Source organism: Ranitomeya imitator, chromosome 3, assembly GCF_032444005.1.
Source record: "Ranitomeya imitator isolate aRanImi1 chromosome 3, aRanImi1.pri, whole genome shotgun sequence".
Classification (NCBI taxonomy): domain Eukaryota; kingdom Metazoa; phylum Chordata; class Amphibia; order Anura; family Dendrobatidae; genus Ranitomeya; species Ranitomeya imitator.
In genome coordinates, this window is record NC_091284.1 from 246,843,003 (window position 1) to 246,987,181 (window position 144,179).

Below are 144,179 nucleotides of genomic sequence, written 5' to 3' on the forward strand. Positions count from 1 at the left end.
ATACTCTTCCCTGTTAGGCCATTTTTGTGCAGTGCAATGATGGCTGCACGTGTTTCTTTAGAGATAACCATGGTTAACTGACGAGAAACAATGATACCAAGCACCAGCCTCCTTTTAAAGTGTCCAGTGATGTCATTCTTACTTAATCATGACTGATTGATCGCCAGCCCTGTCCTCATCAACACCCACACCTGTGTTAATGGATCAATCACTAAAACGATGTTACCTTTTAAGGCAGGACTGCAATGATGTTGAAATGTGTTTTGGGGGTTAAAGTTCATTTTCTGGGCAAATATTGACTTTGCAAGTACAGTAATTGCTGTTAAGCTGATCACTCTGACATTCAGGAGTATATGCAAATTGCCATTAGAAAAAATGAAGCAGTAGACTTTGGAAAAATTAATATTTGTCTAATTCTCAAAATTTTTGTCCACGACTGTACTCTATCCTCCTCCTCCTGGACCTGTCCTCTGCCTTTGACACAGTGGACCATTCCCTATTACTACAGACCCTCTCATCCCTTGGCATCACAGACTTGGCCCTATCCTGGATCTCCTCATACCTAACTGACCGAACATTCAGCATCTCCCATTCACACACCACCTCGTCACATCGCCCCCTATCTGTCGGAGTCCCGCAAGGTTAAGTTCTAGGGCCCCTGCTCTTCTCCATTTACACTTTTGGCCTGGGACAGATCATAGAATCTCACAGTTTTCAGTATCCTCTCTATGCTGATGACACACAGATCTACATCTCTGGACCAGATATCACCACCCTACTAACCAGAATCCCTCAATGTCTATCCACTATTTCATCTTTCTTCTTCGCTAGATTTCTAAAACTTAACATGGACAAAACAGAATTCATTGTCTTTCCCCATCTCATGCGACCCCCCCAACGAACCTATCCATTACAGTAAACGACTGCCCACTCTCCCCAGTCCCACATGCTCGCTGTCTCATGGTGATCCTTGACAATGATCTCTCCTTAAAACCGCATATCCAAGCCCTTTCCACTTCCTGCCGCCTTCAACTCAAAAATATTTCACGGATCCGTACATTCCTAAAGCAAGAATCTGCAAAAACCCTAGTCCATGCCCTCATCATCTCCCGCCTTGACTACTGTAACCTCCTGCTCTGTGGCCTCCACTCGAACACTCTCGCACCCCTCCAATCTATTCTAAACTCAGCTGCCCGACTAATCCACCTGTCCCCCCGTTATTCCCCGGCCTCTCCCCTCTGTCAATCCCTTCATTGGCCCCCATTACCCAGAGACTCCAGTACAAAAGCCTAACCATGACATACAAAGCCATCCACAACCTGTCTCCTCCATACATCTGTGACCTCGTCTCCCGGTACTTACCTACACACAACCTCCGATCCTCACAAGATCTCCTTCTCTACTCCCCTCTTATCTCCTCTTCCCACAATCGTATACAAGATTTCTCTCGCGCATCACCCCTACTCTGGAACTCTCTACCACAACATATCAGACTCTCACCTACCATCGAAACCTTCAAAAAGAACCTGAAGACCTACCTCTTCTGGCAAGCCTACAACCTGCAGTAATCACCGATCGACCAAACCACTGCACGACCAGCTCTATCCTAACCTACAGTATCCTCACCCATCCCTTGTAGATTGTGAGCCCTCGCGGGCAGGGTCCTCTCTCCTCCTGTACCAGTTGTGACTTGTATTGTTCAAGATTATTGTACCTGTTTTTATTATTAGCAGACTGAAAACGCACCAAGCCGGAGGAACACCTCATAATGATGGAAGGTAATTAATAACACATAATTAATGTGAGGCCCCCACAACCAGGTAATGGGACAATCAGGACCCACCAAACTACACTGTAAGCAACCACAAAGAAAAAATGGTGGAAACGTCCACAGGGTACACAAAGTAGAAAAACCTTTATTTATTAAAATCTACATATACAAGGAAAAGATAGGGGCAAAGCCAGACACAGCGGCACAGCACACTTTGCAACAGTAAAGGTGGGAGAACACACATAATGATAAATGGTCACCAGCGCAAGTGCGTAGCCCAATCAACGTAAACAATATAATACCATAACAGCATGTTAGGGTGACCTTACCTAATATCGTATAGACAGGCACGTGTGGGCTCCCACCCTCCCCGACGCGCGTTTCGGAAGTAATACACTTCCTTCCTCAGGGGGCGTGCCAAAAAGAACGCCAGAGCGATATAAATACAAATGAAACCGGATGCAATCACCCTTGCTGCACGCTGAAGGCACACCTCCCCCGGCGCCGACGTCACCGCTGATGCTGGTACACATGGGGCCCCATGTGACCATAACAACAAGCGGTGAGTAACGTCGAGCAGGAGGAGGGCCAAAAACAACGCTGCAGCACCCAGCGGCCATCTTAAGTATGGTAAGCTTGCCATTACTACGCTGCAAAGCGCAGCTTAGCATAATGCAAGCCAACTATAATTCAAGATATAAAAGACATACAAACAAGGAAAAAGCCATTACATAACAGGGACTACATCATAAAAGAAAACTTGTATATGTATATACAAACTTGTATATGTACAGTGGGGCAAAAAAGTATTTAGTCAGTCAGCAATAGTGCAAGTTCCACCACTTAAAAAGATGAGAGGCGTCTGTAATTTACATCATAGGTAGACCTCAACTATGGGAGACAAACTGAGGAAAAAAAAATCCAGAAAATCACATTGTCTGTTTTTTTTAACATTTTATTTGCATATTATGGTGGAAAATAAGTATTTGGTCAGAAACAAAATTTCATCTCAATACTTTGTAATATATCCTTTGTTGGCAATGACAAAGGTCAAACGTTTTCTGTAAGTCTTCACAAGGTTGCCACACACTGTTGTTGGTACGTTGGCCCATTCCTCCATGCAGATATTCTCTAGAGCAGTGATGTTTTTGGCTTTTTGCTTGGCAACACGGACTTTCAACTCCCTCCAAAGGTTTTCTATAGGGTTGAGATCTGGAGACTGGCTAGGCCACTCCAGGACCTTGAAATGCTTCTTACAAAGCCACTCCTTCGTTGCCCTGGCGGTGTGCTTTGGATCATTGTCATGTTGAAAGACCCAGCCACGTTTCATCTTCAATGCCCTTGCTGATGGAAGGAGGTTTGCACTCAAAATCTCATGATACATGGCCCCATTCATTCTTTCATGTACCCGGATCAGTCGTCCTGGCCCCTTTGCAGAGAAACAGCCCCAAAGCATGATGTTTCCACCACCATGCTTTACATTAGGTATGGTGTTTGATGGATGCAACTCAGTATTCTTTTTCCTCCAAACACGACAAGTTGTGTTTCTACCAAACAGTTCCAGTTTGGTTTCATCAGACCATAGGACATTCTCCCAAAACTCCTCTGGATCATCCAAATGCTCTCTAGCAAACTTCAGACGGGCCCGGACATGTACTGGCTTAAGCAGTGGGACATGTCTGGCACTGCAGGATCTGAGTCCATGGTGGCGTAGTGTTTTACTTATGGTAGGCCTTGTTACATTGGTCCCAGCTCTCTGCAGTTCATTCACTAGGTCCCCCCGCGTGGTTCTGGGATTTTTGCTCACCGTTCTTGTGATCATTCTGACCCCACGGGGTGGGATTTTGCGCGGAGTCCCAGATCGAGGGAGATTATCAGTGGTCTTGTATGTCTTCCATTTTCTAATTATTGCTCCCACTGTTGATTTCTTCACTCCAAGCTGGTTGGCTATTGCAGATTCAGTCTTCCCAGCCTGGTGCAGGGCTACAATTTTGTTTCTGGTGTCCTTTGACAGCTCTTTGGTCTTCACCATAGTGGAGTTTGGAGTCAGACTGTTTGAGGGTGTGCACAGGTGTCTTTTTATACTGATAACAAGTTTAAACAGGTGCCATTACTACAGGTAATGAGTGGAGGAAAGAGGAGACTCTTAAAGAAGAAGTTACAGGTCTGTGAGAGCCAGAAATTCTGACCAAATACTTATTTTCCACCATAAAATGCAAAAAAAATGATAAAAAAACAGACAATGTGATTTTCTGGATTTTTTTTTCTCAGTTTGTCTCCCATAGTTGAGGTCTACCTATGATGTAAATTACAGACGCCTCTCATCTTTTTAAGTGGTGGAACTTGCACTATTGCTGACTGACTAAATACTTTTTTGCCCCACTGTATATACAAATGGGTCATATGTGTTTGTATCTTTATATGGCAGAGATATCTGTTTTAGTATGTCATTTGTACATTCGTGTATGTATTTGTGTATTCCTGTGCGCAGTTTTCTTTTATGATGTAGTCCCTGTTATGTAATGGCTTTTTCCTTGTTTGTATGTCTTTTATATCTTGAATTATAGTTGGCTTGCATTATGCTAAGCTGCGCTTTGCAGCGTAGTATTGGCAAGCTTACCACACTTAAGATGGCCGCTGGGTGCTGCAGCGTTGTTTTTGGCCCTCCTCCTGCTCAACGTTACTCACCGCTTGTTGTTATGGTCACATGGGGCCCCATATGTACCAGCATCAGCGGTGACGTCGGCGCCGGGGGAGGTGTGCCTTCAGCGTGCAGCAAGGGTGATTGCATCCGGTTTCATTTGTATTTATATCGCTCTGGCATTCTTTTTGGCACACCCCCTGAGGAAGGAAGTGTATTACTTCCGAAACGCACGTCGGGGAGGGTGGGAGCCCACACGTGCCTGTCTATACGATATTAGGTAAGGTCACCCTAACACATGCTGTTATGGTATTATATTGTTTACGTTGATTGGGCTGCACACTTGCGCTGGTGACCATTTATCATTATGTGTGTTCTCCCACCTTTACTGTTGCAAAGTGTGCTGTGCCGCTGTGTCCGGCTTTGCCCCTATCTTTTCCTTGTATATGTAGATTTTAATAAACAAAGGTTTTTCTACTTTGTGTACCCTGTGGACGTTTCCACCATTTTTTCTTTGTGGTTGCTTATACTGTTTTTATTATGTATACCCCTCCTCACATGTAAAGCGCCATGGAATAAATGGCGCTATAATAATAAATAATAATAATAATAATGGATTCTAAAATGGAGGGATGGTGGACTGTCAAAGAATGTTGCAAATGTTGGCATATGCAACAGATTGGGACTTATTATAAGTGAAAGGAGGACTTTATACTAATCAGACAGCAGATGGCGATAGTGTGTAAAGTTATATACTTGCTGTAATGTGGGGAGGGAAGCTCTCAGTGGTTGGTTGTTTTCTTACTTTCGGTTTTGCTTTTCTTCATGAATGTATTGTCTTCAGTGCACGGACTGTGTGACACTGAATTGTATCTCATGTTTATCCAGTATGAAGTAAATACTGTTTACTCAAGATATCTTGCTGATTGAAGCTCTCCTAAGTACAGCGGTGACTGCAAGAAGACGCACTCTGCAACAGGTTAAGGTACCGTCACACTTAGCGACGCTGCAGCGATACCGACAACGATCCGGATCGCTGCAGCGTCGCTGTTTGGTCGCTGGAGAGCTGTCACACAGACAGCTCTCCAGCGACCAACGATCCCGAGGTCCCCGGTAACCAGGGTAAACATCGGGTAACTAAGCGCAGGGCCGCGCTTAGTAACCCGATGTTTACCCTGGTTACCAGCGTAAAAAAACAAACAGTACATACTTACATTCAGCTGTCTGTCCCTTGCCGTCTGGTTCCTGCACTGACTGCTGGCCGTAAAGTGAAAGTGAAAGCACAGCACAGCGGTGAGTCACACAGCGGTGACTCACCGCTGTGGCTGTGCTCTGCTTTCACTTTACGGCCAGCAGTCAGGGCAGGAACCAGACGGCAAGGGACAGACAGCTGAATGTAAGTATGTACTGTTTGTTTTTTTACGCTGGTAACCAGGGTAAACAGCGGGTTACTAAGCGCGGCCCTGCGCTTAGTTACCCGATGTTTACCCTGGTTACCAGTGAAGACATCGCTGAATCGGTGTCACACACGCCGATTCAGCGATGTCTACGGGGAGTCCAGCGACGAAATAAAGTTCTGGACTTTCTTCCCCGACCAGCGATCTCCCAGCAGGGGCCTGATCGCTGCTGCCTGTCACACTGGACGATATCGCTAGCGAGGACGCTGCAACGTCACGGATCGCTAGCGATATCGTCTAGTGTGACAGTACCTTTATGGGCCCAGGCACCCCAGATAACCCCAGACATCCCAGGCACCCCAGATAACTCCAGGCAACTCCAGGCACTCCAGACACTACAGGTCTGCACTACAAGCTGAGGCAGAAGGATCCTGGTTTATAGCCCAGATAACGGAGCACACAGATAAGCTCTGTAAACAGAAGGAACTAAATCCAGATACAGAGTGACAGAGGAATTCAGCATCCCAGGAGCTGGATATAATTGCAGAGAATTCACAGGACATACAGGAGAATATCTTCAGTACAACTCTCTAAACAAGTAAGACTATATAAAGATGATGAGTAACACAGAACTGAAATTTACAGTAGCTAAACTGAATAGTGAAAATTATCAGTTATGGAAATTCAAAGTAGAGATGTTGTTATCTAAGGATGATCTATGGGAAGTAATTGTTGCAGCAAGACCAGATCAAGATAATCAGACATGGGATAAGAAGGATATACAAGCGAGAGCCACCATTAGCTTATTAGTGGATGATGCTCAATTAATACATATAAGAAATGAAGAAACAGCTAAGGGAATGTGGGAAGAATTAAGAAAACTGTATGAAAGACCTAGCTTGAATCACAAGTTGTTTTTATTAAGAAAGCTGTACAGTATGACATTGAGTGCAAATGACGATATGCAGAAGCACATATTCTCAATGATGGAAGTGATATCACAGCTAAGATCTATTGGTGAAGATGTTAAAGAAAGTCATGTAACAGCTATATTGTTGTGTAGTTTACCAGATTCATATACAGCCTTGATAAATGCCCTTGAGACGAGACCAGAAACTGACATTACATTAGATTTTGTGAAAACAAGACTAATAGATGAATATCAGAGAAGAAAAGAACAAAGAAATGATTCTTCTACTGAAAAGGACAGTGAAAACGCTCTTAAAGCTACAGAATTCAAAAAACTCTTTAATAAAGAGACAAGAGAATGCTTCAGATGTAAGAAAAAAGGTCATTTAAAGAAAGACTGTACCATATGGAAAGCAGAACAACAAAAATTACAACATAAAAAGCATACAGAGAAAGTAAAAAACACAATTTCCGATTCATGTGAGAATAATTGGAATGGCAGATTTAAAGTAACAGACAAGAAATCATCACTTGGTTGGTTTATTGATTCAGGAGCAACAAGTCATATGACAAGTGACAAGAATTTCTTTACTGATCTTGATTTAGATAAGAAAGAAGCCATTTATCTCGCAGATGGAAGCAAAATAACCGCAGAAGGTATCGGACAAGGTATGCTAAATTGTTCAAACAAGTTCGGGCAAGATTCAAAGATAATTGTACAAGATGTGTTGTATGTTCCAAAATTGGAAGGCGGATTATTATCTGTGAAACGTTTAACAGCAAAAGGACTTACAGTGAAATTCAAAGACAATGAGTGTGCAATTATTGCAGGAAACAAGGTGATAACCAAAGTCAAGGCAGATGAACAATTATATCATTTTGACACACCAAAGGAACAGATGAAGGTATGTACACATGATCACAAAAACTGTATTCACATGTGGCATAGACGTCTAGGACATAGACACCCTGACAGTATAAAGGAACTACAGAGAAAAGAATTGACAAAAGATTTAAAGATATCAGATTGCTCAATTACCATAAGATGTGATTGCTGTATAAAATCCAAAGCCACAAGGATATCTATTCCAAAAGAAAGTGAGATGAAAAGCGAAAGACCACTTGATTTGGTGCATACTGACGTATGTGGACCCATGAAAGTGACTACATCAGGAGGCAATAGATACATGTTGAGTTTTATAGATGATTACTCAAGATACACAGTCACATACTTAATTAAAAACAAAAGTGAAGTTTTTGATAAACTTGTAGACTATGTAACAAGATCAAGTAACAAATTTCAAAGGAAGCCAATTGTCATCAGAAGTGATAATGGAGGTGAATTTACAAGTCACAGAATAGAAGTCTACTTAAGACAAAATGGGATAGAACACCAGAAAACGGTTCCATACACACCTGAACAAAATGGAGTAGCAGAAAGGAAAAACAGAACTCTAACAGAGATGATAAGATGTATGCTGACGGATTCCAAACTACCAGAGAAATATTGGGGTGAGGCAGCAATGACAGCTACTTATCTACAGAACAGACTTTTTTCCAGAAAACTGACGAAAACTCCATATGAACTGTGGCAAGGTATGAAACCAAGTGTCAATCATTTAAAAGTTTTTGGATGTAAAGTTTTCATATTCATTCCAACAGAAAAACGTTCCAAACTTCAAAACAGATCCATGGAAGGAATATTTGTTGGATATAGTGAAAATTGCAAAGGATACAGAATCCTAGATCCCAAAACAGACAGAGTTACGGTGAGTAACAGTGTGACATTCATTGAAGATTTGAATGAAGATATTATGATTTCAGTTGAAACAAAAAATGAGAAAACCAATAATGACACAACTGAAGAAATATCTGATGAGAAAGAAGTAGAAGTTAATGAAGAAGAAAATACTGAAAGTGAAGAATCACAACTACAAACAGACACAGAACCAAGACGTTCAATGAGAGAGAACAAAGGAAAACCACCAAAACGTCTCTCATACAAGACAAGCACAAGAAAAATCTATGAGCCTACTTCTTGGGAGGAAATATCTAAACTGCCTGTAGGAGAAGACTATGATGAAACATTCGCTCCAGTTGTCAAACACACTACAATAAGAACTTTACTTACAGTTGCAGCAATGAAACAGATGCAACTGAGACATCTGGATGTAAAGACAGCTTTTCTGAATGGAGATTTAACAGAACACATTTGTATGGAACAACCTCCAGGATTCAAAGATAAAAGAAATCCAAACAAAGTTTGTAAACTACAGAAAAGCATATATGGTTTAAAGCAAGCAGCTAAAGCGTGGAATGACAAAATCACGGAAGTACTTACAAATGAAAAATTTCAAAGAAGCAAAGCTGATCCATGCTTATACACAAAAAGGCTGATTAATAGATGGATTTACATACTCATATATGTAGACGATATTTTGATTTGTTTTGAACAAGAAAGGGATAATGAAAACATTCTAAAAATCCTGAAGCAACATTTCGAAATCAAAGACTTGGGAAATGTAAAACAATATCTAGGAATACAAGTAGAAAGAGAAGAAGATGGAAGTTTCCTACTGAATCAAAATCACATGATTCAAGACATAACAGAAAAATTTGGATTAAAAGATGCAAAAACAGTAAAGTCTCCAATGGAAACTAATTATCTCAAAGAGATGAACAGTGAACAAAATATGCTACCAAATAATGAAGAATACAGAACAGCAATAGGAAAACTACTGTATCTAGCGACCGTTACAAGACCAGACATCGCAGCAGCAGTAGGAATCCTGAGTAGAAAGGTATCAAAACCAATTAAAGCTGATTGGAATGCCGTGAAGAGAGTAATACATTATTTGAAAGGAACTAGCAATGTTAAGCTGAAATTACCCACAAGCGATGATTGCATTTTAACAGGATATGTTGATGCAGATTGGGCTGGAGATCCAACTGACAGAAGATCTACCAGTGGACATATTTTTTTTCTCTCAGGTGGACCAATAAGTTGGACAAGTAAGAAACAGTCAATTGTGACACTATCTTCAACAGAAGCAGAATATGTTGCCGCAGCACATGCGAGTCAAGAAGTACTGTGGTTAAGACAATTGTTGACAGAATTAGGACAACCACAGTTGGCACCAACAAAACTAAAAGAGGACAATCAAGGATGTCTTGTTCTTGCTCAGATGGAAAGAGTCAATCCAAGAACCAAGCATATTGATGTGAAATATCATTTCTTGAGAGATCATCAGGAACAAGGAGTCTTGAAGTTAGAGTACTGTCCTACTGAAGAAATGACAGCAGACATTTTCACGAAGGCGTTGAATGCTGATAAACATCAGAGACTAATAAAAAAGTTGGGTTTGATTGAATAAGTCCTTACTGTTGAGAAAGGGTGTTGGCATATGCAACAGATTGGGACTTATTATAAGTGAAAGGAGGACTTTATACTAATCAGACAGCAGATGGCGATAGTGTGTAAAGTTATATACTTGCTGTAATGTGGGGAGGGAAGCTCTCAGTGGTTGGTTGTTTTCTTACTTTCGGTTTTGCTTTTCTTCATGAATGTGTTGTCTTCAGTGCACGGACTGTGTGACACTGAATTGTATCTCATGTTTATCCAGTATGAAGTAAATACTGTTTACTCAAGATATCTTGCTGATTGAAGCTCTCCTAAGTACAGCGGTGACTGCAAGAAGACGCACTCTGCAACAGCAAAGACAAGCAGGTACAGTCCAAATAATTCAAGACTTTAATCCACAATCTATTTGTTGGAAATTAGGCTGTGTTTTAGAGTTTAAAAGAACCCTTGTTCTTCCCTTTCTTATGAAAGGAGATGTGGATTTTGTTACAAGACGATTCACAGGTCGCTGTCCCTAGAATAGTCACGGAGTAGCTGAGGTAGCCCTGAGTGTTGCATGATCAGGAACAAGCCAAGGTTACAGGATACAACAAGCCCAGGTAACACAAGAGTGAAAAGCACCTTACAAGTAATCAGGAAGAATGTCATATACCAGGCAACGTATGACAGATATCAGACATGCATTGTTTACCTTTGGAACTAGATGCTGCAATAAAAGCAGATCAAAAGGGCCATAGCAAAAGTAAAAATCTGAGCAGAAGCTGTGGCTGGTTACTCCATGATATGGTACTGGAACCAGGCAAGGTCAGTAACAGCCATCTTTCCCTAATGATCTCCATTGAGTAATCAAGTCACAGCACTTTTAATTAATTTTTGGATGCTGAATCCAGAAATGATCTCAGTTTTTCTCTATCACGTCAAGTTTTTGAACTAAAGGATTTTTGTCTTCTCAAAACTATGTGAACTACTGTACCTAAAAAGTGTTGTTGTTTTTTTTAAATAGTACAAATATGAACAAAAAATGAAATATATAAGAAATAGGCATGACAAAGTTGTGACTACTCTTACAACTTACTCTTACTACCCCTCTCCGCACACGGCTGCAGGTTGGTACTCTGTATGTGTACCCTCTTATTTACATTATGCAGGCAGACTCTAGGCTCTATCTACGTTACTGTATGGGACTTTCCCTTTATGATTGACTCATGCCTTTGGTCCTGGCAAGCGTATGCCACATAGTATACTTGGATATATCTAGCTTACATTATGCACCTTATTGATAATACTTAGTATACAATCTTTTGCACTAGGCACTTTACTTTATATTTTTCTGCATACAGTGTATCTCCCTGCATTCTGCACCTTGTTTGAGAGCATCCATTATATATTTACTCCCTCTGGTTATCATATGCTCAGTTACTTCTATAAAACACCTATATGATCTTACTATTTGCACTATGCAACATATACTAACCTTAGTGATCTATATATGGTATTTTGTATATTTTGGTATCAGTGTAACCGACCGATTTCTTTGATATTTTTTTGCTCTATATATGTATTACTTGTCCCGTGTGTGGCACTAGTGTTGCCTCTTTTATCTTTTTTTCATTGCATTCCATTATTTGGTTTCTATTCATATTTTTGTATTTTATTTATATGGTTCTTCAATAAAACTGTTATATTTTAGCTCTTAGTGTCCATTTTTCTTTTGGGTTTCTACTCTTACAAGTTGCCACGTAGCTCTATATGAGTCGAATTGTAATCAGATAACAAGTCTTATTACAGATATCAGTGCAATTGTGCTTCTCTGGCAGGTAAGTTGGGGAGGAAACACTTGACGTGCTAGAAAAAAACTGACTACATTTTTGGAATCAGCATGCCAATTTTAGTATAAATCAGCTCAAAAACCTAACTCAACAGAAATTTTTTTTCAAATTGTTCCCCTGTGTTATGGGTGGCTGCTGCATTACATTCTATGGGGGCTGGGCTGCATTACATTCTATGGGGGCTGTGCTGCATTACATTCTATGGGGGCTGTGCTGTATTACATTCTATGGGGCTGTGCTGTATTACATTCTATGGGGGCTGTGCTGCATTGCATTCTATGGGGGCTGTGCTACATTACATTCTATGGGGGCTGGCTGCATTACATTCTATGGGGCTGTGCTGCATTACATTATGGGTGGCTGCTGCATTACATTCTATGGGGGCTGGGCTGCATTACATTCTATGGGGGCTGTGCTGCATTACATTCTATGGGGGCTGGGCTGCATTACATTCTATGGGGGCTGTGCTGTATTACATTCTATGGGGGCTGTGCTGTATTACATTCTATGGGGCTGTGCTGTAATACATTCTATGGGGACTGAGCTGTAATGCTGGATACAGCTGTAATTATGTTATATAGTCATGTTACACTCCCCTTACTTCTTGTAACCTACAGGCAATCCCCGCATACCAAACATGCGGAACAGGGACTCAAGCACTGTGCTCTAACACTCCCAATACTTGGCAGAGCAACAAGTGTTTGCGAGCATCCTAATCCTCTATCGAGTAATGAGAAATTCTGCGCACGCTGACTCATTACTAAAAGTAGTATGTCATGTTAGGAAGGGGTTAATAAAAGTACACAGGGGGAGGGGGGATGCATGTGAGCTCCAGCAAGTATCATGTCCCCATCACACAGAATTTTTTTTATATATTGTTCCATAAGTAAATGTAACTTCTCTTTACATTTATAGCTCCATCAATTCTCACCGTATATGAGGGAAATATTGTAGCTCTTTGCAAGTGCAGACCTCAATGACATACTTGTGGTTTTCTCACACAACTGCAGACGTGTTCTTACAAATTAGGTGGAATATTTTATTGGCACTTTCTGTTTCATTTCTCATTAACTCGGTGTTATTAAATCTTACAAGATGTAAGATTCATACACAATACACTTATATATAGACATTATGAAAGATAATTACTGCAAAAACTGGTCACATGCTCTATGGATAGTTGCTAAACACTTCATGAGTGAATTGATAAATTGCTACATGCACATATCACTGACTTTGAGGATCCTTTAACAAAAAAAAATTGACATCAACTATATATGTATCCATAGGAAAATAACATCATATTGGACAAGATTTAAAGTATTGGAAAGTGTGGTAGAGCGCCTCACTCAGCTTGACACAGAGGTATCTCTGGAACACCATCTCTTTAAGAAAGTGCTTGGTTTATTGTAGCAGCATAAACCAAGCTTAAAAGTAAATACAGCCCTCCAGGCAAAACAGCAAGACAAAGAAACAAAAGAAAGAAGACAGTCCTTTTTCCTAGCGGGATCAGACCGCTAACACACAGCAGTGTGCACGGTTCAGTTAGCGCACACAACTCCCTGGAGTCCTATCTCTCCAGGAACCACTGAACACTGGAAGCTCTGCCAGTCAGTCATTTAAGCCCTGACCTTGTGACTCCTTCATCATGTGATTGATCACATGATCTTGACATCACACAGGTCCTGTTTTTTCAGGAGATACGTGGACTTTCTCCCTTACGCTCTATGAATGTCCACTAAAACCAGCCCATTATATAATTTTATATATACCGTCCCAACATGCAGTGCTGGAGGAAACTTATCTGGTTTCACATCACTGACGCGATTATGCGCAGTGACACGTATCTCCCCTCCATCACTTCACCAGTGACTCTGTCACAAAAGTCTAAAGCACGTAAAAGTTGTAATCTGGCTAGTTGCTATTGTTCACTCTGTCTCTTTTATAAGTAAAACACAGAGACTGATTCATTAAGACTGGCATGTAATAAGAAATTCAGAGCATCTTATTCCAAAATAACTCTTTATTAAAAAGTCCACGCTATTTAAAGACGTGTTCTTAAATTTCTTTAAATAGTTATCATGAAAAAAGCAAGTTTGCAATTGACTTGCTTATTTTATTTTCCGCCATTCTCCTTTATTAATGAGAGATTTTATAATGGACAGCTATTCTCTATGAAGCCCAGCCTCCAGTGCCTGGCTGAAAGTGCACAGCAGTTACATTCCAGGAAAAAGTTTTACTCTAAGGGTATGTTTCCACGTTCAGGAAACGCTGCATTTTTGACGCTGCGTTGAGCCGCAGCTTCAAAAAAGCAGCGTCCAGATATTACAGCATAGTGGAGGGGATTTCATGAAATCCTGTCTCCACTATGCATTAAAAGACGCATGCAGCAGACCCGCGAAAACGCACATGCGGCGCATCTTTTAAGGACGCAGCATGTCCTTACATTGCAGAAACAACGCAAGGACAGCGCAGGTGACCTGCCAGTGAACTCTGGTGCAGATTTGGTCAGGATTTTACCTGCATAAAATCCTGACCAAATCCTGATGCAATCCTGAATGTGGACACATACCCTTAACATCCCAATCAGCTCTCTCCAGTCCATTGATTTCTATACAGCAGTTATCTGCAGTTACTGTATCTGCTCCCTCACTTCACCCCCAACACCACCCAAGCCTCCTCCTATCCTGCTCTCTTCTCTTTCATCTTCTGAAGAGATACAGTTCTAAATCACCAGCCAGGCAGCTTTTACAGCAGTTGTCTGCTCTTGCTGTCCAGAGATGTGTGCTTGTTGAAATTACGTGTTATTGTAACACCCCAGGAAACCGGTTGTTCCAGTGATGTTGCCTTCCTTTCAGGGAGTGTGGTGTCATGCCTGGAAGCAAGGAAGATCCCTTTAACAGGTGGTACACAAACATGCAACATATTTTGATTCCAAGCCAGAAGGGGGATCTCTGAACCCGGTTTCAGGGGAGCTCCCCCAGAAATATATATTCTGGCTTGGACGAGGAGTTGGTTAGTTCAGTAGAGTGAGGAGAGAGGAGTGAGCAGAGAGCTGGGGCCGTGCAACCACGTGTGGTGCTGCAGCTCCAGGATAGAGAAGCAGACGGGTTGCATTGATAGCAAGTGCCAGAGGGGAGAAGCACAGGAGAACTACGGAGCTGGAGTGGAGCTGTGATTGGGCTCGCTCTAAGCTGAAGTACAGGAACCAGGCACCGACGTCCCACAGCAGAACCGGAGGGCAGAAGACTCTAGCTGTCTATCTGCACCCACACCCAAAGGTGCAGCAATACATAGAGCCCAGAGTCATCATAGAGACCCCAGTAAAAAGGCTTGCATTGCCCACCATGCGAGTACAGTCCTAGGACAAGAACAGAGAGGACCTTGTTAGGAGCCACAGGCAGCAAGGAACTCGCCTCAAAGTGCGAGAAGGAAGGGTTACGAATAATGTTGAGCATTCCGATACTGCAATATTGGGTATCGGCCGATATTCGCGGTATCGGAGTTCCGATACTGAGTTCCGATACTTTTAGAATATCGAATACCGGAATCGGAAGTTCCCATAATGCAATGAGCCAGTTTGATTTTATTCAGCCAAAGAGGAACCCTAAGAAGTGTGGGCACATCCTGTTATGCATATTAGGCATGTTAACTAATGGCATGGCTGTGATAGGCTGCTGAAATGATGTCATGATGCACTACAAAAGCCACCACCGCCATTTTGGGTTCACTCTGCTGTGAATTTACTTAGGGACAGGTTGCTGCTATTCTGACTCTGAGGGACAGTTTGAGCTAGCGATTTGCCTTATTGTGCTTTACCCAGGCTATTTTAGCAACCGCTGTGTGAGAATTGAGAAGCTTTCTTTTGCCTTGCAGTGCTGTTCACGGCTGTCTGTGAGGTCTCTGTGTGTGAGTGCAGCTCACGCTGTAGTGTGTTCTGCAGCCACGTCCGGTTGTAGTCCGCTCAGCGTGCGTCACTGCCTCATACATTGTCCTTTTTTGCATTAGTGCAGCTCATTTTTCCTGATTTCTCCTATTAGTGTGGTTCCATCCGTATCCAGCTAGATTGTTTGAAAACACTATATAGGAGTAGATAGAGGAGATTTTCTGCAGCCTTGCCGCGCTGTTCACGGCTGTCTGTGAGGTCTCTGTGTGTGAGTGCAGCTCACGCTGTAGTGTGTTCTGCAGCCACGTCCGGTTGCAGTCCACTCAGCGTGCATCACTGCCTCATACATTGTCCTTTTTTGCATTAGTGCAGCTCATTTTTCCTGATTTCTCCTATTAGTGCGTATCCAGCTAGATTGCTTGCAAATAAGAGTAGATAGAGGAGCCTTTCTGCTGGCCTGTGTCCTGCAGCCCCAGCCAGATTAGTATTAGCCTATTTTTTGGAGCCTCATCTACTGCATTGTAGGTTACCTTCCTGTATTGCAATAGCTACAACAAGTTTGTGATACTATCGGTTTTACATATTTGGGCACATCCAGTGTCTTTTTGTGAAAAAAACAAAAAGTTAATAAAGTTCAACAAACACTCCACTTTACAGTTGTGTAGGCCACATTAGCTCATGTTAAAGTCTAGTCCACACTTTATAAAATTAGTGATTCTTATACCTGTTAGCAGTTGTTCAGGAATAAGCACACTAAGCCCTTAGTACTGTTCTGCCTATCTTTGTCAGTCTACCAAGATGAAGAAGGCAGGGAGTAAGGCACATGGTCGTGGGCATGGAATTTCTGCAGGGAGAGGACGTGGGGATTCTGTGCCTGCTGCGGGCACCGGTGACTCAGCATCCCCCAGTTTTACCAGGGAACAGTCCTTTATGTGCAGCTTTGAAGGAGCTCGCCGTACCCCACTGCTGCGGGACGAACAAATTGAAGCCGTTGTAGGATGGATGGCAGCTAACGCATTGACTTCAATTAGTTCCAGATCCTCTCAGGTCCAGAGCACTGAAGAGCACCCATTGGTCTCTTCACCACCTGCCAAATTGCCCAGGCAGTCAGAGAGCCCTGGACAGGAGCCATCTCTACTTCTGTTCTCTGAATCTGTTGGCTTGGAAAGAGGGGGCCAGCCAAGCATTCGAGAATTTGAAGAGGTAGTATGCAGTGATGCGCAACAGCTTTGTCTCTCTGAATCTGAAGAGGCGGGTGGGCCAGTGCCTATGGTCAGCACACCTCAGTACGCATCTGATGATGAGACTCAGGTGCCACATTCTGGTGCGTACTGTGCTGTCATTGACTACCCAGGAGAAGCAGTCGTTTGAAGAGGGTAGTGTAGATGATGAGGTCCTTGACCCATCATGGCGTGAGGTACAGGAAGATGGTGGGAGCAGCTCTGAGGAAGAGATTCTCCAAATGGCAAAAAAATGAGGGAGAGGGAGGGGGCAGACTCTGTTGCCTGTAGCCTCCACTTCAGCACCAATTAGGAGCATGCCTCTTCCAAAACCCAAAATGGGCGCTCCCAAGACTTGCAGTGCCTGGTCCTTTTTTGACACAGCTGCAGATGACATTTGCTTTGTCAAATGCAAGCTGTGTAATAAGAAAGTCAAAAGAGGCAAAAGGGGCAGCAACCTCAATACCACAAATATGTGGAAACATGTGCGGACCAAGCACGTGGTGGAGTTACAAAGACACACTGAAGACCTAGGCCAACCTACAGCTCCACCTACCACCTTTTCAGCTCGTGTTGTAGCCTCTTCCTCCAGCTCACACACAGCTGGTTCGGCTTCCTCACAGGATCGTCATGGAAGAACCTCTGGCACTGTTGTACAGACACACAGTGTCATTACACCCACAGCACCACGTTCCCTGTCATCCTCACACTCCCAGGCCAGTCTACAGCCATCGATAGCACAGGCATGGGAGAAAAGGCGCTCATACTTGGCAAACCACCCCTGAGCACAGGCTCTGAATGCTGGCATTACAAAACTACTTTCCCTTGAAATGCTCTCATTCAAGCTGGTGGAGACTGACACCTTCCGTAACTTCATGGCATTGGCAGTCCCACAATACAACGTGCACAGCTGCTTTTATTTCAGCAGGCATGCCGTCCCTGCCCTGCAAAAGCATGTTGAGCGAAAAACTAGACATGCACTACTAAACGCCATCAATAGCAAGGTCCACCTGACTACTGATGCGTGGACCAGTAACCATGGACAGGGACGATATCTTTCACTCACTGCCCATTGGGTAAATGTTGTGGAGCCGGGTACAGATCTTGAGAGTGGCTCTGTATGTGTTCTGCCAACTCCAAGGATTGCAGGAATCCAGTCTGTACACATTGACTCCTCCTCATACTCCAGTTCCTCTGAATCAGCGTTGCAGGAGCCATCACAGTCTACCTCCACATGGACCCGTGAATGCTTACCTGTTACGACCGATAAGAGCACAGCCGTGGCCAAACGTCAACAGGCCGTATTGAAATTAACTTCTTTGGGGAATCGAAGCCACACAGCGCAGGTGCTCTGGAATGCCAGGAGAGCGACGTGTGGTTTGTGCCAGCGAATCTCCAGCCAGGCATGATAGTGTGTGACAATGGCCGAAATCTGGTGGCAGCTCTGGGCCTAGGCAACCTCATTCACATCCCATGTCTGGCACATGTGCTCAACTTGGTCGTGCAGAGTTTTTTGAGGGACTATCTGGATCTTGATGCACTGCTGCATAGAGTGCGCTCACTTGCGGCGTTCCAGCATGGCAAGATTGCGCATTGCAGCTCTGCAGTGACGATTCCGCCTTCCGGGACATCCAATCATATGTGACCTACCCACCAGGTGGAATTCAATGTTACATATGTTGGAGAGGTTGTGTGAGCAGCAGGCAGCAGTAATGGAGTACCAGATGCTTCAGGCGCAAACAAGTCACACTGAGTGCCATTCACACTTCACCACCACTGAGTGGGCCTCTATGAAGGACATCTGCCATGTTTTGCATGCCTTTGATGATTCCACACAGATGGCAAGTGCAGATGATGCACTAGTCAGCATGACTATCCCCCTTATCTGCCTGCTTGAAAAAACACTGCAAGCCTTAAGGGAGGAGGTTGTGGAGGATGAGGAGTCACAAATGCCATCTGCTTCTGGACAGTCTGCGCAACGTGGTTCCTCACAAAGGCCTAGGCAGGGGACACTTTGTGAGGAGGATGAGGAGGAGTCAATGGAGGAGAAAGACATCTGTCCAGAGGAGGGAGGTACACAATGCTCTAATAGTCAGTATGTAGAGGTAAGGTGGGGTGATGCAGAGCAGGCATAGATGACGCCTCAAGCAGGGGACAGCGTTTCTTGGCCAGTTGGCAGTCTGCAGCACATGGTTGATTTCATGCTGCAGTGCCTGAGAAACAACCACCGCATTGCCCACATTCTCAACACGGCTGATTATTGGATGTACACCCTCCTAGATCCTCGCTACCGGGACAACTTACAAATCCTCATAACACCGTTGAACCGGGAGCATAAAATGCAGGAGTACCAAGACACACTGGTGCATTCCATTATGTTCTCCATTCCACCCGAGAGCAGTGCTGCTAGTGCTTTACAAAGCAGCTCAGTGCGTCGAGGCAGTGGAAGAAGATCGGCAGAAAGAGGGCGCAGAAGCAGCGTCTCAGCACAAGGCAAGACCAGCATGGTCCAAATGTGGCAAAGTTTTGTGTCCCCGCCACAAATATCTACACCATCACAGACGGCTCCCGTCAGCAGGAGGCAATGTTTCCGTCAGATGGTGACAGACTACATGTCTTGCCTTCTCAGTGTTCTCCCACACGGCTCTTCCCCCTTCAAATTTTGGGTCTCTAAGCTGGATACATGTCCAGAGCTTAGCCAGTATGCATTGGAGGTGGTAGCTTGCCCTGCTGTTAGTGTATTATCGGAACGAGTCTTTAGTGCCGCAGGTGGTGTACTAACAGACTGTCGCATGCAACTATCCTCCGATAATGTTGACCGGCTTGCTTTTCTGAAAATGAACAAGGCCTGGATCTCGCAGGAATTTGCCAGTCCTCTTCCAGATTAAATAATTGGTTGGCAACAGTATACAGGTCTCCTGTTGTGTTCATGTTTCTACCACCTAAACTGTAATCCCTGGGCTCCAACATCATCAGTTGCTGCTCAGAAGTGCCGTCTGCACAGTCAACACATGCTCCAGTGTTATTGGAATTCAGTAACATCAGCTGATCCCCTGCTGTGTGTCTGGCAATTTCTCCTGCTCCGTCCACACTCACACTACTACAGATATTAAACTTGCTCCAATTAGGCCTCTGGCTCCACTCTGTTTCTCCTGTAATCCCTGGGCTCCAACACCGCCAGTTGCCGCTCAGAAGTGCCGTCTGCACAGTCAACACATGCTCCAGTGTTATTGGGGTTCAGGAATGTCAGCTGATCTCCTGCTGTGTGTCCAGCAATTTCTCCTGCTCTGTCCACATTCACACTACTACAGATTTTAAACTTGCTCCAATTACGCCTCTGCCTCCACTCTGTTTCTAGTATTTACCCTGGGCTCCAACACCGCCAGTTGCTGCTCAGAAGTGCTGTCTGCACAGTCAACACTTGCCCCTGTGCTATTGGGGTTCAGTAACATCAGCTGATCCCCTGCTGTGTGTCCGGCAATTTCTCCTGCTCTGTCCACATTCACACTACTACAGATTTTAAACTTGCTCCAATTATGCCTCTGCCTCCACTCTGTTTCTAGTATTTACCCTGGGCTTCAACACCGCCAATTGCTGCTCAGAAGTGTCTTTGTCATGGGTACTCCCTCCTGCCCAGCCTAGTTCCAGCACGCCAGCTGTTTCCAGGGAGTGTCAACGTCACTTTGCCTCCAATACGTTGTCCTGTTGGGTTGCGGTCGGGTTAGCCAACTCTATGGTGCCTGCAGTTTAGTTGCTTCCTATGTGGGCTGCAGGATCTGGCAATGAAGGCTGGTTTCGTAGTGCCAATAGGACAAGCTCCCCCTGTAGGACTGTGGGTTTCGGTAACTCCGGCCGGCTCACGGCCTTGCAACTTTTTTTTTTCATGTGTACCTTCTGCTGCCTATCTAAATTCCAGTACCATTAGCTGGTTCTTTGGAAGTCAATCTTATTCTTAGTTGTTTTCCTTCATGTAGAATTAACCTACAAGGAAGAAAGGGTTTATTTTCATTCCGATATATGTGTCCCATTGACTTGCATTGGTTTCCGGTATCGGAATCGGCGATATCTGATATTTTTGGGGTATCGGTCCGATCCAATCCGATCCGATATTTCCCAATATCGGAAGGTATCGCTCAACACTACTTACAAACCTCACCTTTGAGAGGGATCCATCACTGCTTCCAGGCCGACCGGACCTCACCAACACCGCTACCCTGGACTGTGGCTGTCTACCATCAGTAAACCAGGTAAAGAGACTGCAACCCTGTGTCCTCTGATTATTCCTGGCACCACACCATCCTTGCCAAATGCACCGGGAGCCCTGGGGACCCAGCTTCACCTGTGGGAAGCCATACCATCTTTGCTGCAGTACCATTACCCCCAGAGGGCCCCTATAAGCAGGTCACCCCTGACCGAGTATCACAGGTGGCGTCACGAACATTTCTTATTTTACAAACTTTATTCAAACCCTTTTAAAGACTGTCCCTTTAACATGGTCACCCAGGGCCACGGTCGCCACCGCCGTGACGCAACCCTTTCAGTACCAGACCCGGTACCGAGTACCCCACGGCCCTGGCGGGCGTTTCATTTTTGCTATGTATAAATACATGGATAATAATGCATACCCCAGATCAAATTACTGAGAGCTTAATGTGTTATAGCACATTATCTGGACTTTATTATTCTACTAATACATAGTAACATAGTAACATAGTTAGTAAGGCCGAAAAAAGACATTTGTCCATCCAGTTCAGCCTATATTCCATCATAATAAATCCCCAGATCTACGTCCTTCTACAGAACCTAATAATTGTATGATACAATATTGTTCTGCTCCAGGAAGACATCCAGGCCTCTCTTGAACCCCTCGACTGAGTTCGCCATCACCACCTCCTCAGGCAAGCAATTCCAGATTCTCACTGCCCTAACAGTAAAGAATCCTCTTCTATGTTGGTGGAAAAACCTTCTCTCCTCCAGACGCAAAGAATGCCCGCTTGTGCCCGTCACCTTCCTTGGTATAAACAGATCCTCAGCGAGATATTTGTATTGTCCCCTTATATACTTATACATGGTTATTACATCGCCCCTCAGTCGTCTTTTTTCTAGACTAAATAATCCTAATTTCGCTAATCTATCTGGGTATTGTAGCTCTCCCATCCCCTTTATTAATTTTGTTGCCCTCCTTTGTACTCTCTCTAGTTCCATTATATCCTTCCTGAGCACCGGTGCCCAAAACTGGACACAGTACTCCATGTGCGGTCTAACTAGGGATTTGTACAGAGGCAGTATAATGCTCTCATCATGTGTATCCAAACCTCTTTTAATGCACCCCATGATCCTGTTTGCCTTGGCAGCTGCTGCCTGGCACTGGCTGCTCCAGGTAAGTTTATCATTAACTAGGATCCCCAAGTCCTTCTCCCTGTCAGATTTACCCAGTGGTTTCCCATTCAGTGTGTAATGGTGATATTGATTCCTTCTTTCCATGTGTATAACCTTACATTTATCATTGTTAAACCTCATCTGCCACCTTTCAGCCCAAGTTTCCAACTTATCCAGATCCATCTGTAGCAGAATACTATCTTCTCTTGTATTAACTGCTTTACATAGTTTTGTATCATCTGCAAATATCGATATTTTACTGTGTAAACCTTCTACCAGATCATTAATGAATATGTTGAAGAGAACAGGTCCCAATACTGACCCCTGCGGTACCCCACTGGTCACAGCGACCCAGTTAGAGACTATACCATTTATAACCACCCTCTGCTTTCTATCACTAAGCCAGTTACTAACCCATTTACACACATTTTCCCCCAGACCAAGCATTCTCATTTTGTGTACTAACCTCTTGTGCGGCACGGTATCAAACGCTTTGGAAAAATCGAGATATACCACGTCCAATGACTCACCGTGGTCCAGCCTATAGCTTACCTCTTCATAAAAACTGATTAGATTGGTTTGACAGGAGCGATTTCTCATAAACCCATGCTGATATGGAGTTAAACAGTTATTCTCATTGAGATAATCCAGAATAACATCCCTCAGAAACCCTTCAAATATTTTACCAACAATAGAGGTTAGACTTACTGGCCTATAATTTCCAGGTTCACTTTTAGAGCCCTTTTTGAATATTGGCACCACATTTGCTATGCGCCAGTCCTGCGGAACAGACCCCGTCACTATAGAGTCCCTAAAAATAAGAAATAATGGTTTATCTATTACATTACTTAGTTCTCTTAGTACTCGTGGGTGTATGCCATCCGGACCCGGAGATTTATCTATTTTGATCTTATTTAGCCGGTTTCGCACCTCTTCTTGGGTTAGATTGGTGACCCTTAATATAGGGTTTTCAGTGTTTCTTGGGATTTCACCTAGCATTTCATTTTCCACCGTGAATACCGTGGAGAAGAAGGTGTTTAATATGTTAGCTTTTTCCTCGTCATCTACAACCATTCTTTCCTCACTATTTTTTAAGGGGCCTACATTTTCAGTTTTTATTCTTTTACTATTGATATAGTTGAAGAACAGTTTGGGATTAGTTTTACTCTCCTTAGCAATGTGCTTCTCTGTTTCCTTTTTGGCAGCTTTAATTAGTTTTTTAGATAAAGTATTTTTCTCCCTATAGTTTTTTAGAGCTTCAATGGTGCCATCCTGCTTTAGTAGTGCAAATGCTTTCTTTTTACTGTTAATTGCCTGTCTTACTTCTTTGTTTAGCCACATTGGGTTTTTCCTATTTCTAGTCCTTTTATTCCCACAAGGTATAAACCGCTTACACTGCCTATTTAGGATGTTCTTAAACATTTCCCATTTATTATCTGTATTCTTATTTCTGAGGATATTGTCCCAGTCTACCAGATTAAGGGCATCTCTAAGCTGGTCAAACTTTGCCTTCCTAAAGTTCAGTGTTTTTATGACTCCCTGACAAGTCCCCCTAGTGAAAGACAGGTGAAACTGCACAATATTGTGGTCGCTATTTCCTAGATGCCCAACAGTTCTATTCACTTGACAAGAAGCCATCCGCTAAAAACCAGGAAGAAAGAAAATTGTAAGGAGACTGCATAGCTCTGAACTGTTTAAGAGGCCATTGGAGAATACCACCTTAATGAAATTGGAGCATACTCTCAGTGGTGAGCTCCTCTATTGCACCTTGACAGAAATGTGAGTCTAGTCAGGGACTTGAATAACATTTCTGGAGTAAGAAATGCTGGCACTTTTGCTTAATTTGATGGACGGGTGTAGTTACAGCCTGTCCTACCCCGACTCCTCACAGCTCTGACCATTTTGGTGGAGCTGCTTCAAACTGGTCTGAAAAAGCCAAAAATCACAACAATTTTGCAGCCAGCCACTGTGTTTTACACATTGTCGTAAGTAATGCTCTAGAAGTATTGTTTCTGAGGACTCAAGCACACAAGCACAAAGTATGTACATACTTAAGAACAGTTGTCTGACCTAACTCTTAAAAAATTGTGTTCCCCAGTGTAATGTAATGCAGCACAGCCCCATAGAATGTAATGCAGCTCAGCCCCGATAGAATGTAATGCAGCCAGCCCCCATAGAATGTAATGCAGCACAGCCCCCATAGAAAGTAATGCAGCACAGCCCCCATAGAATGTAATACAGCCAGCCGCCATAGTATGTAATACAGCACAGCCCCATAGAATGTAATGCAGCAAAGCTCCCATAGAATGTAATGCAGCACAGCCCCCATAGAATGTAATGCAGCACAGCCCCCATAGAATGTAATACAGCCAGCCGCTATAGTATGTAATACAGCACAGCTCCATAGAATGTAATGCAGCACAGCTCCCATAGAATGTAATGCAGCACAGCCCCCATAGAATGTAATACAGCCAGGCCACATAGAATGTAATACAGCCAGCCCCCATAGAATGTAATGCAGCACAGCCCCCATAGAATGTAATGCAGCACAGCCCCCATAGAATGTAATGCAGCACAGCCCCCATAGAATGTAATACAGCCAGCCGCCATAGTATGTAATACAGCACAGCCCCATAGAATGTAATGCAGCACAGCTCCCATAGAATGTAATGCAGCACAGCCCCCATAGAATGTAATACAGCCAGCCCCCATAGAATGTAATATGGCACAGCCCCATAGAATGTAATGCGGCACAGCTCCCATAGAATGTAATGCAGCCCAGATTATACAATCTGTCAGGTCCTGAGAGGCAGGCCATGAAACACTATATCTCTCAGTGTCTTGCCAAGCGACATATTAGACCATCATCTTCATCTGTAGTGGCGGGATTCTTCGTTAAGAAGAAAGATGGGGGCCTGTGTTTCTGTTAGACTTTCATAAGATAAATCGCATTACTATCCGGGACCCATATCCCCTCCCACTCATTCCCGATTGGTTCAATCAGATTATTGGAGCAAAATGGTTTTCCAAGTTGGATCTCAGGGGAGCCTATAATGTCTTTAGGATTAAGGAGAGGTACAGTAAGAGTGGAAGACGGCTTTTAACACCCCAGAAGAGCATTATGAAAATCTTGTCATGCCCTTTGGTTTGACTAATTCTCCCACCATGTTCCAACATTTTGTCAGTGAAATGTTCTGTCCCCTTGTGGGTAGATTTGTAGTGGTGTATCATTATAATATTTTGATCTACTTGCTCAATCTCAAGTCTTACCAGCTACATGTCAGGCAGGTGTGACAGGTTCTACAAGATAATAAACTGCATGTCAAGTTGGAGAAGTGTGCATCCGCCGTACAAGAGGTTAAGTTCTTAGGTTTCTTAGTGTCAGCCGCAGGTTTCCGCAAGAATCCTGATAAGGTCCGAGCAGTTCTGGATTGGGTCCTCCCAGAAAACTGAAAGCATTACATTGCTTTTTGGCATTAACTATTATCGGAAATTTATCTGAAACTTCTTGAATTTGGTCAAACCCCTCACTAAGATGACTAGGAAATATACGGGCCCTTTCAAGTCGTCCAAATGTGCTCAGCAGGCAATTTCTTTTCTTCTTTGAAAAGGTGTTTTTCTCTGAGCTGGTACTCATCCAATCCGATGCTTCCAAATAATTTATTGTTGAGGTTGATGCTTCAGAGGTGGTGTCAGGGCTGTACTGCCTCAATGGTCATCCTCTATTAAGTGGCATCCATGTGCGTTCTTCTCCAAAAAGTAGCTGTAGGATAAAAGAAAATATGATGTAGACAATATGGAACTTTTGGCCATTATGTTGGCATCTAAGGCGTGGCGTCATATTTTTGGAGGGGGTAGTTCACCCAGTCATAGTCATTAGTGATCACAAAAAATTAATGTACCTTGAATCTGCTAAACGTCTTAACCCCAGACAAAGTAGATGGTCTTTGTTTTTCACCAGGTTTAATTTTGTGGTCACTAACCATCCTGGGATTAAGAACGGCAAAGTGGATACTTTGTCTCGGAGTTTCCCTGGGGGTAGGAGTACTGATGATGCTGTCCCTATTTTACAAAAAGGGATGATTGTCTTCACAGTGTGTTGTGAACTTGAGGGTGAGGTATTGAAACCTCAAGGGGACGCCCCTGCTGGTCTTTCAGGGAAATTGTTTGTACCAGTACATCTGCATCTTAAAATTTTCAAGGCACATCATAACTCGGCTCTGGCTGATCACCCAGGTAGTAAGGCAAACTTGAACCTCCTTTCTCATCGTATTTGGTAGCCAAGGTTGAATAAGGATGTAGTTGACTTTGTGTCTTCATGTAGTATCTGTGCATGTTCCAAGACCCTGCATAACCGTCTGTCTGGCACTCCTTTACCATTAACCATTCCTGACTGTCCATGGACTCATTTATCCATGGATTTCATTATGGATCTTCCTTCGTCCTCTGGCAAAATGGTTATCTTAGTTGTGGTGGATAGGTTTAGTAAAATGGTGCACTTTATTGCTTTACCTGCTATTCCAAACACCAAGACATTGGCTAAGGTATTTGTCACTGAGATTGTGAAGCTTCACTGGGTTCCCTCAGATGTGGTGTCAGATCGGGTGACCCAATTTGTATCTAAATTTTGGAGGTCATTTTGCTCCCATTTAAGGATGCATCTGTCCTTTTTCCTTGGCATTTGATCCTCAAACTAATGGTCAGATTGAATGCCGAAACCAAAGTTTGGAGACATACCTCAGATGTTTTGTGTCAGATAACCTGGTGGATTGGTCTTATTTTTGTTTACCACTGACTGAGTTTTCTTTAAACAATCATTGTAGCGAGTTCACTGGTAAGTCGCCATTTTTTGGTGCATATGGCTTCCATCCACAATTCTGTTCTTTCAGTAAAGATGAGTCTTCGGGGGTTCCAGGGGAGGAACAATTTTCTTCTTTGCTTCCATCTGTGTGGGAAGGGGTTTAAAATAATTTTAAGATCATGTGGGACAAATACAAATGTATGGGTGATAATAAACGATTGTCAGGTCCCGACCTGGGGGTGAATGATTTAATATGGCTGTCCACCAAAAATATTAAACTGAGAGTTTATTCTTGGAAATTAGGTCCTATGTTTATTGGTCCTTTTAAGGTGGTTGCCGTAATCAACCCTGTAGCTTTTCTTCTCAAGCTTCCACCAACTCTCAAGATCCATAATGTTTTCCACAGGTCTTTGCTCAAAAACTTTGTAGCGCTTACGGAAGCATCACCTTTACCACTTCCACCACTTGATGGCAATATAGAATTTCAGGTAGCCAAAATCCAGCATAGTTCATGGCTCTGTACAGTACTTAGGACATTGGAAGGGGTATGGTCCGGAGAAGAGGATGTGGGTGCCAGCATCTGTGGTTAATGCCGGTAGGTTGGTACAGTCCTTTCATTTGGTCCATCAGGATGAACTCAGCTCCGAGGGTCCTGTGGCCCCTTGTAGAAGGGAGGTACTGTCATTAGTGGGTCACATCCTCCTAAGACATCTGGGGTTAGGAAATCACTACGTATTGTGAATCGCAGATCTTCCATTTAGCATGTGTGTTTGTGTTTCATAATTTTGTTTCCTTTGGTGCTGAAGAGGTTAACAACCCTTTCTATGCTAGTTAGAAACTTGCAGCTTCATCTCACAGCTTATCACGACCTGGTCATTTCCTCTCTCTATAAAAATCTGTCCAGACCTTCTCTTCCTCGCCAACGAAAGATTTACTTCCTAGCTCCTTGGAGTCACTGTGCTGAGTTTGGAGATTGTTGTTGCTGCTAAAGATTATTGCATGCTGTTTTTGGGTGTATGCTTTCCTCATTGTCCTGTTACCATTTGGTTTGTACATCCCTACCCTTTCCTATATACCTCTCTACCTTTGGTAAGTGTTTTGTATGTTAGTTGCTGTCACGATAATATAAAAGTCGTATTGTGAGTTTAGTTCCAGAAGATTCCATGACAGGCACACGCTGTGGGCCATTCCAACCCCCCTTCTTCTCACTTTGCCTGCTGCCTGCTGCTGTGTGTGTGTGTGAATCCTAAACCCCTCATTTCACCCCTCCCACAAGAATTTATATGGTTCTATGCTGCAGGCAGGCCAGTCTCCCTACTCATTCCCCCTCCCACCTGGTACTGGTTGAAACTGGTGTACAAACCATGAGCTTCTATTGTTCTATTAAAGTGATATATAGGGGCACCGATCCGGGCTAGAGATATAAGAATTATATATTCCAGATGTCCATCGATAGATCTCAAACACCCTGAAACCGCTAGCAGCTAAAAACAAGTGCAAAGCATGGCTTTCCCCATAAGCGGTTCAGGTAATTACTCCGTGCTTACACTTAAAAGAATCCCCATGATGTGGGGCACATTCTGATAATCATGTCTTTTGTATACGAGACTCATACAACGAGCTAGGCATAAAAATAGTTTTCATAATTCTAAGTAAAGGGGAGGTTTCAGCCTCTCAGTGAAGTCACCACAGGGGGAGGGCTTTGGTTTTAGGCTATGAAATAACTGTATGAAGCAGGAGTCTTCAGTGTCTTTTGTCCAGGGTCTAGCTTCTATACAGAGGGGTGCTATGCATCTGGATATATGCTCGCCCTTCCCCCATCTCATGGCCAGCCATGATGATGCAATGACATATTGACCTGTAAGTGTTCTTTTCAATTTTAATCCCTTTTTATTTGTACTTGTATTGTACATATGATTGGTCTCTTTTATAATATCTTTTTATACCAACACAGTAAACACTGCCTTCTAGTGATGAGAGAGTATACTCGTTGCTCGGGTTTTCCGAGCACGCTCAGGTGATCTCCGAGTATTTGTTATTGCTTGGAGATATAGTTTTCATCGCCTCAGTTGCATGATTTACGGCTTCCAGATACGCTGAATACATGTGAGGAATGACTGTTTGTTAGGGAATTCCCACATGTATTCAGCCTGTCCAGCAGTCAAATCATGCTGCTGAGGTGATGAAAACTATATCTCCGAGCAATAACAAACACTTGGAGATCACCCGAGAGTGCTCGGGAAAACCCGAGCAATGAGTATACTCGCTCATCACTACTGCCTATCTTTTTTGGAGTAAAATATAAAAGTAATAGCTTGTCTCTCCTTGTTCTATAATGAACTGTCGCGTCCTCTGAAGTAAATTACGCTACTGATTTGGGTTGGCTCCGGACCCATTAATATTTGGAAAATCAGAGCGGGTGGCAGCAGAATTTCTCCTGTGCGGTTGGGAGGCTTTGTAGTGATGGCGGCATTGATAACTATTGTTCCCACCTGAGTGGGAGTAGTTATATTGCCCTCGCTGCAGTGTGCCCAATAGCCAGTACATAGCAGGCAGCCTTTCTGGCGACTAATTACCCTAAGTGCGATCTATCTTGTATCCCAGGATGTGTCTGACAACCCATTGTATAATCTATATTCTTGCCAATTTATTATGTAACTCTATATTTCTTTTTGATCTTTAGGCTTTAAAAAGGCCAGGCCCTTAAAACAAAGACCAGAGACTATTTGGACAGACAACGAGCAGTGTTTCTCTCTGATTATTGCTTCATTGCTTGGGTACCTAAGACACAGAACACCTGAGTAGGTTAGAAATCCCGTCTCTAACAGTACCCTTACTGACCTGAGGGTAACGGGGACTGACTGACCAGAGAGCTGCAAGTTCCAAACTGGAACTGGGAAGTGGGGTACAGATAAATCCCCTTCAGAAAGATCCAGGGGCAATCAAGCAATCCCAGTTCATGACAAATTGGTGTCAGTGGTGGGGATGATAAAGGTATCTTCCCCGTGAACTGTGGCATATTGGTGGCATCCCTGACATATCCGGTGGGATTCGTGACAGTTGCTTTTCAATTATCCCTGTTTGTCTTAAGTGTTTATGCGCTAGCATTTCCATCCCAGGATTCCTTGGGACGGAGAGGGGCAGCTTAGAATATAACAGAGTAACAGTAATGCTGGTGGCCCAAACCTCCTCACCTTTAGAGGTACATTTGGGAGCAGGGATGGTTAGGGTCCCAGCCCTAGGGACAGAGCAGGGCCCCTTTCCTTATTTGAGTACAGTCACAGCGTGACTAAGATCTTGGTAATAACAGATCTCAATGGAAACCGGGGGGTGGTAGGGGTGCTTTCTATCTGGAATACGGTGAGCTCCTTCAACATAAAATAGGGATGAAAGAGTAATCCTTAACATCCCTCTCCAACAACCAACTTTGAAAACATATATGGTAAAAGGAACGTGGTGGCTGCATGCCCCCCCCCCCCCCCATTTTATGTTGATAGACCCCTCGGAAACTCCAGGGAAAAAGCCACTGCCTTTTATATCACATACAAGCCACATTTATAGACAAAGACAATCTAACTAAATTAATAACACACAGATACTTGTACTTTTTATATCTTTTTATTGAGCAAATTGAGAAAACATACACTACACAGGGAGGAAAAGTAAGAAAATTAAGTTAACTTCTGTATTTGCAGCTTCTCCACAAGTTAATTAACCAAGGTGTTTCAATTAAGGAAATGAGAATGGAATTGTGGGTTTCACATTAAATAACGGCACCTAAAGCCTGGCTACTGAAGAATCTGTTAAGTGTATTACAATAAAGCATTACTTAAAATCTGAGCGTACATCAATGCACAGTTAGACAAATTGTCTGCAAATGGAAAAAACTGAGGACTGTTGAATCTCCTAGCAAGATCAGTAAGAATACAAAAAAAAACAACTTAAAAGTGGCGAGAAATAACCCCAGAATAACAGCAACTGATCTATTCAACACTCTACACAGTGGAAAAGCCTGTTCGAGAGTCCAGTATTAACACCCTCCCCCCCTTCCAACAAAAATAGCGTTCACTGGATGGACACCATAAAGAAAGCAGCTCTGGTCCAAAATAATATTGCGGTCCATCTCAAGTTTGTTGGAGTCCACTAAGATTTTCTAGAATGCTTTTAGGAAATTGTTTTATCGACAGATGAAACAAAAGTGGAATCTTTTTGCAGAAATGCACAAAGTTATGCTTCGAGAAAGAACACTACTAACACCAAAACCACATCTCAACTGTGAAGCACGAGGGAGAGAACATCATGGAGAATGTAAGGGCAGCAGTCTTTGACCTCAAACAAAAGAGACACTTTATAATGCAACAAGACAAAAACCTAAAGCACACAAGTAAATCAATTAAGAATGGTTGATAAAGAAGATGATTTGTATTTTGGAACTGCCAAGTCAGGGTCCTGACCTTAACATTACACTCAACATTACAAATGTTTGCTTTTAGTTTAGTTACCTTGTGTTTGTGTAGATTAGATAACAATCAAACCTGATTTTATCAGTAATCAATGCAGAAACATATCAGTACATACATAACAATAACACAAATATTATCAAAAAAGTCCCATACAGCAACAAGGCTAAGGTTTCAGTACTTGTCTCCAGTCTCCTTCTCACTGTGATTCCCCTGAGCCATCTCCTATTTTGTGAATCTCTCTCTTCACTCTCTAACTTTCACAGTCACTTGGGTAATTGAAGAAGATTTTGCCTTTGCTCCCTATTTTCTCAGCAGCCAGTCTTCCAACCTATTTATTGTTCTTTCCAGTTAAGTCACTTCTCTGTAGACAGGGACCCTTAGGGTACCGTCTCACAGTGCCACTTTTGTCGCTACGACGGTACGATTCGTGACGTTCCAGCGATATCCATACGATATCGCTGTGTCTGACGCGCAGCAGCGATCAGGGACCCTGCTGAGAATCGTACGTCGTAGCACATCGTTTGGAACTTTCTTTCGTCGCTGGATCTCCCGCTGTCATCACTGGATCGGTGTGTGTGACACCGATCCAGCGATGCGTTCGCTTGTAACCAGGGTAAATATCGGGTTACTAAGCGCAGGGCCGCGCTTAGTAACCCGATGTTTACCCTGGTTACCAGCGTAAAAAAAAAAAACAGTACATACTTACATTCCGGTGTCCGTCAGGTCCCTTGCCGTCTGCTTCCCGCACTCACTGACTGCCGGCCGTAAAGTGAAAGCAGAGCACAGCGGTGACTCACAGCGGTGACTCACCGCTGTGCTGATGCTTTCACTTTACGGCCGGCAGTCAGTGAGTGCGGGAAGCAGACGGCAAGGGACCTGACGGACACCGGAATGTAAGTACGTACTGTTTGGTTTTTTTTTACGCTGGTAACCAGGGTAAACATCGGGTTACTAAGCGCGGCCCTGCGCTTAGTAACCCGATGTTTACCCTGGTTACCTGGGGACCTCGGCATCGTTGGTCGCTGGAGAGCTGTCTGTGTGACAGCTCTCCAGCGACCACACAAGGACTTACCAAGGATCACGGCCAGGTCGTATCGCTGGTCGTGATCGTTGGTAAATCGTATAGTGTGACGGTACCCTTAGGCTAGGTTCACATTGCATTAACAGCAGCCTGTTCAACACATGCGTTAAACGGGCTGCGTTAACGCAAGTGCCGACATGCCATCACGCTAGCGCAGATAGACCTAGCAGATGCTCTATCTGTGCTAGCGGTGACGGACCCGGAAACGCTGCAGCCCGCGTCCATCATTCAATGACGGCACATCGCTGGCGCATGCCCATTTTGGGCGTGCGCTAGCGATGCGCCCGAAATAGAGATTAATGGCGGCGTTAACGGACTGTGTTACACCGCGTTATGCTGCGGTGTAACACAGTCCGTCTAATGGATTGCCCTAACGTAATGTAAACTCAGCCATAGACAAACACAACATATGAACAATTTCTAATACTGCCCTACAAGCTGTCAGAAGCAGCAGTGCATATGGAAAAGTGTGATCCTGTTGAGGTTACTTCTTTCCAAGGAAATCTATTGTTAGAAAATATAAAATAAAATTTAAATAAAGTTTTCATGCATTTTTTTTATTTCTAAAATATTGCAGATTTTTACCCTTTATGTAGGGATGAGTGGATCAGTTTGCACAATACCAGACCATGTTACAGGTCAATGCTTCGCAAATAAGAAGAAACTCCGTGTGCACTGCTAAAGACCGGTGCAGAGACTAGGTACCCAAACCATAAAGTGCAATATGAAAAAAGTCTCGCACTCAACTTTAGTATATTTTGTAGATTTATTACTAGAGGTAGCACTGGAAACGTTTCAGCCCCACATTGGGCTTTCATCAGTCACGTGCTTGTGCCAACTAGTTTGTGGCAAAGAGTCCTTATATTTAGGATGCAGACCTGAATGTGGTGCAGGAGATGACCCCTTAAGGAAAAATTATAGTAGTAGATGAGAGGAGGATGCAGTTGCTAGTGGAATGTTACTTAGAATTGCGTGTAGATGGCTAGAGGTTATCACCTAGTACGGCCAAATAAGAGACCCGGGCTGTTGGGAAGCCGCTGGGGTGCTTGGATAGTCCTCTCAGACGCGGAGTCCAGACGAGCGGTGGACTCCGCATCTACTACTATAATTTTCCCTTAAGGGGTTATCTCCTGCACCACATTCAGGTCTGCATCCTAAATATAAGGACTCTTTGCCACAAACTAGTTGGCACAAGCACGTGACTGATGAAAGCCCAATGTGGGGTTGAAACGTTTCCAGTGCTACCTCTAGTAATAAATCTACAAAATATACTAAAGTTGAGTGCGAGACTTTTTTCATAATGCTTCGCAAATGTCCTGAGCTTCCGGTACCCTGGTGCAGTGTTTGATTCACCGGTGTTATGACATCTGTACAGCTTGCGCAGGTGACTTCTCACCAAACCAGCTAATCATAAGCCAAGTCTTAGATCACAGAAAGTAAGAAAATTCACACAGTTCCTGTCTACAGCCAGAGAGTACGGGCCTGGACTATGGACTGGGGCTCAGCAAATTTGCATGAAGCGATCTCCTTAACTCTACTTGTGTGGATTTCTTTTTTTACTTTATTTTTAGATTATTTTTTTTCTCTTCTCCTGGTACAGAAAATCTCCAGAATTCCTGTTACATAAGCTTAGGGGAAGGTTTCCTATAATCATATGAATTATGACAATAAAAGATAACACTTATTTTATAAAGGTGCAGAAGAACATTGAACACTTTAATGGCAACAGGTATTTGTTGAAGCTTAACTCTTGCCCCTTCATCCTATATCCTTTTATCACCCAGTATATTGATGTCTGTAGATGTCAGAGAGCATTCCCACAACACTGTCCTAAAGAAGTCATTTTTTTAGTCATTTTCAGACAGCTTTTTTTTTTTTTACGTCTAAGCGACTACTACTAAACAAATCTCCAGAACTGCAATTCACAGGACCAAGCAACAGCTTAGGCTAGGGTCACATTGCGTTAGGGCACTCCGTTTAGCGCATAGCGCTACGGACTGCGCTAACGCAATGTCCCAAAAGGGATCGCGTTTGCCGATCCCGCTAGCGCAGATCCCCGATCGCGGTCCGTCACTCAAATGATAGCACATCGCTAGTGCACGCCCAATGTGGGTGTGCGCTAGCGATGCGTTCACCATTACAATCAATGGCGGCGTTAACGGACTACATTACACCACGTTATGCCGCGGTGTAACGTAGTCCGTTAAACGCGGTCACAGAACGCAATGTGACCCTAGCCTTAGGCAAAATAGTAGACCTAGAATAATGTTAACAAAAAAGGATATAAACATATACAAATAGGAGATAAAAACATACAAGAAATAACCGACATTCTTTCTGTATGGATTTTTAAAGAGGACCTTTCATCAATTTTTTAATTTTGAAATGGACACACAATATAATAGGCACTGCAGAGCAAGACAAAACTTTTTTTTCGTTTTGCTTCTTTGCTGCAGATATGTCAGTAATCAAAGTATTTGACTAAAAATAAATTAACCCTGTAGGTGTCAAAGTGGGCATTATCACAGAGCTTTCACTGGGGGCTTGTACTTCTTCCTCTTTCTAAGGGCTCATTTCCACTTGTGTGAGAAAAAAACGGTCCGATTTACGGACCGAAAAAACTGATGTAACGTCTGCGAGTGCCATGCGAGTGTCATGCGAGTGTAAGGCGATTTTTTTATCGCAACATCCGTATGACATCCGTATTGCTGTCCGATTTTTACGCACGGGTCTCCTTTGAAAAGCTGGTAATTCAGCGCAGAGTACAGTAAAATCACACTGACAGGTTAGATGAGAGTAGATATACAGTGGGGCAAAAAAGTATTTAGTCAGTCAGCAATAGTGCAAGTTCCACCACTTAAAAAGATGAGAGACGTCTGTAATTTACATCATAGGTAGACCTCAACTATGGGAGACAAACTGAGAAAAAAAAATCCAGAAAATCACATTGTCTGTTTTTTTAACAATTTATTTGCATATTATGGTGAAAAATAAGTATTTGGTCAGAAACAAACTATCAAGATTTCTGGCTCTCACAGACCTGTAACTTCTTCTGTAAGAGTCTCCTCTTTCCTCCACTCATTACCTGTAGTAATGGCACCTGTTTAAACTTGTTATCAGTATAAAAAGACACCTGTGCACACCCTCAAACAGTCTGACTCCAAACTCCACTGTGGTGAAGACCAAAGAGCTGTCAAAGGACACCAGAAACAAAATTGTAGCCCTGCACCAGGCTGGGAAGACTGAATCTGCAATAGCCAACCAGCTTGGAGTGAAGAAATCAACAGTGGGAGCAATAATTAGAAAATGGAAGACATACAAGACCACTGATAATCTCCCTCGATCTGGGGCTCCACGCAAAATCCCACCCCGTGGGGTCAGAATGATCACAAGAACGGTGAGCAAAAATCCCAGAACCACGCGGGGGGACCTAGTGAATGAACTGCAGAGAGCTGGGACCAATGTAACAAGGCCTACCATAAGTAACACACTACGCCACCATGGACTCAGATCCTGCAGTGCCAGACGTGTCCCACTGCTTAAGCCAGTACATGTCCGGGCCCGTCTGAAGTTTGCTAGAGAGCATTTGGATGATCCAGAGGAGTTTTGGGAGAATGTCCTATGGTCTGATGAAACCAAACTGGAACTGTTTGGTAGAAACACAACTTGTCGTGTTTGGAGGAAAAAGAATACTGAGTTGCATCCATCAAACACCATACCTACTGTAAAGCATGGTGGTGGAAACATCATGCTTTGGGGCTGTTTCTCTGCAAAGGGGCCAGGACGACTGATCCGGGTACATGAAAGAATGAATGGGGCCATGTATCGTGAGATTTTGAGTGCAAACCTCCTTCCATCAGCAAGGGCATTGAAGATGAAATGTGGCTGGGTCTTTCAACATGACAATGATCCAAAGCACACCGCCAGGGCAACGAAGGAGTGGCTTCGTAAGAAGCATTTCAATGTCCTGGAGTGGCCTAGCCAGTCTCCAGATCTCAACCCTATAGAAAACCTTTGAAGGGAGTTGAAAGTCCGTGTTACCAAGCGAAAAGCCAAAAACATCACTGCTCTAGAGGAGATCTGCATGGAGGAATGGGCCAACATACCAACAACAGTGTGTGGCAACCTTGTGAAGACTTACAGAAAACGTTTGACCTCTGTCATTGCCAACAAAGGATATATTACAAAGTATTGAGATGAAATTTTGTTTCTGACCAAATACTTATTTTCCACCATAATATGCAAATAAAATGTTCAAAAAACAGACAATGTGATTTTCTGGATTTTTTTTTCTCAGTTTGTCTCCCATAGTTGAGGTCTACCTATGATGTAAATTACAGACGCCTCTCATCTTTTTAAGTGGTGGAACTTGCACTATTGCTGACTGACTAAATACTTTTTTGCCCCACTGTATACACATAGAATAGGTATATATACATATATATATGTCAGGGAGACACCTATATATATATTTATATTTAATGCAGCGTGAGACAGCTTTAAAGCTGGTAATTCAATTACCGGCTTTTGCTTTCTCCTTCCTAAACCCGACATGATATGAGACCTGGTTTACATACAGTAAACCATCTCATATCACCATTTTTTTGCATATTCCACACTACTAATGTCAGTAGTGTGTATATGCAAAATTTGGCCGTTCTAGCTATTATATTTAAGGGTTAAATGGCGGAAAAAGTTGGCGTGGGCTCCCGCGCAATTTTCTCCGCCAGAGTAGTAAAGCCAGTGACTGAGGGCAGATATTAATAGCCTGGAGAGGGTCCATGGTTATTTGCCCCCCCTGGCTAAAAATACCTGCCCCCAGCCACCCCAGAAAAGGCACATCTGGAAGATGCGCCTATTCTGGCACTTGGCCACTCTCTTCCCATTCCCGTGTAGCGGTGGGATATGGGGTAATGAAGGGTTAATGCCACCTTGCTATTGTAAGGTGACATTAAGCCTAATTAATAATGGAGTGGCGTCAATTATGACTCCTATCCATTATTAATCCAATTGAATGAAAGGGTTAAAAAAAAAACACACACACATTATTAAAAATAATTTTAATGAAATAAAAACAAAGGTTGCTGTAATATTTTATTTAACGCCCAATCCAATCACTGAAGACCCTCGTTCTGTAACCAAAAAAAACATAATAAACCAACAATATACATACCTTCCGCAGATCTGTAAAGTCCAATGATGTAAATCCTTCTGAAGGGGTTAAAACATTTTGCAGCCAGGAGTTCTGCTAATGCAACGCTACTCCTCGCTGCAAAACCCCAGGGAATGAAGGTAAAGTAGGTCAATGACCTATATTTACCTGCATTTGCGGTGAGGCGCCCTCTGCTGGCTGTTCATAGATCGTGGGAACTTTCCTTGAAAGCATGGTGCGAGTGCTGTGCGTATGTTTTCTCGCACCCATTGACTTGCATTGGCGAGTCTCGTCCGAGAATCTCAGCAATACGCAGCATGCTGCGATTTTTTTCTCAGCCGACACAGATTTTTCTCAGTCCGATTTCGGCTGGGAAAAAAATCGCTAATGGAATGTCACCTATTGAAAAACATTGGTCCGAGTACAATCCGATTTTTTATCGGATTGCACTCGTCCGTTTTTCTCACAAGTGGAAAGGGGCCCTAATGCTGACCAATTATAAGCAGTCAGTAGCACACTGGAGAAAGAAGAGCATGCCCCCACAATAGCATTGGCAAACAGTCTGCCCTCCTTACTGCAGTGTAATGACATGTGCTGGAGCACAGCAGACCTGAGTGTGATTATATCGAAAAAAGGAAGAATTACTCTTTCCCAGTGAAATCTCTCCAATAATGCCCACTTGGATTTAAAACAAAAACGTACTGTGGCTTGCAAAAGTATTGACCCTCTTGGCATTTTTTGTGTTTTGCTACCTCACAACCTAGAATTTCACTTTTTTTTAGCGTTTACATCAGTTCAGGTAAAGAACAACTGTGAACATTTTTTTTGTCTCCATCTTGCTGGATAAGAAGAAAAAAATTGCTCCTCCAAGATGGCGTCACCTGCGCCTGCGCAGTAGAAGCTATCAGAGATCACTGAGAGCTGCTACTGAGCAGGCGCGAGCGGCTCCATCTTGGAGGAGGAATTTTTTCTTCTCCAGCAAGATGGCACCACTGGCGCATGCACAATAGCAGCTATAGGATCACCTATACACATACCGATAGTTGCTACTGTGCAGGCGCCATTTTTAAATGGATTTTTTTTGCTATGTGAATAACATCAAGCACATTTATTGTTGGGACATTAAACATGCGATTATGCTGCAAAGCAGGTGCTATGGCTGGGACCTGCATGCAGGTTTTTTTCTTCAGTATGTACAGATATTCATTATGTAAACTAGGGGGCAGGTCAGTGAGGGATCAGTGACCTGTCAGCAGTCTGCATTATGAATAGCTAAGCAGAGCACCACATGCAGATCCCACCCAGGCCGCCCCGGTCCACGAGCAAATCATTAACTAAAAATAAAGATTAAAAAACAACCACAGGATGGATTTAATCAACCAAGGTATCATTTTATTCAGTATAACGGTGCCGACCTGACACTGTGTGTAGGTTACTGTGCACAATCCTGCTGACAGGTTCCCTTTAATGGTGTTGCAGCCTCTGTGGCCTTTCAGTAAAGGTGTATATATACTGACAGACCATGTGACACGTAGATTGCACACAGGTGGACTTCCTTTCACTAAGCATATGACTTATGAGGGTAATTGCTTGCATCAGAAATGTTTAGGGACTTTATAGCAAAAGGGGTGAATACATATGCACATGCCAATTTTTATTTATTTTGCCCCATAAATTTAATTTTTGCCTATATTTTTCTTACTTCAATTCACCATCTTAGACTATTTAGTGCTGATGCATCACATATAAATCAGATTACAAAAATATTTAAGCACAGGTTGTAATGTAAACAATTAGGTAAAAAAAACAAAGGGGTGAGGAGGATCATTTACAGTATTTCATCTTACAGATTTGCAATGTATGGCCGGGGTCACACTTGCGAGTGTGATACGAGAAACTCGCATCAATACCCGGCACTGCCGCCAGCACTCGGACCGGAGAGTGCGGCTGTTTAGAAATACATACAGTCACACACTCCGGTCCCAAGTGCCAGCGGCAGTGCCGGGTATTGATGCGTGAGTTTCTCGTATCACACTCACAAGTGTGACCCCTGCCCACCTGTAAAAATTGGACGTCGTATGGATGGTCTGCATTTTATTTGATTTCTGAGTCAAGTCTCAGCACACTGCAATTTTTTACTCACACTGGATACAGCTAAGGAAAGAATATGCAGATCTGCACTGACTCATTGAATAATATTGGTCCATGTGCAATCTCTTTTTTATGGATTGCATTTGTCTGATTTATACACTCCAGTGAGTGAGCCCTAAAGGTGAGTCTCTTTTAACAATCAGATTAGCATGCCAGAAAAATAAAATTGTAGCAAAACCCCTGCACCCTGCAGACAAGTGTGGACCCAGCTCTACATTTACTTAGATAGCGATTTCATCAGATAATAGCTAAATAGGACAAAGGCAGTGAAAGTGAAACTGCAGTAGAAGATAATTGTACAGCCTACCTTGTATTACAAAGTCTAGCAAGTACAGATAACATACCGTAATCATTTATTTTTAAAGATGAATATGATAATATTTGCCACAAACCTCTTAGCTATTATCTAATATATAAAGCTATATAAATATATGACCTGTCTATTATGTGTATGTGTGAGCTAATATATACTGCCAGGGGGGAGGGCTTCCTGTTGGCTGGGGATTTATCAGGCTGCCAATTTAGCTTACAAATACTGAGGTAAAAATACTGATCAAATAACGTGTGAACAAGGTCTAATACAGGAGGAGATGACACACAGATATATACTATATACAGGAGGAGATGACATATAGGTATCTATATATATAATTGTCTAAGGGTTTTTCCGTCTGTCTGTCTGTCCTGGAAATCCCGCGACTCTGATTGGTCGAGGCCGCCAGGCCTCGACCCATCAGCGACGGGCACAGCGACGATGATGTTATAATGGTTGTCATGGCGACGATGATGTCATAAAGGTTGTCTCGACCAATCAGCGACGAGCACAGTCTGCCGTGAATTCTGGAATCATCATTGTCCATATACTACGGGGACATGCATATTCTAGAATACCCGATGCGTTAGAATCGGGCCACAATCTAGTATACTATATACAGGAGCAGATGATACACAGGTATCTATATATATAATTGTCTAAGGGTTTTTCCGTCTGTCTGTCTGTCTTTCTGTCTGTCTGTCTTTCTGTCTGTCTGTCTGTCTGTCTGTCTGTCCTGGAAATCCCGGCTCTCTGATTGGTCGAGGCCGCCAGCGACGATGCTGTCATAAAGGACGTAGACATCCCGCGTCTGATTCAGCGACGGGCACAGTATCGACGTAGATGTCATAATAGTTGCCATGGCGACGATGATGTCATAAAGGTTGCCTCGACCAATCAGCGACAGGCACAGTCTGCCGCGAATTCTGGAATCATCATTGTCCATATACTACGGGGACATGCATATTCTAGAATACCCGATGCGTTAGAATCGGGCCACAATCTAGTATACTATAAACAGGAGGAGCTGACTTACAAGTATATACTATATACAGGAGGAGATGACATACAGGTATATACTATATACAGGAGGAGATGACACAGGTATATACTATATACAGGAGGAGATGACATACAGGTATACACTATATAAAAGAGGAGATGACACATAAGTATATACAGGAGGAGATGACATACAGCAGGTATATACTATATACAGGGGAGATTACATACAAGCATGTACTATATACAGGAGATGACATACAGGTATATACTATACACAGAAGAGATGAGGTACAGGTATATACTATACACAGGAGGAGATGACACATAGGTATATACAATATACAGGAGGAGATGACATACTGCAGGTATATACTATTTTCAGGGGAGATGACAAAAATGTATATACTGAGGGGAAAATGAGAGGTGTGAGGTGAAATTGAAAAGGTGTGAGTGCAAAATGAGAGGAGTGAGGGAAAATAGTGGAGTGATCGGAAAATTACAGATGTGAGGTTAAAATGACAAGTGTTAGGGGGAATGAGAGGAGTGAGGGGGAAAATGAGAGATGTGAGGGGGAAAATGAGAGATGTGAGGGGGAAAATGAAAGATGTGAGGGGGAAAATGAGAGAAGTGAGGTGCTATAACTAACCACAGATATTTACTATGCCCAGGCAACGCCGAGCTCTTCAGCTAGTCTATATATATAATTGTCTAAGGGTTTTTCCGTCTGTCTGTCTTTCTGTCTGTCTGTCTGTCTTTCTGTCTGTCTGTCTGTCCTGGAAATCCCGGCTCTCTGATTGGTCGAGGCTGCCAGCGACGATGATGTCATAAAGGACGTAGACATCCCGCGTCTGATTGGTCGAGGCCGCCAGGCCTCGACCAATCAGCAACGGGCACAGCGACGATGATGTCATAAAGGACGTAGAAATCCCACGTTTCTGATTCAGCGACGGGCACAGTATCGACGTAGATGTCATAATGGTTGCCATGGCGACGATGATGTCATAAAGGTTGCCTCGACCAATCAGCGACGGGCACAGTCTGCCGCGAATTCTGGAATCATTATTGTCCATATACTACGGGGACATGCATATTCTAGAATACCCGATGCGTTAGAATCGGGCCACAATCTAGTATGCAATAAAAGGGAAGTTTGTACCCCTCCTTCATAAAATAGGTGGTTCAAATTGGAATGCCACATCACAAAACTCCCTATATTGTCCCATCCTTAAAGACTATATTTGCCCAGTAATAACTATCAATATTTACTTTCTTCATTCACTTGATCTGGTCGGGTTAATAGTTACCTGTATCTTACAACCTCCTCTGCTGCAGTTAATACTTAAGGAAATTTAAATTAATAATTCTAAAGTGCAAAGTATGAATGGTTTCCTGTATAGTTACCATAAAGTCAAAGCAAAAAAAAAAGGATTGTAGAGAATCTCTATGGTGCACTTACATAAGAGTGAATGCCGTCTGTCTAAGGCTACGTTCACATTGGCGTTCCGCCAATGTGCGTCGCTGTTGCGCCGGCGAAGCAGCGGCGACGCAGCGGCGACGCACCCCTATGTTTAACATAGGGGACGCGTGCGTTTTTAGGGTGGCGTTTTTCGACACTTGCGTCGTTTCCGACGCTAGCGTCGGACGCAAGAAAATGCAACAAGTTGCATTTTCTGTGCGTCCGATTTTGGTCAAAAAACGACGCACGCGTCGCAAAACGTGCGTCGCGCGTTGCGTCGCCGACGCAGGGTGGCGCAACGCTAGTGTGAACGTAGCCTAACATGGTGGAACCTATGCTTAGCTGTAATGCATGTGTTGTGCTTATAGATCAGGTTTTGGGTTTTATATGCCGTTTTATCTTATTGAAGTGTAAGTGGTTGTCTGAGCGTTTGAAAAGAAAAAGCAAATAGAGGTGCTGAATAAGTTTTACAATAATTTAAAACTAAACAGCATTGACCTCTCTCAAGCCCCTGATGATCCAGTGCTAATGCTCCACTGGTCTTCTGCCAATTTTTATTTACAAGACAACAGTGATGTCATGCCTTCCCATGACAGCTGCAGCCAACCATTGATCTAAGGCCTCTTTCACACTTCAGTTGCTTGGCGTCAGTCTAAAACCGTCATTTTCCTCAAATAACGGATCCGTCATTTTTTTTTACGGATCCGTTATTTTCCCATAGACTTGCATTAGCGACGGATTGTGACAGATGGTCGTCCGTTCCATCCGCCATGCGACGGATCCGTCGAAATTTGGCGGATGTTGTCTGGACATAGACGGACATTGAAACGTTTTTTGTCAACGCCGAAATGGCGGATCGCGACGGATCCGTCGCGTCCGCCATTCCATAGAATGGCCGCCTATGGGCGACGGATACGTCGCAACCGTCATTTCGGCGGATCCGTCGCCCCAATCCATTTTTTCATTTGCGCATGCTCCAAAAAGTAGATACTTTTCCCAGACAACCCCCAAATAACGGATCCGTTAAAAAAAAAACGGATCCGTTAGAACCGTTTTCTTAACAATTGTGACGGATCTGTCAATCCGTCACTATGTCGGAAGTGACTGACGCCAAACAACAAGTGTGAAAGAAGCCTTAAGGCTACGTTCACATTAGCGTTGTGCGCCGCTGCGTCGGCGACGCAATGCACAACGCACGCAAAAACGCACCAAAACGCACGCAAAAACGCTGCGTTTTGCGACGCATGCGTCGTTTTTTGCCGAAATTTGGACGCAAGAAAAATGCAACTTGTTGCGTTTTCTTGGTCCGACGCTTGCGGCAAAAAAGACGCATGCGTCACACAACGCAACAAACAAAAACGCATGCGTCCCCCATGTTAAATATAGGGGCGCATGACGCATGCGTCGCCGCTGCGTCGCCCGACGCAAACTAGCATAACGCTAATGTGAACGTTACCTAATTCTTACATTTCCATACATACTGGCCATCGCTGATCTCATCATCTCTCCGAGCCTGTCAGTGGGCAATTGCTGGAGCATATGCACTGGATAATTACAGTGATTCAATAGGAGAGTACTGCTTTGTGATTTCTTAAGATATTTGATACTTTTCCCTGTAATCACTAAATAAAAAAAAGGTTTTTCAACTTTTAAGGTTAAGTTCCTTATCACTCCCCACCATCACTCACCCTTTGGCCCAGATTTCCACCGACACACTACGTACAGCATATGGAGCAGGGACCCAAGTCTAAAGGTACCGTCACACTAAGCGACGCTGCAGCGATACCGACAACGATGTCGATCGCTGCAGCGTCGCTGTTTGGTCGTTGGAGAGCTGTCACACAGACAGCTCTCCAGCGACCAACGATGCCGGTAACTAGGGTAAACATCGGGTTACTAAGCGCAGGGCCGCGCTTAGTAACCCGATGTTTACCCTGGTTACCATCGTAAAAGTAAAAAAAACAAACACTACATACTTACCTACCGCTGTCTGTCCCCGGCGCTCTGCTTTCCGCACTGACTGTGAGCACAGCGGCCGGAAAGCAGAGCGGTGACGTCACCGCTGTGCTTTCCGGCCGCTGTGCTTACACAGGGCAGAGAAGCAGAGCGCCGGGGACAGACAGCAGAAGGTAAGTATGTAGTGTTTTTTTTTTTTTACTTTTACGCTGGTAACCAGGGTAAACATCGGGTTACTAAGCGCGGCCCTGCGCTTAGTAACCCGATGTTTATCTGGTTACCGGCATCGTTGGTCGCTGGAGAGCTGTCTGTGTGACAGCTCTCCAGCGACCAAACAGTGACGCTGCAGCGATCGACATCGTTGTCGGTATCGCTGCAGCATCGCTTAGTGTGACGGTACCTTAACTGCTGCGATCGGCAGGTTGTGTGTCCATCTCAATGCCATAACTTTTTTCCCCCCACAATGTGATCGTGCAGTGATGATGGTGTTGTCTACTGACTGCCATATATGTAGACCTATGAAGCTCAGCCTGTGGCTGCTCACTGAATTTTGCCTCCATTTATAGCCACTTCTTAACTGTTAGCACGACCAGGAAGATATAAAGATCAGGCATTGTTCACATCTGCATTGGATCCTCTGTCACAGATCTGGTCAAAAATATCAGGCAAGAGAGCAAACCATGTTGTTCTATTTCTGCTAGTGAAATACTGGCTGCCCTGATGGAAACCAGATGGATTGTTTTATAGCCTGTAGCCAGTCTGTCATACAGGGTTCTGACACATATTTTCATATTTTTGTTTCTATGATGAGGCCCTCTTTGTCACATCGTCAAGGCCCTCATGATGTGAATAAGGAGCGCTAATGGGTCATCATTGCAGTTGCTGGACCACTGAAATCCTCCATTCTTACCACTTTGTATTCCTTTGAGGACACATGAGAGTCTTGATATGAGATCAATATAATGGCAGTACACTGCACATGAACTGATGCTATCTAAACTAAATAATTGCTAAGCAATTAAAAAAAACCATAATTGTTCCAATTCTTTTCGAATCATTGGCTGAATTGAGGTATACTGCATTTTGTCTGATTCAATTCAAAGCGAAGTTTCAGCTCAAAATGAATTGGCTGAACTTTGCTACTGATAAAGAAAATCTCGCAAAAACTTGGTAACTCTTTAATAATGCATTCTTATTCAATTGAAAAAGAAAAACAATTGTTCTCCAACGATTGAAGGCATAGCCAGTATTTATCAGAGATGCTCAAACCCCAGATGTCATGCTCAGGTAATACAGATTCTTCTGTATTTTCTTTGTCCTATTTAATGCATGTGGGGGGAAGGGAAGAGAATGGGGCTGGTTTATCATGTCAAAAAATGACATAAAATCTTTGAAACGATGCAATTTTTTGGGCAATTGGAATTTTGTGCACAAAATGTTTGCAAGTTTAGACATTTTCATGCCAGTTTAAGTCAGCTCAGCTCCATGAGCTTGGAAGAGCCAAGGCGTGGCCACATCCGCCCATCAAATTAATCAAAAGTGCTGGCATTTTGTATTCCTGAAATGCTACTTCATTACTTGACTGGAGTAGGACCTTTGGTGGTAAGCCATTCAGAAGAGGTGCCAAATTGATTAAGTTGTGTGCCACTCTTAATGAATTTGATGCCTTCCACTTTAGCAAGACTAGCGTAGGTCGAGGGTCTGCTACGCCACTCTTGATAAATCATCCCGAATGTCATTATGGCCTGAAAGGGAATATATCAGCAGGTTTTTGCTATATAATCTGAGGACAGCATAATGTAACAGCTGAGACACAGGTTTCAGTGACATGTCACTTATTAGACTGCTCGAACAACAGTGCACGTGAGCCCTTGTCCGACTCCGCCCCTCCTCTAATAAGCAGCTTGCTGTCAATAGACAATGTTCACAGAAAGCTGGGCGGGGTTTGCTTTCTGAGCTCTGCTGTATGCTACAGTATATCTAAAATCTCTGATTGTTTCATTAGTGCTGCACCCTGTAAACTAAGTGATACATCACTGGTTTCAGGGTCTCTTTTCCTACATTATGCTGCTCTCAGATGAGGTAACAAAAACCTGCTGACAGATTTCCATTTACATGGCAGATGTAAAGCAATGTTTCAATATATTTTTTAAGTACAGAAAAGCTGTTATTCTGCACTTAAAAATGTAACTGCGTTTTATTTTTGCATGCACTTTTTTAGGCTCCTCATAGAAGCCTGTAGTGAAAAAAGGAACAAAACCGCACAGTTCAACAGCACTACGTGTGAATACAGCCTTACTGTCCAACCAAAGTGGATGTGATTTTATGAAAACTTCAGACCATTTTGCATTTAAAAATACTTGTGAAGTATTTGGTGCTTTTTTCACTATAGGTTTCTATGGAAAGCCTGGAAAAAAACAAATGTAAAAAAAATGTAGTTGCATTTTTAAGTGCAAAATCAAAGATTTTTTGTACTTTAAAAAAAAGACATTAAAAACGCTGCCCCAAATGCACCGAAAATTCACCAAAAAAAGGGAAAAAGGCATAAAAAATGCTGCAAAAATGCAATAATTGAAGAAAATTTATATTGTTTAGAAAATGTGCAGATAAAAAGCATCAGAAATATGCAGCTTTAAAGCTACATGTGAGCATGGCATAAGATTATTTTTGTTATGGATTTAATGGAGAAAAACAATCATGTCAATTTTTTGCGCCATTTACCATTTACCAATCACCAAATAATCTGTTCTTGAACAGGTTGTTACCAAGTACATATTATATACTGATTTGTGATGTTTGTTTAAATCAAGTTAATTAAAAATGTCATTATTGTAATTGGTTTTCATTATTTAGTAGTAATTTAATTGCAAGAAAAACAAATATCTGATCTCTTGACTGCAGGTACATAGAAATGCACTGGTAAATAGAGATTTATACAATGCACATGGGATATGCAGGTGAGAGAAGAAGCGGCACTCAAAAAAAGGGATTTTATGCTTCAATTTGCAAGTAAAAAAGATTTTAAGTTTATTGAACATTCACCACAGGAAAATATCACTACATTGAAGTGCCAAGGTAAGGTAACGTAACGTGGAATATACAGTATGAGATATATGACACAATTATCAATAACATCTGTGATATTCAGCCTATATATGGTTTAATCTCTATACATCCTTTGTGACAAAGTCACTGGTAAAGTATTGGAGGGTAGATATGTTTCACTACATCTAATGGAGTCAGTGATATAAAAAGAGTTTTTCCTCCTGTACATTTAGTCTTTTGTGCGGTTAAGCCAAGTTACATAATGGGCTGGCTTTTATGTGCACATCCATAGAGTGGGAGGGAGGATGCCCACCTTATCTCCACCTACAGAGCCTGCACCACCGTGTGCTGACAGGACTTGTGTGATGTCACAGTCATGTGATCAGTCAAATAAATAAGGCAGCACACTGTAGCGCTAAAACATGCAAACATGAAACATGAAAGATAAACTGCATTACTGCACTAGAAATATGAAAAAATGAGAGCGTTTAGCGCATAAAAATGGCCAATTCATGTGTACCTGGTAGCCACCTTAGGGCATCTCTCTTATACCAGGTCCTACACTTTCCTTTCCTCGCTGAGAATAAACGTCTCCATGTGAATGGGTACCTGTGAAACCTCTTCTTAGACTAAATTTCTCTCTCTCTGTGGAGGGGTAATGGACCTGCTGCAATTAAAACACCTGTGGCTAGGAGGTGGAGTGCTCGGTCAGAAGGCTAGTGAATACAAATTTCAAAAAACTGACCGTCACATCCAAACATAGATCAAGTGTGAACAGGTGCTGAACCTAGAGTCACCAACTCGTACACAGTCAAATAAATAAGGCAGCACACTGTGTTTGTGCCCATGTGGTTTGTTGAAGAACCTGAACCTTGGACGTTGCTAACCATGAGTGGGCTGATCCCCTCTAAGAGAAGGACTGTTTTGCTTTGCGGTTTTGCCCAGTGGGATGTGTTTACTTTATTCCAGCTTGGTTTATGCTGCCTTTATTAAACCAAGCATGTATTTAAAGAGACAGTGTTCCATTTCTGCCTCTGTGTCCAGCTGAGTGAGCCAATCTGTAAGCAGGTTGTTGAATGGAGTGACAGACAGAAGGCAGAGCAAGGGATAACAAATTAAACAGTTTAATTTAACAAGGGATTAACTCCTCACAAGGAGACAAAGGATTAAGGGAAAAATATGCAGGACAATAAGTGCAGAATGAGTACAGTCTTTTTAGAGAACTTATCGTGTCCTTGGTATCCCTCCACGGCAGGTGATCCCGCAGGGAATTGCAACGTCAGCCACGACTGAAAGGTTGTCCAGAGGTGAATCCTTCACATGACAGTTCGTCTTTTGGCGGCAGCATTCGATGTCTGTTGCCTTCCGCTGAGCCCCTAGTTCATGAATTGCTGGGGCCGCAGATATTTCTCCGGTATCCGGCCTCCTCTATTCTGTACACCCACTGTGCTCACAGTGCTGGTGCACCCTTCTTCTCAACGATCTCGCAAGTGACAGCAGGAGCTTTTGCACAAGGCCCTACGCAACACCGGTGCTCAGAAGATGAAGCAGTCTCCTTCCCCTGCCGCTTGCTGCATGTTCTCACCAAGACTGACTGCTTCCACGCACGCTGTGGCTTAGCTATGCCCCCTGCTTCCAAATCAAGCAATGTGCCCGGTCTCTTATTCTTTCCCCCGGAAAACAGAGGAGACAGCCCTGACCCGGCACAGGAAAGGTACCTGCAGCCCGGTCCTCCTCCTTACAGTTCTACCACAGGTGGTGTTAGAAATGCAGGCAGCATTTTCAGCACCAAGTGTGAAGGCCACAAGCCAGTATACGACATTAGGCAAGATGGAGGACCTGCATAAACATCAGCTACAAGCACAGCAGCAACAGCACCAGCAGCAATTACAGCAGCAGTAGATGGCGAAACAAGAAACCAGTAAGTTGCTTAGCAGCAAATACAGCAGCAACACAAGCAGCAGATTGACTTTCTTATAGTGGCAGTTCATGGAAGGCTAGCAGCTCCTGCCCCAAGTCCAGGTGATGACACGTACGTCCAGAAGTCGGTAAATTGAGCCATGCAAAAAATGACCCTGGGTGATAATGTGGAGTCATTTTTGACTGTGTTTATGCTACTTCCAGAGCAGGGGCGGTGCATCTCCATACTGGGGTACCCTACGGGAACCTGAGCCCCAAAAGAGAGGTAGTAGAGCCACCCCTGAGGGGAGTCCTAGATCCAAGGGGTCACTGAGGTGTTGTCAAAGGCCAAGGGTAAAGAATTGCTTTTCTGGAGATGTCACCATCCTGGACATATAGCCACCCATTCTCCCTTGTCCTCCGAAGAGCTAGACTGCAGCCTAGGGAGCTGCTCTTACTATGCATATCTTGCCTGCAGTGTAGACTATAAGCCTGGTGAGGGGCCACAGGCACCTCCTGTGTCAATAAATGGGGTGCTGGTGTCAGGAGGACTCTTAGACTCAGGGAGCTTGGTGACCCTGATAAGGGCCACACTCCCCCACCAGTTAATCCCAGGGAAACACATGGGTATCCGCTGTATCCACGGGGACGCCAAAAACTATCAGGTTGCCAGAGTGTTGATCAAAATAAGCCAGGGTACTGAGGCCCATGAAGTCAGGGTAGTTGAAGGTTTGCTGCACCTCGTGATAATCGGGCTGGACATCAGCCTTTTCTGAGACTTGTGGGGGAAGGCTGGGATACCAAGGGACTCAGACAGGAGCCAGCTCAACCCTGATGAAGCCCCATTGCAGTCGGAGATGGAAGAGTTCCTCTTATGTGTCCTGGCTGGTGAAGAGGACAAGATGTGACCAGTGAGGCCAGAATATCTGAACTGGGGGTTTCTGGCAGGAATTTTGGGACTGCTAAAAAGCAGGATTTAACTTTAAAAAGTGCACTTGAAAATGTGACTGTGATAAATGATGTTGCCCAAGAGCAGTGGGCCGACATCAGGTTCCCTTACTTTGCAGTCAATGAGAGATTGCTAAATGGTCACTAAACAGCAAGGGGATGTATTAGAGCAGCTGTTATTTCCAGGACCCTATGGACATAGGGTACTAGATCTGGCGCATGCTCATGTCTTGGGGGAAATCTAGGCGTAGATAAAACCCAAGAGCGAATCCTTCAGAGGTTCTATTGACCTCTGTGTCACAGGGACATTGTTAATTTCTGCCGGTCCTGCCTTACCTGTCAGCTAATTGCCTCCGCATCCCACTTCCACAGTCCTCTTGTTCCGTTACCCATATCAAAGTCCCATTTGACTGTATTGCCATGAACCTGGTTGGGTCATTAGTTAAGTCCGCCAGGGGTCATCAATACATCCTGGTGGTAATAGACTACTCTGAGCTAAAAGGAGGCGGTACCACTGAGAAACTCCTCCACCTGGAGTATAGCATGGGAGCTAGTATATACTTTCTCCTGGATGGGCCTGCAAAAGGAAATCCTGTGATACGCCCACAGGGTGTGGGGAAATATAGTGGACTCACTAGACCACTGATGGAGCAGTGGTAGCTGTATACCCAGTACACAAGAGACAGGAGAATGTGCTTCCAAAAAGCAAAGGTATTTATTTAAATGAAGCTTTAACAAACAGAAAGAGGTGCCCGAGAGAAGAACCCTCTGGACTACAACACTGAACCACGTTGTGGAGCACCGAGCAAGGTGTACCCCTATACAGGGATTCCCCCGTAACAACACCAGATGGCCTAAATGCCGCAGTACCCGCACCAGAGGGACGACCCATACAGACCGTATTAACAAGATGGTGGAATTCAGGCTCTGTCAATGGAGAGAATCCTGGAAGCTCTGTGTAGTCTTGGAAAGGCTGATCCAGCCGACAGCAATATCTGGATGGTTCCGTGAGGAGCAGCTTAGTCAGCCTGGAGTGGAAACCGGAAAGTCCAGAAGGATCCAGAATAGGGAACGGCCAATGGAGGATTCTGAGGAGACAGAGGAATTAGAAAACCAAAAGTAATAAACTACAGTTTGCAGAGCACAGCAGAGTGTGGCCTGAGCAGAAGGCCACAAACAACAGAATGAACACATTGCCCAGGCACCTCCCATAATGGGAGGATGCCTTTTATGCACAGAGCATCATATGTTATGATCCGGTGACCTTGGAGCCGCATGAATAACTTTCACTGGAGTAGGTGGTAACTGTACTGACCGCAAATCCTGATCTAACACCGCAACTAGAAGTAGCCGTGGGGTGTGCCTAACAAACCCTAGACACCTCGTCACAGTCAGAGGACTAAATACCCCTATAGATGGAAATAGGAATACTATCTTGCCTCAGAGCAGAACCCCAAAGGATAGGCAGCTAAGCAGGAGAAACCAGACAGAGGTCCAACACCTCCTAAGAACCATTGACAACTGGCAAGGACTAATGAATCCTGCAAACCTAAATACCCCAGTCAGAATTGCAATCAGCAGATACACCTGACCAGAACTGCAGCCAAGGGACAACTGCATTACCACCTACAACCACCGGAGGGAGCCCAAAAGCAGAATTCACAACAGTACCCCCCCTTGAGAAGGGGTCACCGAACCCTCACCAGAGCCCCCAGGCCGATCAGGATGAGCCAGATGAAAGGCACGAACCAAATCAGCGGCATGGACATCAGAGGCAAAAACCCAAGAATTATCCTCCTGGCCATAACCCTTCCATTTGACAAGGTACTGAAGCCTCCGCCTCGAAAAACGGGAATCCAAAATCTTCTCAACAACATATTCCAACTCCCCATCAACCAACACAGGGACCGGAGGATCAACAGAGTGAACAACGGGCTCACTAATGCTCCATCTGTTTTTCAGTCCTTCATGCATATCTTCCGGACTTATATTGATAAGTTCTTGATTGTATATTTGGACGATATTTTGAATTTTTCCGATGATTGGGAGTCTCATGTGGAACAGGTCAGGATGGTATTTCAGATCCTTCGTAACAATGCCCTATTTGTGAAAGGGTCTAAGTGTCTCTTTGGGGTGCAGAAGGTTTATTTTTTGGGCTTCATTTTTTCTCCCTCGTCTATAGAGATGGATCCGGTTAAGGTTCAGGCCATTCATGATTGGATTCAGCCTACATCCGTGAAGAGCCTTCAGAAATTTTTGGGTTTTGCAAATTTTTATCGCCGTTTCATTGCTAATTTTTCCAGCGTGGTTAAACCCTTGACCGATTTGACAAAGAAAGGCGCTGATGTGGCGAATTGGTCCTCTGCGGCTGTCTGTGCCTTTCAGAAGCTTAAACGTTGATTTACTTCTGCTCCGGTGTTGCACCAACCGGATGTTTCTCTTCCGTTTCAGGTTGAGGTTGACGTTTCTGAGATTGGGGCAGGGGCCGTTTTGTCTCAGAGGGATCCTGTTGGTTTCTTAATGAAACCGTGTGCCTTCTTTTCCCGTAAGTTTTCGCCTGCTGAACGCAATTATGATGTCGGCAATCGGGAGTTGTTGGCTATGAAGTGGGCGTTTGAGGAGTGGCGACATTGGCTTGAGGGAGCTAACTGTTGTGAATTCTGCTTTTGGGCTCCCTCCGGTGGTTGTAGGTGGTAATGCAGTTGTCCTTGGGCTGCAGTTCTGGTCAGGTGTATCTGCTGATTGCAATTCTGACTGGGGTGTTTAGGTTTGCAGGATTCATTAGTCCTTGCCAGTAGTCAATGGTTCTTGGGAGGTGTTGGACCTCTGTCTGGTTTCTCCTGCTTAGCTGCCTATCCTTTGGTGTTTTTTGCTCTGAGACCTCGATCCTCCGGTGATTCCATTCAGCAGGTTAAAATCGTCATCTCCCTGCTGCGTGGCGATCCGCAGGATTGGGCGTTTTCCCTGGAATCTGGGAATCCGGCTTTGCTTAATGTAAGTTTACAGTTGTTTTTAAAACTCAAAAATTTGGACCTGTCACCAAAAAACAAAGCAGGAGTAGGAATCTTCGGTTCTAAAACAGGAGTCTGAACAATATAATCAGAAATACCCTGTACCCTAGCAGCAAGCTGGTCTACATGAGAAGCTAATTCCTGAACATCCATGCTCGCACAAGACTCCTCAGCCTCCCAGAGATAAAGAGGGAAGAGAAGACAAAGCAGACTGCAGAGAAAAAAAAATGGCTCAACACCTTTCTTCCCTTCTTCTGAGATGCATTTAACTCATTATGGGCCAGTTGTACTGTTATGATCCGGTGACCTTGGAGCCGCATGAATAACTTTCACTGGAGTAGGTGGTAACTGTACTGACCGCAAATCCTGATCTAACACCGCAACTAGAAGTAGCCGTGGGGTGTGCATAACAAACCCTAGACACCTCATCACAGCCGGAGGACTAAATACCCCTATAGATGGAAATAGGAATACTATCTTGCCTCAGAGCAGAACCCCAAAGGATAGGCAGCTAAGCAGGAGAAACCAGACAGAGGTCCAACACCTCCCAAGAACCATTGACAACTGGAAAGGACTAATGAATCTTGCAAACCTAAATACCCCAGTCAGAATTGCAATCAGCAGATACACCTGACCAGAACTGCAGCCCAGGGACAACTGCATTACCACCTACAACCACCGGAGGGAGCCCAAAAGCAGAATTCACAACAATCATAGCACAGAGAGCCTTAATAGAGAACAGGTGCTCTGCTGTTTTAAGTATGTGCAGGAAGCGGGGCGCACCTCCTAAGAGCATTTCCAGGACACTTGCCAAGAGCATGCAGGTTCTTAGCAGAGAAAGGAGCCGCTGATCGTCTGGAGCCACGGACAGGGTAAGTAGTACCAGTGGAGCTGCGTGAAAGGTGCCGGTCTCCCTTCGCAGCGGAGACTCGACCTGCAGCTGAGGGATGACATCCTGACACCACACACCATTCATGTCCAAGATAATGAGGGAGTTGTGCAAGGCCCTCCAAATTACCCAACTTAGGACATCGGTGTACCATGCGCAGAAGGCAGCCTGGGGTTAGAGAGATTCAATAAGACCTTGAAATTTATGTTAAAAAAGGTCGTGGAGAAGGATCGCCGAGATTAGGATTGCCTCCTGCCATACCTACTATTCTCTATTAGAGAAGTCCCACAGGTCTCTACAGGGTTTTCACCATTCAAGCTCTGATACGGGCGGCACCTTTGGGGTCTTCTGGCCATTGCAAAGGAGACCTGAGACGAGGAGGTAACACCCCACCAAAGTGTTATTGAACATGTGACCCAGATGCAGGATAGGATCGCGAGTGTGATGCTGATTGTGAGGTAGAGTCTCCTCCAAGCACAAGAGGCCAAGGCAAGGGTCTATAATTGGACAGCAAAACTGAGAAAGTTTTGCCTTGAAAACCAGGTGTTCTTTTTGATCCCCACCATTGAAAGTAAATTCCTGGCCAATACGAGGTTGTCGAAAAGTTGAATGATGTCAACAACAAGGTCCACCAACCAGTGAGAAGAAAACCATACTGTGTGTATCACATTAACCTACTGAAACCGTGGCGAGACAGGGATCTGGTAGAAGCAACGTGCCTAGGGGCCCATCCTGAAGCCAAGGTAGAGGATGTCACAGTGGCAGAGACACTGTCGCTGGCCCAGAAACAACAGTACCATGAGCAGCTTCAGCAGAACAGAGACCTGTTTTTGGAGTTACCAGGATGTACGCAGGTTGTGGAGCATGAAATCCTGACTGAACCGCATGTGAGGGTGAACCAAAGGCAGTATTGGATTTTTGAAGATCGCAGTGAGGTCATCTCCAAGGAGGTGAAGAGAATGTTGAGCCTGGGCAACATTGAGGAGTCAAAAAGCAGCTGGTCCAGCCCTATTGTGCTGGTGTCGAAGCCAGATGGGGAGTGGTGCTTCTGTGACGATTACAGGAAGCTCAATGAGGTGCCCAAGTTCAACGTGTATCCGATGCTCCGGGTCGATGAGCGTATTGACAGGCTAGGGCCAGCCAGATACATCACCACCGTGGACCTTACGAAAGGGTACTGGCAATTTCTCCAAGAATTCGCCAAGGAGAAGACGGCTTTCTCTACACCTGACAGGTGCTTTCAGTATACCCGGATGCCGTTTGGACTACATCAAATTTTGTTTGAATGCAGATTGCACATTTTCTGTTAGTACAATAAACCTCATTTCAAGGCAGAAACATTACTGTGTCCAACAGTTATTAGATATATGAAACTAAAATAGCTGTTGCAAAAAAACAATTTTTATAAAACATTAAGCTTAAGATTAATAGGGGTGCCCAAACTTTTTCATATAACTGTATATATATACTGTATGATAGTCAACATCCACGCAATATGGTGAGATCAATACCTCTAAGTCAATTAATGAGAGTGTGATGAATTGTGAAAGAGGCAGGCGAGGTAGAAGGGGTCATGGATTCTCTAGTAGGAAAGTTTTTGCAGAGAGGATATCCTAAAGAATTACTGAATGTAACTAAGAAAGAAGTTTTAGGATGTGAAAGGATAGAGTTATTAAAAACTAGATCAAAGAAGAAAATATTGACCCTAATCCCCTTAGTAACGACTTACACAAAGAAAAGTAGGGACATAGCAAATATTATTAAAAACATTTGGGGTGTTAATGAGATGTCTACCTGGAGTAGAAGGATTTGGAGAGTCGCCGCTTTTTTCCTACAGGAAGAATAGTAATATTAGAGATAATTTGATTAAATCAGATATTGGCCCTTTGAAAAAAGTTTGCCAAACCTCATTAACGGAGGTAGAGAAAAAAGGTTGTTCTCCATCCTTGTCATGTGTAAATTATGCACTTATGATAAAGGGGTCAACATTTGAAAACCTGATACTCATAAGGTTTACACAATTAAACAATATTCAATATGTAATTCTGATCACGTTGTAAATCTCCTTCAATGTCCCTGTAATTTATGGTATATTGGTGAGAAAACGTGTGATTTCAAAACGAATATATAATCACAGGCATACCATTAGGAAATAGAGGTTAGACCTTCCAGTCTCCAAACATTTTGTTGAACAGAAACACACGGAAAAAGAACTTAGATTTAGAATAATTGATACAATCCCGGTTCAAAGGAGAGGGGGCATTAGAGTGTGCTTCTTGAAAAAACAGGAACTTAAGTGGATATATGAGCTAAACCCTCTTAAACCAAAGGGGTTGAATATGGATTTTAAGATTCATTCTATTGCTTAAATATAGTCTCTTTTTGTATTGGTTTTCTCATAATCCGTATTGTTTGGGCCTCAGATTATTCAGGATATGTTTCTTTTAGAAATATTTGTAAATATATCCTAATTTTAACTTATCTGTTTTTTATTCTTTATAGATACATCACCCATTGTCGCAAGTCACTTGACACCTTATACTCACCTGGGATAAAGTATAACCATATGGATGACGGAAGATATTTGTTTTCTTATGTTTTTTTTTTTTTGCATGTCATTACAATGTGTAGGACTGTCAGCCAATAATATATGACGATAAAGGATGCATGTGCTTTTTATTATTTTTTTGTTACAAAATTTTTTTCTTATTGAATAAAAATGGATGCTAGGGAGTAGATATACTTACCCATATAGATACCGGGGTTGAGACATCATGGTCTGGAAAGATCATGTGTTTCCCTAAGGTGCTATTTGGTGACTGGAGGTAGCCCGGACAGGGTGCCGTCCGGTCCACCAGGGTAGGTTAAAATACCTTTAAAAACCCTCAAAGCACCCACATTCCTATTATGTTCACCTCTGTAAAATAGCAACTTGAAACATAGCTAAAAGTGTAATATAATTGCCTTTTTTTTAAAAAAAACAAAAACAAAACAGTAGTTGCTAATCAGAGAAGTGACAATATCTATATAAGAAATGGGGATTCTAAGTTTTCCATCAGAAATAGGGTTAAGGCAGCTTTACGTGCTCTAGAGATGCGCTGTGAATTGAAAGCGCTGCCCTCTGAGATTCAGATGGATTTCTCTGCAACATAAGCTTGGATTATTTCATTATGCCACATCTAAGATGGCGCCAAGATGTCAGTAGTATGGAAGTGTGCAAGCGCGAGTCGGAGGTGCCACACACTCCATAGGATTGGCCGACAGCCTATGACAAGGTAGTGATGCGCTGAAACAGCGTGAATGGCATTCTCCATGTGGAACAGCATGATCCCATGGGGTAGGACATATATATTTTTGTTACACAGCTGCACTAAATATAATAGTGTGATTAAGCCTCGTTTGATGCATGATGGTAATACATATAAGAAATGGGTATAGAATTAATTTTAATATAAATATAAATGACACTTTAGCACATAAGCACTTTTTTGACACTATATATGAAATGGTGTCACATGAATGACAATGGATTTGTATATATTTCATGATATGTTTTCCTGATTCACTTTACCATATGATAATGAATATTCAATGAATGTTCATTATGTCTATAAAAGCACACTTGTTTGTAACACCCACTGCTTGAGAAAGGCGTAGTGTGAGCCGAAACGTTGCCCAGACATGTGGGTCTGAATAAACTTTACCACTTTTTCACTTTGAATACCATGGAGTGCTGCCTCCATATATATACTAGATTATAGCCCGATTCTAATGCATCGGGTATTCTAGAATATGTATGTAGTTTATTTATGAAGATTTTAGAATAATACATTGAATACACAGGATTCGGCCAATCGCGACCAATTAGCGAAGCGTGGTTCAAATCCCATGCCAATTCGCGTCCGGACTGTGTCTGTCGCTGATTGTTCGCAGCCGGCCACGTAGTATATAGCACAGCCACGTAGTATATCGCTCAGCCACGTAGTATATAGCACAGCCACGTAGTATATTGCACAGCCCACGGAGTATATAGCACAGCCCACGGAGTATATAGCACAGCCATGTAGTATATAACACAGCCCACGGAGTATATAGCACAGCCCATGGAGTGTATAACAGTCCACATAGCATATAACACAGCTCACGTAGTATATAACAGCCCACACACACAGTATATAACACAGCCCACGTAGTATATAACAGCCCACGTAGTGTATAACACAGCCCATGTAGTATATAGCACAGCCCACGTAGTATATAGCACAGCTCACGTAGTGTATAACACAGCCCACATAGTATATAGCACAGCCCACGTAGTATATAGCACAGCCCACGTAGTATATAACAGCCCATGTAGTATATAACACAGCCACGTAGTATATAGCACAGCCCACGTAGTATATAGCACAGCCACGTAGTATATAGCACAGCCACGTAGTATATTGCACAGCCACGCAGTATATTGCACAGCCCACATAGTATATTGCACAGCCTATGTAGTATATAGCACAGCCCACATAGTATATAACAGCCCATGTAGTGTATAACACAGCCACGTAGTATATTGCACAGCCACATAGTATTTAGCACAGCCCGTGTAGTATATTGCACAGCTCCATAGTATATAGCACAGCCCACAGAGTATATAGCACAGCCCCATAGTATATAGCACAGCCACATAGTATATTGCACAGCCACATAGTATATTGCACAGCCCACATAGTATATTGCACAGCCCACATAGTAAATAGCAATGTGGGCATCATATCCCTGTTAAAAAAAAAGAATTAAAATAAAAAATAGTGATATACTCACCTTCCGTTGGCCCCCGGATCAGGGTGAAGTGTTTACCGATGCTCCTCGCGCGCTCCGGTCCCAAGAGTGCATTGCGGTCTCGCGAGATGATGACGTAGCGGTCTCATGAGACCGCTACGTCATCATCTCGCGAGACCGCAATGCATGGAGCGGTCACCGGGGCGTCGCGAGGAGCGGGAAAGGCCTGTTCTGGATCTGAGGGGCCGACGGAGTGTGAGTATATAACTATTTTTTATTTTTTTATTATTTTTAACATTAGATCTTTTTACTATTGATGCTGCATAGGCAGCATCAATAGTAAAAAGTTGGTCACACAGTGTTAATAGCAGCGTTAACCGAGTGCGTTACACCGCGACATAACGCGGTCTGTTAAAGCTGCCATTAACCCTGTGTGAGTGCTGACTGGAGGGGATTATGGAGCGAGCACTGACTGTGGGGAGGAAGGAGCGGCCATTTTGCCGCCGGACTGTGCCCGTCGCTGATTGGTCCTGATTGTTTTGCCGCGACCAATCAGCGACTTGAGATTTCCGTGACAGACAGAAAGACAGACAGACAGAAAGACGGAAGTGACCCTTAGACAATTACATAGTATATATATATATATATATATATATATATATATATTATATTAAGCTGAATGTTTGTGTGTATGTGTGTATGTCCGGGATTGGCATCTGCACTGTCGCAGCTACAGCCACAAAATTTTGCACGGTCACATGTCTGGACCCCGAGAGCATCATAGGCTATGTTGTGAGGCGAAATTTTAACCCCGCGCGTTCCAATTCACCAAACAATTTTACCCCTATCTACATAATAGGGAAAAAGTGAAAGGAAAAGGGTTGGAGGCAAATTGACAGCTGCCAGATTTGAACAAGGGGCACTTAAAGAGTGAGAGCAATGGCGCCAAAGAGTATATACCGTACAGTTGCTAAGGTGGGGCCCCGACATGGGATACTCACCACACACGGGGATATGAACACACACACAAAATGTGCCACACACTACCACGTGCTTGAACAAATATACCACCCTCAGCACACATTTCACCACACATACACCAACCTCGCCACATAAAAGTCGAAACACAAAAGTCGCTGCTCAAAACTCGCCATGCGCAAAACTCGCCACATGCAAAACTAGGCTCACGCAAAACTCGCCACACGTGCAAAACTCACCTCATGGAAAACTCGCCACATGCAAAATTTGCACACGCGGAAAAATTGCCACATGCACAAAAGTTGCAACACATGCAAAAGTTGCCTCACACAAAACTTGCACATACTCAAAACGCACCACACATAAAACTCGCCACGCACAAAACTCGCCATGCGCAAAACTTGCTGCACACAACTTGCTACACTAACCTGTCACATGCAATTCGACACAAAAAGTTGCTACACGCATGTTGCCACACAAAACTCATCTCACAAAAGTCGCTACATGCATGTTGCCACATGCAACTCAACACACACAACTTGACACATGAAACTCGTCTTAAAACACACACAAGTCTGGTATTATCCTTCAAAAATAAAAATCTGATTAATAAGCCGACAAACTACAATAGCAACAAATGTACCATATAGGAAATACGGCAGCTGTCAGTCACATGACCTGTCTATTATGTGTATGTGTGAGCTAATATATATTGCCAGGGGGGAGGGCTTCCTGTTGGCTGGGGATTTATCAGGCTGCCAATTTAGCTTACAAATACTGAGGTAAAAATACTGACCAAATAACGTGTGAACGCAGTCTAATACAGGAGATAACATACAGATATATACTATATATAGGAGGAGATGACACACAGGTATATACTATGTACAGGAGGAGATGACACACACATATACTACAGTTGTGGCCAAAAGTATTGACACCCCTGCAATTCTGTCAGATAATACTCAGTTTCTTCCTGAAAATGATTGCAAACAGAAATTCTTTGTTATTATTATCTTCATTTAATTTGTCTTAAATGAAAAAACACAAAAGAGAATGAAGCAAAAAGCAAAACTTTGATCATTTCACACAAAACTCCAAAAATGGGCTAGACAAAAGTATTGGCAACCTCAGCCTAATACTTGGTTGCACAACCTTTAGCCAAAATAACTGCGACCAACCGCTTCCGGTAACTATCAATGAGTTTCTTACAATGCTCTGCTGGAATTTTAGATCATTCTTCTTTGGCAAACTGCTCCAGGTCCCTGATATTTGAAGGGTGCCTTCTCTAAACTGCCATTTTTAGATCTCTCCACAGGTGTTCTATGGGATTCAGGTCTGGACTCATTGCTGGCCACCTTAGAAGTCTCCAGTGTGACCCATGACCTCTGAGGGAGATCCAGCTTTCTCACACTGGGCCCTACATTATGCTGCAAAATTTGTTGGTAGTCTTCAGACTTCATAATGCCATGCACACGGTCAAGCAGTCCAGTGCCAGAGGCAGCAAAGCAACCCCAAAACATCAGGGAACCTCCGCCATGTTTGACTGTAGGGACCGTGTTCTTTTCTTTAAATGCCTCTTTTTTTCTCCTGTAAACTCTATGTTGATGGCTTTGCCCAAAAAGCTCTACTTTTGTCTCATCTGACCAGAGAACATTCTTCCAAAATGTTTTAGGTTTTTTCAGGTAAGTTTCGGCAAACTCCAGCCTGGCTTTTTTATGTCTCGGGGTAAGAAGTGGGGTCTTCCTGGGTCTCCTACCATACAGTCCCTTTTCATTCAGACGCTGACAGATAGTATGGGTTGACACTGTTGTACCCCTGGACTGTAGGGCAGCTTGAACTTGTTTGGATGTTAGTCGAGGTTCTTTATCCAACATCCGCACAATCTTGCGTTGAAATCTCTTGTCAATTTTTCTTTTCCGTCCACATCTAGGGAGGTTAGACACAGTGCCATGGGCTTAAAACTTCTTGATGACACTGCGCACGGTAGACACAGGAACATTCAGGTCTTTGGAGATGGACTTGTAACCTTGAGATTGCTCATGCTTCCTCACAATTTGGTTTCTCAAGTCCTCAGACAGTTCTTTGGTCTTCTTTCTTTTCTCCATGCTCAATGTGGTACACACAAGGACACAGGACAGAGGTTGGGTCAACTTTAATCCATGTCAACTGGCTGCAAGTGTGATTTAGTTATTGCCAACACCTGTTAGGTGCCACAGGTAAGTTACAGGTGCTGTTAATTACACAAATTAGAGAAGCATCACATGATTTTTTGAACAGTGGCAATACTTTTGTCCACCCCCTTTTTTATGTTTGGTGTGGAATTATATCCAATTTGGCTTTAGGACAATTCTTTTTGTGTTTTTTCATTTAAGACAAAGTAAATGAAGATAATAATACCAAAGAATTTGTGTTTGCAATCATTTTCAGGAAGAAACTGAATATTATCTGACAGAATTGCAGGGGTGTCAATACTTTTGGCCACAACTGTATATAAAGGGGAGATGACACACAGGTATATACTATATACAGGGGAGATGACATACAGGTACATACTATATACAGGGGAGATGACACACAGGTATATACTATATACAGGGGAGATGACACACAGGTATATACTATATACAGGGGAGATGACACACAGGTATATACTATATACAGGGGATATGACACACAGGTATATACTATATACAGGAGGAGATGACACACAGGTATATACTATATACAGGAGGAGATGATACACGTATATACTATATACAGGGGAGATGACACACACATATATACTATATACAGGGGAGATGACACACAGGTATATACTATATACAGGGGAGATGACACACGTATATACTATATACAGGAGGAGATGACACACAGATATATACTATATACAGGAGCAGATGACACACAGGTATATACTATATACAGGAGGAGATGACACACAGGTATATACTATAAACAGGAGGAGATGACATACAGGTACATACTATATACAGGAGGAGATGACACAGGTATATACTATATACAGGAGGAAATTACACATGTATATACTATATACAGGAGGAGATGACATACAGGTATATACTATATAAAAGAGATGACACATAGCTATATAGAGAAGGAGATTACATACAGCAGGTGTATACTATATACAGGGGAGATGACATACAGGTATATATTATATACAGGAGATGACATACAGGTATATACTATATATAGGAGGAGATGACATACAGGTATATAGTATATACAGAAGAGATGACATACAGGTATACAGGGCCGGCGTCAGCACCCGGCACAGCGGGCAAATGTCGGGGCCCTGGGGAGAGGGGGGGGGGCACTCATGCTGTCATAGATACAGCTGGGAGAGCAGAGCAGGAGATAACATGCTCTCTCCCCCCACAAAGTCACGCTGGCTGCGTTCTCTTAACCCCTATGTGCCAGCTCTGACACAAGGATCTTCTCACTCAGTCAGTGCAGCCAGGCAGGCACACATAGGGGTTAACAGAAGGCAGCCAGTGTGACATTGTGGGCGGAGAGAGCACGTTCTCTGCTCTCCCCCCTGGGTGGCTGCAGACAGTGCTGAAGTTTATCAGATTCCGGAGCTCCGTCCTACTAGTGCCTGAGTGAGTGTTATGGTATCCAGCAGTGGTTGCAGTTGTGGCTCAGTCTGCTGCTGTCTTTCTCCACTGCCTAAAAATGTGGGTGATGTCTGGAGGAGCAGCTGGTGGGGTGCAGCCTGTAGCCGCCCAGCTCACCCAGAATACATGCATGCTGCACCAAACCTGCACCAGTGGGGTAGGAAGAAGCTTAACCCCTTCCCATCTGTATGAAGGTTATTGCTGAACCTTAAAGATAACAATCCGACCCGCATAAATGGGGTTAACCAGATGCCAGGAGGAAGGGGAGCTGCTGCCATGGATAAAACTGAGCTGTGGGCTGTACATTGGGGCCCCGTGGCCCCAGGCTGGTGACTGGAGGGACTCTGCCCAGTGCTGGCATGTGGGTGATTTCTGCTCTGGAGTCTCAGCTTCTCTCCTCCAGGTCACACTGTGCAGTCACAGCAACATTGGTTGTCTCTGTCCAGGTCCCAGCAGCTGCCACTGCTCCCACCACGGACATGGCATCACTTAACCCTTCCCCTGCAGCCACCAGCAACAAATCCACATTTTTCCTTGATTAAATCAGGTTCCAACCCAATAGAGGAGCAGACATTTCCTGCTGCCATTAGGGTCCGGGAGGGGGTGACATTGGCTGCCCTGCTACTCTGTAGTGGGGGGTGACAAGTGTAACATGGGGTAACGATGAAGGAGAAATGCACAGGATAATAGTGAGCGCGACAGAGGGCAGTGTATGGTATGGAGCAGTCAGGGGGTGGGCTGCAGGATCCCCCCATACTGTACATGACTGCTCGGGACAGGGAGGCGTTTAATGAGCTTCTAATGACGGGGCACTAATTGGGTCATTAGGGTTTGTGGAAAGGATTCAGCATCAGGTCCCTCATTAATGCCCGAGCCGCCTGTTACTTTGTAGCACAGATCTGTTAGGGCCGCAAAACCAAACAATGTTGTTTATGTAGAAAAGTCTTTGTTTCATAGAAAAACTCAAAACAGAAAAGCACCTCTCCTGTATATATACACTGCACAGCACCTTTCCTCCTGTATATATACACTGCACAGCACCTCTCCTGTATATATACACTGCACAGCACCTTTCCTCCTGTATATATACACTGCAGAATCTACAATAGCTGTCACTCATGTAAGAAGTGAAATCTGGCATTGTACTATACATTTCTCTGCCGTATCTGTGCATCATAAATCGGGGTATGTGTTAAAGGGGGGGGCCCACTGAGACTCTTTCTCCCGGGGCCCTCGAAAACCTGGAGCCGGCCCTGCAGGTATATACTATATACAGGAGGAGATGACACATAGGTATATACAATATACAGGAGGAGATGACATACAGCAGGTTTATACTATTTACAGGGGAGATGACCTACAGGTATATACTATATACAGGAGATGACATACAGGTGTATACTATATATAAGGGAGATGACAAACATGTATATACTGAGGGGAAAATTAGAGGTGTGAGGTGAAAATGAGGGGTGTGAGGTGAAAATGAAAAGGTGTGAGTCCAAAATGAGAGGAGTGAGGGAAAATATTGGAGTGATCGGAAAATGACAGATGTGAGGTCGAAATGACAAGTGTTAGGGGGGAATGAGAGGAGTGAGGGGGGAAAATAAGAGGAGTGAGGGGGAAGATGAGAGGTATAAGGGAGAAAATGAGAGATGTGAGGGGGAAAATGAGAGGTGTGATGGGAAAATAAGAGAAGTGAGGTGCTATAACTAACCACAGATATTTACTATGCCCAGGCAACGCCGGACTCTTCAGCTAGTATATATATATATATTTATATATCTCCTAAAAGCCTAGAAATGTGTCATCTTTAGCTTGCCTAACTCTTCACAATAGCAGTAATTTTGACCAGAGGTGCCACAACATTTACACGCCACTGTCTAGTATGTGCAATCTCTATATACCCTTATTAAGTGTCTGATCTCTATGGTATACACATCTTCTGTTCTGTTTCACCATTTTTTTACTTATTGTTTTTGGTCTTCTGTCAATACATTTTTTTTTAGATTTGTCTTTGTGGTTATTTCCTATTTGGTACAGTAGTACAGTGCAGTAAAGTGCTATTTTATCACAGACACACCCTTGTTTAAATCACATCTTTTAAATGCTTTTAATAATGCTTTATTAGGTGTCCTATGTTTTAACCCCTTACCCCCAGGAGCTGTTTTAGTTTTTTCTTTTATCGCTCCCCTTTTTCCCAGAGCCATAACTTTTTTTATTTTTCCGTCAATATGGCCATGCCTTTCATGCTTATTTTTTGTGGGATGAGTTGTACATTTGAACAATTTCATTGGTTTTACCATGTCATGTAACAGAAAGCGGGAAAATAATTCCAAGTGCGATGAAATTGCAAAAAAAGTGCGATCCCACACTGTTCTTTTGTTTGGCTTTTTTGCTAGGTTCACTCAATTCTAGAACTGACCTGCCATTATGATTCACCAGGTCATTACGAGTTCATAGACACCAAATATGTCTAGGTTTTCTTTTATCAGAAGTGGTAAAAAAAATTCCAAAGTTTGCTAAAAAAAAAAAATTGTGCAATTTTCCAATACCCGTAACGTCTCCATTTTTCGTGACCTCGGGTCCGGGGGGGGGCTTATTTTTTGCATGCCAAGCTGACGTTTGTAATTATACCACATTTGTGCAGATACATTCTTTTGATCGCCCGTTATTGCATTTTAATGCAATGCCGCGGTGACCAAAAAAAGTAATTTTGGAGTTTTTAATTTTTTCCTCGTTACGCCATTTAGTGATCAGGTTAATCCCTTTTTTATTGATATATTGTGCAATTCTGAACTCGGTGATACCAAATATATGTAGGTATGTTTGATTTTTGTTATTGTTTTATTTTGATTGGGGCGAAAAGGGGGTAATTTGAACTTTTATATTTTTAAAATGTTTTTTACATTTTTAAACACTTTTTTTTTTTAATTTTGGCTTGCTTCAATAGCCTCCATAGGAGGCTAGAAGCATGCAGTACGCGATCGCCTCTGCTACATAGAGGTGATGCATATATCACCCCTATGCAGCAGAATTACAGGCTTGATATGAGTGCCGACCACAGGGTGGCGCTCATAGCAATCTGCCATCAAGAACCATAGAGGTCTCGAGGAGACCTCTGTTTGTGATGGCAACGCACCGCTGACCCCCGATCAAGTGATGGGGTCAGCGGTGCGCGTACTTCCGGCTGCGTGGCCGGCAGCACTTGTTAAATGCCGCTGTCAGAGTTTGACGGGTTGCGATTCCGCTCGCGCCCATTGCGCGCACATGTCAGCTGTTGGGAACAGCTGACATGTCGCGGTTTTGAGGTGGGCTCGCCACTGGAGCCCACCTCAAAGCGGGGGATACTGCCAGCTGACGTACTATCCCATCAGCTGGCAGAAAGGGGTTAAAAAAGATTTATAATTTATTGATGATCCTCGACATATGTTGCACTCTTCTTTGTCTTTTTGTATTCATTGGTTTTTGTTGCTGCCTCCAGGGATACAGGTCTGAAGTTCAATTCATTAGAAAACCAGACTTAAAGAAAAGAGGAGATGGAGTTGTTTAAATGACTTTAACCCCTTTACCCCCAAGGGTGGTGTGCACGTTATGGACCGGGCCAATTTTTACAATTCTGACCACTGTCCCTTTATGAGGTTATAACTCTGGAACGCTTCAACGGATCCTGGTGATTCTGACATTGTTTTCTCGAGACATATTGTACTTCATGATAGTGGTAAAATTTCTTTGATATTACCTGCATTTATTTGTGAAAAAAACGGAAATTTGGCAAAAATTTTGAAAATTTTGCAATTTTCCAACTTTGAATTTTTATGCAATTAAATCACAGAGATATGTCACACAAAATACTTAATAAGTAACATTTCCCACATGTCTACTTTACATCAGCACAATTTTGGAACCAAATTTTTTTTTTGTTAGGGAGTTATAAGGGTTACAAGTTGACCAGCAATTTCTCATTTTTACAACACCATTTTATTTTAGGGACCACATCTCATTTGAAGTCATTTTGAGGGGTCTATATGATAGAAAATACCCAAGTATACTCCTCAAGGTTCTCAAAACCACATACAAGAAGTTTATTGGAATTTTTGGAATGTTTAAATAAAAATTAACATTTAACTTCAGCTCCAATTTGTTTTATTTTACCAAGGGTTACAGGAGAAAATGGACCCCAAACGTTGTTGTACAATTTGTCCTGAGTACGCTGATACCCCATATGTGGGGGTTAACCACAGTTTGGGCGCATGGCAGAGCTCGGAAGGGAAGGAGCGCCATTTGACTTTTCAATGCAAAATTGACTGGAATTGAGATGGGACGCCATGTTGCGTTTGGAGAGCCAATGATGTGCCTAAACATTGAAACCCCCCACAAGTGACACCATTTTGGAAAGTAGACCCCCTAAGGAACTTATCTAGATGCGTGGTGAGCTTCACCCAATAAGAGCTTCACAGAAGTTTATAATGCAGAGCCGTAAAAATAAAACAAAATTTTTTTCCCACAAAAATAATTTTTTAGCCCCCAGTTTTGTATTTTCCCGAGGGTAACAGGAGAAATTGGACCCCAAAAGTTGTTGTGCAATTTGTCCTGAGTGCGCTGATACCCTATATGTGGGGGAGAACCAGCGTTTGGGCGCATGGGAGGGCTCGGAAAGGAAGGAGCGCCATTTGGAATGCAGACTTAGATGGAATGGTCTGCAGGCGTCACATTGCATTTGCAGAGCACCTAATATACCTAAACAGTAGAAACCCCCCACAAGTGACCCCATATTGGAAACTAGACCCCCCCACGAACTTATCTAGATGTGTTGTGAGAACTTTGAGTCCCCAAGTGTTTCACTACAGTTTATAACGCAGAGCCGTGAAAATAAAAAATCTCTTTTTTTCCCCCAAAAATTATTTTTTAGCCCCCAGTTTTGTATTTCCCCAAGGGTAACAGGAGAAATTGAACCCCAAAGGTTGTTGTCCAATTTGTCCTGAGTACGCTGATACCCCATATGTTGGGGTAAACTCCTGTTTGGGCACACGGACCTGGATCCGCCGCCATCTTGGATCCGGGACTTGCTGCAGGGAGGAGGTAAGAGACCCCCGGAGCAACGCGATCACATCGTGTTGCTGCGGGGGTCTCAGGGAAGCCCGCAGGGAGCCCCCTCCCTGCGCGATGCTTCCCTGCACCGCCGGCACATCGCGATCATCTTTGATCGCGGTGTGCCGGGGGTTAATGTGCCGGGGGCGGTCCGTGACCGCTCCTGGCACATAGTGCCGGATGTCAGCTGCAATAGGCAGCTGACACCCGGCCGCGATCGGCCGCGCTCCCCCCGTGAGCGCGGCTGATTGCGCTGGACGTAATATTCCGTCCTTGGGAATTAAGGCCCACCCCACATGGACGGAATATTACGTCCAATGGCAGAAAGGGGTTAAGGGAAGCTTTCACTTAAGGATACATCACAGATAGAGTAAGTGAAAGTCAGAATATAACCCTGACCTCCCTGGAAAATGGGTTAACTATGCCAACTGAAACAGTCCTGCTGAATCTGGGATGGTTATTATTATTATTATTTATTTTTAGTGCACCATTGATTCCATGGTTCTGTACATGAGAGCGAGTTACATACTGGATACAAATATAAAACACAGTGAGAAAACTAACAATGACAGACTGCTACAGAGAGGGCCCTGCCCTTGCAAGCTTACAGTCTACAGGATGATAGGGAAGGAAACTGTAGGGTAGGGGGTTGTGGCAGCATCAGTGGTGGTGAGGTAGCAGCAGGGTCATTGTAGCCTCCAAGCCTTCGTGAAGATGTGGGTTTTCAAGTTCTGTCTTAAGGTTCCAATTGTGGCAGATAGTAGGATGTGTTGAGGCACATAATTCCAGAAGATGGAGGACACTCAGGAAAAGTCTTGGAGGTAATTGGGTGTGGAATATATACAGTAAATGTGGAGGAGAGAGGGAGGTCTTGGGAGGACCAGAGGTTGTGTGTTGAAAGATATCAGGAGATTAGTTTGGAGATATACGGAGGAGTATATGGAGGAGACAGATTATGGATGGCTTTATAGGTTAGTTTTAGCAGTTTGAACTCAATACGTTGGGGAATTAACCAATTAAGGGATTTGCTTAGGATTATCGTGGAGAAAGTTGGATTATTCAAGTAGCAGATTAAATGATGGACTGAAGAGCTGCAAGAGTGTTACCAGGGGGACCTCAGAGGAGGATATGAGGGCATGTACTAACATTGTAGTAAATTCAGGGTTGTGAAATGGACAGATTCTGGAAATATTTTGAAGGCAGCAGGAAGTAGCAAGAGTTTATATGTGAGGTTTGAAGGGCCGGTTCAGGATCGAGAATAACTGTGAGGCAGTTGACTTCTGGTTCTACAGAAAGGGTGGTGTTGTTAATTGTGATAGATTGGATAAAAGGGTTAGGCGAGATGGAGGAAAGATGATGAGTTCCGTTTTGTCCACATTGAGTTTTAGGAAGCGAGAGGAGAAGAAGGAGGATATGGCTGATAGACACTCTGGGATTCTGGACGGCAGAGCGGTGACATCTGTGCCAGAGAGCTAGATCTGAGTGTCATCAGCATATAAGTAGAAATGGAAGCCATGGAACTTTATGAGCTTTCCTAGGTGGTTGGGCGCTATGTGTATTTGGAAACCAAAACCAACATAAAGGTGAAAATATAACAGAAATTTGTACTTCTAGCATGTTTTGTGTGGATTAGGTTTGCAGTGGAAAAAAATCGGTGATAAATTCAGTGCATTTTTGCAGCAAAATTTACAGTGGTTAGTATTATTGCCTTGTATTCAAATCTTAGCCCATTCCTTATGAGCAATAGCCTCTAGCTGCTCACTAATATTCTTGGCAACCACCTTCAATTCCCATGACAGACTTTATATGGTGTTCAAGTCAGGCGATTTTAAGGCTGTGTGCACCCGTTGCGTTTTTCGCATTTTTTCTCATTAAAATGCATAAAAAATGCATACATATGCATCCCATCAATTGTAATGCATTCTGCAATTTTTGTGCACATGATGCGTTTTTTTCTGTGAAAAAAACGCATTGCGGTAAAAAAATGCAGCACGTTCATTAATTTTTCACGTTTTTCCTGATATTTAATGCACTTGGAAGGTCCGGAAAAAATGCAAAAAAAAAGGGGTAAAAAAAGCACAGAAAACGCATTCGGATTTCTTGCAGAAAATGTCCTGTTTTCTTCAGGAATTTTCTGCAAGAAATCCTGATGTGTGCACATACCCTAACAGCTTCTTTAGAATTGTAAGGCTCACCTAGTGAGGTGGATCCACTGAGCATCTGGTCTGGGTGGGCACACAGACCCCTGGTTTTGGTACAGCTTCATTGGGAACATATGGAACCATGATGAACTTGGGCAGACAGCAATCCGAGAAGTAGTAGGACAGATGAAGTGGATCAGTCAGAAAAACTGCTGAGGACACAGCTTAAGGGCAGTCCCACACGTCCAGATAATTCCGGTACCGGAAAAATCGGTACCGGAATTATCCGTATCCGTGTGCCCGTGCATTTCTGTGGCACACGTGTGCCGCCCGTGTGCCCACTGGGTACCACACGCACTGTGCAGGAGACAGCGCTAAGGTTTAGAGCTGTCCCCCCCACTGGTGCTGAAGCCGCGATTCATATCTGTATGAGCGGTCACGTGGGGCCGCAGATTACAGTCATGAATATGCGGCTCCACCTCCCATAGGGGTGGAGCTGCATATTCATCACTGTAAATGAGCGGCTCCACGTGACCACTCATACAGTAGAAGGTGCGGCCAGGACAGGAAGCAGCGCCAGCCAGCGAGGGAGCCGGGTGAGTATTTTAAGAACAGCGGGCGGGCGCACAGGGGGTGGGTTGTGGGTGTTGACATGGACCTTTATTTTAAACACGAGAAACAAAAAAAAAAAGGATTATTCATATCTTCTTTACAGCAAATGCTGCTGCAGAGAAGATATGAATCGCGGCTTCAGCACCAGTGGGGGGGACAGCGCTTAATGTAGCGCTGTCTCCTGCATGGCACACGGACTGCACACGGACAACGTGTGACTTTAATGGGTCCGTGTAATCTGTGCGCTCCCACGAACACTGACATGTCTCCGTGTTTGGCACACGGAGACACGGTCCGCAAAAAATCAATGACATCTGCACAGATGCATTGATTTGAATGTGTCTACATGTGTCAGTGGCTCCGGTACGTGAGGAAACTGTCACCTCACGTACCGGAGCCACTGATGTGTGAAACCGGCCTAAAGTGTATGGTGCATTGGTTCACTGAATCTTGGCAAGCCTTAGGGTAGCCATTAAAATGCGCAGGAGTGGGCTAATGTGGAGATGTCTCCCAAGCTTAGCATTAGGTGGTGGCAAATGTTGAAGAGCTAGTTGTGGTGAAATGGTAGGAGTCTGAAACAATGCGTTCGTATGAGCGGAGAAGTTTTGGACAGCCTGAACAAGTTCACGGCTGACAGCAAGTTGCACCGCGAGTACTGAAAAATTGTTCATATCCCATAGCAATAGTGTTGCGGCTGCTGTACCATTGGGAACCATTCTGTAAGACTCACCTGGTGAGATGGATTCATAAAATCTCTAGTCCATGTGCGCACACAGCCTTGGTGCAGCTTTCTCGAAGACACGTGGAACCGTGTGGACATGGACAGACAGCAATCACAAAAGCAGTAAGACAGATGAAGTGAAATTCAGCAAAGATAAATGGAAGTTAAAGGACAATAAAATGCTAAGACAGAGGTATGTGTCCTAATGGATCTTAAATAGGATTAGGAAGATGACGTCACTGAGACATGCTGTGCAACCTATAAAGCCAAAACCTGACGTGGAGCACAACAAAGAGCAATGGACAAAGTTGAAGGAAGCAGAGACTGGGATACCTGGGGCAGTTGTCTAACAGTACCCCCCCCCCCTTTGGGCCCAACCCAGATGAATCCGTGGCAGGAGAAAGAGGATGCAGAACTGAGTTTTAGAAGATGGTTGGGTTAGAGCTATGAGGCAATAACGAAAGCAAGATGTACCCACACTGTGTAATCTGATCAGTCGACCAGTCAATGACTGTAACAACCCTGCTGGCCTTTCATCCCTCACCTGCCTCATACATCAACTCACTCACCCTGTACCATGCTGTGAGATCTGTTTGCTGTCGGCTCTATGCCATGTTCTTCATGGCCGCTTGCTTTGTGTACACTTCCTGGCTGTGTGCATAGGGGGGGCGGCGTTGGCAAATCCGGATTCTTATTGAGATTGTGTGCACCTCCCTATGGTGTCCCCGGTCAATTGCCTAGAGGCCTCTGATACTTAAAGGGAACCTGTCACCCCCAAAATCGATGGTGAGGTAAGCTCACCGTCATCAGGGGCTTATCTACAGCATTCTGTAATGCTGTAGATAAGCCGCTGATGTTACCTGAAAGAGGAGAAAAAGGGGTTAGATTATACTCACCCAGGGGCGGTCCTGCTCCGATAGGTGTCTCAGGTCCGGAACAGCGCCTCCCATCTTCATTCCATGACGTCCTCTTCTGGTCTTCACGCCACGGCTCCGGCACAGGCGTACTTTGCCCTGTTGAGGGCAGAGCAAAGTACTGCAGTGCGCAGGCGCCGCAAAGGTCAGAGAGGCCTGCGCATGAAGACCAGAAGAGGACGTCATGGAATGAAGATAGGAGGCGCCGGAGTGGACCTGAGACACCCATTTGACCGGACCGCAGCGGGACCGCCCCTGGGTGAGTATAATCTAACCTCTTTTTCTCCTCTTTCAAGTTACATCGGGGGCTTATCTACAGCATTACAGAATGCTGTAGATAAGCACCTGATGACTGTGAGCTTACCTCACCATCAATTTTGGGGGTGACAGGTTCCCTTTAAGGTGTCCTCACCCATTAGAGGATGCCTGAGCAAACTATTTCCCTCAGTTAGTATTTGCTACTGAGCTGCCAGGTCGTGTTCTGTCTCTGAGGGCTGCAATGCACAGGCCTTTATCCGTGTTCTGTTTGTGTATCCGTGTCCGTTCCTGTCTGAACTCTGGCCTATGTCTGTTCCTGTCTGTACTCTGGTCTATGTCCATTCCTGTTCCTTCTTTGTTTGTTTGCCATTCCCACTCTGCTGTGTGTAACTCTGCATTATCTCTCTGCTCTGTTTGCCACTACCATGCTCTGCACCTCTTTGGTCTGCATGCCACAATCAGTGGCTCTGCATCTCTCTGCTCTGTTCGCTACTACCTGTGGCTCTGTGCTTCTCTGCTTTGCTGGCCCAACCTGTGGCTCTGTGCTTCTCTGCTTTGCTCGCCACAACCTGTGGCTCTCCGCCTTCTGGCTCTTGGCATTGCCTCCTGCGGTTCTGCTCTTGGCTCTGCCTCCAGCGGCTCCGCTCTTGGCTCTGTCCGCCTTCTCCTTCTCTACCTTCTCTGCTCTTTGCTCCTCCCTCCTCTTTTCTGCCTTAGCTCCGCCTCCTTCTCTATTTTTGGCTCTGCCTCCTGCTCTTTGCTCCGCCTCCTTTGTTTCTGTTCTTGGCACGCCTCCTATGTTTATGCTCTTGGCTCCGCCTCCTGTAGTTCTGCCTTGCATCCGCTCTTGCTGTCTTGCTCTATCTCCGTTCAGCAACTGTCCGAACAGGTCCCTACCTGTTCTCCTATACTCTCCTGTCTGAACAGGTTCCTACCGGTTTCCATACACCTGCCTGTATACCGGTTCCTACCTGTCCTACCAGAGTATCTGCCATGTCTGCCTGTCCTGCCAGATTGCCAGCTGTGCCCACCTGCCTGTGTCTCTGCCATGCCCACCTATCTGACAGAGTGCCAGCTGTGCCCATCTGTCTGCCAGTGTCACAGCCGTGCCTGCCTGCCTGTGTTCTGTCCCCCGGTGGGATCAGCAGCCACTTCCAGACATCACCCTGGAGTGGTGCTTGGTAGCTACCTGCTGCAAAAGTCTGACCTCACCATCAGGGGCAGGCTCCAGCGAACACCCAAGAAGCTACTTAGTTACACCCCTTCCGGGGTAGTCTGGTCAGTGGTCCAGTAGGGCCACACCCCCGGTCGCCCGCGCCAAGCAGTCTGGGCACGAGCGTTACAAGGACCATAGCATAAAGCCATAGCCATGCAACTCCCATAAGAACTGGTGCATCAGAATGTGGAAAAATAAAAAAAAATAAATGTAATCAATGTTTAGTGCACCCATCTGAAGAGTTACAGTCTCTGTCTTGAACTAGAGACGACCACCAAGAATTACAGAGCCATTTGCATAGATTAGTTGTAAACATGTCTGCACAAAAACTAAAGGATTTTCAGCCTTTGGCCAAAGAGAGGTCCATTAAATTCTCTTCTTCTCATGAATAAATATATAATTAATAAATGCATGTCCTGTGAACACAATGGAACCAAGGGGAACAAACATAGGCACAAGTTATTTACCTGTAATGGATGATAAAGTTACTTCCAGGGCAGTACCCTCTCCTCACATAGGGTTTGATACCATGTGAAAGTCAGCATGATCTATCAGCCAGTGACAATCTGTCAACCTGGTGGATCGTGGACCCATTACACAATGGGCTGGGCTTACACTGAAGAGGTGTAACTAAGCAGATTTCTAGAGGCTTTTTTTGCCGCAAAAAAACGTATTGCTGTCTATGTAAACGCATGCATTTTTAAGCACATGCGTTTGGTTGCGTTAAAAACGCATGTGTTTCCATAGAAAAAAACAAGAATACACACTGATAAGCCACCCCCCACCATAAAGGTGATAAAGGGATCCTAACCCTAACCCTAACCCTAGGGATCCTAACACTAACCCTAACCCTACCCCTAACCCTAGGGATCCTAACCCTAACCCTAACCCTAGGGATCCTAACCCTACCCCTAACCCTAGGGATCCTAACCCTAACCCTACCCCTATCCCTAGGGATCCTAACCCTAACCCTACCCCTAACCCTAACCCTAGGGATCCTAACCCTACCCCTAACCCTAACCCTAAGGATCCTAACCCTAACCCTAGCTATTTCTGTTTATAGTGGGTTTTCTAGTTGATTTTGATGATTGGCAGCTGTCACAAACTTCTCATCATGTGTTTCAAAAATGCAAACTCAGGAAAAAACGCATGTAAACGCGTCAAAACGCCGCATTTTTTACCACATGCAAAAACGCATGCGTCTAAAAAACGCAGCGTTTGCACGCGTTTACATGCGTTTTTTCACCACCTGCGTTTGCGTTTTAAACGCTGCGTTTTTAAACGCAAATGTGAAACTAGCCTTAGACATGATTGGACAGTCTGGTGTAGATGATAGCCAGGAGGGCGTCATTGTTTCAGGCCAGTTCAACAGACAGGGTATGGAACTCTCATAATGTCCCACTACGTCAGTCTCTTGTTTTAGACGCATTATGGAATCAGCAGCTGAATGAATGTGACCTGGTTCATCAAACATTCGACGAAATGCAGTCAAGAAAAAATGCATCATAGGGTCATCACGCGCCCGCCATGGCATAGCACAGGGAATCTCCAGAATATAAAAGCTATATGCCACTTAGACTGGTCAGAAAAACAATTGACGACATAACTCAAAGTGTACAGTGCATTGGTTCACAAAACCTAAGCAGGCTGTCTGATAGCTATTAAAAGATGCAGGAGATGTGGAGATGTCTCCCAAGCAGAGAGTTGCAGGCTGAGTATTGCGTAGTGGCAAGTGTTGAGGAGCTATGGTGCAACTGTAGGAGTGCAAGGTATTGCATCCATATGGGCTGAGAAAGGTTTTGTACAGCCTGGGCAAGTTCATGTTGGCTGACAACCAGTTGCACCACCAGTCCAGGCAAATCATCCGTATCCCACGGCAATAATGTTGTGGCTACTGTAAATATGATATCCATTGTCTTAGGATTCTGTAATGTTCAGCTAGTGAAATAGATCCACTAATCCTCTAATTCAGGTGGGCATACAGATCCTGGGCCATAGTACAGTTTTCTCAAAGACACGTGGCACCACGTAGAATTGGACAGACAGCAATCACAGAAGCAGTAGGACAGATGAAGTGGAATCCAGCAAAGGTGAATGGAAGTTAAAGGGAACCTGTCAGGAGGATGGTGCTGAGTAACCTACAGACAGTGTCAGGTTGGCGCCGTTATACTGATTAAAATGATACCTTGGTTTATGAAATCCAACATGCGGTTGTTGTTTAATCTTTATTTTCAGTTTTTAGTTAATGATATGCTCGTGCTCTGGGGGGGCTCTTTATGTGGTGCTCTGCTTAGCTATTCATCTGTATGGCTTCTGACAGGTCACTGATCCCTGATTTTACATAATGAATATTCTATATATTGAAAAAAAAACACCTTCAGCAGGCAGGAGGCAGCGGCACCTGCGCTGCAGCATGAACGCATGTAAAATGTGCATACAATTCTTTTATTTGATACTATAAATAAAATCATTTAAAAAAAAGTCTCAAAATGGCGCTGGCTGTTTTTGCGCAGAAGCATCTATCGGCAATCCGATAATTGCTACTGCGCAGGTGCCGGCAGCGCCGTTTTGGAGGAGGCCATTTTTTTTCTCTGGGAAGATGGCGCTGCCGGTGCCTGCGAAGTAGCATGTATTAGATCGTTGATAGCTGCTACTGCGCAGGTGCTGACTGTGACGTTTTTTTTTTCTATGAATTTATTTGTAGCATCAAATAAAAGAATTATATCTATCGGCAATCCGATAGATGCTACTGCGCAGGTGGAGACATTTTATTCCCTCTAGTAAAATGGCACCAGTGGCATCGGATCACTGATAGATGCTACTGTGCAGGCACCGCCAGCACCATCTTGGTGGAGACAAATTTTATTTTCCTCTAGCTAAATGGTGCTGGCGGTGGTGCCAGCGCAGCAGCATCTACAGCGTTCCAAATTATGCTACTGCGAAGGTGCGGCCAGCACCATTTTGAGAAAGATCATGCTACAGTGCAGGTGATGCCACTGGCGCCTGCATGATGAATGCTTTTTCTTTTTTTTAAAACAATAAAATATACTGTAAGTAGAGTAGGAGGCAGGTCACTGAGGGATCGTTGACCTGTCATAAGCCATACAGATGAATATGCAAGCAGAGCACCACATGAAAAACCCTCCACAGGCCGCCCCGGAGCACGAAAACTACAAAGATTACACAACAACCACAAGACAGATTTCACCAACTAAGGTATCATTTTAATCCGTATAATGGTGCCGACCTGACACTGTCCCGCTGACAGGTTCCCTTTAACAACCATCACAGTCAATTATGGCACAGCCCAGACATCTGGCACAGTAAAGCAGTTTTCAGATATCTTGAATAACCCCTTTAATCATCACATTATTTTAGTTTTTAGCCCTAGCTATAAATAGTATGCATTTTTTGCAAAGAAATGTGATAAATGCTGTGGTTTTTTTCTGAGAACTTCTTAGAAAAGCAGAGGATGAACTGACATCAGCGGACTGATGCTTATCTATCACAAATGTCTATACACAAAGATTTCACCACAGCTTTTTCCATATTAAGCAACAGCCGCTCTTGTAACAGACTTTTGTAAGGCGGCAAAAATTCTTTATTAGGCTGTGTTCACTTTTGCGGTTGAGTCCGCAGCGTATTGTCCACAACCGCATGATAACACAGCGTTTTTTTATCCGCGTCAGCTTACGTAGGATGGCAAAAAAAACCACAGCGTTTGCATGCGTTTTTACATGCGTTTGCACTTTTTATGCGCATGCGTTTGATATTTCCAGGAGGGCATGTCTCAATGGGCGTGTCTAAATCAGTTCCTGGACATGCGCAGTCCAAAGTACGCAAGTGCATCGAACGCATGCGTACGCAAAGACATGCGTATGCATGCGTTCCCATAGACAGTAATGTGATTTTTAACACACTCATCCGCATGCGCATTCCTGCGCTTATTTGATGGAAATTTGGCGCCTCAAAAATTGCAACATGGTGCGTTAGCCACACCCAGCTGCACATCGCGAAAAGATGCATGCATAAGCAAACGCTGGCGAGCGTATGCAAAATTGAACATCCAAAGAAAAAAGAAAAGGTGGCACTCACAAATACTGATGTAAAATACTGACCAAATACTGCTAGTGTGACAGCAGCCTTATAGGTAGGAAATCAAGACGCATGCGGATATATGCGTCAGAAACGCTGCGGACACAACCGCAAATGTGAAACCAGCCTTAGTTGGTAAATGACCTATAATTGTTTTTAAGAACATATTTAAGGAAATTTTAAAAACTATATTTTTTTAAATATCAATACAAATTTGCAAAAAATGATAGTTATCATTATGTATTAATATAGAGTGGTTATTATAAATGTAGAGAGTTCAAGAACTTAACCTCTCTTTGATATCACAATGTTTTGTTGCTTGGAATTAATTAAACATGTTCCTCTTTCCAGATATTGCTGTATATGTTAGATGTTACAAGCACTGGATATACATTATGTATTTGGATTGTATTATGTCCAATAGATATTCTGCGAGTGAATAAAAAATTTCTCAGGATGAGTTCAGACATGACAGATTTGCTGCAAATTTGAGGTATGAATTCCGCACTACAAATCTGCAGCAAATTAAAGAAGTTGTCAAGTGAAAACAGATTATCTCACATTTGCAGGGCTGTCCAACTGCTACGACCCCACTACAAAATTGTGCGGCCGGTTGGACCCTCCATTCATTTTCTTTGGGGCTGCCTGATAAATCCAAGTGCAGCACTGGAAAACACCATAGGAAATTAACCTCTTCACTCCGCAACCCTTTTTTGTTTTTGCGTTTCTGTTTTTTGCTCCCCTTTTTCACAGAGCCATAACTTTTTTTATTTTTCCATCAATATGGACATGTGAGGGTTTACTTTTTTGAAAGATGACTTGTACTTTTGAACGACACCATTAGTTTTACCATGCTGTGTACTCGAAAAAATGCGAATTTTTTTTTCTAAGTATTGTGAAATTGCAAAAGAAAGCAATTCCACAACAGTTTTTTGGATTTTTTTTACCATGTTCACCAAATGCTAAAACTTACCTGCCATTATGATTCTCCAGGTCATTATGAGTTTGTGTACGCCAAACATACTTGTTGAAAAAAAAATTGTGTCATTTTCTGAGACCTTCTTAGAAAAGCACTCCTCTTGGGCTATCTGCACAAAAGCTGTTCTACCCTGTATGCACACATGGATTTTTCCTCTCTGAACCCTGTTCACACAGGTTATATACAGATGATCAGGTTTTTAAATACATCAGATAGGGATTGCATACATTAGTTAGGACTGCTCTGATAAGGGTATACCGTGAAGATTGGTAGAGCAGCTTAGTATACATTTTTTGCAAAAAACGTATCAACCAAATACCCTGTTTTTTACATCTTTTACTAGCACTTGCGGATTACTGCAACATTTTTTCAAACTGAGTGTTTTTGGTTTTACTATTCTCTTTTGTGTCTTCAATTTTCTGAGACCTGTAGCGTCTCTATTTTTCATGATCTGGGTCCGGATGAGGGCTTATTTTTTGCGTGCTGAGCTGACATTTTTAATGGTACTTTTCTGTGGATTCGATCTTTTTATTGCTTGTTACTGCATTTTAATGCAATGCTGAGGCGACCAAAAACAGTAATTCTGGAGTTTTGGCTGCTGGAGACCTCTGGTTGTCATGCCGAACCCGTTCTCATGTGACAGGGTCACCGATGGGTGGGATTAGTGATGCGCTTCTGGCGTGATCACATTAAATGCTGCTGTCTGTAATTGACAAAGGCATTTAATGGGTTAACAGCCGTGGAAGGATCGTGGTTCCACCTGTGACTGTTAGGGGCACATGTCAGCTGTTCAAAACATCCGACATATGCCAGGAAAGGGACACTAGTACTAGTATGGCGCATGTCGTGAAGGGGTTTTAAAGTAATGCAGGTTGAGCAAAGAAAGTTACTCGTTCTGCTGATTGATGTGCGTCCCGAAAGTCGAACCCTCACAAATCAACAAGTTATCACCAATCCCAAAAACATGTGATAACTTGGTTTCACAGAGCAACCCCTTTAAAGGTACAATACATGTGGATGGAGTTTTGAAAACTTCATTCAGAACTAGAAGAATAATTCTGTGCAGGTAAACAAGAATGTTTATTAAATCTGATTTAACCCCTTAACGACCTCCAATATGCCTTTTAACGGCTGTAGTTAAGGGTACTTAAACCAAAGCTCCATTAACGGCACTGTGGAAAAAGTGCATAGCGCCCCCCAGAGTCGGATTTTCTCCAGGGTCTTGACTGCCGGAGTTAGCTGAGACCCCAAAAAACATGATCTGGGTCGGTTTTTACGGAACCCCGGGTTGTGATCGACATTATTAACCATATAGCGGCGTTCCAAAAAAAAAGAAGTCTGCTGTGCCATTTAATTTCTCTGTCCTCCGATGTGATTGCACATCAGAGGACAGAGAAATAGGGTCCCCGATCGCCCCCTGATGCTCACCAGTGTCTCCCGGTGCTCCTCGGCTGTCCTGCTTCCCCGATGGGTGCCACCATCTTTTTTCGGGAAGAAAATGAGGGGCGCATGCGCAGTGCGCCCGCCGAGATCTGCCGACCGGCACCTGACAACAATAGGAATATTTTTCCTATTGGTTCATTTTGGTCACTGTGATAGACCCTTGAGTTGGGCTAAAGTGAGTTGGGCTAAAGTTAGGATTAGGGTTTGGGCTAAAGCTAGTGTTAGGGTTAGGGCTAAGGTTAGGGTTGCTCTACCCCAAGATATTAGGACCATCCACAACTTGCATAGTTTTAGGCGCTCGCTCAAAACTCATTTGTTCAGAGCGGCCTATCACATTCCCTAATCAGTCATTTTATGTTTGTGTGTGTGTAGCCCATTCACTATCTCCATCTACCCCCCACCCCCTGAAGATGGCTGGACCATCATTGTAAATACATCATTGTAAATACACACCTGTACTTTGTATCTCCCCCACCTCATTGTAAATTGTAAGTTCTCACGAGCAGGGTCGTCTTATTTTGCTTTATTACTGTATTGTTAACATTGTTACCTATGACTGTTGTGTTTGAAACTGTTAAACTGTAAAGCGCTGTGGAATATGTTGGCGCTATATAAATAAAGATTATTATTATTATTATTAGGGTTAGGGTTGGGGCTAAAGTTAGGGTTAGAGTTGGGATTAGGGTTTGGATTAGGGTTAGGGTTGAGATTAGGGTTAGGGTTGGGATTAGGAATAGGTTTGGGATTAGGGTTAGGGTTGAGATTAGGGTTAGGGTTGGGATTAGAGTTAGGTTGGTATTAGAGTTAGGTTTGGGATTAGGGTTAGGTCTGGGATTAGGGTTAGGTTTGGGATTATGGTTAGGCTTGGGATTAGGTTTGGGATAAGGGTTATAGTTAGGGTTGGGATTAGGGTTAGGGGTGCGTTCGGGTTAGGGTTGTGATTAGGGTTTTGGTTAGGGTTGGGATTAGGGTTAGGGGTGTGTTGGGATTAGGGTTGTGATTAGGATTATGGATAGGGTTGGGATTAGGGTTAGGGGTGTGTTGAGGTTAGAATTGGGGGGTTTCCACTGTTTAGGTACATCAGAGGGTCACCAAACACGACATGGCGCTACCATTGATTCCAGCCAATTTTGCGTTCAAAAAGTCAAATGGTGCTCCCTCCCTTCTGAGCTCTGCCGTGCGCCCAAACAGTGGTTTACTCCAACAAATATGGCGCATCAGAGTACTCAGGACAAATTACACAACAAATTTTGGGGTCCAGCTTCTCCTGTTACCCTTGGGAAAATAAAAAAATTAGTGGCTAAAAAATCATTTTTGTGGAAAAAAAATGTTTTTTTATCTTCACTAGAGTTGAGCGACCTTGACCTTTTTAGAGTCGAGCCGGGTTTCGCGAAACCCGACTATCTCAAAAGTCGAGTCGAGTGAAATCGGCCGATTATTGCGAAAAGTCGGGGATCGACCGAAACACGAAACCCAATGCAAGTCAATGGGGGAGCATAGTCGGCAGTGAGTAGAGGCCAGGAAAACATGTACAGAGCCCATTGTATTGGCAAAAACATCCATTCTTGCTACTGAAGCTTGTCAATCGTAATTTAGCTTATAATAATTGTAAGGCATTTGAAATTGGGGGTCATTTGGCTAAAGTTGTGGGGGGTAGGGCTGGTTCAAGCAATTAGTGGGCCAAGGACATCTGGACCACGTCACGGCAGTGGAGCAGGGAGAGGTAAGTATTTCAACTTTGCAAGTGCTGTGATCCTGAGCAAGCAGGGGCGGCCCACTCGTTGGCATTGGCACTGGCACAGGGCCCCTCAAAGTACAGCGGTGTGTTTGCACGGCGGGGGCGCCTCCCACCGGCAGCAACACTTTTGCGTACTATGAGAGGCCCTGTGCCAGTGACGTCGCCAACTAGTATTCCTCCCCCCACCTGATGAAGGAACCTGCACCTTCATCTGCACCTTCCTCTTTGTCCCTGTGTAATGTGGTATGGTATGCGGGAAGGGGGACCTGACTTTCAGCAGGGTCACAATCTTGCAGTGTAGCGTGCACGGGGAATGTTGCGTTATGGGTCAATGTACTAGCAGACTCATCTATCACTGGCTGGGCAATGGGCAGGATGAGGGGGAAACAGATATGGGCCCAAAGAATAAAGTGGGCTAAATGCAGTTCAAAATTGGTAACAGGACTAACCAGGGGGCATTGTTTTGTTCAGTGGAGGACAACTGGAATGAGAGGCTGACACAGAGAGTAGGCCCAAATCAGTAAGTATTCTAAATGCAGTTCAAAATTGGCAACAGTAGTAAACCGGCGGCACAGCTTTGTTCACTGTAGGAGAACAGCAAGGAGCGGCAGACACAGATAGAAGGCCCCAACCCAACTAGTAGGCCTAATGCAGTGTTGTTTTCAACAACTACTAAACGAGAGTCAGAAGATCGAAGCAATGGAGAGGAAACCTGGGGAACACCTTGGAGTGGAACACACCATCTCTACACCCCATACCCAATTTGTAGGCCTAATGCAGTGTAGTTTTCAACAACTACTAAACGAGAGTCGGAAGATCGAAGCAATGGAGAGGAAACCTGGGGAACACCTTGGAGTGGAACACACCGTCTCTACACCCCATACCCAATTTGTAGGCCTAATGCAGTGTAGTTTTCAACAACTACTAAACGAGAGTTGGAAGATCGAAGCAATGGAGAGGAAACCTGGGGAACACCTTGGAGTGGAACACACCGTCTCTACACCCCATACCCAATTTGTAGGCCTAATGGAGTGCAGTTTTCAACAACTACTAAACGAGAGTCGGAAGATCGAAGCAATGGAGAGGAAACCTGGGGAACACCTTGGAGTGGAACACACCGTCTCTACACCCCATACCCAATTTGTAGGCCTAATGCAGTGTAGTTTTCAACAACTACTAAACGAGAGTCGGAAGATCGAAGCAATGGAGAGGAAACCTGGGGAACACCTTGGAGTGGAACACACCGTCTCTACACCCCATACCCAATTTGTAGGCCTAATGCAGTGTAGTTTTCAACAACTACTAAACGAGAGTCGGAAGATCGAAGCAATGGAGAGGAAACCTGGGGAACACCTTGGAGTGGAACACACCGTCTCTACACCCCATACCCAATTTGTAGGCCTAATGCAGTGTAGTTTTCAATAACTACTAAACGAGAGTCAGAAGATCGAAGCAATGGAGAGGAAACCTGGGGAACACCTTGGAGTGGAACACACCGTCTCTACACCCCATACCCAATTTGTAGGCCTAATGGAGTGCAGTTTTCAACAACTACTAAACGAGAGTCGGAAGATCGAAGCAATGGAGAGGAAACCTGGGGAACACCTTGGAGTGGAACACACCGTCTCTACACCCCATACCCAATTTGTAGGCCTAATGCAGTGTAGTTTTCAACAACTACTAAACGAGAGTCGGAAGATCGAAGCAATGGAGAGGAAACCTGGGGAACACCTTGGAGTGGAACACACCGTCTCTACACCCCATACCCAATTTGTAGGCCTAATGCAGTGTAGTTTTCAACAACTACTAAACGAGAGTCGGAAGATCGAAGCAATGGAGAGGAAACCTGGGGAACACCTTGGAGTGGAACACACCGTCTCTACACCCCATACCCAATTTGTAGGCCTAATGCAGTGTAGTTTTCAACAACTACTAAACGAGAGTCGGAAGATCGAAGCAATGGAGAGGAAACCTGGGGAACACCTTGGAGTGGAACACACCGTCTCTACACCCCATACCCAATTTGTAGGCCTAATGCAGTGTAGTTTTCAACAACTACTAAACGAAAGTCAGAAGATCGAAGCAATGGAGAGGAAACCTGGGGAACACCTTGGAGTGGAACACACCGTCTCTACACCCCATACCCAATTTGTAGGCCTAATGCAGTGTAGCTTTCAACAACTACTAAAGGAGAGTCAGAAGATCGAAGCAATGGCGAGGAAACCTGGGGAACACCTTGGAGCGGCAGACACCGTTAGTAGGCCCTACCGAAGTAGTAGCCCCAATGCAGTTTTCAAATTCCTAGAGGCTGAAAACCAGACTATTGACGCTCAGCTTTTTTCAAAGGAGGACAGCTGTATTGAGTGGCGCAGACAGACACAGGTAGTAGGCCTTAAATAAAAAATGTGGCTCAATGCAGTTTAAAAAATGTTACAGGGGTACACAGGCAGCATTGGTCTGGTCAGTGGAGGACAATTTCAATTATGGACCGCAGACAGACTTTGTACGCCTACTATTAAAAAAAGGATGCTCTATGCAATTAAAAATAGGTTCCAGGGGTCCACGGGCAGCAGTGGTGTGGTCAGTGGAGGAGTATTGGAAGGAGGGACCGCAGACAGGTGTAGTAGGCCTAACATAACAAAATTAGGCTGTAGGCACTTTAAAATTGGTTCCAGGGGTACACGGGCAGCAGTGGTGTGGTCAGCGGAGGACAATTTGAATTAGGGACTGCAGACAGACTTTGTAGGCTGTCCCCTGTGGACCATGCATCCAACACATTAACCCAGTGCGCCGTAATGGACACGTAACTTTTTGTGGACATGCCTACTGGTCCATCATGCGTCTCTTGTCAGGTGCACCTTTCTACTGTTTGATTGCCTGAGTGCTATGACAATGCAGACTTTTTCATGCCGGTGGAGGGCTGGGATGGCTTTTCTCGCAAAAGAAGTGTCGACTGGGTAGCTTGAACCGTGGTACAGCGTAGTTCATCTGGGCTTTATAAATATAAAACAAAGAAAAAAGTATGCTCCGTGCACTTTCAGCTGGGTTCCAGGGGTACACGGCCAGCATTGGTCTGGTCAGTGGAGAACTATTGGAAGGAGGGACCGCAAACAGGCTTAGAAGGCCTAACATAATAAAATTGGGCTGTAGGCACTTTATAATTGGTTCCAGGGGTACACGGGCAGCAGTGGTCTGGTCAGTGCAGGCCTAGTGGAAGGAGGGACCGCAGACAGGCTTCGAAGGCCTAACAAAATAAAATTGGACTGTAGGCACTTTAAAATTGGTTCCAGGGGTACACGGGCAGCAGTAGACAGGTCACTGGAGGACTAGTGGAAGGAGGGCCCGCAGACAGGCTTCGAAGGCCTAACATAATAAAATTTGGCTGTAGGCACTTTAAAATTGGTTCCAGGGGTACACGGGCAGCAGTAGACAGGTCACTGGAGGCCTAGTGGAAGGAGGGACCGCAGACAGGCGTAGTAGGCCTAACATAATAAAAATTGGCTGTAGGCACTTTAAAATTGGTTCCAGGGGTACACGGGCAGCAGTGGTCTGGTCAGTGGAGGCCTAGTGGAAGGAGGGACCGCAGACAGGCTTCGAAGGTCTAACAAAATAAAATTGGGCTGTAGGCACTTTAAGATTGGTTCCAGGGGTACACGGGCAGCAGTAGACAGGTCACTGGAGGCCTAGTGTAAGGAGGGACCGCAGACAGGCGTAGTAGGCCTAACATAATAAAATTTGGCTGTAGGCACTTTAAAATTGGTTCCAGGGGTACACGGGCAGCAGTGGTCTGGTCAGTGGAGGCCTAGTGGAAGGAGGGACCGCAGACAGGCTTCGAAGGCCTAACATAATAAAATTGGGCTGTAGGCACTTTAAAATTGGTTCCAGGGGTACACGGGCAGCAGTGGTCTGGTCAGTGGAGGACAAGTGTAAGGAGGGACCGCAGACATGCGTAGTAGGCCTAACATAATAAAATTTGGCTGTAGGCACTTTAAAATTGGTTCCAGGGGTACATGGGCAGCAGTGGTCTGGTCAGTGGAGGCCTAGTGGAAGGAGGGACCGCAGACAGGCTTCGAAGGCCTAACATAATAAAATTGGGCTGTAGGCACTTTAAAATTGGTTCCAGGGGTACACGGGCAGCAGTAGACAGGTCACTGGAGGCCTAGTGGAAGGAGGGACCGCAGACAGGCGTAGTAGGCCTAACATAATAAAATGTGGCTGTAGACACTTGGAATTCTCTTGCAGGGGTACACAGGCAGCATTGGTGTTGTCAGCGAAGGCCGATTGTAATGAGTGTCTGCCAGTTAGTAGTCCCAAACAATAAATACATGTTAATGTCTCGCATGACAACAAAACGAAAACACAAAAGGGTGCAATCATTAGGTACAGGGGTGGGCTCCTCTGCGTAGTTTCAGACTTAGTAATTTGGCGCAAAGCATTTACTTGGGTAAATATAGGACACTGCCCCTGACTATGTTAAGTACCATCATACATGTCAACACAATGGTATTGTCAGTGGCAGGAATTTAAGGATGTCAGCGCATAGACTAAACATTGGTGGAACTGTGAGAGATAATTGTGCAAGTGGTAGAGCAATGTTTGAGCTGGGGGTGGGGGAACTCTCTTGTGGCCGGCGGTACAGGCCCAGGGCCCCTCATGTTACAACAGTGTGTCTGACAATGGGTGCGCACCACCACCGCCAGAGACACTTTATTGTACTATAAGGGACCCAGTGGCAGTGCCGTCGACCAAAAGCGGGCACACCCACCTCTTCAGACAAACAGCACTCTCACGGATGCTTGCGCCAAGAGGCGATACCACGGCCCCGTGTGGGGAGTTTGGCCATTTAGGGAGGTGTAAACATGTCGTATGCTGGACAATCAGCTGCTGCAAATTACGAGATTGGAAATGTCATTCAGAGTAGTCCACAGGCAAGACCTTTTCATAGTAAAGCTAGGTGTCGGCCGGGCAAGGTGGGGCAAAAGAATTCGAAATCCAGTTGTGGTTCATTTTAATGAAGGTTAGATCATCAACATTTTGGGTAGCCAGACGAGTCCTTTTTTCGGTTAATATTGAACCTGCAGCACTGAATACTCTTTCTGATAGGACACTAGCTGCCGGGCAAGCAAGCTCCTGCAATGCATATTCTGCCAATTCTGGCCAGGTGTCTAATTTGGATGCCCAGTAATCAAATGGGAATGACGGTTGAGGTAGAACATCGATAAGGGCTGAAAAATAGTTAGTAACCATACTGGACAAACGTTGTCTCCTGTCACTTTGAATTGATGCAGCAGTACCTGTCCTGTCTGCGGTCATAGCAAAATCACTCCACAACCTGGTCAGAAAACCCCTCTGTTCAACGCCACTTCTGATTTCTGCACCTCTAACACTTCTGGTCTGCTGCCCCCTGCAGCTCGTGTGAGAACGATCACGGGCGCTGTGTGCTGGGAATGCCTGAAGCAAACGGTCAACAAGAGTTGATTGTTTGGTTGCTAATATTAGTTCCAAGTTCTCATGTGGCATAATATTTTGCAATTTGCCTTTATAGCGAGGATCAAGGAGGCAGGCCAACCAGTAATCATCATCGTTCATCATTTTAGTAATGCGTGTGTCCCTTTTGAGGATACGTAAGGCATAATCTGCCATGTGGGCTGTTGTGAATTCTGTTGTCGAACTCCCTCCTGTGGTCGTGAGTGGTACTTCGGCGAGTTCTGTCTATGGGCTCCCTCTGGTGGCTATGAGTGAAGCTGCTGCTTCTGAGGTTCCTTACACAGGTGACGTGGGTTGTCCTTTGGTTAGCTGCTCTATTTAACTCCTCTCAGATCGTTACTCCGTGCCAGCTGTCAATGTTTTTGTATTTGTTCAGTTCGCTCCTGGATCTCTCTGGTGACCTGCCTTCTCCTGCAGAAGCTAAGTTCCTGAAAGTCATTATTTGTTCACTGTTTTCTTGTCCAGCTGGTTTTCATGATTTTGTCTTGCTAGCTGGAAGCTCTGGGATGCAGAGTGGTCCCTCCGCACCGTGAGTCGGTGCGGAGGTCTTTTTTGCACATTCTGCGTGTTCTTTTTTAGGTTTTTGTGCTGATCGCAAAGTTACCTTTCCTATCCTCTGTCTATTTAGTAAGTCTGGCCTCCCTTTGCTGAAACCTGTTTCATCTCTGCGTTTGTGACTTTCATCTTTACTCACAGTCAATATATGTGGGGGGCTTCATTTACCTTTGGGGAGTTTCTCTGAGGCAAGGTAGGCTTTATTTTCTATCTCTAGGGCTAGATAGTTCTTAGGCTGTGACGAGGCGCCTATGTCTGGTCAGGAGCGCTCCACGGCTATTTTTAGTGTGTGTGATAGGATTAGGGCTTGCGGTCAGCAGAGCTCCCACATCCCAGAGCTCGTCCTGTATGAGGTTTAACTATCAGGTCATTCCGGGTGCTCCTAACCACCAGGTCATAACAGTGGGCCAAAGTTCCAGTTGTCAAATCTGCGGTTGTGCTTGGTTGAGGGGCAGTTTCAGGCAAATCTACGTCACTTGTGTCCCTCAAAAAACCAGAACCCGGCCTTGCCACGCCACCAATTTCCAGTGGCCTCGGGAAAGCTTCCTCATTAAAAATATACTCATCCCCATCATCCTCCTCGTCCTCCACCTCCTCTTCGCCTGCTACCTCGTCCTGTACACTGCCCTGACCAGACAATGGCTGACTGTCATCAAGCCTTTCCTCTTCCTCTGCTGCAGACGCCTGATCCTTTATGTGCGTCAAACTTTGCATCAGCAGATGCATTAGGGGGATGCTCATGCTTATTATGGCGTTGTCTGCACTAACCAGCCGTGTGCATTCCTCAAAACACTGAAGGACTTGAGACATGTCTTGTATCTTCGACCACTGCACACCTGACAACTCCATGTCTGCCATCCTACTGCCTGCCCGTGTATGTGTATCCTCCCACAAAAACATAACAGCCCGCCTCTGTTCGCACAGTCTCTGAAGCATGTGCAGTGTTCAGTTCCACCTTGTTGCAACGTCTATGATTAGGCGATGCTGGGGAAGGTTCAAAGACCGCTGATAGGTCTGCATACGGCTGGAGTGTACGGGCGAACGGCGGATATGTGAGCAAAGTCCGTGCACTTTGAGGAGCAGGTCGGATAACCCCGGATAACTTTTCAGGAAGCACTGCACCACCAGGTTTAAGGTGTGAGCCAGGCAAGGAATGTGTTTCAGTTGGGAAAGGGAGATGGCAGCCATGAAATTCCTTCCGTTATCACTCACTACCTTGCCTGCCTCAAGATCTATTGTGCCCAGCCACGACTGCGTTTCTTTCTGCAAGATCTCGGACAGAACTTCCGCAGTGTGTCTGTTGTCGCCCAAACACTTCATAGCCAATACAGCCTGCTGACGCTTGCCAGTAGCTGCCCCATAATGGGACAACTGGTGTGCAACAGTGGCAGCTGCGGATGGAGAGGATGGGCGACTGCAGTCTGTGGACGAGCTCTCGCTTCTGCAGGAGGACGAGAAGGAGGAGGAGGGGGTGCGAACGCCTACAGCCAACTGTTTCCTAGACCGTGGGCTAGGCAGAACTGTCCCGAAATTTATGTCCCCTGTGGACCCTGCATCCACCACATTCACCCAGTGTGCTGTGATGGACACGTAACGTCCCTGGCCATGCCTACTGTTGTCCATGCATCTGTTGTCAGGTGCACCTTTGTACTCACAGATTGCCTGAGTGCATGGACGATGCGCTCTTTAACATGCTGGTGGAGGGCTGGGATGGCTTTTCGTGAAAAGAAGTGTCGACTGGGTAGCTCGTAGCGTGGTACAGCGTAGTCCATCAGGGCTTTGAAAGCTTTGCTTTCAACTAACCGGTAGGGCATCATCTCTAACGAGATTAGTCTAGCTATGTGGGCGTTCAAACCCTGTGTACGCGGATGCGAGGATAAGTACTTCCTTTTTCTAACCAGAGTCTCATGTAGGGTGAGCTGGACTGGAGAGCTGGAGATTGTGGAACTAGCGGGTGTGCTGGTGGACATGGCAGACTGAGAGACGGTTGGAGACGGTATTGTTTCCTCCGGTGCCCTAGATGCAGTGTTTCCTACTACGAAACTGGTGATTCCCTGACCCTGACTGCTTTGGCCTGGCAAAGAAACCTGCACAGATACTGCAGGTGGTGTGGAAAATGGTGGCCTTACAGTGACGGAAGGGATGTAGCGTTGCTGACTAGCTTCATTGGCCGAGGGTGCTACAACCTTAAGGGACGTTTGGTAGTTAGTCCAGGCTTGCAAATGCATGGTGGTTAAATGTCTATGCATGCAACTTGTATTGAGACTTTTGTCAGATTCTGACCTCTGCTTAAGGTAGTTGAACATTTTTGACAGATGACTTTGCGCTGATCAATTGGATGTTGTTTAAAAAAATGCCAGACTGCATCGGATCCCTTTTCAGGCATTGCAGACTGAGCTTTAACCGGATGGCCACGCTGTCCTCCAACAGGTTTTGGCTTTGCCACGTGTTTTGTCCCATCTACGGGCCCGGCAGATGGAACCTGTTGCTATGTTGATGCCTGCTGCGGCCCCTCCTCCTCCGCTTCAGAACTACTGCCTCCTGCACCCTGTTCCCCCAATGGCTGCCAATCGGGGTCAACAACTCGGTCATCTATAACCTCCTCTTCTAGCTCGTGTGCAACTTCGTCTGTGTCACCGTGTAAGTCGGTGGTATAGCGTTCGTGACGGGGCAACATAGTCTCATCAGGGTCTGATTCTGGATCAGTACCCTGCGAGGGCAATGTTGTGGTCTGAGTCAAAGGACCAGCATAGTAGTCTCGCTGTGTCTGTGCATCAGTCCACTCCATGTCAGATTCAACTTGTAATGGGCATGGCCTGTTAACTTTTTAACTTTCTAAGCCAGGGACGGTATGTGTAAAGAGCTCCATGGAGTAACCTGTTGTGTCGCCTGCTGCATCCTTCTCTGTTGTTGTTTTTGCTGAAGAGGACAAGGAAGCGACTTGTCCCTGACTGTGAACATCCACTAACGACGCGCTGCTTTTACATTTACCAGTTTCAAAAGAGGAGGCAAAAGAGCTAGAGGCTGAGTCAGCAAGGTAAGCCAAAACTTGCTCTTGCTGCTCCGGCTTTAAAAGCGGTTTTCCTACTCCCAGAAAAGGGAGCGTTCGAGGCCTTGTGTAGCCAGACGACGAACCTGGCTCCACAGCTCCAGACTTAAGTGCTATATTGTTTTTCCCACGACCACCTGATGCTCCACTACCACTACCATCATTACCAGCTGACAATGAACGCCCACAGCCACGACCTCTTCCACCAGACTTCCTCATTGTTTTAAAAACGTAACCAAAGTAACGGTATTTGTTGCTGTCAAACAACTTACACGGTGAGCTATAACTTCAGTATGATTTAGATATCCCTTTACAGGTGGGTGAGACCGCAAGGAAAATCAGACACAATGTTACACACTCTGTTTTCGGTGGCACCAAATGAGAGAGATGCCACACACACGCAGGACTGTCACTCAAGCACAAATGTCAATATTAATCTCCCACTGTTTTTTTTTATTTTTTCAGGAAGAATTTAGAAACCAAATAAAAAAAAAATAGGCTTTCTATGGCCCACTATTTGAGAGAGAGAGATGGCACACCCAGGAGTCAGGACTGGCACACAAGCAGAAAGGCCAATATTAATCTCCCACTGTTTTTTTATGATTTTTTTCAGGGAGAATTTAGAAACCAAATTAAAAAAAATAGGCTTTCTATGGCCCACTATTTGAGAGAGAGAGATGGCACACCCAGGAGTCAGGACTGGCACACAAGCAGAAAGGCCAATATTAATCTCCCACTGTTTTTTCTTTATTTTTTCAGGGAGAATTTAGAAACCAAATTAAAAAAATTGATTTTTTCAGGGAGAATTTAGAAACAAATAAAAAAAAAATAGGCTTTCTATGGCCCACTATTTGAGTGACAGAGATGGCACACCCAGGAGTCAGGACTGGCACACAAGCAGAAAGGCCAATATTAATCTCCCACTGTTTTTTTTTATTTTTTCAGGGAGAATTTAGAAACCAAATAAAAATAAAATAGGCTTTCTATGGCCCACTATTTGAGAGAGAGAGATGGCACACCCAGGAGTCAGGACTGGCACACAAGCAGAAAGGCCAATATTAATCTCCCACTGTTTTTTTTTTTATTTTTTCAGGGAGAATTTAGAAACCAAATAAAAAAAATAAATAAATAGGCTTTCTATGGCCCACTATGTGAGAGAGATGGCACACACAGGGATGGCACTCTAGCAGAAATGCCAATCTTAATCTCCCACAACTTATTTTTTTAGGGAGAATTAAAAAAAAAAAAAACAGGGACTGTCCTACAATTACTATCTCCCTGCAGTAATCTCAGCCAGGTATGGCAGGCAGCAATAAGGAGTGGACTGATGCACAAATTAAATAAAAAGTGTGGACAAACAAAAAAGATAGCTGTGCAGAAAGGAAGGAACAACAGGATTTGTGCTTTGAAAAAAGCAGTTGGTTTGCACAGCGGCGTACACACAGCAATGCAGCTATCAGGGAGCCTTCTAGGGCAGCCCAATGAGCTACAGCGCTGAGGAAAAAAAATGTAGCTTCCACTGTCCCTGCAAACAAAAGGTGGTGTTGGACAGTGGAAATCGCTACAGCACAAGCGGTTTGGTGGTTAATGGACCCTGCCTAACGCTATCCCTGCTTCTGACGAAGCGGCAGCAACCTCTCCCTAGGCTCAGATCAGCAGCAGTAAGATGGCGGTCGGCGGGAATGCCTCTTTATAGCCCCTGTGACGCCGCAGACAGCAAGCCAATCACTGCAATGCCCTTCTCTAAGATGGTGGGGACCAGGACCTATGTCATCACGCTGCCCACACTCTGCGTCCACCTTCATTGGCTGAGAAATGGCGCTTTTCGCGTCATTGAAACGCGATTTTGGCGCGAAAGTCGCGTACCGCATGGCCGACCCCACACTGGGGTCGGATCGGGTTTCATGAAACCCGACTTTGCCAAAAGAATGGCGGTGGGTCCATTCAGAACACTTTCCTTAGAAGACGTAGTGGTACCCCCGTTGGGAGTTCTGCCAATAAATGAACCCAATACATTCAGACTATTCCACCATTTGTCATATCCAAGGGGCAGGTCAGTAAACGACAACATTGATGCGGAACCAAGTACAGTACTATGTACTGTACCTCCTTTGACGAGGCAATCAGGCGGGTAAAGAAGTTGGTAAGGGGCACCCTAATGGCCAAAACAGACATTGAGGGGGCGTTCCGGTTACTACCTGTGCCTCCGAATAGTGTCCTCCCATTGGGCTGCTTCTGTGAAGGAGCATACTACATAGATCGCTGTTTGCCCATGGAGTGCTCCATATCTTGCTCAATATTTGAGGCATTTAGTTGCTTCCTCGAATGTGTCGTCATGGATGTTTGTAAGGCGGCACATATTATCCATTACCTCGACGACTTCTTATGCCTGGACCCAAAAGAATCGCCACAGTGTGAAAACACGCGATAGTCCACCTGTGAGAAGGGGAGAGCTGGGTAAGAGCCGAGGGGTTATATTGAGAAAGAAAGAAGGCGGTGTAGCTTGCTTCATGGGTGGGGTACTCTGCTGAGTAGCAGAAATTGCTACTAGGCCTAAAAGGATTTCCTGGGCCAGATGCCATTAAAAAATAGTACTTAGGTAAACAGGCGGTGTAGCTTGCTTTATGGGTGGGGTAAGCTGCTGAGTTGCACCAAATTCTACTAGGCCCAAAAGGATTTCCTGGGCCAGATGCCATTAAAAATAGTACTTAGGTAAACAGGCGGTGGGTGGCTGGGCTACTCTGCTGACTAGCAGACACTGAAGCTTTGGAGCAGACCTCTGAATCCCAGGCCATAGTATGAGTAAACAACTCTGCATACAACCCCACCCACCTGGAATTGACGATGGCAGTGTCATGTAAAACTCAGCAAGGGGACTAAATAAAGAGTCTCCATTTTTTCCCAAAAAGTTTTTTTTTAAACAGTTGGTGAGGTGATTTTCAAAAATCAAACTTTTAGTCTCCCCAAGATGACACAGGGGTAGAAAAGTGCTTGCGCATCCAGGATTTGTTCATCTTGATGAACGTTAGTCTGTCTACATTGTCACTGGGAGGGGCGTGCGCTTATCTGTCAGCACACCACCAGCAGCGCTGAACACACGTTCAGAGAGAACGCTGGCTGCGGGGCACGACAAGATCTCCAAGGCGTGAGAGGCGAGCTCAGGCCGTTTTTCAAGATTGGAAGCCCAAAATGAGCAAGGGTCCAGTTCCACAGTCATGGCATCGATGTTATCTTGGAGATACTCTTGTACCATCCTCTCTAGGCGTTGGCTGCGCATCAGACTTCTTGTCTCCTGTGGCCTTGCAAAGGATGGTCTAAAAAAATCTTGAAACGATTGTAAAAAATTGTTACCACCAGATATGATGTTACTGTTACGGTTTGAGTGATGACTCGATAGTCCCAGGAATGGCAAGTTAGAACAAAGAAAAAAGCAAAAAAAAACAAGGGGGGTGGAGGGCACCATCATCATATGAAAAACTGGGATCAACCCGGGGTATGTCCAACATGAGTAATACAAAAAAAACATACATAGAACCGGGGATCACCAAGGAAAGAACAATAGTCCTAATAGTATAATAGTCAATTTTATTATGGTCAAAGCGAGACACAACACACAATTAAAAACATTTAAAAACAATAATGGTACATCCCCAAATGGGGAATACCCCCCAAGACCAGAAACCGAGTTGATGCTAATACATATAATACAGATGCATCATAATAGGTACATATATATGCAGAGTAGATAGTATAATAAGCGCGTACAAAGAAGATATATATATGAACAATTGCTCAAAAAGCAGGACGAAGGAATAATAATCGCCCTAAAGCATGTATTTGTTATGGCCATAACAAAAATAAAAATAAAAATAGAACTCCCAAAATCATAAAGAACAATCTAATATGCCACCTGATATATATGTGTGGAATATATGTTATCCAAACAAGATAGCTGCCCGTAGCATATGGTAAAGTGCAATAAAGTCAGTACTGGGGACAGTAACATATAGCTAATATGACCAATACTCGTACATGTGGATGCTGCACCCAGTATATTGCACAAACCCAAAATGTAAAGTGCTAAATGCAGGATTTGCCAAATCCGTAGTGTGGGATAAGGAAGGTACCAAAATCCCCAAACTACCAAAGCTGTATATGTAAACCTGCAAAAGAAAGGCGCATGAATATAACGCCTACCTAAAACCAATAGCTAAATAAAGGAGAGGCATACAGGTACACACCGAGGGGAGCAAAAGAGAGCCATAACAATTAAATAGACCTGCCCAGAGCTGAGACAGCACTTAAAGCAACATGACACCGGTCATGGGGGGCAAAAGGAGCCCAACGCGTGTCGTTTTTTTTTTTTTTTTTTAAGTTAGAACAAAGAGATTCACTTCGTGCACCACTGGTGTTTTGTGGAAAAGCAGATGTTTCTGTAACAGTCTCTGCTGATACTCCTGCATGCGTGAATCCCTTTCTATGGCAGGAATTATTTCGCCAAATTTACTTTTGTACCACGGATCTAAGAGTGTGGCAACCCAGTAGCCAGCATTACTTTGGATTCTGACAATCCGAGGGTCATGTTGCAGGTAGTGCAGCAAGAAAGGAACTCATGTGTCTTGCGCATCCAGGCGGACCAAGTCATGCTTCCTTCGTCTGCCCTCTCCCCCCAACCTCGCACAACAGAAATTTGATCAAGGTCTCCCTCATCTGATGAGTCTTCCATGCCCAGGGCCAGTTTGTCCTCCACTTCTTCCTCGCCTCCTGCACCTTCCTCAACAGTTTGGCTGCTACCATGCGCCCTTGGTAATCCCTCTCTCCCAGCCTCCAATGCCAGCCGCCTTGGTGCTGCCAACCTTCTTGACCTTGGAGATATGATCCCTTCCGCATACGACTCCTCCTGTTCCTCCTCCTCCTCCTCTTTTTCCACCACCTGACTCCGAACACTGTGTAAGGTGTGCTCCAGCATGTAAATCACCGGAATGGTCATGCTGATAATGGCATCGTTAGCACTAAACATCTTCGTTGCTATTTCAAAACTGTGCAGAAGGGTGCATAGGTCCCTGATCTGAGACCACTCCTGCAGCGTGATTTGCCCCACATTTTGATCTTTGTTGGCCCAGGCTATACATCATAACGTATTGCACCAGGGCTCGTCGGTGCTGCCAGAGTCGCTGCAACATGTGCAGAGTTGAATTCCACCGTGTGGGCACATCACATTTCAGCAGGTGAACTGGAAGGCCCAACGACTTCTGTAGAGATGTAAGTTGTTGAGCCATGGGATGCGAACGGCGGAAGTGAGCACACAGCGACCGTGCCCTCTGCAGAAGCCCATCTAGTCCGGGATAGTGGGATAAAAATTGCTGGACAACCAGGTTGAAAACGTGAGCCATACAAGGCACGTGTGTGACATTTCCCTCGGTGAAGGGCCGCACCCAGTATTGCAAGTATTGCAGCATTGTTGCACACAGCCTTCCCTGGCTGCAGGTTGAGTGGAGACAACCATTGATGGAACTATTTTTAAAAATTTTTTAATTTGTTTAAAATATTTTTTTAAATATTTTTCCCCCTTCTTACATGTTAAGCGCCATGGAATAAATTGCGCTCAAACAGGAAAAAATTATATTAATACTAATATTCAAACAAAAAATGTGTTGTGTTGACTTACTGTCTTAGAACCATACTGACATCCAAAAAGGAAAGCTGATCGTAGTAAATGTATTTCCTTTCTTTTGGTGGTGCTGCTGATCCACTTCTTGCCCCGCTGCTGCCTTTCCCGTCGGTACTGGTCCTTGATGCTGCGCCATTGTCTCATAACATCATCCACTGCAATGACATGGTAATAAATATTGTTTTTAAGCTCATTCTGCACATTGTTTAAAACAGTTGGCATTGATAGATCATATTTGAACGATGATAATAAAATGCCTTCTTAAATGATTTTCCTCAAGTTACAATTGCTTACAAACCAAAAAAAGAATAAAAAAAAAACAAAAAACACAAGGACAGGATCCACACCCCTCTGTACCCGTTTGGCGCCCAAAAAAAAATAGTACCCAACGCAATATCTATATTAGCTATGTACATAAACACTTTCTCATGTTAATCATCTTTGTTTTTAGCAAAAAATGGCCAAAAAAAACATATTAAGGGCAAAAATATTCTTCCTGTAATCATGTAGGTAAAGCATTTTTCAAGGTTAATTAATGTGGAAACATGAGTGTACTTACAAAGTTGTGTCTGCTCCGCACGTGGCATAATCTGGGATTAGGATCCCACAGATGGTCCTCCAAGCTGCCTCTTTCCTGGCACGGTTGGAATAATTTTGATCCCGCTGGTCCCAGATTTCTGGCCTTTCCTGGACCAGGATGAGGAGCATTTCCACGTTAATGATGCTGGCCCTGCTGCTTGCAACTCCGTGTAGGCGAGCACCAGACTTCCGGGATGTCTGTGTGGCTTTTTGAGCTAATTAGCATGTCTGAGCTTCCTGATTGAGGGCTTGGCTCAATTCCTGGCACCTGGAGATGTCTGGAGATGTCTGGCGTATTTCTCGCAAGTCACACGCATGGTCCGTGTGTAATCCTCCGTATTTTTCTCGCCCCATAGACTTTCATTGGCGATTTTTTTGCGTAATACGGTGACAAACGCAGCATGCTGCGATTTTCTACGGCCGTAGAAGACCGTATAATACGGATCCGTAAAATACGGCAGATAGGAGCTGGGCCATAGAGAATCATTGCACCGTGTGCAATCCGTATTTTCAGCACCTCTCATACGTCTGTAAAAAATACGCCGGCCTCAAAATGAGATGGTACTTAAAAAAATGGTTTTGCAAATTTTGTTGCAAAAATGAGAAATAGCTGGTACATTTTAACCCTTATAACTCCCTAACAAAGTGTTCCAGAGTTATAACCTCATAAAGTGACAGTCGTCAGAATTGTAAAGATTGGCCTGGTCATTAACCCCTTTCTGACCTCGGACGGGATAGTACCTATTAACTAGTTAAATGCCGCTGTCAAACGCAGACAGCGGCATTTAACTACCACTTCCGGCCGGGCAGCCGGAAATGATCGCATGGCCGACCCCCGTCACATGATCGGAGGTCGGCGATGCTTCAGAATAGTAACCATAGAGGTCCTTGAGACCTCTATGGTTACTGATCCCCGGCAGCTGTGAACGCCACCTTGTGGTCGGCGCTCACAGCACACCTGATTTTCAGCTACATAGCAGCGATCAGCAGATCGCTGCTATGTAGCAGAGCAGATCGTGCTATGCCAGCTTCTAGCCTCCCATGGAGGCTATTGAAGCATGGCAAAAGTAAAAAAAAAAGTTAAAAAAAAGTGAAAAAAATAAAAAAAATATGAAAGTTTAAATCACCCCCCTTTCGCCCCAATCAAAATAAATGAATAAAAAAAAATCAAATCTACACATATTTGCTATTGCCGCGCTCAGAATCGCCCGATCTATCAATTAAAAAAAAGCATTAACCTGATCACTAAACGGCGTAGTGTGAAAAAAATGCGAAACGCCAGAATTACGTTTTTTTGGTCGCCGCGACATTGCATTAAAATGCAATAACGGGCGATCAAAAGAACGTATCTGCACCAAAATGCTATCATTAAAAACATCATCTCGGCACGCAAAAAATAAGCCCTCAACCGATCCCAGATCATGAAAAATGGAGACGCTACAAGTATCGGAAAATGGCGCAATTTTTTTTTTTTTTTTTTTAGCAAAGTTTAGAATTTTTTTTCACCACTTAGGTAAAAAATAACCTAGTCATGTTAGGTGTCTATGAACTTGTACTGACCTGGAGAATCATAATGGCAGGTCAGTTTTAGCATTTAGTGAACCTAGCAAAAAAGCCAAACAAAAAACAAGTGTGGGATTGCACTTTTTTTGCAATTTCACCGCACTTGGATTTTTTTTCCCGTTTTCTAGTACATGACATGCTAACACCAATGATGTCGTTCAAAAGTACAACTTGTCCCGCAAAAAATAAGCCCTCACATGGCCAAATTGACGGAAAAATAAAAAAGTTATGGCTCTGGGAAGGAGGGGAGTGAAAAACGAACACGGAAAAACGAAAAATCCCAAGGTCATGAAGGGGTTAAGCTGCAAATTGGCTCCGTCACTAAGTGGTTATTATATAGGGGTAAAATGTGTTCAATAATTTTGCTGTGGACTCACAGTTTTGCAGCAAGATCCACATGTGCACCCAACTTAACGAATATAACAACAAATACGAATTAGTAAATCTAGACAAACCAGAATTTTTAGTTTAGAATTTTACAACCCTTCTAGGCAACAAGTGTTTTTTTTTTCTGCTGCCCACAGAGCATAGGTTGTGCCCACACATGTCAACAGCTTTGTTACACTTTTACCAGTAAAACATTTCAGAAGCATAAAAGACAGAACAAGGTAAAACAATGAGTCATTCATGTGAAGAAAAAGCGCTGCACCGGCAACATAATTAAAATCGTCTGAAGTGGGAGAAGCAATGTTGTAACATTTAAAGGACCCAAAGGGCCTTTGGCTTCAGAAGATGACACTTCAACTAAATTTGATGATTCATATAACGTAGATTTCACTGTAGATTTCACTTTCCTGACTTGCCAGTAAGCCTTGCAAATGACAAGTAAATACTCTGCAGTAAATAAATAAGCAGCAATAGTGCAGTAAAATAATATATGGCACTTGGTTAATATAATTTTGATTTAAAAAAATCTAAAAACCACCACATCACTTCACGGTGAACCTAATTGGGACAGTCCTACACTAATATTAAAACCTTAGACTATGTTCACACTCTGCGAGTTTCCACAGCTGCGGATCCGCAGCAGTTTCCCCATGCGTTTACAGTACAATGTAAACCTATGGGAAACGCAATCCGCAGTGCACATGCTGCGGAAAAAAACGCGCGGAAACGCAGCGGTTTACATTCCGCAGAATGTCAATTCTTTATGCGGAATCCGCAGCGGTTTTACTCCTGCTCCATAATAGAAAACCGCAGGTGTAAAACTGAAATCCGCACAAAAAACGCAGTAAATCTGCAGGTAAAATGCAGTGCCTTTTACCTGCGGTTTTCACAAATTCGCTGCGGAAAAATCCACAAACCTCAAGAATTTGTGTGCACATACCCTTATCGTTTGTCAAGTGACATGCTTATGGATAAGGGCGGAGAAGGACTGAGCCCAGCAAGCAGACACACAGCCACGGGAACCACATCAATATAATGCACAACTCAAAGAAAAGGCAGGCCACATCTTTATATCCATATGGTGCAAACAGACTGAAAGAAACTAATTAAAGGAACTGGGATACAAACTTGTGTGCATAAGCATAACCAAAAATAATCCAGCACTTCATGTTAGTCAGGGCCAAGGGTATATGAATACAAAAACCCTCCCCATATATCTTATGTCGGCATATTGCCAGGGTGAAATACTCCAAAACAGCATTATCAACAGAAGAAAAAAAGAGTACATAAACCACCCACACAGTAATTCAAAAATATAACTACTTTTATTAAACATATATGGTCAGCTGCAGCATGTGCTACATGTTCACAGATCGACCAGAAGAAGAATCAAATTTCACCTGTCAGAAGTGTAGACTAGTGGCCCTTTTAGAAGAAAAGGTGCGGGGTCTGGAAGAAAGAATAGCAACTTTGAAACTCATCAAAGAGTATGAAGACTTTCTAGACAGAACAGAAGCATCTCTACTGGTCACAGAAGGTGAAAAAAGTGTCAGAGAACCTCCAAAAGCAGATGAGTGGAAGCATGTGACCAAAAGAAGCAAGAAGACCATGGAGAAATCACCAACCACGCAACTGAAGAACCGATATCAAATCTTTGTAGAGGATGAAGATGGCACACCTAAGGATGAAGCAATACCAGCAAGCAAAAAAGAAAAGGGCACACAGCAACATGTGACAGCAAAAAGTACAGCCAAGAAGCAACGAAGAGTGGTGGTGGTGGGAGACTCACTACTGAGAGGCACAGAAGCAGCCATCTGCAGACCGGACATAACTGCAAGAGAAGTATGCTGCCTTCCAGGTGCGATGATCAAGGATGTGACCGATAGGATACCAAAGCTCTTCAGCTCCAAGGACGTCCACCCATTTCTTCTGATACATGTTGGCACCAATGACATGGAAAGGAAGGACCTACCGACAATCTGCAAGGACTTTGAAGAGTTGGGGAAGAAAGTAAAGGAACTGGATGCACAGGTAGTTTTTTCTTCTATCCTTCCAGTAGACGGGCATGGCACCAGGAGATGGAACAGGATCCTTGATGCAAACAACTGGCTAAGACGATGGTGCAGACAACAAGGATTCGGATTCCTGGACCACGGTGTGAATTACTTGTACGATGGACTCCTCGCCACAGACGGACTACACCTCAACAAACCTGGGAAACACACATTCGCCAGAAGACTCGCTACACTCATCAGGAGGGCGTTAAACTAGAAGAAGAGGGGACGGGAAGAAAAACATTAGACTTGAACAAAGAAGACCCAGGAAAACATACTCAGAAGGGAGGTAAGAACATTTCTAAAACAATCCACAGCGAGGAGATTGGAACAAAACAAAATCCTCTAAACTGCATGCTCGCAAACGCCAGAAGCCTGACAAACAAGATGGAAGAACTAGAAGCAGAAATATCTACAGGTAACTTTGACATAGTGGGAATAACCGAGACATGGTTAGATGAAAGCTATGACTGGGCAGTTAACTTACAGGGTTACAGTCTGTTTAGAAAGGATCGTAAAAATCGGAGAGGAGGAGGGGTTTGTCTCTATGTAAAGTCTTGTCTAAAGTCCACTTTAAGGGAGGATATTAGCGAAGGAAATGAGGATGTCGAGTCCATATGGGTCGAAATTCATGGAGGGAAAAATGGTAACAAAATTCTCATTGGGGTCTGTTACAAACCCCCAAATATAACAGAAACCATGGAAAGTCTACTTCTAAAGCAGATAGATGAAGCTGCAACCCATAATGAGGTCCTGGTTATGGGGGACTTTAACTACCCGGATATTAACTGGGAAACAGAAACCTGTGAAACCCATAAAGGCAACAGGTTTCTGCTAATAACCAAGAAAAATTATCTTTCACAATTGGTGCAGAATCCAACCAGAGGAGCAGCACTTTTAGACCTAATACTATCTAATAGACCTGACAGAATAACAAATCCGCAGGTGGTTGGGCATCTAGGAAATAGCGACCACAATATTGTACAGTTTCACCTGTCTTTCACTAGGGGGACTTGTCAGGGAGTCACAAAAACACTGAACTTTAGGAAGGCAAAGTTTGACCAGCTTAGAGATGCCCTTAATCTGGTAGACTGGGATAATATCCTCAGAAATAAGAATACAGATAATAAATGGGAAATGTTTAAGAACATCCTAAATAGGCAGTGTAAGCGGTTTATACCTTGTGGGAATAAAAGGACTAGAAATAGGAAAAACCCAATGTGGCTAAACAAAGAAGTAAGACAGGCAATTAACAGTAAAAAGAAAGCATTTGCACTACTAAAGCAGGATGGCACCATTGAAGCTCTAAAAAACTATAGGGAGAAAAATACTTTATCTAAAAAACTAATTAAAGCTGCCAAAAAGGAAACAGAGAAGCACATTGCTAAGGAGAGTAAAACTAATCCCAAACTGTTCTTCAACTATATCAATAGTAAAATAATAAAAACTGAAAATGTAGGCCCCTTAAAAAATAGTGAGGAAAGAATGGTTGTAGATGACGAGGAAAAAGCTAACATATTAAACACCTTCTTCTCCACGGTATTCACGGTGGAAAATGAAATGCTAGGTGAAATCCCAAGAAACAATGAAAACCCTATATTAAGGGTCTCTAATCTAAATAAGATTAAAATAGATAAATCTCCGGGTCCGGATGGCATACACCCACGAGTACTAAGAGAACTAAGTAATGTAATAGATAAACCATTATTTCTTATTTTTAGGGACTCTATAGCGACAGGGTCTGTTCCGCAGGACTGGCGCATAGCAAATGTGGTGCCAATATTCAAAAAGGGCTCTAAAAGTCAACCTGGAAATTATAGGCCAGTAAGTCTAACCTCTATTGTTGGTAAAATATTTGAAGGATTTCTGAGGGATGTTATTCTGGATTATCTCAATGAGAATAACTGTTTAACTCCATATCAGCATGGGTTTATGAGAAATCGCTCCTGTCAAACCAATCTAATCCGTTTTTATGAAGAGGTAAGCTATAGGCTGGACCACGGTGAGTCATTGGACGTGGTATATCTCGATTTTTCCAAAGCGTTTGATACCGTGCCGCACAAGAGGTTGGTACACAAAATGAGAATGCTTGGTCTGGGGGAAAATGTGTGTAAATGGGTTAGTAACTGGCTTAGTGATAGAAAGCAAAGGGTGGTTATAAATGGTATAGTCTCTAACTGGGTTGCTGTGAACAGTGGGGTACCGCAGGGGTCAGTATTGGGACCTGTTCTCTTCAACATATTCATTAATTATCTGGTAGAAGGTTTACACAGTAAAATATCGATATTTGCAGATGATACAAAACTATGTAAAGCAGTTAATACAAGAGAAGATAGTATTCTGCTACAGATGGATCTGGATAAGTTGGAAACTTGGGCTGAAAGGTGGCAGATGAGGTTTAACAATGATAAATGTAAGGTTATACACATGGGAAGAAGGAATCAATATCACCATTACACACTGAATGGGAAACCACTGGGTAAATCTGACAGGGAGAAGGACTTGGGGATCCTAGTTAATGATAAACTTACCTGGAGCAGCCAGTGCCAGGCAGCAGCTGCCAAGGCAAACAGGATCATGAGGTGCATTAAAAGAGGTCTGGATACACATGATGAGAGCATTATACTGCCTCTGTACAAATCCCTAGTTAGACCGCACATGGAGTACTGTGTCCAGTTTTGGGCACCGGTGCTCAGGAAGGATATAATGGAACTAGAGAGAGTACAAAGGAGGGCAACAAAATTAATAAAGGGGATGGGAGAACTACAATACCCAGATAGATTAGCGAAATTAGGATTATTTAGTCTAGAAAAAAGACGACTGAGGGGCGATCTAATAACCATGTATAAGTATATAAGGGGACAATACAAATATCTCGCTGAGGATCTGTTTATACCAAGGAAGGTGACGGGCACAAGGGGGCATTCTTTGCGTCTGGAGGAGAGAAGGTTTTTCCACCAACATAGAAGAGGATTCTTTACTGTTAGGGCAGTGAGAATCTGGAATTGCTTGCCTGAGGAGGTGGTGATGGTGAACTCAGTCGAGGGGTTCAAGAGAGGCCTGGATGTCTTCCTGGAGCAGAACAATATTGTATCATACAATTATTAGGTTCTGTAGAAGGACGTAGATCTGGGGATTTATTATGATGGAATATAGGCTGAACTGGATGGACAAATGTCTTTTTTCGGCCTTACTAACTATGTTACTATGTTAGATTACATATATCATGCTTCAATAAATAAGCAGAAAGAGGAAGGGACAACAACTGATACTCAAAGGGAGAATCACTGCACCGATATAAGACCTAGGGGGGCATATATGTCTACAAATACACAAAACTGGCCCCAGCAAAGGGGGCGAGCTAAATGTAAGAGAAATTCAGAATAACATAGTCAGCACATGTGTGCTTAATAATGCACCACCCTATCCCTAAGGCACATATAGAGTTAAAGTTAGTGCTCACCCATTGTAAGTCCGGATAGTGGAGTGGTCCTCCCTACGACCCCTGATGCCCGTTTCGCGTGATGGCTTTCTCAAAGGGGATGCAATAAACTTGTGTGCATTCTCACTCATGGGGCCCTGATCCACGTCCATCATTGGCTATGCAGGATTCTCTTATGAAACGCAGACAGAAATTATGTCCTGTGTGGACAGACGGAGGACGGCGGCCAAGATCACAGCTGGTGGAGCTGGAGATGAGACTGCTGCTTCCTCTCTGGACCACATGTGCAGTATGTGTGCATGCAGCATGTATCCGCAGGTTCACACTGGCCACTGAACATTGTACTTTTTGGAAAAAAAAACTTGGAACTCTGTGCCATAAAAACATGTTGCTCTGTGTCATAATAGCCTTGAGGTGAGTGCCCAAATCCAGCCTCTTGCCTAAGAGGTATTTTTTTTGAGAGAAAAACATCAGGAGATCAGCAAATAGGGGACGTGAACGTGGTGCTGCTGTAGCTGCTGCAGGTAGAGAATATGGTCAATCTGCGCTTGTTATATGTCCAACTGCAACACCTTCCTCAGGTGAACGCAAGGCGACAGGATGTTATTTAGTAGGCTCCAATACCACAGAATGAATGGTGAGGTCAGAACTTGTGGAGCCTATGTAAGATTGGATGACTGAGAGTGCCTTCAGTTTCTTCACATTTTCTTCCACTTAGTCTCTTGCAAAAAGCAATCAGTTGGCACCTGAGGATCTTAGTCATTGTTCTTCCACTTCACCCCCTTACAAAACATCCAAGCAGTCTGAGCCCCAAGTCATGCAGCAGTCTCTTCTGCTGTTCAATGGATCCACTGGCTCTGGTTCCGTGCCCCATTCACCTGGCCCTGCTCCAGAAATGGAAGAGACTTCATGCCTGCCTGATTCTTATTGAGCTCCTCCAAACTGACATCAAACTGCTGGCTAAGATTCTTGCAAATAGACTATCCAAGGTGATTACAAAGGTAATACATGGTTCGGTTAGGTGTCGAGTTCCCGCCTCTGCACAGGGTGAATCTCGAGCCATCTCCGCTGTGATCTCCCATTCTTCTCCAGCCGCAGAGGAGTCTGCTCAGCGGAGATGTCGGTCCCAGCATCTAGCTCAGGATGATACTGGACGACTGGTTACTACTGCCCTTCCAGGCTCTGTCTTTGTAGCCAGCAATGTTCAGCAGCGAGCAGGTCTTTCTGGGACTAAGTCCTGCTTTTCCCCTACTGAGCATGCCCACATGATGACCTCCCATTGGAGGTCAGGGGTCACATGCTCAGGTCCTGTTGCAGCTCCTATTGGACTATCTGGAAGTACTTGTAACATTGCCGCTATAAAAGGTTCGCATGGCCGCTCGGCCATACGCTAGTGTACACTTGTAAATGTGTGTGTTGATGTGTGAAAGACGCTCATTTATTATCCCCTCCCTTGTGTATAACTGCTCATGTAAGGTGGATGATTGTTATCTAGTGCCCGACTTGCTATCAGCACGTGACACACAAAACAGAGTCAAATTGCTGTGACCGCCAGTGCGGCGCAGTGCGCTTTCACAGCGCTTTCCTTGCCTAAGCCTAAGTGGTTATTGGCATCCGCCAGAGCGGCACCGCACGCACTCCGGTGCATTTAAATTATTATTTCAGTTACGCTGACACCCCAGTTGCGGTGGGTAGAGTTCTGTGATTCCTTGCTTGCGCTCTTTGTGCGGTACCGCGGCCCTGTGACGTAACAGGGTTCGCTTTCTTCATACTGGGTGAAGTTAACCTGTGTGTGAATCCATATTGTACCGCCACATAGTCCGTCATTACTTAGCAGCAGGTTCCATCTCTGCACGGTGGACCCCGGGCTGTGAACGCACCTTACTCTATCGTTCTAATTATTTGGTGCATTCCGCTAGCCCTAACATACACGATGGTCAAACTGGATTTATACCAAACAAGTCCACCTCAGATAGTATAAGGCGGTTATGTATGAGGATGCATCTTAGTTCAAAATCCACATGAACAAGGGCGATCCTTTCCTTAGATGCTGCCAAGGCATTTGTGGGCTGTGTTAAAGGGCATGAGATTCGGTGATAAATTTAATTCAATGATCCAGTTATTATACAGCTCTCCTAGGGCAAGACTCCAGGTTAACGATGATATATTGGGATCATTTGATCTGTGAAGGGGAAAAGGGCAGGGTTGTACCCTGTCACCCCTTCTTTTTGCAATAGCCATAGAGTCACTTGCCTATTTGATATAAAATAATCCTGCCATCTCTGGCTTTCGATGTGGGTCAATAGAGATGAAAATCTCTCTATAAGCGGATGATATGCTTCTTTTTTGGGGGGACCTAGGCACTTCTATAGGACCAGTAATGGACATACCGTAATTAAAACATGCAGAAAATAGTCAGGCTTTCTAATTAACTGGAGCAAATCGGTACTTATACCTGTTGAGACTCTTCCAGAGGAATACTCATTGGAGCATACATAAATTCAAACATCAAACTCTTTTAAATATTTGGGGGTAATAGTCTCTGCTAACCCTCACAACTTTCATTCACATAATTTAGCCCCCCTGCTGTTAAAATTTAGGTCTAAAGTGGATACATGGTGTCGCCTCCCAATGTCTCCAGTGGGAAGAAGTAATCTTTTGAAAATAATCCTAATACCACAACTCCTTTATTTTCTTCATAATACTCTGATTTGGATTCCTATGTCTTTCTTTCATAAAATACATGGGCTGTTTCAGGAACTCATCTGGAAAAAACAGCAACCCAGAATTAAGCTTGAAACCCATCAACGGGGAAAGGATAATGGGGGCCTAGCAGTTCCAAATGCTTGGTTATACTTCATAGCCTCGCAGCTACAGCCGTTTCAGGGCTGGGGCACAACTGACCACTGTGGAGCTTCGGGTCAGCTAATAAAGGGGGGCACTAAATGGGAGATACCACTATTAGCTATTGAGGCTGGTATTATCAGGGAAAATGAGTCAACGGTTCACACTCTAAATGGTGAATGGGAATGCAGAGGGATTTTACTATTGACCTAAATAATACATGACAGATCAATCCAAAGTTTCGATCAGATTCGCTCTGGGTTTGGCATTCCACTGGAGCCTTCTATCAGTATTTGCGGCTTCATCATGCCTTCCAGACACAAATTAAGACTACTAAGGTAGATATCATTAATCACTATATCTTAGATTTAATCACTACAGCATCTAATATGAAGAGCCTTATTTCCTCCATTTATAGGATATTATTTCCCTTGTATCTAGATAAGCATCCCGTGTACGTCAAATCAAAGTGGGAAGAGAATGTTGGCCCCATAGCTGAAGAAAAATGGAATGAAATACTAGAAACAACACCCATACTATCTTTAACTGAGTCGTAGAGAATGTCCCAAATGTTCCTTATCCACAGGATATATAAGACACCTAATATAAAATTGGGGCTCGGACTGAAGACTCATGTCCGAGATGCAAATGCTATGGGAATGTGTTGATATAGGCCACTACTGGGTGGGGGTGACCTACCTGATTAAGCGAGTATTCAGGATACACATTCAACTTGATCCTAGGGTGTGCATACTGGGCCTTCTGGGGGTAGGGGTAGATTTAAGATCCCCTGTGACTACCGCCATTCTGAGAATTCTGTTTCTGGCCAGGAAATTGTTAACATTGCACTGGTTAGACTGTAATCCCCCAACATTGGAGGAATTGAAAGCTAAAATGAATAATACCATGTGCCTGGAGAGAGGTACTTACATTAACAGGAACTCATTAAAAATAATAATAATAATAATAATAATAATTTTTATTTATATAGCGCCAACATATTCCGCAGCGCTTTACAAATTATAGAGGGGACTTGTACAGACAATAGACATTACAGCATAACAGAAATACAGTTCAATACAGATACCAGGAGGAATGAGGGCCCTGCTCGCAAGCTTACAAACTATGAGGAAAAGGGAGACACGAGAGGTGGATGGTAACAATTGCTATAGTTATTCGGACCAGCCATAGTGTAAGGCTCAGGTGTTCATGTAAAGCTGCATGAACCAGTTAACTGCCTAAGTATGTAGCAGTACAGACACAGAGGGCTATTAACTGCATAAAGTGAATGAGAACATAATGCGAGGAACCTGATTTTTTTTTTTTTTTTTTATTGGCCACACAGGGATCGTTAGGTTAATGCATTGAGGCGGTAGGCCAGTCTGAACAAATGAGTTTTTAGGGTACGCTTAAAACTGTGGGGATTGGGGATTAATCGTATTAACCTAGGTAGTGCATTCCAAAGAATCGGTGCAGCATGTGTAAAGTCTTAAAAACGGGAGTGGGAGGTTCTGATTATTGAGGATGCTAACCTGAGGTCATTAGCGGAGCGGAGGGCACGGGAAGGGTGGTAGACTGAGACCAGAGAGGAGATGTAGGGTGGTGCTGAGCCATGGAGTGCTTTGTGGATGAGGGTAGTAGTTTTGTACTGGATTCTGGAGTGGATGGGTAGCCAGTGTAATGACTGGCACAAGGTAGAGGCATCAGTGTAACGGTTGGTGAGGAATATGATCCTGGCAGCAGCATTCAGGACAGATTGGAGCGGGGAAAGTTTGGTAAGAGGGAAGCCGATTAGTAGAGAGTTACAATAGCCCAGACGAGAATGAATAAGTGAAACAGTAAGAGTTTTTGCAGAGTCGAAAGTAAGAAAAGGGCGAATTCTAGAAATGTTTTTGAGATGCAGGTAAGAAGAGCGAGCCAGTGATCGGATGTGGGGGGTGAATGAAAGGTCAGAATCAAGGATGACCCCAAGGCAGCGGGCATGTTGCTTTGGAGTAATGGTGGAACCGCACACGGAGATGGCAATGTCAGGCAAAGGTAGGTTAGTAGAGGGAGAAAACACGAGGAGTTCAGTTTTTGACAGGTTTAGTTTCCGATAGAGGGAGGACATGATGTTAGAGACAGCGGTAAGACAATCACTGGTGTTTTCTAATAAGGCAGGCGTGAGATCAGGAGAAGAAGTGTATAATTGGGTGTCAGCATAGAGATGGTACTGGAAACCAAATCTACTGATTGTTTGTCCAATAGGGGCAGTAAAAAAAAGTTTATAAATATATGGGAGCGGTGGCTGGTGACCCCTGTCGTGGCATCTGTGGACCTACTTAGAATAACTGTACTAGACCAGTTGGTTATTTCACTTTTTAAATATTGTATGATGAGAACATATAGATACCAATTATTTTCTGTTTGTAAGCATGGTGCTAGTGAACATACAACCAATACTAGTTTTGATATAATCACTGTATTTAATAATATATCACCAGTCTTTGCCCAAATCTTCATTTGGACAAGATTGATAACTTTATTTGGCATGGACTACCTTGGCAGGTATAGAACTATATAAACTTTAAGGGTTAAACTTGTTTATTAAGTTTATTGTGTTTGTACTATAATGTATAATGTAATTGTTTATAAAATCAAATAATTAATAAAAATGACCTGATTTAAAAAAAAAAAAGAAATGGTAGTGGAAATGGAGTGTACTGATGCCCAAAAACTCGTTCTGTCGGAGGATGAGTATGTGGGAGAGCCATTGAACTCGGTCAGTGTACCACCACAGCACATCTCTGGGGATGAGAAAACACAGAGGAAAACTTCTTCAGGGGTCAGGACTGGGTGGAAGATGATGTGGGAGATGATGAAGTCCTCGATCCCACATGGATTGAAGGGGCTCATAGTGAAGTGTGCAGTTCGGTGCAAGAGGAGGTTGTCACGCTCCCCAATCAGCACAACAAAAGAGGGAGCAGGGTGGAAAAGCACTGTCCGCCTGTACGTCATCTGTTACTGCCTCTGTGCCAAGGGAATTAGCCTCAAATCTAGTTCAAAGGAGCTCCTTTTAATTTTTAGGTCTCCAAATTGGACATATGGCCTGAGCTTGTCCTTTAAGCCTTGAAGGTGCTGGCCAGCCTTGTGGCAAGTGTTCTGTCAGAATATGTAACATAGTAACATAGTTAGTAAGGCCGAAAAAAGACATTTGTCCATCCAGTTCAGCCTATATTCCATCATAATAAATACCCAGATCTACGTCCTTCTACAGAACCTAATAATTGTATGATACAATATTGTTCTGCTCCAGGAAGACATCCAGGCCTCTCTTGAACCCCTCGACTGAGTTCGCCATCACCACCTCCTCAGGCAAGCAATTCCAGATTCTCACTGCCCTAACAGTAAAGAATCCTCTTCTATGTTGGTGGAAAAACCTTCTCTCCTCCAGACGCAAAGAATGCCCCCTTGTGCCCGTCACCTTCCTTGGTATAAACAGATCCTCAGCGAGATATTTGTATTGTCCCCTTATATACTTATACATGGTTATTAGATCGCCCCTCAGTCGTCTTTTTTCTAGACTAAATAATCCTAATTTCGCTAATCTATCTGGGTATTGTAGTTCTCCCATCCCCTTTATTAATTTTGTTGCCCTCCTTTGTACTCTCTCTAGTTCCATTATATCCTTCCTGAGCACCGGTGCCCAAAACTGGACACAGTACTCCATGTGCGGTCTAACTAGGGATTTGTACAGAGGCAGTATAATGCTCTCATCATGTGTATCCAGACCTCTTTTAATGCACCCCATGATCCTGTTTGCCTTGGCAGCTGCTGCCTGGCACTGGCTGCTCCAGGTAAGTTTAGCTGTCATGGGCTACGAAAAATCCTGTCACTGGTAAGTAACTAAGACTTTTTCTGGTATTTTTATATAAATATATATTTTTTAATTTTTAACTGAACTAATGAAAATTATGGAAATTAACCCCTTTACCCCCAAGGGTGGTTTGCACGTTATGGACCGGGCCAATTTTTACAATTCTGACCACTGTCCCTTTATGAGGTTATAACTCTGGAACGCTTCAATGGATCCTGGTGATTCTGACATTGTTTTCTCGTGACATATTGTACTTCATGATAGTGGTAAAATTTCTTTGATATTACCTGTGTTTATTTGTGAAAAAAATGGAAATTTGGCGAAAATTTTGAAAATTTCGCAATTTTCCAACTTTGAATTTTTATGCAATTAAATCACAGAGATGTCACACAAAATACTTAAAAAGTAACATTTCCCACATGTCTACTTTACATCAGCACAATTTTGGAACCAACATTTTTTTTTGTTAGGGAGTTATAAGGGTTAAAAGTTGACCAGCAATTTCTCATTTTTACAACACCATTTTATTTTAGGGACCACATCTCATTTGAAGTCATTTTGAGGGGTCTATATGATAGAAAATACCCAAGTGTGACACCATTCTAAAAACTGCACCCCTCAAGGTTCTCAAAACCACATTCAAGAAGTTTATTAACCCTTCAGGTGTCTCACAGGAATTTTTGGAATGTTTAAATAAAAATTAACATTTAACTTTTTTTCACAAAAAATTTATTTCAGCTCCAATTTGTTTTATTTTACCAAGGGTTACAGGAGAAAATGGACCCCAAACGTTGTTGTACAATTTGTCCTGAGTACGCTGATACCCCATATATGGGGGTAAACCACTGTTTGGGCGCATGGCAGAGCTCGGAAGGGAAGGAGCGCCATTTGACTTTTCAATGCAAAATTGACTGGAATTGAGATGGGACGCCATGTTGCGTTTGGAGAGCCACTGATGTACCTAAACATTGAAACCCCCCACAAGTGACACCATTTTGAAAAGTAGACCCCCTAAGGAACTTATCTAGATGTGTGGTGAGCACTTTGACCCAATAAGAGCTTCACAGAAGTTTATAATGCAGAGCCGTAAAAATAAAACAAAACTTTTTTCCCACAAAAATAATTTTTTAGCCCCCAGTTTTGTATTTTCCTGAGGGTAACAGGAGAAATTGGACCCCAAAAGTTGTTGTGCAATTTGTCCTGAGTGCGCTGATACCCTATATGTGGGGAAGAACCAGCGTTTGGGCGCATGGGAGGGCTCGGAAGGGAAGGAGCGCCATTTGGAATACAGACTTAGATTGAATGGTCTGCAGGCGTCACATTGTGTTTGCAGAGCCCCTAATGTACCTAAACAGTAGAAACCCCCCACAAGTGACCCCATATTGGAAACTAGACCCCCCAAGGAACTTATCTAGATGTGTTGTGAGAACTTTGAGCCCCCAAGTATTTCACTACAGTTTATAACGCAGAGCCGTGAAAAAAAAAAAAATTTCCCCTCAAAATTTTTTTTTAGCCCCCAGTTTTGTATTTTCTCGAGGGTAAAAAAAGAAATTGGACCCCAAAAGTTGTTGTCCAATTTGTCCTGAGTGCGTTGATACCCCATATGTGGGGGGGAACCAGCGTTTGGGCGCATGGGAGGGCTCGGAAGGGAAGGAGCGCCATTTGGAATGCAGACTTAGATGGAATGGTCTGCAGGCGTCACATTGCGTTTGCAGAGCCCCTAATATACCTAAACAGTAGAAACCCCCACAAGTGACCCCATATTGGAAACTAGACCCCCCCACAAACTTATCTAGATGTGTTGTGAGAACTTTGAGCCCCCAAGTGTTTCACTACAGTTTATAACGCAGAGCCGTGAAAATAAAAAATCTATTTTTTTCCCACAAAAATTATTTTTTAGCCCCCAGTTTTGTATTTTCCCAAGGGTAACAGGAGAAATTGGACCCCAAAAGTTGTTGTCCAATTTGTCCTGAGTACGCTGATACCCCATATGTTGGGGTAAACTCCTGTTTGGGCACACGGGAGAGCTCGGAAGGGAAGGAGCACTGTTTTACTTTTTCAATGTAGAATTGGATGGAATTGAGGTCGGTCGCCATGTCGCGTTTGGAGAGCCCCTGATGTGCCTAAACAGTGGAAACCCCCCAATTATAACTGAAACCCTAATCCAAACACACCCCTAACCCTAATCCCAACGGTAACCCTAACCACACCTCTAACCCAGACACACCCCTAATCCTAATCCCAATCGCAAATGTAATCCAAACCCTAACCCGAACTTTAGCCCCAACCCTAACTGTAGCCTTAACCCTAACCCTAGCCCCAACCCTAACCCTAACCCTAGCCCTAGCCCTAATCCTAGTCCCAACCCAAGCCCTAACCCTAGCCCTAACCCTAGCCCTAACCCTAGCCCTAGCCCTAACCCTAGCCCTAACCCTAGCCCTAACCCTAGCCCTAGCCCTAACCCTAACCCTAGCCCTAACCCTAGCCCTAGCCCTAACCCTAGCCCTAACCCTAGCCCTAACCCTAACCCTAGCCCTAACCCTAGCCCTAACCCTAGCCCTAACCCTAGCCTTAACCCTAATGGGAAAATGGAAATAAATACATTTTTTTCATTTACTTTTATAGCGGGTTTTTTAGCGGATTTTTATGATTGGCAGCCGTCACACACTGAAAGACGCTTTTTATTGCAAAAAATATTTTTTGCGTTACCACATTTTGAGAGCTATAATTTTTCCATATTTGAGTCCACAGAGTCATGTGAGGTCTTGTTTTTTGCGGGACGAGTTGACGTTTTTATTGGTAACATTTTCGGGCACGTGACATTTTTTGATCGCCTTTTATTCCGATTTTTGTGAGGCAGAATGACCAAAAACCAGCTATTCATGAATTTCTTTTGGGGGAGGCGTTTATACCGTTCCGCGTTTGGTAAAATTGATAAAGCAGTTTTATTCTTCGGGTCAGTACGATAACAGCGATACCTCATTTATATCATTTTTTTTATGTTTTGGCGCTTTTATACGATAAAAACTATTTTATAGAAAAAAATAATTATTTTTGCATCGCTTTATTCTCCGGACTATAACTTTTTTATTTTTTTGCTGATGTTGCTGTATCACAGCTCATTTTTTGCGGAACAAGATGACGCTTTCAGCGGTATCATGGTTATTTATATCCGTCTTTTTGATCGCGTGTTATTCCACTTTTGTTCGGCAGTATGATAATAAAGCGTTGTTTTTTTGCCTCGTTTTTTTTTTTTTTTTTCTTACGGTGTTTACTGAAGGGGTTAACTAGTGGGCCAGTTTTATAGGTCGGGTCGTTACGGACGCGGCGATACTAAATATGTGTACTTTTATTGTTTGTTTTTTTTATTTAGATAAAGAAATGTATTTATGGGAATAATATTTTTTTTTTTTTCATTATTTAGGATTTTTTTTTTTTTTTTTTTTTACACACTTGGAAATTTTTTTTTAAACTTTTTTACTTTGTCCCAGGGGGGGACAATACAGATCGGTGATCTGCCAGTTTGCACAGTAAGAGGGAGTGCTCTGTGGTGTCATGGGATGGGATGCTCCAGCATTTTACCTCACCACAGTGTGGCTGGCTGCCACCATTAAAAGGTTAATCACTACAACACACAATAAAGCACTCTGCCACTTCTGTGGTGAACTATAACTCCCAGCATGCCATAGGTTCTGCAGGACATGCTGGGAGTTTTAGTTCTCCCAATGGGATCTCAAAGCAGCACTCCAGTTTTATTTTTCAGTGCTGGAGTGGTGCTTTAAATATAAGCCCTGTGCCCCCATTCTTATACTCACTCTCCAGCATCTTCATACAGAAATTTACAGACACCACACTGGTCCCACACCTCTATCTTCTACCCGCAGCTTCCAACATAATAACATACTGTTAGGGCTAGCGGAGCGCACCGAGTAAAAGTAGATGTTCATTATAAATGGTGCGTTCGCAGCCCGGGGTCCACCGTGCAGGAGAACCTGCTGCTAGTGAATGGTGGCACTGTTTGGCAGTATAGTCTAGCTCTGCTACCTCGCAGCCGTGAGAGGAAAGCACTGTGCCCTGTTAGCCTCACAGGAGCACAAGCTTACTGCCAAACTGATAGCAGTCAGTGGTTATGCACACACACAATCTCCTCACCGGAGGAGCCGGTATTCTAGGGGCTTATTTCAGCCGGGTCCCTGAACACGAACACACAATCTCCTCACCGGAGAAGCTGGTATTCTAGGGGCTTATTTCAGCCGGGTCCCTGAACACACTCATGCATAACCATACTGGCGCAAAGCACATATTTGAATTGATACTAGCGCATGGCCGTGCGGCCATGCGAGCCTTATATAGCTGCAGCAAGTAAAAGACCTTCCTAGAAGGACCAATGAGAGACTGCCATACCTGAGCATGTGACCCTAAATCTCCACTGAGAGATCTTGCCCTGGGCATGCTCAGTGTGTGCAAAGCAGGACTTAGTCCTAGCACCTACAGGACCTTCCTGAAAGGACCAATGGACTTAGCTGCAGTATCTGACCATGTGACCCTCGATCTCCACTGAGAGATCTTACTCAGGGCATGCTCAGAATGAGAAAAGCAGGACTTAGTCCCAGAAGCGTCTGCTTGCCGCTGCCCAGCACTGACTTCAATGGCAGAAGCAGGAAAAGCAGCAGTAACTCTTTGTACAGAGTGGAACTGAGCAAGACGCTGGGACTGATGTCTCCGCTGAGCAGGTTCCACTGCGGCAGGAGAAGAATGGGAGACCGCAGCGGAGATGGCCCGAGATTCCCTCTGTGCAGAGGCAGGAACTTGACCCCTAACATGATCATGTTTTAAATACATCAGATAGGGATTATATACATTAGATAGGACTGCTCTATAAGGGTATACCTTGACGATTGGTGGAGCAGCTTAGTATACATTTTTTGGCAAAAAAAACTTATCAACTAAATACCACTTTTTTCCATGTTTTGACAAGCACTTGCTTATTACTGTGATTTTTTTTACAACAGAGTATTTTTGACCTCACTGTGCTCTTTTGTGTCTTCAAGTTTTTTGGTGGTGTGAACAGGTTCCTACAGACTTGTTCAATGTGCAAGTAGCCCATGTGTTTCTGGTTCTATAATTGTTCTCTTGTTTCTACAAGACTGGGGAGTCCATCACTCCTCTGTGGGTCATTTGCATTTAAGCTGTTCCATCCTGCATGTCCACATGGATGTTCCTTCTCTGAACCCTGCTTATACAGGTACTATACAGATGATCAGGTTTTAAATACATCAGATAGGGATTATATACATTAGATAGGACTGCTCTATAAGGGTATACCTTGACGATTGGTGGAGCAGCTTAGTATACATTTTTTTGCAAAAAATGTATCAACTAAATACCCTTTTTTCCATCTTTTGACAAGCACTTGCTTATTACTGTGATTATTTTTACAGCATAGTATTTTTGGTGCTGTGAACAGGTTCCTACAGATTTGTTCAATGTGTAAGTAGCCCATGTGTTTCTGGTTCTATAATTGTTCTCTTGCTTCTACAAGACTGGGGAGTCTGTTGTGAATTCTGTTATCGGGCTCCCTCCTGTGGTCATGAATGGTACTTCGGCTGGTTCTGTCCATGGACTTCCTCTGGTGGGTGTTTCTGAGTTTCCTTCCACAGGTGACGAGGTTAATTCGTTAGCTGGCTGCTCTATTTAACTCCACTTAGATCTTTGCTCCATGCCACCTGTCAATGTTCCAGTATTGGTCTAGTTCTCTCCTGGATCGTTCTTGTGACCTGTCTTCCCAGCAGAAGCTAAGTTCCTGCTTGTATTTTCTTTGGTTTGCTATTTTTCTGTCCAGCTTGCTATTTTTATTGTTGTCTTGCTTGCTGGAAGCTCTGGGACGCAGAGGGAGCGCCTCCGCACCGTGAGTCGGTGCGGAGGGTCTTTTTGCGCCCTCTGCGTGGTCTTTTTGTAGGGTTTTGTGCTGACCGCAAAGCAACCTTTTCTATCCTCAGTCTGTTCAGTAAGTCGGGCCTCACTTTGCTAAATCTATTTCATCTCTGTGTTTGTATTTTCATCTTTACTCACAGTCATTATATGTGGGGGGCTGCCTTTTCCTTTGGGGAATTTCTCTGAGGCAAGGTAGGCTTTATTTTTCTATCTTCAGGGCTAGCTAGTTCCTTAGGCTGTGCCGAGTTGCATAGGGAGCGTTAGGAGCAATCCACGGCTATTTCTAGTGTGCGTGATAGGATTAGGGATTGCGGTCAGCAGAGTTCCCACGTCCCAGAGCTCGTCCTTATTTATCAGTAACTATCAGGTCATTCCTTGTGCTCTTAACCACCAGGTCCATTATTGTCCTGACCACCAGGTCATAACAGGAGTCCATCACTCTGTGGGTCATTTGCATTTAAGCTGTTCCATCCTGCATGTCCACATGGAAGTTTCTTCTCTGAACCCTGCTTATACAGGTACTATACAGATGATCAGGTTTTAAATACATCAGATAGGGATTATATACATTAGATAGGACTGCTCTATAAGGGTATACCTTGACGATTGGTGGAGCAGCTTAGTATACATTTTTTTTGCAAAAAAACGTATCAACTAAATACCCTGTTTTTTTCCATCTTTTGACAAGCACTTGCTTATTACTGTGATTTTTTTTTACAACAGAGTATTTTTGACCTCACTGTGCTCTTTTGTGTCTTCAAGCATTATTTAAAGCAGACAAAATTGTTAAGCAAATCCAAAGAGCACACTCTTTTATACTGTGTCACATAAGAAAATTGTGTGCTTGGTCATGTGACCTTACTGGAACGGAAGACTGTGATTTTGGTTAAAAGTGGACATGTTTCTAAAAACATTTGAAAATCTCAAAACCATACAGTTCTCATACGAAAGTAAAAAACAGACACACAGCTGACACAGATGGCATATGAATGTAAAATGGATGACAATATAGATGAAATTGTCCATTTTATCTGGATGAAAATTGGATTTCTTGTATGCTCATTTTAATCCAGCTACGGGTGATTGCGCACGCTGCGTCTTGATGTATCCATCTGAAACTCTGGCAGTGGCAATAATTGATATCAAATCGCTATACGATCTGGTTCCCAAATGTGTGGCCACTGGGCATCATGAAGGGCAGAGGTTCGAATGTGTAGGCATATGGACTGTCTGTTCCTGCCCTGAAGAAAACAATCGCACTGTGTGTATCATGTCATGCACTTTTATATGTAATAGTGATGTGCGTCTTATATAATGTGTTTGTTACGACCCAACAGGGATCAATCCAGCAGATTGCACAACACACACAACGGGATGGTAAAGGAGAGAGGAATGCCCTAACAATAGGAAACGAGAGATAGGGCACCTCCTAACATAGCTTGTGCCTATCCATAAACACCCCTAGCTCCCTATGCGGGTCCTTCCCCCGATGCCATCTCGTGCTGGTCCTTCACCTCACAATACCCTGGTTAGTGCACTGACTGGCAAGGGCGCCAGCCTCACCACTGCAGATGGTAAAAATACAGGGGTTAATGACAAGCACGAGACAGACATGGTAAATACACATGAAGAGTCCCTATATGCAGGTTAATATTATTTACGACTTGGGTCACACTCCCATGGCTGAGAGGAACAGAGTCAATTGCTCGAACGGTAATGGGTCTCACCAGCATCCTACCGATCAGACCATGGGTCTGAATGAAGCGAGAATCTATCAAATTGACTCCAGCTCCACTAGCCACAAGAACCGGTATAGTCTCAGTTTCCCCACCAACAATTCAGCTGAAATGGTTAAGTGAGATGTAAAGCTGGAGGAAATATACACATACACGTCTCCCTCCATACGACCAGTGGAACGTGACTTTTGTGATGGAGTACAAACTTTGGCAGGAGCTGGGCAGACATTGATGTAATGATCAGTCAGACCACAGAAAAAACATGCCACCGTCCCACGGCGAATCGCAGGCAACCTAGATTGAGAGGAGGCTCCTCCCACCTGCATAGTTTGATCCATCTGCACCAGTGTGTCCTCCTCCCCAGAAAGAACAACATGTAGTTGATTCGGTGTATATCTCTCCCTGAGGTGTCTGTCCACCTGGATAGAAAGGGCCATGGCAGCTTCCAATGCTAGAGTGTCCTGAAGCCTAGCTGACAGATCCTAACAGAAATGGATCCTAAGAGCAGGGTCATTCCACTGCGTATCAGTGGCCTATCTCCGAAACTCTGAGCAGTACTCCTCAGCCGGGCAGCCCCCCTGCTTGATTTTACGCAGTCGAGACTCAGCCTGGGAGCCGCCATCAGGATCCCCATACACCAGCGCAAATGATGCGAAAAACTTGTCAACCGACCACAAAGCTGGTGAATCGGTCGGCAGGGAGAAGGCCCAGGATTGGGAATCACTCTTGTGAAGAAGACTATAATCTCCATATGCTGTTCCTCACTCCCTGAAGAACGACAGTGAAGCCTGAAATACAATTTACAGGCTACATTGAATACTATAAATGTATCTCTCTCTCTAGAGAACCTGTCAGGGAGAGAGATTTTGGGTTCCATCTGAGCCAGGACACGAGGCGAGACCATGAACCCCGATACCTGCTAAAGATGCTGTACCTCCTGAGACCACAGCTCTGTTAACTCATCCATGAGGGTCTGGATCAGATGAAAAAAAGCCTCTGCTTGAGCCATAGGTTCACCGGAAAACAGTACGGGTTGGTTATAATGTCACGAACCAACAGGGGGTCGGTCCAGAGGACAGCACAACACACACACAATGGGAACGAGAGATGGGGCACCTCCTAACACAGCCTGTTCCTATCCCTAAGCTCCGCTAACGCCCTATGTGTCACCTCACAATACCCTGGCTAGTGCACTGTCCAGCAATGATGCTAGCCTCACCACTGCAGATGGTACAAACACAGGGTATAGTGACAAGCACAAGACAGACAAGGTAAATACACAAGTAACTTAGCTCCAGGCTCTGCTGCTAAGCTCCACACCGCAGAGGCTATGGAAAAAAGGACCACGAACATCACAGAAGTAGCAGATTCAGCGTTGATACCAAAGAGCTGCAACTCCAAGGCTGGTCTACATAGAAAACTCTATAACCAACGGTCAGCTGATGTGTCAGGTGACTACTTAAAGGATGGTGGGAGTGGTAACCACCCATGTCAGCTGACCAGCAACACAGCAGCTGCCAGTAAGGAAACTGACATTAACTTGCTGGCCTGAACGGAAAAAAGCTACAATTAAATTATAGTGGAGCCAGAGCTGCCACAAATCCAAACATCAATTGTGACAGTGTTATGTAATGTACAGCATAATGTGAAGTGTTAATGTATAATGTGAGTAGGGTATAGTGCAGGGTACACTTAGGATAAGAATAATAGGCTCAGTTTATAGGAAAGGATAGGAAGTAGTTAATGATAGAACTAGCCCAGTGGGTGGTAACTAGTGTTAATAAGGGGGGCAATTCCTGGTAGTGCAGGAGTTAGGAGAAGTTAGAGAAGTGCATAGTGAAGGTCAAGTTCAGGTGCGAGGATTTGCGAGGGGCAGCATGTGTCGCTTGCTCCAGGCAGTGGGGGGCATCACTGATATCCCAAGTGGTCGCTCCTGTAACATCTGGAGCCCAAAGTCTGGTATAGGGGCTGCCAGACTCATCGTGTGCTCTGGCGTATAGTGGAAGATGGACAGGAATCCACATAGATGGAAAGTGATGGCTGGTCCTGGGTGCAATGATGAAGTGGGCAGGAAATCCCTGTGGTTGACAGTCAGTGGGCTTAGGGGTAGTCTAGGATGAACTAGTGGCAGGACTGAAGAGGAGTTGTACTAAGGAGAAAGAAAACATGAATTGCTGTGCCCTATCCCACATGTCACCACCTGATGAACTTGAACTGACTAGTAAACATTTGCCTGTTGTAAATAATTTGGTGTCCCCTGAATTGTGCGCTGCAGCTCCTGAGGAAGGAAGCCTGGAGGCAGCGGTGGCCTGTGGCCTACAAGTGAGTGTGATGCACCCCACACCCTACAGCACACTGGAACTTGGACACCATTTGTCTGTAAAGGGCCACAGGATAACTGCACGGAAACTCAAGTCTTGATTACTGCTCTTCAGCACTTCACATATGCATGCAGCAAAATGCAGAATCTGCTATCACCCTACATCATTAAAGAAGTTGTCCACTACTATAAAGTGTTTATTTTTTCATAAATCTTGCTATTATGTGCCACTGAAAACATCTACTGTGTTTATTTCAGCAATATTACCTGTTATCATGCTGTAGCAGCACATCTTTAGTGCTGGATCCAGCTCTCATGGGGTTAATCGACAACTTCCTTTCTCCTGAGTTATTGTGCTCTAATACTACAAGTTCCATGGTGCATTGCACTCGCCTGTAACTCTGCACCTGGCACACCCACTCCAAAACACACCCAAACCCCTCCCTCCTCTATGTTCAGGCTGATGAGGAGAGGTCACATCTTGGTCACAACAAGCTGTAAAGCAGCACCAAGAACTGCACAACCATGGTGATCAAGCTTTGAGCTTTTTTTCTTTCTCATCTATTTCATAGTATAGTTTAGTATACATATATGATATGCTGTATAGAGATCTCACTGCGTATATGTCTTAGATATGTAAATTACACAGTACATGTGTGGGTATATATGTCCATCTACATACACTTGTGTGCATGTATATATTATGTGTGTTCTTATTTTACACTATTTGTGCTCATATACAGGCACAGTCCGGCCGTAAATTGGCCCCCCACTACTTCCGTCCAGTCAGTGCCCCCTCCATACTCTCCTCCAGTCAGCGCCCACATAGCGTTTTAGGACTGCGTGGACTGCGTTTCTCCGCGGCAAAACGCGGTGTAACGCAGTCCTTTAACCCTGTCATTAATCGTCTAAGTGTGCCCAATTTTTTACTATTGATGCTGCCTATGCAGCATCAATAATAAAAAACATATGATGTTAAAAATAATTAAAAAAAAATTACATTATATTCTCACCTTCCGCGCCAGCCTTTCACACTACTCGCGACGATCCGGCCCAAATAATGCATTGCGGCAATGCCCGAACATGACGTAGCGTTCTCGCGAGACCGATACATCATCACGTGTTATGGCCGCAAGGCATTACTGGCAACGGAATGTCACGACATGGCCTGGATGCAGGGGACGCCGGAAGGTGAGTATATAACTATTTTTTATTTTATTTCTTTTTTTTTTTAACAGGGATACGGTGCCCCCATTGCAATATACTACGTGGGCTTTGTTATATACTATGTGGGCTGTATTATATAATACATACATATTCTAGAGTACTCGATGCGTTACAATCTGGCCAACATCTAGTAAATCTTATTCACGCAGAGTTTCCCAGTTGAAAACAAAATGGCAAAATACTAGACAGAAGCATGTGTTAACGCTGTGATAAAGTGCATAGTACTAATAAGGTGATATATATAGTGCTTACTCATGTGGGTATGGTGCCCGCTGAGTACGTAGCTCCAACGCACGTTTCGCAATATTTGCTTCTTCAGGAGGCTTGTGTACTGCTGCTTCAGATTGTTGTGTCATCACCAATTATACATAAATTTGACAGATATTTTATGACTTTTTGTATTGTTCAATCAGCTGGCAGAAAGGGGTTAATAAACAATATGTTTATGTAAAAAAAAAAAAAAAGGCATGGGCTCCCACGCAATTTTCTGCACCAGAGGGAGAAAGCCGACGGCCGGGGGCCAATATTTTTAGCCTGGGAAGGGGTTAATACCCATGGATCCTCCCAGGCTATGAATATCAGCTCGCAGCAGTCTGCATAGCCTCTACTGGCTATTAAAATAGGGGGACCCCCCCAAAAAATGACTTGGGGACCCCTTATATTTTATAGCCAGAAAGGCTATGCAGACAGCTGCGGGCTGATATTCATAGCCTTGAGAGGGGCCATGGATATTGCCCCCCCCCCGGCTACAAATACCAGTCCGCAGCCGCCCCAGAAATGGCGCTGTAAGATGCGCCAATTCCAGCACTTAGCCCCTCTCTTCCCACTCCCGAGTAGCGGTGGGATATGGGGTAATAAGGGGTTAATGTCACCTTGCTATTTTAAGGTGACATTAAGCCGGGTTAATAATGGAGTGGCGTCAATAAGACGCCAATCCATTATTAATCCTAGTGTAGTGAAAGAGTTAAAAACAAAATAAAGACACAGCCAGAAAAAAGTATTTTATTATTCTTAATTTCACCATACTTACCATACTTCAGCGCCTGCAAAAAACATAAAATAATCCAACAGAGTCTGGAAATTGACGTGACGTCGGCGGAAATAAGCGGCGGCTGCAGCCTGGGGGTCACGTGAGCTGGACTCAGCTGCCGGAATAGCGCCACGCACAGGCAATAACGGCAACGGAAGGTATTTGCACAATTCATTAGGGGCCCCCGGTGGGATTCATTGGGGGGTTAATTGAAAGTAGTGGACAACACCTTTAACCCCTTTACCTCCAAGGGTGGTTTGCACGTCAATGACCAGGCCAATATTTGCAATTCTGACCACTGTCCCTTTATGAGGTTATAACTCTGGAACACTTCAACGGATCCCAGTGATTCTGACATTGTTTTTTCGTCACATATTGTACTTCATGATAGCGGTAACATTTCTTTGATATTACCTGCGATTATTTGTGAAAAAAATGGAAATTTGGCGAAAATATGGAAAATTTTGAAAATTTCGCAATTTTCCAACTTTGAATTTTTATGCAATTAAATCACAGAGATATGTCACACAAAATACTTAATAAGTAACATTTCCCACATGTCTACTTTACATCAGCACAATTTTGGAACCAAAATTTATTTTGTTAGGGAGTCATAAGGGTTAAAACTTGACCAGCAATTTCTCATTTTTACAACACCATTTTTTTTTAGGGACCACATCTCATTTGAAGTCATCTTGAGGGGTATATATGATAGAAAATACCCAAGTGTGACACCATTCTACCATTCTAAAAACTGCACCCCTCAAGGTGTTCAAAACCACATTCAAGAAGTTTATTAACCCTTCAGGTGTCTCACAGGAATTTTTTGGAATGTTTAAATAAAAATGAACATTTAACTTTTTTCACTAAAAATTTACTTCAGCTCCAATTTGTTTTATTTTACCAGGGGTAACAGGAGAAAATGGACACCAAAAGTTGTTGTACAATTTGTCCTGAGTACGCCGATACCCCCATATGTGGAGGTAAACCACTGTTTTGGCGCATGACAGAGCTCGGAAGCGAAGGAGCGCCATTTGACTTTTCAATGCAAAATTGACAGAAATTGAGATGGGACGCCATGTTGCGTTTGGAGAGCCACTGATGTGCCTAAACATTGAAACCCCCCACAAGTGACACCATTTTAGAAAGTAGACCCCCTAAGGAACTTATCTAGAGGTGTGTTGAGCACTTTGACCCACCAAGTGATTCACAGAAGTTTATAATGCAGAACCGTAAAAATAAAAAATCATATTTTTTCACAAAAATTATATTTTCGCCCCCAATTTTTTTATTTTCCCGAGGGTAACAGGAGAAATTGGACCCCAAAAGTTGTTGTCCAATTTGTCCTGAGTATGCTGATACCCGATATGTGTGGGGGGGGGGGGAACCACCGTTTGAGCGCATGGCAGAGCTCGGAAGGGAAGGAGCATCATTTGGAATGCAGACTTAGATGGATTGGTCTGCAGGCATCACATTGCGTTTGCAGAGCCCCTAATGTATCTAAACAGTAGAAACCCCCCACAAGTGACCCCATATTGGAAACTAGACCCCCCAAGGAACTTATCTAGATGTGTTGTGAGAACTTTGAACCCCCAAGTGTTTCACTACCGTTTATAACGCAGAGCCGTGAAAATAGAAAAATCTTTTTTTCCCACAAAAATTATTTTTTAGCCCCCAGTTTTGTATTTTCCCAAGGGTAACAGGAGAAATTGGACCTCAACAGTTGTTGTCCAATTTGTCCCGAGTACGCTGATACCCCATATGTTGGAGTAAACCCCTGTTTGGGCACACTGGAGAGCTCAAAAGGGAAGGAGCACTGTTTTACTTTTTCAACACAGAATTGGCTGGAATTGAGATCGGACGCCATGTCGCGTTTGGAGAGCCCTGATGTGCCTAAACAGTGGAAACCCCCCAATTATAACTGAGACCCTAATCCAAACACACCCCTAACCCTAATCCCAACAGTAACCCTAACCACACCTCTAACTCAGACACACCCCTAACCCTAATCCCAACCCTATTCCCAACCGTAAATGTAATCCAAACCCTAACCCTAACTTTAGCCCAAACCCTAACCTTAACTTTAGCCCCAACCCTAACTGTAGCCTTAACCCTAGCCCTAACCCTAATGGGAAAATGGAAATAAATACATTTTTTTTTAATTTTTCCCTAACTAAGGGGGTGATGAAGGGGGGTTTGATTTACTTTTATGGCGGGTTTCTTAGCGGATTTTTATGATTGGCAGCCGTCACACACTGAAAGACGCTTTTTATTGCAAAAAATATTTTTTGCGTTACCACATTTTGAGAGCTATAATTTTTCCATATTTGAGTCCACAGAGTCATGTTAGGTCTTGTTTTTTGTGGGACAAGTTGACATTCTTATTGGTAACATTTCCGGGTACGTGACATTTTTTTAACGCTTTTTATTCCAATTTTTGTGAGGCAGAATGACCAAAAACCAGCAATTCATGAATTTCTTTTGGGGGAGGCATTTATACCATTCCGCGTTTGGTAAAATTGATAAACCAGTTTTATTCTTTGGGTCAGTACGATTACAGCGATACCTCATTTATATCATTTTTTTATGTTTTGGCGCTTTTATACGATAAAAACTATTTTATAGAAAAAATAATTATTTTGGCATCGCTTTATTCTGAGGACTATAACTTTTTTACTTTTTTGCTGATGATGCTGCATGGCAGCTCGTTTTTGCCGGGACAAGATGACATTTTCAGCGGTACAATGGTTATTTATATCCGTCTTTTTTATCGCGTGTTATTCCACTTTTTGTTCGGCGGTATGATAATAAAGCGTTGTTTTTTGCCTGTTTTTTTTTCTTACGGTGTTTACTGAAGGGTTAACTAGTGGGACAGTTTTATAGGTTGGGTCGTTACGGACGCGGCGATACTAAATATGTGTACTTTTATTGTTTGGTTTATTTTATTTAAAGAAATGTATTTATGGGAATAATATATATATTTTTTTACACATGTGGAAATTTTTTTTTAAACTTTTTTACTTTGTTCCGGGGGAGGGGACATCACAGATCGGTGATCTGACAGTTTGCACAGCACTCTGTCAGATCAGCGATCTGACTTGGAGCACTGTAGGCTTACCAAGCGCCTGCTCTGAGCAGGCACTTGGTAAGCCACCTCCCTCCCTGTAGGACATCGTGGCCATCTTGGATCCGGGGCCTGCAGCGAGGAAGGAGGTAGGAGACCCTCGGAGCAACGCGATCACATCGCGTTGCTGCGGGGGTCTCAGGGAAGCCCGCAGGGAGCCCCCTCCCTGCGCGATGCTTCCCTATACCGCCGGCACACCGCGATCATGTTTGATCGCGGTGTGCCGGGGGTTAATGCGCCAGGGGCGGTCCGTGACCGCTCCTGGCACATAGTGCCAGATGTCAGCTGCGATAGGCCCGTGATACCCCCGTGAGCGCGGCCGATTGCTATGACGTATTATACCGTCGAAGGTCAGATAGGCCCATGTCACCTCGACGGGATAGTACGTCAAAGGTCAGAAAGGGGTTAAACATGAATAAATGTGTTAACACTTTTATAGAAAAGCTGGATTGAATCTGAGCAAAGAAATATTGTCCAAACTTCTGTAGGAAAGGATTGATTAGTGAAAGAGACTGAATCCCTCAAATGTTTGTGCAAATGAAATGACTAACAGAAACAAGATTTTACAGCATTAAAAGCTTAAAAAAGAAAAACAAGGTTCTAATTTACATCTTATGCTGGAATATTTTGTCATTATAGTGAACTTAGCAAAAAATAGATTGTTACTTAACTATTAATCAAGAACAAAGCAAAGAACAGAGACCTGAACTCTTAACCTCATGAAAATGCAGACAATTTTCCCTTTTTTATCATGTTTGTTTTTTCCTCCATACTTTTTTTTGTTGTTGATATAGCTGTACGAAAGCTATTCTTTCTTGGGACCAGCTATAATTTTCAGTGACACGACGCATTTCACTATACAAAATACTGATAGGATAAAAAAAATTACATTTGGATGCAACTGAAAAAAACAAACAAGCAGAAATTCTGTTGTTGTTTTGTTGAGTGGGTTTTATTATTATGACGTTCACTGTACGATAAAAATGACATGCTAAACGATAATATTTACATATTAGTAAGTGCCATAAAATCATGAAAGCAAAACATTTGATAAAATTAAGATATTTGCAAAACTAATAGTTCATTGTTGTGCATTTAAAGGGACACTGTCACCTGAATTTAGGGGGAACAATCTTCAGCCATGGAGGCGGGGTTTTTGGGTGTTTGATTTACCCTTTCCTTACCTGCAAGATTGCCTTGCACAGGTGTGTACTATGGAGGACAGAGAATGAACTTCAATCCAATATTGCAGCCAACATGCAGCCAGCGGGTAAGGAAAGGGTGAATCAAACACCCAAAAACCCCGCCTCCATGGCTGAAGATTGTTCCCTCCAAATTCAGGTGAGTGTCCCTTTAAGCTACTCCTCTATGCTTAAGCAGATAGTGAAGAATCATAGCAATGCTGGGATGATTACTGGATCCGTAACTTCAAAAGGTTTTTGAAACTAAAATTTTCTACTCATCAGAGAAAGGAATTCAATGGGTTATCTATTAACATGTTAAACAAAAAAAACAGATAACTCTCTGTGCCCATAAGAAATGAATTTTTTTCTTTCTTGGTCTGAGGTTCCACTCCGCTAATGACCTCAGGTTAGCATCCTCAATAATCAGAATCTCCCATTCCCGTCTCCAAGACTTTACACGTGCTGCGCCGATTCTTTGGAATGCACTACCTAGGTTAATACGATTAATCTCCACAGTTTTAAGCGTGGCCTAAAAACTCATTTGTTCACATTGGCCGACCGCCTCAACGCATTAACCTAACTATCCCTGTGTGGCCCATTGAAAAAAAAACAAACAAAAAAACATAATTGGGTTCCTCGCATCATGTTCTCATGCACTTTACGCAGTTAATAGCCCTCTGTGTCTTTGATGCTACCTCTCCCTGAGGAAGCCGCAACTTTTGCGGCGATACGCGTGGGTTTCTTTTCCCACATTTCCTTCCCTCCTCGCTTTTTCATCGGTATACACATGGCCTGATCTCAACATTTGGATCCCACATGGTGTATGTATTTGATTCTTTTTCTGACATGCAGGACCTTATCATACTTTGTGGTCCCTTCATTTAGCATGGCTGCATTGGGTAAAGGCCGTTTAGGTATTGATCTTTATTTGCCTGTGGGGTCCATTGTTTTCTATTGATACCTGTAGGGCTATATGGTACTGTGATATTAGCAGGTCTACACTTATTTGCTCATATTGTTGTGTTGTTTTGATCTGTGAACCATGTATATATAACTAATTGTTTTTGTATACTAAGCACATTGTATATGGTTATACCACAGGCCATTATATTGTATTGTATGACCATGCTGGAGTAGTTGGGGATGTGTGTTGTCACTCTTTTCCTACATTATCATATTAGGATATGACTTGTGTACAAGATTTGTGTTGTTGTTGCACTTTTAATGTTTTTATCCATTTTTATGTGTGATGTATCTTTTTGTGTGTTGCATTATTTTTTGTAAAAGCTTACTAATACAAAATTTTGTATTTTTTACATATGGTTGTGGTTCTCCCTTCCGTGTGGACTTGATCTTTCTCTATGGGTTTAGTTGCTATGTTTCCAAGTCCACGGTGAGCCCCAACAGTTATATATTCAGCGGTGCCCTCCGCCCTCACAAATTTATATACTGCTACATACTTAGGCAGTTAACTGGTTCATGCAGGTTTACATGACCCAAAAAAAGAAAGGAATGTCCAGCTTCACCGAGTCCGTAAAAAAGCGTTTTCTTTATTCACAAACTTTAAACATGGAGGATACAGACTTCAGCACAACCATATGGGTAAGAATCTCAACCCGTTTCTGGAGACTAGGCTCCCTTAATCATGACACCCGAGCCTTACACTATGGCTGGTCCGACTAAGTAAAGCAATTGTTACCATCCACCTCTCGTGTCTCCCCTTTTCCTCATAGTTTGTAAGCTTGCGAGCAGGGCCCTCACTCCTCTTGCTATCTATTTTGAACTGTGATTTCTGTTATGCTGTAATGTCTATTGACACGCCCCCATTTGAGGAAGCCAGTAGGCGAAACGGTTGCTATTGGAAAACTGCCTGCGGCCTCCTCCATTAATCGTTGGCCAATCATGTAATTGTCCTGACAATAGGGGGCAGCAGAGGGCTATATTGGTAACAACAGCTAACAGCGTGGTGGGATCTGTGTGATCTCTCTGGCATCATCCTTGATAAAAACATACATATGAAAGCACAATTGGGCTCAAAACATGTCAGATTTAGAGAAAACGTACCTTTAGAAAAGGAGAAGTCCACCTGGAAACTTTACAGATAAGCATATCATATCACAACAGCAGGACTGTTCTATGTGTCTTCCTCCATCACACACATACCTATCTAAAATGTTTTCCACTTTCAGGAAAGTAGATCTCAAATCATCTAATATACATAAAATAACAAACAGAGCAGGTACTCACTCTTCTCTGGTCAACTGTTGGCTCCCACCACTGCTTACGTCTTAGCTACAGCTGTGACTTCAGGTTGACAGCGCAAATCACGGCTGTAACCAATGACTGGGATCAGCAGCTTGAGCCGTCCACCTCAACACACCTGCTGAGCTCAGAGGTTGACTACAGCAGTGATATGTTCTCTCCAGAAGAATGAACCAGAAGAATGATTATCTGCTCTATTTATGTTATTTAAGATATTTTAAAGCATTTGGGGTACAGTTTCTGAAAGTGGAAAACCTCTTTAACTCGATCCTGACAGTTCAAAAAGTTTCTAATGTGACTCTCGGAAGCTATTTGTGAGTGATCTCCGTTATCTGTATATTTGATTAAAATAAAAAAGGGATTAGTATTGGGTTAGGCAGTTGACAAAAGAATGCCCTCAGTGGGAAAAACAAGACAATCTTGTAGTTATGATACCTTTTGTTATACCATGCCTGAGGAACAGACCTAAGTTGTCTTGAAAGCTTGCTTTGCAACATCATTTAATTTTTACTAGCCAGTAAAAGTTATCATAACTACAAGATTATCTTGATTTTCCCACTGACAACATTCTGTATATTTGACACACATGTATGAGAGAATAGGAACGGCAGTACTGGAAATGTGTCACTGACCATATTATGATTGGATACAGTTGTATCTATTTCTCAACAAAATGGAGAACAAGGTATGTTCTGGCTATGAGCATCTGATTGCTATCATTCCCTGAAGGCAAATTGATATCTTAAAATGTTGAAAAACTATAAAACAGAGTATATGAGAATGTTACATTATTTATACCGTGATTAAACATTATTTCTGGAAAACCAGAAAGTTCCTTTAACTCCAGCTGCAATCTGATCCTACTCTAGACAGAATGCTTGCCAAGGATGCCTCAGAGGATTCTATTTTTCCTCCACTGCCTGTATCTGTCATGCTACTTCCTGTGAATAGCTATTTTGCAATATCATAGGACATCGGAACTTTTTTTCTTGTTGTTCTTGAAACATCTGCGAGAAGCACTACGGTGATGCAACAGAAATCTTGACAAAAAGGCTGCAATTGCAAGATTCACATTCCCAATAAATCCCTGCATATTCTTGCTTGCATTAGACGTTTCAACATGAATTTTCATATCTTCATCTTTTCATATTTGTCACTTTATTTCTACTCTATCTCCGCATTGGATATTTACACTCATCTACAGTAAAAATCCCAAGAATGTTAACCTGTCTGCTGCTTTCTTATCTTCATTAGAACATGTCTCTCAATAACATATAGCAGATGTGAAGTACAAGTCAAATACAAAATAGTGATTTGCACCCCTCCTAATACTATATAATCAAAAAAGGTTGTTAAGTGTACTTTTTGGGTGTCAATGCATTGAAAATAAACACAATCAATATGTTGCTTTAGTTGATATTTGGTTTCATAAATACTAACACAACCAGACATATATTAAAACATTTATTAACAATTCATTTCCATTAAATAAACATCTTAAAACCACACAATCATAATGTTAAAAGTATAAAAATACATTTAAAAAACTCTCATTCAAAAATCTGTGCCCAGCACAGAGACATCTACACCTACCAGAGGAGATCAACTCTACTCTACTAGAAAACCCATATTAACATCGGGACATACAGAAGTAGCCATTCTTAAAATCACAAAGATATATCGCCATGCAGAAAGATATGTTGGCGCAGAAGAGTGTAACTGGACACCTAACAAGACCTAACAAGACAAATTCAATGGCCGTTGTTGGGTATAGAGTTCACTTTTCGGTGCTCCGATCACTTTCTTCTGTGTTAGATTAAAGGCTACAGAGCAAGTCAAACACATTCAGAGGAAACAAAAACATGGAAAGGTTATCACACATTGTAAAGCTTCCTTCCTTTAGTTTTGACAAGACTATCTGCTGACTAATCATTTTTACCGATCATCTTCACATCTCAAATGTTTGAAAAATAAAGGATCTTTTATCGGTGCCATGAACTTAAAAACTGATTACACCAAAACTAAAAAGTATGTGAATGAAAATGAACCACAGCATATGATTCATGGTGTCCCCTCATCATCTTCCACATGGACGGTATACAAGGGATCAGAGATCATGCTGTCCTTTCCTGCAATGGAGGGGAAAGAGGGAGCAAATAAATGTAACTTTCTCCTGCCAAGGGCTGGGAAAGCGAAGGCATAAAAATAGGCCTCCCCCTCCCTGTGCTCCCCAGCTTGAGTCAATTTAGTAGCTTCATGGATCATCTTCTACGCCTTTTGCTGTAAACTCTGAAGGATCTGTGTGAAGAGCCCTATGTGTATAAGTAAGGCCGTTTTATTAAATTACACTCATTTTTCGTTATGGAGGAATCAGCATTCAGTATTAGCACAGTATCTATACTTATCTTCTGTTTAGATTTTTAAACCAAGTACTGCTATGCAAAGTGGTAATAATTTATTATTGTGGCTCTATTCGCTTTGTATTCATAAATGCTTATTTTATGTAGTCTTTGCAAGACATGCAAAAAATGCCACAAAACTTGCATCTACAAATACACCCGTAATAACATTCAATTCATCGTTTGGCACAGATTCCAATAAATGGCACAAGCAGCTGCCTATCTCAGCCCATATAGCGGTTGAGTCTTTTTAAAGTACCAGTCATGGCCCAGTTATATTCTCACAGTTCTATATGGAGTGCATTACCTATTTTGTCACAAACTGCTCTTCTGCAGTTATATATTTCCTATTTGTTATACAATGCCAATATATTCCACAGTTTTGATAGAGAACATACAATGCAATGTTAGAACTGCCTACTGTGCAAATACTACTATCACTGTAAAAAAAAAAAGTTTGCAAAGAAAAATCATCTTTTTACATGATATTACATTATAGACTAAGACTACATTCATACTAGCATTAAAAAGAACAGGAAAGAACAGGAAAGACATCCCATACAGCTCTTGTCTGTTGGGATGTAATCCTATTTCTGGTACAAATAATGGCAAGAAACAGATGAAATATCCTGAATACAAGTGTGAATGCAGCCAAGTCCCACCCAATATTTTAAATATGGATGCCACAATCAAGATATACTATTAAAAAATTATTATTTCTAGTTAAGTGCAAATAAGCATTCCCTATGCTAAATGGAAATTGAATATAGCTTTTACTACGCTGGCAGCTGCTTCCTAAGGTTCACCATCAAAAAATGACATTAATAACAACTATAATTTGTAAAAACTATAAAGGCAACATAAAGATGTTGATCAACACTTAAGACTAGTGTCAGTAGGAAGATAATAGCCACGATATAAAATGTAGAAAGTATAAAATAAATAAATATTGTTGAAATTAATGGTTACTGATATAAGAGCATTTGTGAATAGTGTTAACAGAGACTGCAAAGCTATTTACAGATCAATTTCCAAGTTATAACGGTTTACTAAACATTCCTATTCAGGAAAAAAAAAAACAATTCCTTAAATCTGTCACCAGGTTTTTGCCACCCATCTGAGAAGAGCATGATGTAGAGGAAGAGACCTCGATTCCTGCGATGTGTCACTTACCAGGCTGCTTGCTACAGTTTTGATTACAAAAAAAAATCACTGTTTTATCTACCAGTTCTCTGAATGTTGAGTTCTGTCTAAACAAACTTCCAGCGCTGATTGGCAGAACTCTGTGTACACAGTACATAAGCAGATATCTGCCAACCAGTGATCGGGGGGAGTAATGGATGTTAACCAGAGCTCATTAATACAAAGGACTACATGTCTTCAAGTAATAATCTCCTGTTGATAAAACTGATTTTATCAAAACTACAGCAAGCAGCCCAGTAAGTGACACATCGTTGGAATCGGGGTCTCGGTCTCTACATTATTCAGTTCTCATATTAGGTGGCAAAAACCTGGTGACAGATTTCCTTTAAAGCAAGGCTACTGCCTAAGTTAGCGGGACTACTAGAGGCTTATCTAGTAGAATTATGTGTGCAAATATCAGCTAAACACAGAACAAAGTTCATCAAAAAATATTTGTACAATCCGACTTCCACTTTCCTTAAGAAGAAGTTGTCCACACATTTTTCAGTGGGATGACTGTGCCAACTTTATGTGTCCTTCCATTAAACAGCCAGTATGCACACGGTAAGGCGAGGCACTTGGACGACCATGATCTGTCAAGTATTTCTCTCTTTAAGGGATCCTCCGTCAGTATAGGAAGTAAAACCCCACGCCACTGTCACTTACATGTCTTAACCTCTTTGTGATTAATGAAAACACATGACACCAAATGACAGGAGGAATTCACACTTCCTGTGCAATCCATACAGGTGGGCTCCGACTGCCCCCAATAACCTCTCCTGCTCTCTTCAAGCATTTCCATATGACCTATAAGACAGTAATAAGCAAAGTAAAGAGTTAATACAGTACTGAGACAACATAGCTTGCAACATAGGTTTCCTGAAATGCCTTGCTTAGGATACTTGCGACACACCTGTCTGAGTCAATAATTTACAGGAAACTTTAATCTACCTGTTGTGAACTGCAGCTGTAAAACATAGTGTTTAGAGATAATTTATATAGCTCTAGGTTAGAGTATGTCTAGTTTCAGAACATTAAAAGGGTTGTGCCATGAAGATTTATCACCTATCCACCGAATAGGTCATAAAAGTCTGATTAGTGCTGGTTCTATTGCAATCCCCCAATCACTAAATTAGGGACCCTAAACTCCTGTTCCTTCTCACTGCAAGAAGGAAATGAGGAGGAATATGAATGAAGCAGTGGAAGCGCGAGTGCAGTGAAAGTATATACAATATCTATAGGGCTGATCAAGACAGCCATATACAGCTGTCCCCCATGGCACAACTCCTTTAAAATGAAATTCTGCATGTAAACAGTACATTACTCTATGTCATAAGCACAAGGTTGTAGTGTGTGTCTGCACAAACTAAAAATTGTATAGAGTCATAATATGGCACCCACAGAGGTCTAAACCTTCCTCTTGCACCTATGAACGTCCCTAATTCAATATGAAGACATAGAGAGAATCAAAATGGTACAAAGTGGCGATCTCTCCATGAACTACTGCATTTAAGATTTTATACCCTCCATAATATGGCGCCATATGGATGCACTATATGTGCCGCCGTGCAGCTCCTGAGCACATACTATTACCGCAACTAGTTCACCTTGTACTGTCCACTATTGTTATTTTTATTTACTTATTTGTATACATACCATTATTATTAGAACATTATATTTTATATAACAGTTTTACATTTCATTGCATGCTCCCACCACTATCCTGTCAAAACCACTTCAGTACTATTGACATCAAATGGGCTTCAGTGTTATCTCTATATATGGCAGTAGCAATTGGTTATAAGCCCATGATGTATTGTGGGTACATTGGGTAGTACCCATGAAATCACGGTTAGGGTGCTTTTACATTCCGTTCTGACACCCATTCATTGGTACTGTCGGGGCAGGCGTCCAAACCCCCCACAAAACGGGATTGGCAGTTTATGTGCCAATGGGGCATTAGACTATGATGGTGCAGACAGAGTGAATGTGCGATCTGTCGTGCATCATTTTCAGGCATGTATGCCTACTGGAGACGGACACTCAGATGTAGTCGACTCTTTGCAGATATATTTGTTGCAGGATGTCACAGGGTTAAAGAGAAATTCAGAATCCTGTTGGTTTCCAGTTACCAAAGTGCTCAGTTAGGAGCTAACCGGTTAGATCACACATCTAACTGCAAGCTTCAGATACACAGCTGCCTGTCTTCTGTGGAAACCAGCAGAATATTGAAGTGTATTTAAACTAGGAAAAGAAACAAGAAATAAATTTTTTACAAAAATTAAATTGGAGTAAAAGTTGAAATACTTACCAATTACACATTTTCACATTCAATTATTTGTAAGTGTACCCTGAAAAAAAAGGAATCGTATTGATAAAGGCACAAAATGTAAAGATGAGATCAAACACAGGTATACAATATCAGAAAACACAAAGTAATGCTAATAGCTCACCTCTCTTCAGGCATCACTGTACCGGGATTTCTGTCAAGATCTAGGTCATAACTTATGTTTAATCTTCTTTGTAACGCCTGAAAATAAGAAAAATGAAGGATTTACAAAACCAATGAAAACAAATTACGTCACCGTACACATTTAGGGCTCCAGAGCATTGTAAAAGACTCATTGACAGTTATCGCAAACGCTTGATTGCAGTTGTTGTTGGGTGGCCCAACCAGTTATTAGGTTTAGGGGACAATCACTTTTTCACAAAGGGCCCAGTAGGTTTAGATTTCTTTTACCCATAATAAAGACCTTCATTTAAAAACTGCATTTTGTGTTTACTTGTGTTATCTTTGTCTAATATTTAGGCTGTGTGCACACGTTGCTGTTTTTTTGCGTTTTATCGCTATAAAAACACCAAAAAAACCGCATACATATGCATCCTATCATTTAGAATGCATTCTGCAATTTTTGTGCACATGATGCGGTAGAAAACACAGCATGTTCATTAATTTTGCGTTTTTTTCGCGTTTTTCCTGCTATATAATGCAGTGGGAAAGCTCCAGAAAAAAAACACGCAAAAAACTAGGGAAAAAAAGCATGCGGATTTCTTGCAGAAAATGTCTGGTTTTCTTCAGGAATTTTCTGCAAGAAATCCTGACGTGTGCATATACCCTTAACTTTGTTTGGTGATCTGAAACATTTAAGTGTGACAAAACATACAAAAGAATAGGAAATCAGGAAGGGCGCAAACACTTTTTCACATCAGTGTATATCTATGAGCTTATTGAGTTCTGGTCAAGAGACCAGCGGTAGTCGGTGCTTTGCAGTATGTGCGCGCACTAAGTTTCACAGACATCTGTAGGATCACTTAGGGCCCAAATCACTATTGCATTTACTAAATAAATACAACAGTTTACCGCGCTAATCCCTACAATGGTCACCTAATCCCCCAAAAAAGGTACCCCAATTTTGTTTGTAAACAATAGCCAGTATATTCCAAATCTCACAACAAGAGGTCCATTTAAACAGTGCAAGCAAATAAAATACTATATAACTAGTCCTCTGCTGCAATAGCAGCATATATAGCTCTAGAAACTGATGGCAATGCAATATGCCGCAAGTTGTTTACAGTGACACTAGGCAATAGGCGATACACATACTCGCCAAGAAATCAATATACGTAGTACAAACAATATAAGCAGTACAAACAAATGGTCTGCTGCTGAAATAACAAAGTGTGCAACTTTAACAGCAACTGACCTACTGAATGACTAATCCCCGTTCTCTCACTGGAGCTACAGGTTGCAACAGTAAAGGTACCGTCACACTAAACGATATCGCTAGCGATCCGTGACATTGCAGCGTCCTGGCTAGCGATATCGTTCAGTTTGACACACAGCAGCGATCAGGATCCTGCTGTGATGTCGTTTGTCGCTGCAGAAAGTCCAGAACTTTATTTCGTCGCTGGACTCCCTGCAGACATCGCTGAATCGGCGTGTGTGACACCGATTCAGCGATGTCTTCGCTGGTAACCAGGGTAAACATCGGGTTACTAAGCGCAGGGCCGCACTTAGTAACCCGATGTTTACCCTGGTTACCATCCTAAAAGTAAAAAAAACAAACGCTTCATACTTACCTTCCGCTGTCTGTCCTCCGGCGCTGTGTTTTCCTGCACTCACTGTGAGCACAGCGGCAGGAAAGCAGAGCGGTGACGTCACCGCTGTGCTTTCCGGCCGCTGTGCTCACAGCCAGTACAGAGAAGCAGAGCGCCGGGGACAGACAGCTGAAGGTAAGTATGAAGCGTTTGTTTTTTTTACTTTTAGGATGGTAACCAGGGTAAACATCGGGTTACTAAGCACGGCCCTGCGCTTAGTAACCCGATGTTTACCCTGGTTACCGGCATCGTTGGTCGCTGGAGAGCGGTCTGTGTGACAGCTCTCCAGCGACCAAACAGCGACCCGGATCGTTGTCGGTATCGCTGCAGCGTCGCTTAGTGTGACGGTACCTTTAGGCTCGAAGAAAGACCATGAGGCTCCAAGGGATCAGGAAAAAAAGCGCAGAGCCAGGGGAGCCCCGGCCGCTAGCGTCCCTGGTTGCACGGCAATGGAAAAATGGCTGACAGAGGCTGACCGGCATGTGACGTCACAGCCCTACGGAGTGCGCGAATGGCCAAAAGAGATACCAACTCTTTTCGGGGAATAAACGGTTCCCCTTCATCAGGGTGACACATATCCTATATAAAATTATTTTCAGGTTGCCTCTGTCACTAAGGGTAGCTGGTGTTGTGGTTACACTATTGCATTTACGCCTGTTTTTTGTCTACTGTTTCGTGTTTTTGCCTAGCTTTCATTTGCATCTTGTTCGTCATTTAATTTGTGCATATCTCAAAGTGGATTTTGGTGGTGTCTGGCCTGTTCATGGGCAGGGTTTGGGGTTTTGGCTGATTAATCAATTGCCATTTTTTTCAAATGTTGAAAAATGTTTGCCTCAATTTATTCCAGCCCACCTTCCCTTTTGGAGTGATTTTATGTACATCCAAAATGTTGGTGCAAATTTTGAGCCATTTTAGTGGAACATGCTAGTTTTTCTTGCACATGAAAGATACGAAAAATAAAAAGCATTTTTGATTTTGTGCAAAATTCATGAACCAGGTGTCCCATTTTGAAGAATTTTGAGCCAAAAAAGACAAGAGATACAAGACAAAAAAAGAGACTTCAAGAGAATAACATAAATGATGAATCAGGCCTTAGTGCTTAGCCAGAGATAACTTTAGTATCATGTGTCAACCCTTGGGGCAATAAATATACTACTGCCATTCCTTTTATGTAGCGTGGGAGGTAAAAAGAGAGGGAGAAAAACACATTATCCAAAATAAACTTATTGAAAACCACAGACTGATAATATTTTTACTGACACATTACAAAATAGTGATTCATGTGGATAGCACTGCAGCCTTGCAGCGCTGGAGTCCTGGGTTCTAATCCAACCTTGAACATCTGCAAAGAGTTTGTATGTTCTCTCCGTGTTGTGTGGGTTTCCTCCGGGTACTCCGGTTTCCTCCCACATTCCAAAGACATACTGATAGGGAATTTAGATTGTGAGCCCCATCGGGGACAGTGATGATAATGTGTGCAAAACTGTAAAGCGCTGCGGAATATGTTAGCGCTATATAAAAATAAAGATTATTATTCATAAATCATAAAGAGTATACGTAGTAAGGTCTCCATCTGAAAGGGAACCTTTCATGTCCAGAAACTCTATTTCACTGCAGATATAGGTTTAATCTGAGAAAAGAGCATTAACATCAGTCAAGCTACCTTACTGGATGTCTAAGGATACCTAAGATCCTGCAATACTTGTACAGGAGGAAAGAAACATAGCGAGGCTGAAAAACTATACTACATTTCTAATTGGAGGTACTTGCTAATGTTATTATTATTACTACACCTACTACATACTGGGACAGGATCTTGGAGATGGTAATACCCCATTAAGTCCTACTGTAGACAGAACAAAGTGGGAGAGGCTGCTGCTACAACTAGTTGTCTTACAGCCAAACAAAGGTTTGTTAGGAAGAGAGACATGGCTGATAATATTGTATAGAAGCGTAAGATTCCTTTATATTAGACAGTATAAACCTGTGTCTGTGTATAATTCTTCATGGATGTGTTGCATACATTTATTGCTCTGTACACAAAGCATCTTCAGACCTAGAAACTTGGATACAGCTCCAAGTTTAAAGGGAACTCTCTGTATACTCAAACCCACATGCTGTGCTGCCCCCGACCCTCTGTATACTCAGCCCCACGTGCTGTGCTGCCCCCGTGACTGCAACTGGATCACTGTGGGGGGAATAAAGTTCATTTTCGGACAAAAAATATATGACCCGGCGATGAAGAATCCGCTGCACCTTCACCTCTGAAGGTGCAGCGTATTCTTCATCGCTGGGTCATATATTTTATGTCTGGATTTTGTTGCTGCGGATGCCAAGCCTAGACCCTGGGTGACGGACAGCCCCCTGGAGTAAGATGAGGATGGTAAGGTTACTAAAATATTTCTTTTTTACTTGTTATAAAGTTCATTTTCATCCCGTAGTGTTTGGCAAAGTGTGGGAGATTGGCAGATCCATATATGCAAGTTAATAGCGTTTTTTCTGGTGACAGGTCTGTTCATTAGAAACCTAGAACACTTAAGGGAGAATTTGCCATCCATTCTGTGACACAAAAACTGGTTTAAAAAATGAATAAAATTTGTTGCATGTGGCATTTTCTTTTGCAAAATGTTGGGATTTTTTTCAGTCTATTGCTACTTTTTCAAAAAGAGGGAGAGGGATAGTAAATGGAACAAGGTTTATAATAGCACAATAAATTTGCCTATAATATACACAAGAAAACTGGTGTGCATTGTGGATGAAATTTATGCTAGCTCACAGATGGTATACTTTTAATTTTGTTGCACTTGAGCAACCTGAACCTGCAGTACATTTATTAAGAAGCGTGCACCTCTTAATTTATTTCTCACAAGCTATAGCAGGCTACAAGTTCAAGAATAGCATACCAAATTTCAGTCTTGATAAAGCACTCCCTTATTTTTTTAGACTTTTTGACTATATATTCTTTCAGTTTATCACCTGCTTTTTGCATTTGCATAATAAGCATACTATTTTATTAAAGCATGCTTATTATGTGGAATCAGAAACATATATAGTAAAATATATCCAAGAACTAGGTTTAGATCATTGCAATGCATCACGCTGTATAAAACATGTAATGAGATGACAACCCACCTGATATTGATGCTTGTAATAGAGAAATCCGCACAGAAACAGTAACACTAACATCACGAGGATTACAATGATGATCAGCGGGAGCTTGCTTTGATCATGTTCTTTCTTTCTTCCATCTTCAAATTGTTCTGTTGCAATGAATGGGAGCATATTAGAGCTATGGTTGGGACCTGAAACACTGTTTTGCTTGTCATCACTAGCCATGTTGATCTCTTGGTGTGGAAGAATATTGTGCGACTTTAGAACATTTAACACTGGGTTATGTGTAACATCTGGTAGAAGAACTTGGCTTCCAGGCACAGAAGAAGACATGGATGGTTCAGATTTAGAAGTCTGCACGGTAGAAGAAAGGTAAGAGGAAGCCCAGCCAAGGCCATTATCCTTTATGACTTTTCCCTGTGACATAGATTCAGGGGCTTCAGTGTTAGATAAGCTCATTCTGCTAGATGGGATTATTGTTTGGACAGAACTTAGAAATGGGTGGTTAGGATCGTTGGTACTAATGGATAGGCTAGAATCAGCCTGTGTTGTCAGATCAGCCCTAGAAATTGCACCCATATATAAGATAGAACGGCGTTTTTTGGTCACAGAGCTGTATGACATTTCAATGCCTGGTTCTTTGCTGGGTACAGAGAGAGAGTGCTGAAACACAGACCCCATAGAGCTTTGTGAATCAAGCGTTGTAGTTTTCATTGTTTCATCTGGATCCATGACAGTAGAGATTTCTCCATTTAGAAGAAGGTGTGAGGGAAGGCTTTGATTTTCTAAAGTAGTAGGAGGCACCTCTGATTCATGCATGCCCTCAGTATCTGAATTTGACACATCTTTATTAACTTTCTCAGGATCTGTACTAGTTTGATATGGATGTAAGCTAACAAATGATGGTTCGTAGATATCTTTAGTAAATTCTGTCCTAGTCAGGGGAATGTCTGTATGATCCCCAGATCGCCCTGTGGAACCAGAATGCGAATAATCCACAATGGTAGTAAGAGACTTTAAATCATTTGGCAAATCCGTAGAGATGAATGGTGAAGAATCAAACCCATGTGAGTTCTTCTGAGGATTTATCAGCTTGTCAGGATAACTGACACTCATGTCCTCTGCCAAGGGACTGGCATGAAGTGAATGGCTTGATGTATATGTACGGCTTGCAACTTCTGATAAGTAGCTTGGAGAAGGCTGAGAAGTTGCACTTGAGAAAATGGGTGTTGTTGGGGAAGGGCATGCACATCGAGGACCTGTAAGATTCAGAAAAGACAGAAAGAGGCTTCGGTGAAGCCATGATCTGTCAGGATACAATATACATCCTAAGTGACATGGCTGGTTAGTGTGACGAGCATAATGGACATTTTACATGAAGCACACCAGGCAAGTTATGCAGACAAGCAACATAAATGCTGGAAAGGAGAGTGTAGAGGCTTGAGATCCCTGCTTAGGATAACTAGTACAAACTCTACACAATTCACAACCATAACAAGCAGCTCAGGAGCACAGAAAAGACATGTACCAAATGATAGAAGTAAACTAGAAAGTTTATGCACAGAAATAATTTCAGTCTTACCTTTAGTAGCATCATTATTATTCTGTCCATGTTTCTTGTAATAGGATTCACATTCCGAAACAGAACTAGAGCTGGCATGGAAACGATTTAGTTTATGTAACGAGTCATTTACTCGCTGCAAAATCTCAATTGGATTCAAATTTACGGTTTGGAGGTAAGATTTGACTGCATCCTGAAAAATAATGAATCATTTTAGGTGGAGCCAGACACTTAGGAAAGCAAACAAAACTGAGGTTGTAAGCTGATCACATACTGTAGACCTAAGACTATTCAGACTGTCAATGCCATGCAGTTCCAATGTTCTAGAGTATTCCAGAGTATTCCTGGTAAATCATGGTGC

At 43.4% G+C, this 144,179-nt stretch overlaps 1 protein-coding gene and 1 long non-coding RNA gene across 3 annotated transcripts in view; one reads left to right on the top strand and one right to left on the bottom strand.

Moving 5' to 3' along the window:
- The first annotated feature begins 10,259 nt into the window (after window positions 1–10,259).
- LOC138672025 (uncharacterized) lies at window positions 10,260–57,189 on the top strand. The gene is made up of 3 exons (XR_011319536.1): window positions 10,260–10,445; window positions 47,673–47,846; window positions 57,066–57,189. It is a non-coding gene; the product is annotated as an uncharacterized lncRNA (long non-coding RNA).
- Window positions 57,190–132,918: 75,729 nt separating this feature from the next.
- The window catches only part of LOC138669663 (serine-rich adhesin for platelets-like), a 15,701-nt gene continuing 4,440 nt past the window's right edge, over window positions 132,919–144,179 (bottom strand). The window contains exons 5-9 of one of the 2 annotated variants that reach the window (XM_069756325.1): window positions 143,840–144,011; window positions 142,279–142,406; window positions 137,502–137,578; window positions 137,360–137,399; window positions 132,919–135,855 (exon numbers count right to left, since the gene is read on the bottom strand). In XM_069756325.1, the coding sequence (XP_069612426.1) occupies window positions 137,363–137,399; window positions 137,502–137,578; window positions 142,279–142,406; window positions 143,840–144,011 (414 nt within the window). In that variant the 3' untranslated portion in view covers window positions 132,919–135,855; window positions 137,360–137,362. Of the gene's footprint in view, window positions 135,856–137,359; window positions 137,400–137,501; window positions 137,579–142,278; window positions 143,517–143,839; window positions 144,012–144,179 lie in introns of both variants that reach the window. The other variant, XM_069756324.1, reaches the window with a different exon arrangement.